This window comes from Lytechinus pictus, chromosome 1, assembly GCF_037042905.1.
Source record: "Lytechinus pictus isolate F3 Inbred chromosome 1, Lp3.0, whole genome shotgun sequence".
Taxonomy (NCBI): Eukaryota; Metazoa; Echinodermata; class Echinoidea; order Temnopleuroida; family Toxopneustidae; genus Lytechinus; species Lytechinus pictus.
The window spans coordinates 33,456,621-33,578,516 of NC_087245.1; the positions used below are offsets into that span (position 1 = coordinate 33,456,621).

The 121,896-nt window shown below is 36.7% G+C and overlaps 4 protein-coding genes and 3 long non-coding RNA genes across 8 annotated transcripts; 3 read left to right on the plus strand and 4 right to left on the minus strand.

Moving 5' to 3' along the window:
- Positions 1 to 2,997: 2,997 nt before the first annotated feature.
- On the minus strand, positions 2,998 to 5,572 carry LOC129283605 (uncharacterized). Its single transcript, XR_010294864.1, has 3 exons — positions 5,118 to 5,572; positions 4,202 to 4,361; positions 2,998 to 3,132 (listed from the first exon to the last, which is right to left on the minus strand). It is a non-coding gene; the product is annotated as an uncharacterized LOC129283605 (long non-coding RNA).
- Positions 5,573 to 8,931: 3,359 nt separating this feature from the next.
- LOC135154521 (uncharacterized) lies at positions 8,932 to 17,202 on the plus strand. The gene is made up of 3 exons (XR_010293868.1): positions 8,932 to 9,016; positions 9,411 to 9,536; positions 11,719 to 17,202. It is a non-coding gene; the product is annotated as an uncharacterized LOC135154521 (long non-coding RNA).
- On the minus strand, positions 13,756 to 27,349 carry LOC129261250 (zinc finger and BTB domain-containing protein 24-like). Its single transcript, XM_054899311.2, has 2 exons — positions 26,920 to 27,349; positions 13,756 to 25,616 (listed from the first exon to the last, which is right to left on the minus strand). Exon 2 carries the CDS (start codon positions 25,596 to 25,598, stop codon positions 23,508 to 23,510), a length of 2,091 nt encoding a protein of 696 aa, XP_054755286.2. The 5' UTR covers positions 25,599 to 25,616; positions 26,920 to 27,349; the 3' UTR covers positions 13,756 to 23,507.
- Positions 27,350 to 27,364: 15 nt separating this feature from the next.
- Positions 27,365 to 57,877, plus strand: LOC129261259 (cyclin-Y-like protein 1). 2 transcript variants are annotated; one of them, XM_054899320.2, is made up of 9 exons: positions 27,365 to 27,682; positions 29,820 to 30,025; positions 35,317 to 35,385; positions 36,049 to 36,187; positions 36,610 to 36,697; positions 40,181 to 40,300; positions 41,182 to 41,348; positions 43,094 to 43,256; positions 47,813 to 57,877. In XM_054899320.2, the coding sequence occupies exons 2-9, from the start codon at positions 29,851 to 29,853 to the stop codon at positions 47,933 to 47,935; spliced, it is 1,044 nt and encodes a 347-aa protein (XP_054755295.2). In that variant the 5' UTR covers positions 27,365 to 27,682; positions 29,820 to 29,850; the 3' UTR covers positions 47,936 to 57,877. The 2 variants fall into 2 exon arrangements, 1 of the variants encoding a protein (XP_054755295.2); XR_010293866.1 differs by lacking the exon at positions 47,813 to 57,877 and adding an exon at positions 46,184 to 46,350 and having other exon boundaries at positions 27,576 to 27,682; positions 43,094 to 46,137.
- Positions 57,878 to 62,654: 4,777 nt separating this feature from the next.
- LOC129266062 (uncharacterized) lies at positions 62,655 to 82,075 on the minus strand. Its single transcript, XM_064100812.1, has 7 exons — positions 81,837 to 82,075; positions 81,628 to 81,705; positions 80,928 to 81,164; positions 80,292 to 80,492; positions 79,664 to 79,693; positions 73,200 to 73,284; positions 62,655 to 63,854 (listed from the first exon to the last, which is right to left on the minus strand). Exons 3-7 carry the CDS (start codon positions 81,076 to 81,078, stop codon positions 62,708 to 62,710), a joined length of 1,614 nt encoding a protein of 537 aa, XP_063956882.1. The 5' UTR covers positions 81,079 to 81,164; positions 81,628 to 81,705; positions 81,837 to 82,075; the 3' UTR covers positions 62,655 to 62,707.
- Positions 82,076 to 96,000: 13,925 nt separating this feature from the next.
- Positions 96,001 to 101,091, plus strand: LOC135155411 (uncharacterized). Its single transcript, XM_064104336.1, has 2 exons — positions 96,001 to 96,095; positions 100,026 to 101,091. Exons 1-2 carry the CDS (start codon positions 96,001 to 96,003, stop codon positions 101,089 to 101,091), a joined length of 1,161 nt encoding a protein of 386 aa, XP_063960406.1.
- Positions 101,092 to 111,032: 9,941 nt separating this feature from the next.
- On the minus strand, positions 111,033 to 121,488 carry LOC135155685 (uncharacterized). Its single transcript, XR_010294866.1, has 3 exons — positions 121,382 to 121,488; positions 113,441 to 113,523; positions 111,033 to 111,837 (listed from the first exon to the last, which is right to left on the minus strand). It is a non-coding gene; the product is annotated as an uncharacterized LOC135155685 (long non-coding RNA).
- Between the last annotated feature and the right edge of the window lie 408 nt (positions 121,489 to 121,896).

Here is a 121,896-nt window from a genome sequence, read left to right on the forward strand (position 1 = left end):
GTCAAGCTTTTCACCATGCTTGCAGTATTTTTTTCCTTAAAGGAAACACAATTTCCTTATCAGAAAAATAAAGACTTATCAATCCTGGATAAGTGTAAAGGGTATTCCACCCAATCATAATAATATATTTGAAATTGGGGAAATATCAGTGGGCTAAATATGGCATATCAGGTAAAATAAAAACTTGCGAGCAAGGAAAAATATTCAACATTTTAATATCAAATATCCAATTTTGTGATAGATTTGACATAATATTCAGAAAATAATGTGTTTCACCTTTCTTTCTTTTCTTGGTAATATTTTTTTTTTTGGGGGGGGGGGACTTTTTTCCATGGTCAGTGGTCCATGGTCCGCCCTCTATACTTTCAAACTGAAGGGACTAAATTTCCTAAAATAAAATAACTTTTAAACAAAGATTTATGCTATAAATATAACACCACAGGCAATTCTCTCAGTGACACATGTAGCTACCTTTACTCCTTTCATTTCTCATTTGCTTCAATCACATGTACATTATTGTGCATCTTAACGTGCCAAATACTTTTCTCTCAATTAAGTTATATTATAAATAATTTTGCATTATGCCTTACAACAAGTTTCTTGAAGTATATCCTCCTGCACAAGCAGACAATCACTCGACTTTCTTCATACACAACCTTAACCAACATACCATTACCACCACCCCTGTCTTACACATAACCTTAATCTCTCCTTAGCACAATTTTTATCTGAAAGTAAATAAAATAAGACTTTCTTATATAAATTTATTTTTTGCCTCCTGCAAGAACGATGAACCATGCAGCATATGGACAGAATTGATAAAAGAATTTCATTTTTGTTTTCTCCTGACACAATTACTTGAAAACGATATAAAAGGACAAGTCCACCCCCACAAAGTTGATTTGAATAAAAAGAGAAAAACACAACGAGCGTAACACTGAAAATTTCATCAAAATCTGATGTAAAGATATTAAGTTATGACATTTTTAAAGTTTTGCTTGACTACAAACTTATATGTACATCCCAGTCGGCATGCAAACTATTTCTTTAAATTCTACGAGATGAAATATTCAAATTTTCTCTTCATTGTCAAGTGAAACCAAGATTAGTCCCCCCCCCCCCCCGAACATGTGGACATCATTGTCTGTCTCATTTGCATGTCACTGATCTGTGCATATAACTGTGTTGTGAAAAATAAGCCAAACTTGAAAATTTCATAACGTTCCTATTTTACAACCGACGCGGATTTTGATGAAATTCTCAGCATTATGCTCGGTTGATTTTTTTTTCTATTAATTCAAATCGAATTTTTTTCTGGGGAGGACTTGACCTTTAAAATCAAAACTTATATGTACATGTGTAGTAGACAGAGCAGTTTATTTAGTGCATTACTTTTTAAGGTAGATTGAAATTCTTTACATAATGATACAAATGATATGTTTACGTTTTTAGAAACTCTGAATGAAAATAGATAAACAACGGATTAAATAAAGTTTAATGAAGATTTTGAACTCTACAGCTAAAGCATGGATATCACAAGTAATTTGTCAAATATCTTTCTGAAAGAAATTAAAAGATGATTCTATAAAATAGTAATATCAAACAAATGATAATAGCTTGCAATGTATTTATAGTGCTTACTACAGAAATGTATCTTAGGGCCTATGAAAATAGGTGAAAAAAAGGATATTCAGCAAAAATGATATCTTATAATTTAAATTTGATAAATTAAGAAGATGCAAATGCTAAGGAAAAATGAATATTTAATTAACAAAGAGGTTTTGAAATTGAAATCATGAGACTTAAAACATTGATTGTTGATTAAAACAAAATTGGTATAAAATAGACTTGAATCATAAGAAAGACCAAGTCCATCTCATGCCAAACTTAATTAAGCATGAAAAAAATGTTGCTTATACCTCTCATGTCCCTGCTTATACATTAGCCCATCATATGTGTCATTTATATCCTGGAATTCACGTCCCAAACCTTTTATCAAACAAGAAAAATGTTGTGAACTTGGGTTTTTAAAAAGCAAGATGGTCATTTGATCACTAATGATAAATCGGAATGCATGAATACATCCTATCAACCAAGCACTAGCGTACCTACGGGGGGGGGGGCACTCTGCCCCCCCCCCCCCCGACGAGCCACAACCCATGCAAAGGACGTATACCTGCCCCCCTGACGAGCTTGAACACCTTATTTTTTTGCTTGTCAATTTTTTTTCTGGTACGAAATCCTTTATTTGTGATTGAAGACCTTTTTTTTTTTTTACTTGTAAAATTTTTCGGCCGAACGGTTTTGCCCTCCCTGTGGAAAATCCTAGGTACGCCACTACAACCAAGCTACCATTTTTTATCACAAGTCTCCACTTTCATGCACAGATAATCCAATGGAATGCTTATACCCGTAGCACACCGTCCTTTTCTATTGACAACAGAATGCAGGCAGGAATTCATCAAAGAGGGGAGCAACGGATACCTGCAATAAGGATCAAAACAAAATGAATATTAGAAAATTTGCTCTTCGGTATTCTTTCTGCAAATATATCTTCATTGATCAAGCAATTAATACCTCCTTTACCTGAATAAGCAAAATGCATTTTTTTTTTCTATTTTTCATTTCTCCTGCAATAGGAAAGTTAGCAGATTATCTATATTTTTTTCTTCAGTGAAATCTTTAAAATTGTCTTATTTCACATATTAAGAGTATAAAATTACAAGAAAATTTGACCAACAACAAGATTGAAACTTGATAAAAGACAGTATGTAGTAGGGGCCAATATATTTTTTCTTCATTATCACATACCTCTAGTAGGTGTTGAATACAGAGAATATCACATTAAAAACTGAGTGAGTATACCAACCTATACATTTACAGAAGACCTGTTCTTCCTGCTAAGTACAGGGCTTGTTCCCCATGGCCTGGATTGGCCCCAATCGATAGCACCTATGACTCTTGGAAACCTGTAGCAATTATCAAATTGTCTCTGGGTGGTTTGAATTTCTCGTCATCGGAAACTTCATTGACTGTTACTCCTTGCTATTGCCTCAGAAAAATCTTTGATGATTCTGCACACGGATGACTGTGATATAGTTGCTTCGTCTGCTTGCATCTTCTAAAAGGTACCTTTAATTATCGAATGATAAGTGATGTTATGTAATTGGTTTATTGATATGAAAGCCAATTGATACTTTACCATTTACGTTTGCAAACATTGTGCTTCTGTTATGACCTGATGTTTAGGATGCACTGGAACTGCTTAAAGAGATTTTTCTTCGATTCATTAAAAAAAACTCTACTGCAATAACAATCCATGCAAAATGGAGAATATCTCTGTTAAGCTGAAATGACATACCAATATTTCTTTTTGGGTGGTTATAAATCACCCTTCATGATAATTTCCCACTTGAATATGACATATTTGTATTAAAAAATGTTGCTACATTGTAAAAAATTCGAGAAAAATAAAATCCCCACCTATTTCCAACCCAAAGGGTTACATGTTTCATTCCGACAAAAACCTTTCTGTTAAATACCCCCAACACTCCCCCTCCCCTGTAAGGGGTTACTAGTACTCCTGGCTGAAAGCAGAAACAAAAATCATACAATTTGGATGATTAATAATGAATATTAGGTTTTGCATTAATTATTTCTGTGAAACATGTGCATGTTTTCATGAATATGCAAGAAATAGCCTGATGATGTCACATCCACACATTTTCCCCACATGAATGTACAAGGGTTCCATGATATTTGCTCTGGCTACAATTACTCAATGGAAAATCTGCATGCTAAGCAAAACATAAAACTTAATTTTCATGACTAGATACTTCCAATCCGCGATCCTTACATTATTCTGAACTCGCAATAACTATCTTAAATATATAATCAGCAGTCAACCCCATTTTTACATTCCTGGAGGAAAAAAAATAATGATTATGATTTCAGATCACTAGAGAACAAGTGGGGATATGAATATTGCATATGAGATACACAGAACTGTTTCCCCCAAGTTATGTAAAACTTTAAAACTGAATCAATTCATAATTCTCCATCCAATATTGATGGTTTTTGCTAGTCGAATTGTTCTTTATCAAAATCTCATCATTTTTGGCCTGGAAAATCACTTTCATAGAACATAATTTGACCCCCCCCCAATTACCCTCTGCTTTCTAGTTCGCACATGAAAACTCACCAATGACATAAAACAAAGTCCTGTCAAAACCTGTAACATGACAGGCAATGTGTGGTTCTCTCTGTTGGTACCCCACTCTGAGAGGTTCATCCTCGTAGTATTCAAATGGATTCTTCCTGTCTCTTAATCTATGCTGTGGTCTTTCTATGTGTTGCTGAATCTGCATGGAAGTTAAAAGATTGTGTTTAAGAGTCACCATGAATGGGCAATTTACTCTTTGAATTTCATTTAATTCAAAAGTGTTTAAAATGAGGAACAGAATGTGAAAGATTATACAGAAATCCTTAAAAAAAAATAGGATAAAAATTCTAATTGACATGAGTAGCTTTTCTATTTACCTACTTGTAAAAGTGAAGAAAAAAAAACCTGCCAATTGTTGCTGATCATCATCATTGATCAAACCACGCACGTCATAGAGATGCTTCTATGAAAACTGATTTACTGAATCACTTTCAATTGGCTTTAATAATGAAGGCAAGGCACTAATTTTATGAAACTTTGTTTACACAAATAGAGGTTATTGCTTGCGAGTGACTTTCGAATAACATATTTTCATGAATCTTCATCAAAGTCTCATTAAACCTTTTTTCTACCCCCCCCCCCGGCATTCATCAGACTGACAATGCTTTCTTTCTCTCTTTTGTTAAATAAATATTCAACAAAATGTCAGGATTAATTGGAGATCAACAAGCCTAGTGACCAGTAGACAAATATATATGTTAATAACACACAAGCAAGGTCCCCCCCCCCTCTTCTTTTTTGTCAATTACTATGACAAGAATGAAAAAGTAACATACATGTCACATGATACATTTACAATTACATGATGAATTCAAATCCCAGAAATAATATTTTATTAAAAAAGGCCATTTTAATGACATTTAATTTTTTTTAAATATGAATTGATAAGGCATACCTCACTCTCTTGCAAGACGGCACAGCAGTTCAAAATTGTGAGCCATGTTTGCTTTGTCTTGATTGAGCACAATCTGCCGAGTATGTATGGTCTGTTGCTGATATGGAAGAAAAAAAATAATGAAAAAAATATTTATTCATCAATCATACTGCAATGTCAAGGTATATCAAAGAAAAAAATAATAAAGCAGCTACAAATGTAGATTGATAAAATCCGCTGTTTCAGAGGAGTCGTTCAACATTTTCTGATTTTTTTTTGGTGGGACGGGATGCTGCGGAGCCACATGAAATCTCAGGGGAGCATATCCCTGACAGAAATAAACCTATTTATCGGTCTACTACAAATGTAGAGGACTGAAGATCAAATGCACTTGTCTGTGGTCTCATGTGAATATAACATTGGGACTCCTTGTGAAAAAAAAATACTTGAAACAAAGAGGGTGGGGTAGAGTTTATAATAACCCTCAAAAGAGAGAATTTTCAAAGTTAGACCTCAGTTAGATCTACTCAAATAATCAATTAGGCCTAGGATTTCCATTATTTTTTAATGTTTTGACGACACCGTAAATCTATAAGTGATCGCAAATGCAATGCCGAAGGTCAGTAAAACTTAGTTTTAGTAAAAGTAAAATCAGCTCATTTATAGTTGTTGGAGTAAACAGCGGTGAGTGGAACCCAATCTTTATTAAATATTTTTTCAAAAAATAATTTAATCAGGGCTTGCCTTAGCCTTAAGTTAGAGTTGACCCTTATTAAAATATTTTTTTTACTCCAACGATGTTGTAGGACTAACTCTAACATGGCTACCAGGTAAGCTTCATAGCTTGACCATCTATCCAAGCCAAGACAAAGCCAGCCCAGAGTAGAATGTCTAAGTTAGACCGGCTCTGTATTGTAGTGTTTAAACAAAACTTATTTGTATTGCTGCTCTCCTGGACTTGCCTTGGCCTTGCTTCAGTCTCAGATAAAATTAGATGCACAGTAGCTGTGTTGGCAGGGCCAGGAGGAGTGGCAGGGGTATCGTAGACAACAAAAATTCCATGAAAATCACTGCCTGACATAACTAGCAAATAGTATCGACCTTTCAATCACGCCTACCTGGCATGTGTAGTGTACGCTAATTGCGTCTCGCACTGCAATGCTCATAGATATGAACGCACACAAAAGTACATGGCTGGGACTGAGCAGCTTAGAGACGCGACGATAACAATGATTCAGATACCATTTCAAGTTTTCGAGTATACCTTTTGGAAAGTTAAAGCTATCAATAATAGTTACAGATGGAACTGAAGGCTCCGTCATGATTTAAGCTCCAAAAATTATGTAATTTACTCTTACGATCTCGGTCGAAGTCGTGAAATATGAAGCTTTAGATAAGCCGATCACACCGAATCTCGTCTCTGCCCAAAAAACTTTTTTTCTTGCAGCAAACTTTTCCGCAATCGAAATGCTGCTCTCTGATTGGTTAAAACAGTGGACTAACTTATAACCCACCGATTTAGTCCACTACCCCATATATAGAGCTGACTAAGTCGTGACGTCAAATGACGCGTTTTATACCCCGGTATAACTTTAGTCGACCTTTGTGAATCGCAAAAGTTAGCCCCTAGGTGCTAACTTTAGTCCATGGATTAAAATGACGTCAAATGACGTGTTTTATACCCCGGGTATAACTTTAGTCCACCTTTGTGAATTCGGGCCTATATGGTTCAGTCAAGTTGGTCCTTATTGTGAAATCTGTAAAAATTGAAATATTGTATAATTAAAACAATAAAAAACAAAAGAAATAGTGAGTGAGGGACATCATCGATTCTCTCATTTGCATGTGACTAAATTGTGCATATAACTATTTTGAGAAAAATAAGCGAAACTTTAAAATGTCGTAACTTTCTTATTTTACATCCGATTTTGATGAAATTTTCAGCATTATGCTTGTCCAATTTTTCTCTGTTGATTCAAATCAACATTTTTATGAGGTGGACTTGACCTATAAGTATTTATATTATACAGTATTGGATGGCTCAGAATGGAATACCAGAAATATTCCAAGAGTTTGGGCAAATATTCCAAGAATCGCAGATGAGTGGAATATTGGCCCTAACAAGTGGAATATTTCTGGTATCTCATGAAAGAAAGCCATCCGATATAATTATTATCATCTATCCCATCCATTTTTCACAAAATCGTAATTTATTGAAAAAAATCATCTCTATATGTCTCTATTTCATAAAACTTACACAAATATGGTTATTAGATCAATGTAATTTCAGGTAACTTGTTTTTTTCTTCAATCATTTTATTAAAACTAGGGTGAGATATTCACATGTTTAAATGTTTTTTTTTCATCTGCAAGAGCAGTGCACATTTTAGCTTGCATGCAGCTTGAGCGCCGTGATGAGCGAGTGCGACAGGCATTTTATTATGAAATACACTTTTTTGGGGAAAAATACACTTTTTTAAATCACAGAATGCACTTTTTCATTCCCAGAGGTTGGCAGGTCTGCTAGCAATCAAAAAGAGGGATAAATTTGTTTAAACAAGTCATATGATCACTTATCGCATAATGGCATCATCACTTCATAAGATCAAATAAGGTCGTTGACATGCGACTTGCATGTAGTTCATTATGATGCCATTTAGTGTCACTGTGCTCTTATGCTGCACACCGCATTGCTTTCATTGTTGTACGCGTTGTATAGTTTTCGCGCATGCGCACTATACTGTTGAAAATGCTCTCATTCAATAGCAAATTTTGTACAGGAGCCTATGGGATACTCTTTGGATTTCGATCATTCTAGGGATACGCTCTGATACTGCACAGGCGATTGATGCAGACCAAAATACGCGTTTTTAATGTATGGCTAAAATGCTCCATATTGATGATAATATTTGTTATATCCTACATAAATCACATCATGTATGCTGATTGGTTTAAATAGCATCATGTGACCAAACATATTCTCACTATTTTGCAATGATGTTGCAAATGAAACGCCCTCTGAAGAAATATTACTATTCCGTGATGTCAATGATGGAATAGTGCACTATTCCATCATTGACGTCACAGATCATTGGTAGAGATTGCACAATCTCTCGGGCGCAGGCACAAATCTACGTTCTGCTGAGGACGTAGCTTCAGGAAAAGTAGGTCAGTCAGAGCAGCGTGTTATCTATATTTTGGTTCAGATTAAATAAAGATGAACTACATGTACAAGAACTAGATTATCAAGATTTGTTGGTCTAACTTATTAAATGTAGGATATAAAACAAATATACCAGGATTTTATTTTGAAAGAGGGAATTATTAAAGTATATAGGGAAATACAAAATTACTATTTTTTGGGGGCTTTGCCCCTCGGGGAAAAATAGCAATGCCAGTCCAACCCCAGACGAATAATTCCCGCTATACTTACTCAAAGCCTGGTATATTTGTATATTATTTTTACTCAGTTATGCTTTGGGTTAGTTTGTCATAGCCATCACAGGTCGAAGTTTGCGGTTCACTCACAAGTTATATATTAGTGAGAAATTGGCCTCTAATAGACTTATGGGCCCTTTGTTTAGTATATCAAAGAGTATATCAAAGCCACTAGGCTCAGCACAGTGGATTGAACACGGCTTCAAGCGGATGGATCGTATAATGAATGCATGAAGACATATTTTGTTTGTTTTATGTAACACAAGGAAAACACCTTTAAACAAGAGGACAATATTGCTTAATGAATTTATCAGGATATTCTAATGTTGAGTTGTATGGATCAAAAAAAAGTTTTCCTTTGTCATATTTTAAAATTTTTTCATATTTTATTTTTCATCCAAGCTCCGTGCCACCTGTAACCTTGAACAAAGTTTCTTCAATGACTGGTTCACTGGACATCTTAATTTCCAGATTGAGCATCAGTAAGTTTCATCTCATTAACCCTTAGTCCCTATCTAGGCCGGGGTATTTTGGGAAATCATATGGCCCGGATGGGGGGGGGGGGACATACAAATATAAACAGATTAAGATTAAATATTTGTAAAATCGTGCATTTTACTAAGTGATTCTTAAATCTTTTGATATTATTGATGTATATTGGTGCTTTTTTGAGAGGTAATAGATAAATATTGAATTTGAAAAAAAAAATCAACATTTTTAGCTCTTTCTCATGAAAACTGATAGGGAGATTCTTTTCGAAGTTTTAAGTGAAAGCCTCCATTGTCAGTACTGCTGTCGACATATGCCTTATTTTTTCATTTTTTTTTAGCTTTGCACAATTGTTATTCATGTTGTCAAATGTATGTTCTGTTGCAGTTTGTTCCCAACGATGCCAAGACACAACTATCATAAAATTGCACCGCTGGTGAAGACTCTGTGTAAAAAGCATGGTATTGAGTACAAGTCCAAGACATTGCTACAGGGCTTTGCTGATATAGTCCGGTAATGATCTGAGATTTATATTTTACTTTCACCCACGTATTCTTAGAGATTACAAATTAGTTTTTTTTAATCAACTGAATTAAATTTTACAGTTGATTCAAGAGTAGTCGAAGGGGAAGCCAGCCTTGATCATAAAATGTTGTGTTGGAAAGGAGAAAGATAAATTAAACAGAATGGTGACAGTTTGAAAGAAATCGGAGAAGTAACAAGAAAGTTATGGCTGCTTTAAACTTGAGATCACTAAGTCTATGTGGATTTCAAAATGGCGACTGGGTAAGTAAATTACGACAGGGGGCAAGGACAACTTTCCGGTTTGCCATGTACCTAATTATCAGGAGTTAATATTTTTCTCCTAAGTATTTATTCCCCTGGGGCAATTATCTAAATATAACCCAGGTAGTATATTGTTTTATAATTTGAAGTAAAACTTTTTGGAAAAATTCCATTTTAGAAATGTTATGTATTGGAGTGCATGGAAGAGTGGTCCTAGCCCTACATCACTATGACATCACATATGCGGCCAATTTGAAGTCACCATGGGTATAGTGATTACCAATGTCTGCAACTTTTAAACATTCATAACTTTCTTATTATTTGACCGATATTGTTTAACTTTTACCTATCAACTTGTCTGATTTTCTTTTTCCTCTGAATATAAGTTTTAGTTGGGTTGGATTCCACTTTAATGAATTTAATGAATTTGACTTCTATTGAAATCATCTCATGAAATGCAACTTGAAATGGTATGGCATTTATTGGGTCATGCTTCACAGTCACAAATACTGAATTGCACATGGATATAATATTAAGAAGTATGAGGATTTTGTCTGTAAGCAGAGAAAGAATAAAATCTAAGAAAGCACATCCTGTTCTTTCTCCTATTGTAAATGGATGTTTCAATGCAGCTGGCTTCCTGTTACTTTTCACATTGCCTCCATAGCTTGAATCAAATAGGCATAACTTATGAAGTACTCTAGCTCTCTGTAGGCGGTGCTGCACCATCCCGAGTTTGCTCAATCTCGAGATTTTAGCCCGATCGGTCCTCTTCGCGATTAATCTCGAGATTGAAAAACCCCGTCTCCGCCATCGCAAGAAGAGCGATTCCTGCTCGAGCGAGGCATCGATGCATTATGGTCTGACGCCGTGAATAAATAATCCCGAGTGCGTCTGCACCTACGAATTAGCGCGCTATTTTGCAAATAATCCCAAGTTGACTTGGGATTGCAATCTTGAGATTAATCCTACGAACTAGCGCGATAAATGCGTCTCCATTGCAAATAATCTCGAGATTGTTCAGATCGGGATAATTTGTTGGATCAGAAATAGCGCGCTAATTTGAAAACTCGGGATGATGCAGACGGCCCTTGTAGGCATAATTTGTAAACAGAGAAAGAATTAGTCTAAAAGAAAAGAAAGAGCAGGATAAGTACCCAGCCTGCTAATCCCTTCACTTTAGATTTATTGACTGCTATAATTTATAAGAGAAGAAAGAACAGGATGTGCTTTTGTGTACACAGGTTTAGTGCAGCTTGCCAATCCCTTTGCTGTAATTGTAATTGACTCTCACATTGCCTCAATGCATGAATCAAATAAAAACAGTGGTTCTAGAAAAATAGTGAACCCCACCAGAAAATGCTCACCTTCATGCTGAGTGCTGAATGGAGACAACAACACTACAATGTTCGGCGAGCCCAGAGAAATAAATTTCATTGAATCTAATATTTTATCACCTGACTTCACAATTACATATCTTAAACATGGCAGCACTTGAACGCTTGAAATATGTTAATTTTCTGGTGGGGTTCACAAATTTTTAGCACCATCGTATGTCTGAAGGCTCATCTGCCATTTTGAAAGCAAAACCTCGCGGATTAGTAGGTTTATTTATTTCATGATTATGAGAACTGTCTGCAAGAAAGCATTAATACTTATGGTGTGAAAACAAATATGAATTTCTATCACATCAAAGTATACATTGCTGACACATGAGCTGCGAAATATGAAGTATAAAATGCATTTTACTTACATTTACATTTATATTGGCTTATATATTCATATGTAATGAATTCTACACAATTATGCCATTAACCTGTGATGTATTTGATACATCCTGTATTAGATTGAAGTAATTTGTGGATGGTCCGTGTATATCATTAGCTTTCATTTCCGTTCTGTCTTTCAGGTCCCTCAAATCTTCTGGTGAGATTTGGTATGATGCCTACTACCATCTTCAAGATCAATATCCCGATGATTAACCCTCCACCTCTCATCCCCTGCTTACCCTGGATGGCTTACTCTGCTACATCTGTGTAGGATGGCATCAAAGGTGTTAAGTTGCATGATAAAGTTACCTAAACCTTGTAGGTAGTTGCTCTAATTGAGAAAAAAATATGTGATTTAAAAAAAAATGTACTAACTACTACGTATTGCTTTTATTTATGTTTAAATCCCTCTGCACACTATGAGGCCTCTTTCCTCATTATCAATTGATTTAGGAAGATTTTCATTTCTTCATCAAATGTTCCATAAGGAAAGAGGTGTGTTTCCTCTTTTATATAGTTGTGTCATTATGAATCCCTATATCTGATTATTGCAAACTTAATTGCAAGTCAATGAATATGAGCTTGGTCTCAGAAATATATTTTTATTAAATGTAGTTTCAGAGATATTCTGATATGAATCAAGCCATGATATTGTCGAATAGAGAGTAGTGCTTTTGCAAGGAATACCAAATCCAAGTTCTTAGGAACAGCACAGTGATTTTATATCATAATTTGATATGTGATATGCATAAACTGCATTATTATTACTATTATAATTATGATTTAAAGCTGATTATTTTCTGTTTATATATCCTGAAAGCATCCTTGAGTTGGATTTTCTTCTGACTTATGGCCTCAATCAAATGGAATATTAGTCTTATAGTAAATCATGTGATGAAATGATGGGATTAAAAAAAAAAAAGGACGTGGCCTTGGACCTGTAACACAAAACTTAGCAACTGATCATAGAATGAAACTGTACAATTAATTTGCATTGACCACTGTGTACTATCAATCATGGATATCAATCGTAGAATCAATTGATGATTTTGTGTTAGAGGACCCAGGTGATGTACAGGTCATGTGTAGTAGACAAAAACATCTCTTGTGCTATGTAATCAAGATTATGTTGATTCATATTAAATTTTAGTCCATTCTTGCTTTAATATCGGGCTACTATGTATCCAGGCTCCTCTGTTATCTGGCCGCATCACCCAGTTCCATTGTCACTTTGCGTCGAATTCACTACATTTTCACCTGCTTATCTAATTTCTATCGTGAAATATTGGACTGATGATCCCCTCGAAACCCTGGCAGGGTCGTTTGTAGAAATGATGTTCCAAACTATTACTCTCACACACCCTGTATTAATATCAAAGATGCAATCAATTTTACTGTTTACAATTAATCATAACTGTGAAGTCTATGACAGACCATATTTAGAAATTTACAATCGGTTGTAAGTATTATGTGTATCTCTTGATATGTTACACACCCTTCCTATATTAATACAAATTGGTTCTGGTCCCATCAAAACCTGGGACCCGTAACACAAAGCTTAGCAATCGTCATAGAAGAAAATGTCTACGATTCATTGCACTGTCCACACTGTACAATCAATAGTGATAATCAAAAACACAATCAATCGTAAACCGTTGTGTTATCGGACCCAGATAGCAAGATTGGATTTCATTTTCTCATTTTCTATTGTCTATTCAAGATCTATTGAATCTAAAACTTCACAAGAAGTAAACTGCATGTGTAATTGGTGATTATTGTGAAAAATTGTTTTGTATATTTGATCATGTTGGTAAATCTTTTTAAAAGCAACTTGATTTGTGTGTTGTATGCATTCTATTTTTCTTTGAATAGCGAAGTGATGTCAAGTAACCCAAATAGCTTCAATTTCTTTGGATTTATTCTTCGAATGAAGTGCCATAATTCACAAAGGCTTTGAGTGCTGTGAAAAGTTTGTCTTGTAATTTTGTTTACTAATAGTTTGTCAAATGTCAAATTGAGAAAGATATGCAATCCTTATATATTAAAATCAACTGATGTACTTGTGGTACTTGCATGAACTATGTTTACTGTATATAATAGTATTTTACAAATAAATCACTTGACTGTTGCTGTATTTGCTATCTTCCAACTCCAGCTAGGTAGAATGCATGTTATGGAATGTCAACCATACAGTCATGTTAAATCCTTCGACGTAAGTGGAATAGAAGCATAAAAAAGATACCTGGAGTTGCATTTGATCTTACAAACGTCCAAGTCTGTACATATTCAAATTGGGTGAAATGCAATCTGTTATTTTTTCCCTTTGCAAAAGTGACTTTATTGAAAAACGAAAAAAATCTCTCAATGCGATATATGTATTGTTATTTCTGGTGCAGAGCAATACAGCTAAAATCAAAGAGAAAAAAGAAAGATGTGCCACAAAGATATACATTGAGGATTCCCTCTGCCATTTTATCTTGTCCAAGGCAGTGCCATAGCTCAGTTGTATAGATGGTCTCACAATTTGGTGAACTAGTGCCCTTTGGGATCAAAGGCATTTATCATCCGAACCAGGTCCCTTGGAGAGGACCTGTCCTTTAGTTGCTTACTAACAAGCTTTCATGCTTTCCTAAAAGTTGGTGAAAATATATTAACCAATTTATCCATCATAAATATAATCTGAAGAAGTGATTTGTCTCGACCCCTTGGCCAGAGATAATTCCAACCAATGTCTCAAAATCTGGCAAAAATGCCACGAATCCCGACTTCTGACATCACAAGGGGATAATAGTACCTGATGAGTCATAAATAGTACAAAGACTATTTATGGCTGCTTGGGTGAAGCTTGAACCGCATGCTTTAGAGTTTGTTTTTGATGTCGCTACATGTGATGATCAACTAAGACCTTTATCAGATCGTTGTGATAATTGTGGTAATTTAATATTGCACGAAGACTGGGATTTCTTATCCTTCATTCGATCGGTATGATAGTATTTTCTATCTGCTGCATCTTATATTGACAATGGGTATCAACCGAATATACGGCCTTAGAGGTTTGGTGAAACTATTGCTCCCATAGTGATGCAAATGCGACAAATCGGGGGCTGCGCTCCTCAGGAAAATAGCCACATTCAGGTCACTTCCGAGACCAACCACCTCCTCTTAGGGTCTGTACATAATTTGTTCACCACTACTCTATTCCAGTACACACAGCACTCCAATATTACATGCTTCAAATGCAATCTTTCACACGATTATTATATATACACTGCCTGCAATATGCAACCTGTATCCTATGGTGTTTGAGATTGATGCTTTGGCAATTTTTCATTTCCATTTATCTGCAGATGTAGCTCATTATGGTGGTCGATTGCAATAGCCTTGTTATGTTTAGGTCATGTTGAATTCAGACTATTAAAAGTTGTAAGAACTCTGATGCTTGATAGATTACTAGATGTATATGCAGGTTTTTGGAATTAGATGATGTGTAGATATTCCAGTTTTAGTTTTTACACTTTGAGAAAAAGTTGCATTTTTTTTAATTGAAAAATAAGAAAAAGAAAAAATGGGATGATATGGGTATCATGCATATATAAGTATATTTTGTGTTGTGTGGGATATGATTTTATTTTACTTTCATTACTTTTCAAGTATTTGTAATTTAACATACTTATTTTTAAAACCACTTTGTTTTTGGTTGCATTTGCAATGTCGTGAGCAATGAATGGAATATGCACATCTTACAACCAGGCTTTTTTATCAAGCTCGTCCACCAATTCATTTTTTGTGCATGGATGTAAGCTGTTGTATATATATTGTGTTGATTTTTTAATTTTTTTTTATATATTTGACATAAAAAGAGCAAGCAAAAATTGCATTCAGGTGTGATAAAATTAAATGAAATGAGAAACAATTGTATTTTTTTCAATTTTTTTTATAGTAAATTTGAAGCTTGTGTATTGTGTTCACAAATTGGAGCTTGCCATTCATTTCCTTGCACCAGTAACTAACACACTTATCCTCTCAGTTTTATTTTAAAGTAGCTGATATTCTGTGGTGTGTGTCACAACATAGAGTATTACCAATCATGTAATTTACCCTAAATTACTACAAAATGTACCCTTGTCTGTAGAGAAATACAATTGTATAACAAAATATGAAGCAGATAAGGGGGATTATGATAGCATAGAAATTAGTGAAATGGGGATGATTATTGTATTTAAATGATAATTGTTGAATGAAAATGTATTTGTGTCTAAAAAATATTATCAGGAACTCCATTTAATGGAAATATATTTATATCAGTATTTTATTTAATTGACAACACAGATCATGCTAATATTCATATAAGATAGAAATCATGCTCTAAATAAACTAAGTATTATATCCATTCGATATTTGATTTGTAAACTTGGATAAAAAGGAGAAATGTTTACTTCTTTGAATATGCCATGAAAATGTGTCAAAGCAGTATTATCTAAATCTAAATCGGCCTTGAGCAGTTATCTTTTAAATGTAGGGATTGGACATCCTAAATCTGAAGACAAAGCATATATCCTGAAAGTTTCAGCCCATTCCATGGCTTGGAATAGATTTAGTATTAAAGAACAAAAACGTGCAGCTATTTTGATATCATGAAGATAAGAAATACTAGCAGGACACAGTTGTCACAAAGGTTTGATTTCCAACCTTATGATTTTGAAAAAAAGACACAAAAATCAGCCGCACAAATTTCTTGTGTATTCATATGAAGTGCAGAAAGAAAACACTGTTATTTGCTGATGCTCTAAGAGAGTGATGATAATTTCATGTTATTTTATTTGTTTTTTAATGACCTTGAGCCATGCTCAGACTCAAACTCTATAGCATTGAGTTAGTCTCTAATTTACAGACTTTAAATGTTAATCATGTATTTTGTCTTTAATTTTATTTTGTATTTGCTTGGCTTTTTTAGAAATGAAAACATTGACCCTCCTAACTTTTTTATGTTTGTGGGCATTAAATTATGGTGAAGAATCATGAGGATTTAAATTCTAGAAAGATATTAGAACCACTGGTTTCTTTAAAAATGAAAAAAAAGGAAAGATGAATCTGCTGATCAGTCTATCAATTTTCAGCTAGTAAAGTGAAATGAAAATTGGTGAGAAAGGTAGGAATCTATGACATAAAATTGATTGTGTTGTAGAGGTTACTGCTTGCAAGAGTCTTAAGCAGAGTGCAGTCTAATTAGTACATAGAATTTACAGGTAAACATGGTTATAATGTATTATGTAATGTTTTTTGACCAAAATGATGCTGTACTTAACCAGTTTTATTTCCAATACTCTGTTTACTATTAAAACTGTAAATGAGCTTTGAGTCATAATGAAAGTCATTTATTGAATGAAAGTCATTTACTGAAAGGACATTGAAAATAGGTATGAATAGTAATTTGTATCATCAGCTATTCTCAAATATTTTTTGTTGTGATTGATATCTTGGAGTGGGGATGATATGTGTATATAATTTTTGATGGTTTTGGGCAATGAGAATGGATGATCTAGGGAGTAGGATCTTTTGAACTGTAATATATCGGTAAGTGGAAGAAAACTGATCAATTTGAATAATAAATCAAAGCAGATGAATATGTTCCTTCTTTGTTGTGTTAATTTCTCTAAAGTTGTTCACATGTGACATCACACATCCTTGTCGCATTGCCAATGGGAGGATCTCCATAGCATTAGTGATTGCAATATTCAAATGCTCATAACTTTCTCATTATTTGTCTGATTTTTCTCAAACTTTCTCTGTTCTTATTCTTTGATTTCTCTGTTTCGACACAAGCCTACTTGTTCCAAAGGTTTCATTCCCCTTTAATTAATAAAACAAACCCTTTGAGCATCCTATTTGGCAATTTATAATTGAGTGGTTGTCATTTACGGATATATAGTGTTTTTTTTAGATCGAGTTTTACGGAGCACACCAGTACTCTCACAAATTTTCAGAGGACATCTTTAAGCAAGAAATAAGTTACACTCTACACTGTACCATGTACTTTTTATGACACTTCCGCCAGAACTTCATCGGTCTCATAGCCTTGGATCTTGGCAATATCAAACAAGCATAAACCTGTTTGTACTTTCTGGAAACAATCTTGAGTCTATTCATTCAAAAGATATTTCTTTTATTCATATCTGAAAACCAGTGGATTTGAATCATGCCGTTTTTTTATCACTTGTATATTTACATTCAGGTAAGAATCCTTGTGTTCATTACCATTGTAGGTATGTAATGTTGGAAAGAGGAAAAAGACTTTTTCCCACCCTCTCGTTCTCTCTCTCTCTATAGATCGATCCTATAAGTTGTATTTCCCCTAAACGGTGCACAAGAAAATATACAAACAAAAAAGACATGTATAATTTTCATGGAAGTCTGCAGCACATGTATAATTTAAGTGAATGGTTTACCGCAGTCTTTATAAATAGACTCGACACATTAAACTCACTATGAAATACAATACTTTAAACTAGGCTAGCTACCTCATACACCCCTACTCTCGGCACCCTGGCAGGGGTGACAGGGTGATTGAATGCCATCTATTTTTTCTTATTAACAGGAAAATAAATCCCTTGAAACATGTTGAATTGTGTGATACATACAAGGAAACATCGATGAAAGTTTAAGACAGTTTAATAAATATAAAAGTTTTGAGCATTTTAATGTTGAGGCTATTAATGCCATGGAGGTCTTCTTCTTGGAATTGTGAACCAAAGTAATGTCACACATGAAAATCTTCCCCACTATTACAAAAAAAGTCTTGATTCATTTTAAAATGTTTCACAAAACATAGGCCCATCCTGGATGAAGAGGTAAGATTATAATGTTTGCTGGTATATTTTCAGTGTCCAAAGGAAGAGGTGATCATATGTGAAATCACACATCTTGGTCGCCTTGCCAACAGGAGGATAACCACAGCAATAGCATTCTTGATATGTAAATGCTCATGCAGAACCCTCTAATCATTTGTCAAATTTTCACTGATATCTTTGTTTTCACAAATGGTCACTTGTTCGAAGGCTTCCATTCTCCTCTGTTACTGCACATATATATGAATGAATTTCACCGGAGCTCAGGGCGTTTTACATAGACAAGCAGGTAGACTGACATACATGTATGTGTAAGATGCACACTAGTTGTGTTTATTATAGTGAGAGGGATATAGACACAAAAGTAGGTGGCTGGCATTAACAAGTATTTGGCAGCTTCCAATCCCTTTTATACTTCGCAGAAATACATGTACCTACAAACATTCATAATAAAGCCATGTACCACAGAGTATTCCATTTATATCATGATCATTGTAAATTCAAGTAACATTATCAAAGTAGAAAATAACACATACTGTTGTTATCACAGGAATTTAAATTGGATAAGGACGACTGCACATTTGTAATTCAAGAGAATGGTATATTTTCTCAAGATTTCAATATTCAATAAGTTTTGGAACTGCTATCTTTTTGTAGGCATCATATATGTGTAAAAAAATACATCTAGGATACAATAGGTACACACTAAACTCATACATGAGACTGCGTAGTGAAATGTTAACAGTTTTGAAGATGCACAAAAAACTACTTTCAGTATTTTTAGATATTATCAGATAATCACATTATTTGATATGCATTATGCCAAAGAAAGAAATCAAATACTGGATTTTCTATAATTTATCTAACAAATCCAAATAATGTTTTTTGCAACACCAAATAGCTTTAATATGGGATTTTTTTTTGCAACAGACCTGTACTAGTATATTTCAGAATAGAACTTGACATTGACAAAATAGACCTGCAGTCAAAAATACAAATCTGAATGCCATGGCTAACAACAAGTGGCAAGATATACGATGTGTAACCTGATTGATAAAATAGGTAAACTATGTGTATTTTTATCATTAAATATGAGATACGGCAGTATGTGGGGCCTGTTTGCATGATTACACTCTTCTCCGTCAGTAGACTCCGCGTAAGGCAACACTTGTATAAAGTCAATCGATAAAGGGATGGTCCAGGCTGGGGATATTTCTATCTCAATAAATAGAGTAAAATTTCACAAAGCAAAATGCTGAATATTTGATAAAAATCAGATTACAAATAACAAAGTTATTGAATTTAAAGATTTGCCTTATTCCGTTGAAACAGTTTTAGGCATGTCTTTATGAATATTCATTAGGTGGGCTGATATGTAATATCCCCACTTGTTCTTTTGTATTTTATTATATGAAATAAGGTTTATTCAAAAATTTTCTACCAAGAACTACAAAAATTGGATTGACAACTGATTAAGTGCATTAGTTATTTATTGCTGCAACTTATTTTATCATAATGGAGACACATCATATACACATGTATGAAAAAATGAAACATTTACGATTTCATGTAATTACGTAAGAAAAAGGAAAGTGGGGATGTGAAATAATCAGCCTACCTAATGAATATTCATGATGATGTGCATATAACTGTTTTCACAAAACATTGATAAACTTTGAAATTCAATACTGAACTTGGTTATTTGTTAACCGATTTTGATGAAATTTTCAGCATTTTGCTCTGTGAATTTTACTCTATTTAGATATAAATATTTTCAGCCCGGACCATCCATTTTAAACTTGAAGTATTATTTCAGACCAGAATTTGCAAAACATATTATATAATACATACATCTTATTTGAAGAAGTCAAATAGATTTAAAAGGTCCCAGGAGGTTTGACTATCAATGCAGACAGAGTCACCTGCAATTCAAAGACCTTCAACATAGCATAAATATAAATAACTGTAAGTATGAATGGTCATACAATTTCAGTTGATCGAGAATAGCCCAAGCCATACATCAGTGGTACAGGTGCATAGCAAAGTGCATACATTCGTTATTCGTTATTCAGAAGGTTTGTATTTTCGAACGTTCGTAATTCCGACGGTTCGTTAGTCCGAAAACGAAATGATTAACTAACGTAATTTCGTTTTCGGACTAACAAACTTCGGAACAACGAACCTTATTTCGTTTTCAGATTAACGAACCTTCGGAACAACGAACCTTATTTCGTTTTCGGATTAACGAACCTTCGGAACATCGAACTTTATTTCGTTTTCGGATTATCGAACCTTCGGAATAACTCAAAAATGTTCGGATTAACGAACCCTTTTACGTTTTCGGATTAACGAACATCGAGGTATAGGCAATTTGCATGTTTCGGAATTACGAACCTTCGGAATTACGAAGTGTAACCATAGCAAAGACCCTTTCATGCAACTGGGCTCAAAACATGGAATCACCAATACCCACGAGATTCGTACATGGAGACTTCTAAAATATCTAATATCAAAACAGTTTTGAATACTTGCAAAGCCTTGCATTACATCTTAATCAGACCATCACCCTAATGAAGCAAGTTTAATTTCATATCCTTTAATTATTGAATGAGGTACGTAATCATATTTGCGATGGGTAATTTTTCACGGCTGAACATGTCATACAGTGTATCTACATTTGATAAATAAATATTTTGATTTTTTTAATAAAAATGATTCCAGGAGAACCCTGTTCCATGAAGCCTGTTTTCAAAATTGTCTCAGTGTATGATTAATTTGCTCTTGACCAATCAAATTGGGGATTTTCAATCATTTCAGTAGCTTTTCACAGTAGCTTATAATTTGTCATAATTTGCTACCAGCTTGTGATACATATGTGTACTAACAAGAGCAACCATTCATATGGACAACCTGAATGAATGAAGTACTAGATGAGCGATTAATCAATCAACGATTGCTTATCAACTCATTCAATCAAAAAATTATTTTATTCCATTTTAACAAAATATCAATTTTTGTACAAAATCTCATACAAATTCAATTTGCCATCAATACCAGAGGCCTGTTTCAGAAAGGACTTGCAACTGTTGTAACTTTGCCATAATGGCAACTACTATGGTAACTGGGCTCAGTAGCCAATCGAAATCAAGGTTACCATGGTACTTGCCATAATGGCAAAGTTACAACAGTTGCAAGTCCTTTATGAAATGGGCCCCAGGCTTGATTATAGAAGAAGGCATGATTCCATACAAGCAATTTAGTTCATGATCCAAGTTATATGTGTAGGACTGCAAGCATAGGCATAGCTAAGATTACTATCTATAAAAAGGGACCAAAAGATGATCCAGGAAACTACCGACCAATCTCTGTTTTGCCAGTTCTGGGTAAAGTTTTAGAGAAAGTAACCAATAAAAGATTAATAGAATTTTTAGAATCCAATGATGCATTATTCAATCATCAGTATGGTTTTCGTAAAAGATAAAGTACAAAATTGTCGCTTATCAATTTGTCGAACACTATTCTTAAATCCTTAGACCAGGGTAGAACTACCCTTGGAATATTTATTGATTTTAAAAAAGCTTTTGACACAATTGATCATATTTTGATACAGAAGCTTATAATAATAATAATAATAAAGGTAAATTTACCCAGGGTAGCCACTTCAGTTCCGAAAACTGTTCTCCCAGCGGGCCCTGCTATTATTACCCGGCTAAGCTAGGCTACCTATTCGGTGCACACAGCTTTTTTGAGGAATAACTTCCTGCCGGTACCCATTTACCTCACCTGGGTCGAGTGCAGCACACTGTGGATGAATTCCTTGCTGAAGGAAATTAAGCCATGGCTGGGATTTGAACCCACGACCCTATGTTTCAAAGTCCGGTGACTAATCCACTGGGCCACTATGATGTCTGAGGGCTTCCTTTAAACTATATTGCTTGCAGATATCAGTTTGTTCAACATGGGGAAATATATTCAAAGAAAATGAAAATAAGATGTGGTGTCCCAAAGGATCAGTATTAGGGCATACATTGTTTTCATTATATATCAATGATCTTCCCTCCATTTCAAAATCTTTTAATTTTAGATTTTTTGCTGACGACTCTAATCTTTTTCACACCTTTCCAATTGGAGAGGATGAGATCGATACCAATGAGATGAATACTAATACAAATAAAGTGCAAAAGTGGTGTGTTGCAAATAAGCTTACTATCAACACTCTGAAAACAAAATTTATGTTAATTAGCAGTAGAAGGATTGTTAAGTTGCATGGTAATATTACACTAGATGGAGAGGAATTGGAAGAAGTTGATGAAACAACTTTTGCAGGTATAACAATGGATAAGCATCTGTCATAGAAAGGCAATATGGACGATTAACTCAGGTATACGTAAAAAAATAGGAATTTTGTTTCAGTTACATTTTTTACCCAAATTTACTTTGATATTATTATACAAAGCTTTTATAGAGCCACATCTCACGTATGGCATTGAGGTGTGGGGGAGTACGTACATGCCATTATAGTTCCGCATATTCTTTTAGAACAAATGATGCCAAACATTCACTATATAAATTATTTTGTATATATTTTCAATATATGATATAAATAATCTAATTTTTTTTTATAGATTTGATTATAAAGAAGATCTCCACAAAATCACACAAACAATAGATTATGATAATTTTTTTTGTTTTTTGTCTTTTAGACCATTGACATCTTTGAAAGGACATGACAAAATACATGTGCACATATGCATGTAATGAGCTTGGAGTCAGAGCAAAAAATTGCAATGTACAAGTCTATGAAGTGTTTTCATGCATCAGAAATATATAAATCATATTCTTGGATTTTATTTCAAATCATTCATTCATCTTATTTTTATCATCTTCTTCCTTTCTTTCATCAAGGTAAGGAGGCTACTGCAGTTTTGAAATATCTCTGTTTCAGCCTTTAACTTCTAATAATGCATAGGTGTTACATGAAAGATGGCAAGCAATAAAATTCATTATTAAGTACTAGCCATTTTTTATTTTCATCAAACAATGAACATGTAGCATATTTTGTTTAATTAAAAAAGTTCACCAGGCTATACATGGGTTGGTTTTGTGTGCTGCCCTCTCACAAAATGTAGCATAAAAGTAACTTTATCAGCACACTGTTCTCCGCACATACTACAACGGAACCTGGACCCTGGCTCATGACATCCCTTATGTATAACATACATCAAACTGTCTTCAAATGTGATACCACAGAATGAACAACGCCACGGCAATCCCTCCTGGTCTCTTTCCCCCATCAAGGAAGTATTGACAAGAGGATTAGGTGGTGGCTGACTGCTCTGGGAAGAGGAAATCTGCATGTTGGGAGATTCACTGCTTACTCTTCCAAGAGAAGGACCACAGTCCTGACCCCTTCTAGGATCATCAACCAGAGGTACAGAGAATCTTGCAGGAACAGTGGGCGGCTCAACTGGTCTTTCCAGTTGAATTGTTCCACTGGATGATGATGCCTCTGCTCCACTTTGGACCAAAGGTTGAACTTTCCTCAGTTGATCATCTCTCTCATTCTGTCTAGTGTGTGTAATCGTATGTGCAGCTGGTTGTTCAGGTCTTCCTTTGTGGGCCTTTTGTTCCTCTCTATTTAAAGAAAAGTCAGGTGGCTGGTCCTGAACACAATCACCATCCGCAGATGGTTCCTCAGATGTTGTTGTGTTACTGTGGACTTGTACAATGTTGACAACTTCACTCCATTCTTCATCGTCCTCAGCTTCTGTCTTAATGGTGATTCTGTTGACAGGACTCTGGCTTCTTTGTTCAGAAGTGCTTTGGCTGCTTGGTGTCTCTTTACTCGTTGGGCTATTTTCAAAGTGAAGATTCCCCATGGAATGTGTCGATTCTGCAGACTGTGCTGCCAGGGACTGTGGAAAATCTATCAAAGAACCCTCTGCACTTGCAGGATATCTATTAACGAAAGCAAAAGGTGCTGGGGGATTTCTCAGGAATGAATCCAGGCTCCTGCTCCGGATGTTAGCTTGTCTTTGAGCAGAGAGGGCCATCAAATGTGCTGCACTATTAGGGGACACTGGAGAAAGACTTCCCGGTGAGTCTACAGGTGGTGACAACATATCCAAACTAGAACTAGCTGAGCAACAAGAGTTCTTCAGATGTCTTTGATACTCTGCCTCATCAGCCAACAGTATCCCACACTTGCACCTCCGAGGGTTCCATTGATACAGTCGACTATGCCCTTTCATATGGCCTTGTAGTGCTCTATTTGTTTGGAACTGCCTGCCACAACGTCTACAACTAACAGGTTTTTCTCCTTCATTTGATGTCGAGGGCAATTGGTTTGGACTCGCTGATGGAAGGTCGATCCTGACAGGTATATTGGGAGGTCTGTGCTTTTTGTAGGTCTTCACCATTGAAGGATGCTCTATGCTAATGTGTTTTTGCATGCTACGGGAGCCACCAATGAAGATTCCACAATGTGGACAGCTTCTACGCTTCTCTGTGTGAATCTTCAGGTGCTCTGTCAAATGCTGAATATCTGAAAACTGAGCGTGACAAAGGGTGCATGTATGTGTCTGAATATCAGCCATTGAGTTTTTGTGGGAGCGCCGATGCCTTTGAAATGATGCCCTTGAGTTGAAGTTGGCTGGGCACTGCGGACAGGCATACGGCTTGGCTCCCATGTGTTTGTTGATATGAAGCATCAGCCTCTGTTGGCTAGAGAACACGCGGTCACACATACTGCACTTGAGAAAGAATCCAGGACTTCTGTTTTCCGATCCTGCAGCATTCAATGACGCTTCACCAGGGCTATCCAAGGACTCAGTTTGCATGAACTCATCATCCTCAATGTCATCGTCATCATCATCCACAAGAACAAACTGCATGTCCACAGTTTCTGTGGTCTCGGACGAGGTCTCTCGAGACAGATTGCTCCCATGTTTTGACAGATCTTGTGGAATTTCAGACTCATCTTGTTTCTTTTTTTCTGCTAGCATTGGATTCTGGGAGTCAAAGTTCACTAGCTGGGTTCCTCTTTCAAGTGGTGGTCTAGCAGAGGCTGAATCTTCACTGCTTTTTGACCTCTGTGACCGATGATGTCCTGGTACTACTAAAGCTGAGCTGGTTTGTGAGGCTGGGTCAGATTTATCTTGCTGAGTGCTTTCCATCTTACATTTGACAAGGACCTGAAATAAAAGGAAATTGAACCAAATAGTTACTACTTGCTTGATTGTGAAAATACCAAACAAACATTGCTTCAATATCATACTTCAAAATTTTAGGAGCTTACAAATGTCAATTATTCTCATGCATTTTGCACAAACATTATTTTGATTCAAACATGAAATAAAATTAAAACAGAGACATAAATTGAAGCCTCACATTATTAAACAGTTTTGGCCATCACTCTAAATACATCTACACTGAAGCCACTTGGACCACACACCTAAGTTTGTTTCTGTGTACGCTATGAGACAAGTCCTAAACTCAGGTATATTTTACATGCAAAACAAACTCAAGAGATAGCTATCAACATTCACAATTCAAGGATTGAAAATTTGGGATACAAATGTTAGAAATTTTGAGCTCCATAACAATACTCCAGTCCCCATGTTTAAGGATTTTTTCTATAAAAAACAACAACCCAGACAGAGCACTTGGAACATCATGTATTTTTGCATGGATTTTGATCCCACAGCTGCCACCAAAATTACATAAGAGATTTATTACTAAATTCTTTAATGAAATTTGATTAAATTTTCAGTGTTTTGTTTGTCTGATTTTTCTTAATCTGTTTAAATCATATTCTCAGCCCGGAGCATCCCTTTAAACAGATTTAGAAAAATCAAACAAAACACTGAAAATTTGATCAATTTGATCAAAATCTGACTAGAAATATCAATGTTATGGCATTTTAAAAATTTGCATTATTCCGGTGAAACAGTTCTAGGCATGTCTTCATGAATATTCAATGAGCAACTTGATGATGTCATATCCCCAATTGTTCTTTGTATTCTATTATATGACATTTGGTTTATTCAACTGAAAAAAATTGGATTGACAACTGATTTAGTGCATTAGATATTCATTATAAAGGAGACACATTATTCACACATGTATGAAAAAATGAAACAATTATGATTTCATGTAATAACATAAGAAAAAGAAAATGGGGATGTTACATCATCAGCCCACCTAATGAATATTCATGATGATCTGATGTGCATTCTGTTTTCATAAATTATTGCTAAACTTTGAAATTCAATAACTTCGTTATTTGTTATCTGATTTTGATGAAATTTTCAGCATCTCTTATTCTCTTCTGAACTTCTTCCTCTGTTAGTTTTGGAGATCAGCAGAGAGATCCTGCACGTAGTAGTCTAATGTTTGTCTTCACAATAGTAGGCCCGGTCTATGTAATAATGTATTGTAATAAGAGTGGTCAGTCAGAGTGTTTAACATTATTTTCATGTAAGGCTTTATACTCACCAAACGTGCCGAATGAGATAAACAAGGGACCAAAACAGAGTTGAATAGACTGTATGTCTATTACTATTAGTATGGTAGTTGGTGCATGGCGAAGCCTCAGGTCAGTCAGGACTCGGGAGCTATGCACTGCAGTGCAGTCTCATCTCACCCAGTCTCAGCTCAGCTTGTCTGAAAATGAACTGCACTAGCCACTATGCACAGATTCCATTTGATTCCATTCAAAATTTTTAAATTGATCTCAATATAGTGCAGACTGTGGGCACTTGTCATGCTTGTCGAATCAAATGTCAAAATGGGCAAGCTATAACAGATATGGGAAAAATAAAGTTGATGACAACTGCCATATTAATACATGGGATGCCTTCACAGTACACAAACTATAGTGGGGCATCCGTGATTGAAGTATATTGCAAATATGATCTATGAGAATATACTACTACACACGTAGTAGTCTATTCTGAATAAAGGGAGGTCAATGGTGGCAGCGCCTTCATCCTGAGCGAATTATGTTAAGTATATACTTTTGCTCATTAACGGAAATTTTCTTGAAAATTGGATTGTATAATTTTTAAAACAGTCAATTATCTTTCAGAGGATGTCAGCAGTATTCTTATCTGGAATTTTGGGTCGACTTGGGGACATCAATTTTTCTTTTACCCCCATAATGGAATGAAACCTTCCTTTCGCAGACGTCAGAGGTCAAAGATTGATGATGACTTCGGGGATCACCGTGTGAATGCCGACTGAACATCAAAGAATTTCGGTAATGTATTGTATTTCTATCTTCAGAACTTATTATTGTCGTATGGTTTTTGTTATTTCAAGCAGTATGTTACTGTTAATTGTAATTTCCATGTTTGTATAATATTGTAAAGCATGATTTATTGTATTGTAACGGAAGCGACACAGACGCGGCCGCGGTCAACTTTTTCTCTGTAGACTGAATCTACGTGCCGGTACGGTCTCCGGAGTCCGGTCCGGGCTGAGCAGGGGAGAGTGTTGGGTGGTGCGCATCATCCAGCAGCATGCATGAAGCCGACGAGTCAAGGGGCAGGCTGCAGCATAGAGAATGCACTGCCCGCGCAGGCTCTGCTCTGCATGGCAGGGGTTGCCGGGCTCAGACTCTGAGTCTGACACAAGATATCATTACTATTAGACAGCTGGCAGCCGTCTGCTTCAAGGCGTTTTTTAAGTTAACATTTTTTATTTTTTCTTATTTCTTCTCGTACACAGACGGCTCGCGACCGTGCAGCCGCCGTTATGGCGTTAGGGGGGTTAAAAAAATAAAAATTCAAAATCCCCCCGACGCCGACGGGGCTCATTGATTTTTGTCTTTATTTCATAACAAGAAATCTAGGAAAGTTCATTCTCCTGTCAAGTGCCGACACCAATCAAGATTTAACTTTTTGAGATGAAAAAAAAAACTCCCCATAAACAAAGACAATCTCAATTTATCAAGACATGAACATGATTTGTCTTGGTTTATGAGGATATCCTGGCTTGTGTTCTGGGACAATCCCAATTTTTGAACCAGTCCCTCTACTGGGGATATGATCCGCAGAGACTTCGTCTAGCTCCACAGTAATAATAATAATAATATGTTCATTTATATAGCGCTCTTACAATATATCATCGTTTCACAGCGCTTTACACAATGATGGAATAGAAAATTATAATAACTTATTATACTAGCAGATAGATGAGCACCTGGCGAAGCCGGTCGGCCAGACCCTCGCCATGACCATACGATTGGATTTTTCGCGAGACCGGGGTACCTCAAAACACCCCAAAATAAAAATATAATGGAAATCATGCACTTAGATCAATTCTTTTGATGTTTGCCCAGAGTCACTATCATCAATAAGTAGTATTCAGGAGCTTGACCCTGAAAAAAGGAAAATAATCTGGTATCTGTTCTCTCTGATTCAAAATTGCACACAAAATGGCAAGCATGTATGAATTCTAACTAAAGTTAGTGATCAAAAGATCTACCCGCGGCAGCTCACCTGTTTTTTTCGCATTCAGTCTATACCGGGGGGGGGGGGGGGGGGGGTACTCGACCAAAAAAGTGGTAGGTACATGTATGTGCCGCGGACGAGACAAAAAACGGGGGCCTTGGAGCGGGCTTATTGTAAAAAGGAGGGTCCTCAGAACAGGTTTCGAAACTACAAATGTTTGTGAAAACGGAGGTCCTTGGAACGGGTCGCCTGCGTGTGAGTGCGTTTGCATCCCTATGGAACAGGCATATACGTGCATGCAGCTAGCCCGGTGGCACGGGCGCAGGGTGCGCTCGCGCAGAGGCGATTGTCGGACAGCACTCTGCGGCCGCTTTTCCACTAAAATTGCAGCTCAGTGTAGCAGATCAATGCGGCCGGCACGGCGTAACGTAAAATATGCTATGCTTTGGAGCGGCTTTCTTTGTTCTTTTTCTCAATAAGACAATAATGCTACGCCTTGGTACGGAAATTTGAGTGTAAAAATGGGGGTCCCCTCCACGGCACATGTACCCATTACGCATTATATACTGAGTTGCCCCCTGGGAGTCCATATCAAAATTATGTTACCTGTGACACTTCTACCAATGTAGGTTTTGAGAAAAGTCTAGCGTATACAGTTTGCTTCTTGTCAACACAGTTCCATTCAGCCCTTGGTACTGGTAAGCTTAGTATTAAGGATGCCTTTCTGTTTTGACTATAATACTGCTCGCATATTGCCAACAGGCTACAAGCTCACTTAAATCCATTGAACCATTTGAAACTTGTCTTCCAATGTTTTATTACAGAGAATGTTTGATAACAAAGGCAAATTGTAGCCAAATAAGTTATGAGTAAGTTTTCAGACAAAGTTCAGATAAATTACAAAGTACAATGTAATCTTTGTTTTCCTTTTCTTTGGAACAGATTTTCTAGTTTGATTCACCTTCTGTGCGTAATGGGGAATAAACATTCATGTGGCTGCATTCAAAGCTGTCACAAGAATCCAACCAGGCGGGCCCACAGGGCTCCTTCTCAAGAAATAGAACGATACGAGCCGACACCTGAAGAAGTAAATGTGGACGAAAGATCAAATCTCCAGCATATTGGTGACAGAGAGACTGGCATAGAAGGTAAACAAGCAACTTGTTTAAATTATAAAAATATAATCCCATACATGTAACTGAACACCATTTATACTCTGAATAAACGGTCAAGGCCAATAAATTAATGCAGTTCGACTTAAACAACAAACTGATTTGATGAATAAAAAAATACCATCGTTGGAATGAGCAGTGGAATAAAGAGCCCAAACTTTTGAGGGGCACAGCATGCTGTATACATGTAAATGTAAAAACAAATTGCAGGTGAGTGGAGAAGGGGGGAAATATTTTGGCATTTTTAAAATGACATGTTTTTGTGAATGTACAAATAATATCAAAGCTCCCCCCCATAGAACTGCCTCCCAATTTGCTCCTCGAGGCCGGATTCAAACTCAAAATAGCAAGATGTTGCCTTGACTCTTGACTAGGGACAGGGATTTTCCTTTTCTAAAAATTGCCCTTTCCATTTCAGAAAATCTTAAATTCTGTTTCAGCATTTCTGAAAACGGAAATTCCGTTTCCGTATCTATAGACTTTGTGTGCAGGAAATTGTGACAATTCCGTTTACATATAAAATCAATGCGCAATGAGTAGCGATGTCAAAAATGCTCGTGCTGGTCAAAATTTGTATTTCCCACTGTACTAACAATGCTTTAAAATCATTTTTAATTGAAGAGATTCGAGCACAAAAATGATTTAAAGAAACAAACATGTAATTAACATGAATGCATCCTCACCTTTGACATTATTAGCATTATTTTATGGTTAAATGAGATTTTATCGCTGATTTGGGGACTTTTTGGACATCGTTTTGAGCATTCAACGACTTTGGCCTATCCGCCATTTTGGATTTGTTGAATACCGCGATCATGATACTTTGACCGAATGCAGAGGGCAGCAACGCACGGCCGTGTTTCTGCTTATACATGTATGCGGACGTGAGTGTTAACTGATTTTTATACGATCTAGTGATGGAGGGGCTGAGTACAGTCATGATGTGTGGATTGTCATGATTGTTTTAGCGAAGTGAAATCATGTTTCTTTCCAGTTGATATTCATATTTCGTTGAGGATTTGGGAGTAAATTTTTGTTGCTATTCTGTGCATTTTGAGAAAAAATATGTTTTCCGTGATTTTCAGTTTGAAAAGCCACTTTCCGTCTCAAGAGGCAGATTCTGTGAAATCCGTCCGTTTTCAGCTATCGCGGAAAATCACTCTCCCTACTTGACCTCAAACATCTAAAACATCCTTGGCCCTGTCCTTTATATCATTATCCTTAAAACAGTCTGGCTCTTGCCTTTTTGCACATCACTGTGTCGTTCACACACTTTCTATAAAAATGATATTTTTAAGGGCAAAGGCACTTTTCTACACATGTAGGCAGCAGGCCTTTTTATTTTGAATATTTTTTTTTTTGGGGGGGGGGGGTGGGAGGGAAGTGCAAGTCCACTCTTCTTTGGAGCATGTCTCTATCTTACAGCACAATTATGTGAAAAAATGAAACGGTACATAACTGTCCAATGCCATAGCCTTTAATAGTGGTCTCTGAATTATTTGAGCCAGGTAGGGCATGTATCTGTATCAGTGTTGAAATTACTTTTTATTTTTAAGGGAGACGGGACGGGCGCGGACGGGAGTGATCTTCATGGTGGGAGTCGCTCGGTACTTGGCAGTTTTGAAAATCTTTCTAAATTAAGTTTGTTTTCATCACCTTTCATATCCCAGCTCATTTTCCACTGGTTGTTCAATAAAATATACAGCATCTAGGCGAAATAGGCGTTCTTGTAAAAATCAAACAATATGAGCACAATGAACACACAGAAGATATGTAGTGAGTGAATTGAATGTTTTGAACAATGATACTACATGTAAATGCCACTTTATTTTAATGGAGCTATAGTTTTGTTTCAACAAATGGGATGGATTTTGTATAAAGATATGGGATGATGTGCAAATATATGTATCTCAAATCTTGTACATGTATACTTGAACACGTACTGTACAATTAAAGTTGGTAAAAAATTGTGTATACAGTACATGTACTTGTAGCAATATCACATTCTTTATAATAACATCTTGCTCTAGGATGCTTTTTTACTCATTGTATTATGGAATGAATAAGTTCTATACATTGAATATTTTCATTTCCTCATACATTTTATTGTGCAGTACAGTTCAGTTGAATGATTGATCTCATATTGGTTTCAGTTCAAATACAAAACACTAAACAAACACGGTCAGAACAAATCAAAAGATGTACTACAGTGCACATGTACTTGCCATCAATGTGTTGAACAAAGTATATTGAACTGTTAACAGATTGATCAGCTGTGTCCCCGGGGGGGGGGGGGGGGGGGGGCCACTTCCATTCACGAGTGGATACCATGCGCGACCATGAGATCTCAAAAAGCACCCTAAACACGTATTTTCCATATTCTGAAAATGCACCCCTTAACAAGTATTGGCGTGTAAAACCCTACCCTTAACAAGTATTGGCGTGTAAAACCCTACCCCTAACAAGTATTGGAAACAAAACGATAGTATTGGCAAGTATTCCCTGAATTGTACCCCTAAACAAGTACAGCGATATTTCAAACACGGGTCACGTCGGTCGTCGGTTTTACCTAAAAATTACCTACATCATTGGGTTTAGTACAGTCCAACCCGCGCAAATCGTGGGGCAAAAAGTACATCCTTTATAAAACATTTAGTCTTGATTGGCCCTCACAAATTTGACCCTAAACACGTAAATTTCCTAGCGAAATAGATACCCTTTTTTCATTATTTTTGTGTTTTTGACACCCTTATTACGTTACGTATGTAACGTGCCCTATCTTGAAAAAGACATCCTTTTTACATGTTTTTTTGGTCGCCCATGGTATCCACTCGTCAATGTAAGTGGCCCCCCCGGGGCTGTGTCACATTAGTAGACCTACACGTAGGCCCTACCTTTATATTTTATGCAGATTTAAAAGGTAATCATTTATTTGATTGATTGATTTACTTTATTATTATTATTGTTTATTTAGTTATTTACTTATTTATTTATTTATTCATTTATGTTATTTTATCAATTAATGATTATTATTATTATTATTTTTTTTTGGGGGGGCTCACTGCCATTTATGTTATTCGTGATTGATTGATGTTATAAATTCTATTGACAGTTTTACATGAACACTCACATTTATTAGCAACTCATAGAACTACATTTACTTTAATACAAAATTGTGCTGCATTGTGAATACATGTACGACACATTTTTTTCACAAATATTTCAAAGGATATTTGTGATATCGATGCACTTTAAGGGCCACCATAGAAACATGCTCAAGGCAATGAATTAGCCTCTTCGATCAGCATGACCTCAGCCTATCTAGATAATTAGCAAGGAAGCAAGATGCTTGTCTTGAGGAGGATATGTTTCATCATGTCATTGGTATTTTAGGAATGTTTGTAGAGGAATAGAGCTGTCACAGAGCACGCAAAAGTGTGCCCTTCACCTGCAGGTATTGAACTTATCCGACAGGTATACACTGTGTATTAAAACAAACTCAATGTACCGTAGGTCTACTTTGAAAGCAATGGCGCATATGATGAGCAATATATTTTTTGTTATTGTGAGTGTAAACAGAACATATACAATGTATACAAATGTATCCTTGTTTATAAAATTATGTCATATCTCAGTTGAACTTGAAAAGAAAAATTATAAGCCTACAATATGAGCAAGTGTATTTGAGAAAATATACTTTTTACCACCCCCCCCTCCCCCCCCCCCCCCCCCCGACGAGAAAAGATTTTGATGGCTAATGAATCAACACTCAATGAGACAATGTACACCCACATGTTCATGTTCATGTACAAAATTTGTGTATACTGTACATGAGTTCATATCTGTACATGTGTTAATGCACATTAATGTGTTCATGTATGAGTACATACATATCACAACATACAGTCACCCGCAGAATGAAACTCTTTTCTTTATTTTGTATGTATTTATTCCAGTGAACTGTCTATGAATTTTATTACATAACCTGTCATAGTCTTCCTGATACATTCATACATGTGTAACATGGGATTCATGGGGTTTTGTAACAATTTTTGGCATGATCCATGGGGGGACATTGCAATTTAAAGCTACACTTGATACTGGTTAGTTTCTGCTAATGAAAAAGGAAATCGAAGTGCACTGTAAGTATTAAAAAAACTGTTGACAACCAAATGGCCGTACAATATTTAAGGTATCTAAACCCTATAAAGTTAGGTAATTGTGTTCATTGCTTGCCAATCAGTGAATGGTTGGCAATTAAGTTCGGTAAATCTTGTTGGAATGCTCTCCAAGGAATGACTGGTGTGGGCAATCCAGGATAGACCAGGCTTAAGCACTTTAGAGACATCTTTCAAATGTTTTGAGAGCTGTATAAAAGTGGATGATGATGTTGATTGTTTTTATTATTATTATATTACTATTATTACTACTACTACTACTACTGTACATGTACTATTACTACTACTACTAATACTACTACTAATACTACTACTACTAACTACTACTACTGCTACTACTACTACTACTACTACTACTACTACTACTACTACTACTACTACTACATGTACTACTACTAACTACTACTACTACTACTGCTGCTACTACTACTACTACTACTACTACTACTACTACTACTACTACTACTACTACTACTACTCTACTACTACTATTATTATTATTATTAATATTATCATTATTTGCTGAAAATTGTTTAAGTTTCTATGACAACCGAGAAACCCATATATGTAATCAGGTTCTGCTTTTCCCCCCAATAACTTTTTATGTAAACTACATGTACATCAGAAGAAAGAAAATAATGGAACTACATGTATATTTATACCAAGAATAATTTTTCAATGCATCACTATTAATGGTCTGTCCTTCTTTCATGAGCAAAAAAACAAAAAAAAAAAAATGAATGAATGAAAAATAAACACCCAAGATCCCTGAATCTGCTTTCACATGCAAAGTCACCTAATTTCACTACCAATCTTCCATCAATATATTTTCTATTATCATTCATGTTAAAATGAAAATGTTAAAATTAATAATAATAATAATAATAATAATAGCCAATTTTTATAAAGCGCTTTTCCCAGAATCGCTCAAAGCCATTTAGCAATGAATGAAACCTTTGATTGTTACGACGTTGATGAATAGATGGTGATACCCTATCCTGAATGGGATATGATAAACATCGATGTAATCCATTTTAATTTATGTGATGAAATAATATATCATGTTTTCTGTTTTTCCTCCCTATCCAGAGGATATATTGGATCCATCAGTACACCCAAGGACTAGTACCATTTTCCTCACAAAGGCAGAATCATTAGGTATGAACTGGATTTCAATCTGTAATACAATTTTATTGAATAAACCCTTTTTTTTACTTTGGTTTTGTTTTCTCCAGAAATACTGTGTGAGTCCAAAAAAAATTTAACACCTCACAAATCCCCAATTTTAGGAAAAGTATTTCTTGAACACATTATTATTTTATATGGCCTGGGGTGTGTTAACGCTTGTGCCAAATTAAGGCATGGCTGCAAGGAATGGATCCAGAAAACTACACTACATGATCTGTTGTTATGATGTGATTGTTTAACAAATCACATTTTGCATTAAATGTACATGTAAAGTTCAAAGATGTACCCTATTTCATTTCAAGTTCGGCATAATGCTAGATAGGAATTTTTATTGTTGCATGCGTGTGGTTTGAGAAAGGCTTCAAGTTGCAGGCGATGATGACATTACAAAATGGAATTGCGTGTGCTTTTATACCTACATTGATGCTTGAAATAGACTGGAATTTCAATATTCATGCCACTTAAACTTTGATCATGAGCACTATATAGGTTGGGATGTTCATATCAAATACTATTTAATTATCTGTGAAAATCCGGTCGCAACAGATTATGAAGTGAGCTCAGGGCTTTAATAGGGAATACTTTCAATTTTAAGTTTGTTTCTGATTTGATGTGTTTCTTGACATATTGCAGATATTGTACAGGATAGGAGAAATCATCACAGTGACAACAGGCTGAGTAGTACATTGAGTAAGAAGTTCAGTTCATGTTCGACTATCTTTCTAGATGACAGCACAGTATCACAACCAAATCTTAAGTCAACGATACGATGGTGAGAACTGTAAACTAAAGCATTTCTGATGATTGACTACTCTGGGTTTAAATTTCAGTCCTGGCAAGCATAAGATGTGGATTCTGTGCAATCTCAGGAATACTCCACAAAGTAGGCCAGAAAAAGTGGTGTCAAAGTAATTCAAGTATCTCCAGTTTTTTTTTTCTACCTTAGACCTTCAAAGTTTGTCATTGGAAATTGTGATCTTATTTTTCATATAGTGCTCCTGGGCCATGGGAGAAATGGTGCATGATTTGTCAAAGATATTTTATTTCACAATCTCTATTCATGTCTTTTATATGTACATGTACATGTAGCTGTACAGACCACTCAAACATATTATGGTAAACTAGGTTTTTTGTTGTAAAAAACATCCTTATTTTATTTATGTATCTGGTATTGATTTTCTCATTGAATTTCAGTGTGGCATTGGCAATATACTACCATATAAAGAACAGAGATAGTAGCAGACAAATGGACATCTTTGATGAAAAGCAGTACCCACTCTCAGTAAGTATGCACTCAAATTGAGGTATTTGTTGTTTCTCCTCTTTCTTCTTATATTTTGTAAAGTCGTCATGGTGCTATAAATAAAGCTACCAGTGCTTATCTGTTGAAATTTAAAGGCAGATCAGGCAGATTTAGCCTACATGTAGTTATCCAAGATTGAAAAGGTACTCGTGTGAGTCTACCTTGATTGTTTTCAGTCTACATAACTTAGGTTTCCTGCCCAAATATCTTCAAAAATTAAAATACTTGGTAGGAGGCTAATTACATGCAAGATAGACTGATCAAGAACAAGCTAGACTTATCAAGATCGTGGTAGACTGGCAAATATCAAACTAGACTAATCAAGATTATTAAAGCTAGACTGATCAGGACCCAGCTATACTGATCAGGATCTAGCTGGACTGATCAAGATCAAGCTAGACTGATGAGGATATACCTAGACCTATCTGGGGAGTGTTTCATCAACATTTTTATCCGACAAGTTGTCAGATCTGACATCTTTCTCTGATGTTGATTGGCTGAGAGGTACGGTTACTATGGTAACTGTCGGATAAAATGGGACTTGTCGGATAAAACGTCTGACAATTCCTTTCATGAAACGCCCCCCAGGACCCAGCTATACTGATCAGGATCTAGTTAGACTGATCAGGACCCAGCTATACTGATCAGGATCTAGTTAGACTGATCAGGACCCAGCTACACTGATCAGGATCTAGCTGGACTGATCAAAATCAAGCTAGACTGATGAGGATATACCTAGACTGATCAGGACCCAGCTATACTGATCAGGATCTAGCTGGACTGATCAAGAACAAGCTGGACTGATCAGGACCCAGCTATACTGATCAGCATCTAGCTAGACTGATCAGGATCTAGCTAGACTGATCAGGACCCAGCTACACTGATCAGGATCTAGCTGGACTGATCAAGATCAAGCTAGACTGATGAAGATATAGCTAGACTGATCAGGACCCAGCTATACTGATCAGGATTTAGCTGGACTGATCAAGAACAAGCTAGACTGATTGACAAATTGGAGAAGGAGGATGAAGGAGTAGGAGGAGGGATAGGAAGAGGAGGAGGAGGAAGAAGAAGAGGAGGCAGAGGGGAGGTTAACAAGAAAGAGAGGACAGGAGGGGGCGCAGGAAAGAAGTGGAAAAAAAGAGAGGAAGAGTTAGAAACAAAAGGGCAGTGTTGTGTCCAAGGCCGGCTTGTCAGAGGCCAAGGCCGGATCACCTGAGTTCAAGGCCAAGGCTGGATTGCCAGAGGTCAAAGACAAGGCCAAGGCTGACTCACCCAAGGCCAAGGCCGGAAGGGACGAGGCCAGACCAAGGCCGAATATTCCAATACAAGGCCGGCTGAGGCTGGAGAGCCAGGAAAAGGCCAGCCATGGCCAAATATTGTGATATTATTCGGTGGCAACGGCCACAGATTTCATAGGGACCCTAAATACCTGATCTTTGCCCAGTGATGCTCTTTGTTTTGGTTATGTATTGTTTTTCCACACCTCCATTAAAAAACATACACAGATGCTCATGTACACACTGGTATACATTATATACATGTACATATACAGTACACTCTTATAGTCCATACACACACACACCCACTCATACATAACCACTTACCCAATTAACCATATTATTAACCCTTTGAGGACGACTAGATTTTTTAAAATTTTGCCTCAGGTTTTTGGATTGTTATAAAATCAAATTGTCTCAGAGTCTACAGACAATTTTATTTCAAGACAGTCCAAAAGCCTGAGGCAAAGTCAAAGTTAGTTTGATGAAAAGTGGAATTCATTTTAAAATATTGTTGAATAATGTTGAACGTAAATTTCATAATGAGAATACTAAGAGATTGACATAATGGCGCACGCGCATTGTAAAGTCGAGTCTCCATCACGTCATTGTCAGTGCAGCATGCATGCATTGGCTTTGACATTAAGAACAAAATAGAAAGGCTAAAGAAAGTAAGAGAGAAGAGCGTACTCATACAGGTGAATGGGCATGCTCGACAGTCGACTCTCTCCCCTTCTCTAGTTAAATAATATTTTAGACAAACTTACAACATATGGCATTTGCACACCCTAAAATTCTCCCGGCCTTGACCCGAGGATTGCGTCCGAGGCCGAGAATTAACCTCCGTCCTCGAGGACAAGTCCGAGGACGATTTTGCGGCCTTGAGGCCGGCCTCGAGACCCACAACACTGTAAAAGGGGGATGGGGAAGATCGAAGAGCTGTAACTGCAAGAAAAAAGGTTCTATGGATATCAAATATCTTCTGCATTAGATTTGGTTGGATTTCATTAAAACGTATGTTTATTGAATACCTCCAGTACACAACTAGTTAATCAACCAGTGACACAACATTTGCTCCCGCAACAATTACTCCGGGCTTTAATTCTGTCAAAGATCTGGGGTTAGTGTTGCGATATGGTTCTACAGGGTATGTTAGGTTTAGGCTAGGGTATAGCCTTAAACCTAGGGTTGAAGTTTGTCATTTGATTAGTGTGTGGAATTTAGAGCAGAGGAATTGTCGCAGGAGGAAATGTCATGGAAGCAATCAAACCTCCAATACATAGTTGTACTTGTCAGCTATTCATTCTCTTTCAAATCACTGTGAGCTGCATGTACAGAAATGTTTTGATTTTCATTTCCTTGTAATAAGATATTCTATTTTTAAGCGGACTTTCCATTAGCCCACGATTTATTGATTAATGGATTTTAATTTCTTTTGCTGCTACTGCAAATGGCTTTTCGTATGCATTAATAAATCTTTGTTATGAAGAAAGTAATTGAAACCATCACTGACATTTTCCTTTTTCTCAATTCATTATCAATAAGGTAGCATTTTTAAGTTATTCAAATGCTCTGTTAAAAGATCATTTAAATGAAGACTTGTCTGCTTTTCCTTTCGTACCTTTGCCTTCATGTCATCTGATATCCTGTCCAATTGACATTATTATGCATATATTTGGGGAAATGTGTTTTTCTTTTTAAGTATTGAAAAATTCTGTGGTAATTTGCATTAAAAAATGAAATACTGTAATATGCAACTTATGATTCCACAGTGGATATGTTCACACAAATTAATCCTAAAATGTGCATGGACTATTCACTCATATATCCATGATTTGTTGATCCACTTTTTATTATCTTTTTTATTTAGTCTTTGGAATTTCAGAGATTTTGATTGCTCTTGCTTTTTTATTTCATTTAAATACATGTACATGTATTGATATTATCTTTAATTACTTTTTAGTGACATTCCAATATTAAAAAAGTAAATAGATAACTAGCTATTTCATAGATATTGTGTTCTTACTTTCCAGTTCAGCCTACAAACATCTCACCTTGTTTACTATTTTCTTGACAGCATGACAATTTGAAAATGGTCTGATGTATAAGAAAAATACTCCTTGTACTGTATATTGCATTTTCGTTGCTGATATATATATATATATATATTTTTTTTTTGCAGAAAATTCCAGTACCAGATGATTATGACAAACACAATCCTGAACACAGACATATCTACAAGTTTATTCGCATGTTATTCAATGCAGCTCAGCTCACAGCAGAATGTGCAATAGTTACATTAGTAAGTATGAATGAAGAGCGACTTCTAATCAACTGATCTTCAAAATAAGTGAAAGGGGGCAGTGGTCTTAAGGGTAAATTGCCAATTCGTCTACTGCCAACTCATCCACTCACCACATGGTCTACTTCCATTTTAATAGTCTAATGCCATTTGGTCCATTAACCATTTGGTCCAGTCATCACTTCGTCTAATTACCATTTCGTCCCATAACCAGTTGGTCTGATATCCATTTCATTCCGTTGTCAATCGTCAAATCATGTGCTGGAGCTTGTAGTGGAAGTAGTGAGATGATCATTTAGCATGATATCATTGAACTGATTTGGAAGGGTCAAAATGTTTTGCCACCGCGACAAGAATCGGCCGTAAACTTAGTGTATATCGGGTGGTCGGTTTCAAAAGAAGGGTGCAAATGAGCGAATGTAAAATCATCGCATTCCTTGTTTGCCGATATATACGCAAATAGAATCGGAGTCGTCGATCGAAACATGGGAATCTGATCTAATTTTCTGCACAAATGAGACAAAAACTAGGTAAAACTGATAAATATTTTGGCAAATACGATGCTTCGAACATTAGGTGGTCGATACGGGGTAGTTCCAACCATACTGTAGGCTTCACCAAGGGATCAAGCAAACAAAAAAAGATTTTTCATTTTCAGGGGCTACTTTTCACAACCTACTGCCTAAATCTGCAACATTGAATAAGCTTACTACTTTAACATTGAGAGAATGAAAAAAGGGGGCATAATTGCCATTGTGATTTTTTTCCTGCCTGGGATAATCTTGCAAAGCTGTTGATTATGATTACTTTCCTGTTTGATATTACATCATTATCATTTTTAATAATGGAGCCTTTGATGTTATTCTTATTTTTATCTGCAGGTGTATTTAGAGAGATTATTAACATATGCTGAAATTAACATTACGCCTAGCAACTGGAAACGAATGGTCCTTGGTGCTATCCTATTAGCTTCCAAAGTATGGGACGACCAAGCAGTCTGGAATGTAGACTACTGTCAGATTCTAAGAGAACTAACAGTAGAAGATATGTGAGTATCAATTATTATATTCCGCATACTAAGAATCTTGTTATTGGATTGGTCAGAAGTCGGTCATGTGATAAAGGGAAGTTTCCCCCATCAATCATCACTCGCAGTGATGGAACTTTTGTGTTTCGCTGATCTTTTTCAGGCCATAGGGTCATAACGTGTTATGAATTAGTTTAAGTATGCGTGAAATGAAGCTATGGAATCCATTGCCACTCGATTTTTTATTGTCCATCATTCTCCATCACCTGCAGTGATGATTGCGCAAGATCTAGATGCATGCCTGCAGTGTACATACGCGCTAGCTGTAAAACTTTGCGCAAAGTAAAAGTGCATTGCCCCTCGATTGTTTTTTGTGACGGTAAAATGCCTTTGTCAGGTCACAATAAATCTTGCTTGAGCAAGATCACAGATGCATGGGCACAGTTTACATATGCGCTAGCATTAAAACAAGCATAATCGTCTGAATGTATTTTTTCTTTCAAAGGAAACCTTGATTTTTTTTCAAACAAATTTCTTCTTTATAGAGATATCGGTTTCATCGTGGTTCTCGATGCAGGATATAAAGCATATAATCTCCTCTTGATTTCAGGTGACGAGGCACACTATCAATTCCTCGGCAAGCTGGATGTAACCGCTATCTTTTCTCGGCTTCGCTTCGGAAAGATAGCTATATCCAGTTTGCCTCGAAAGTGATAGTTTGCCCATCACCTTCACCAACAGTGATTATTTGCTTTTTATTCATTTAGGTTCATGATTCAAGATTCAAGATTCAAGATTTATTAAAACATATGATCGCAGCTTGTTAAGCTGAATTGACAAATGTTTTACAAAAGAGCATAGAAATATACATAAAATCAACAAAAAGTAATGTTACAAAAGAGTCATGAAATTACAAAAACAATTGCGGTATAATCATGATAATAATGAAGTGATCTTAGTTTTGGAAAGCTTTGAAAAAAGTACATATGTTGGAAAAAAATTCACTAAATATAAAATTATTGTGATGTAATATGGGTTTAAAGAAGAATTGAAAGAAAATTTGTTATAACGGCTTTAAGTAGATTCAGTATTGACAATTGAAAATGAGAAAAGAGCATCAAAAATTACTGTCTAATGGGAGAGTAACTTAAGGAAAGTAAGAGAAATAAAATCGGGAGAAATCAAGAACAAATTACCACACAATTATGCTAGATTAATGAGACTGTAAACTAATAAGAAACATTTTCAATATGCATGTACAGGAAATAATGGATACAATGATTGCCATGGTAATTAAAAGTGTAAAAAATAATTTAAGAACAAAATATATACACCTGTACCACCAGTCAGCCACTTCTAACTCACCACTACACCACAAACAGAAAACAACAGACTCGGTCCACCCGGGGTCCACTGCTCTCATGTACTATAATGTGCAAACGACTTTCACTAGAGCATGTGTAGATCACTTTTTTCATTGAAAATACTGAAGTACAATTTTTTCTTTGAAAGAATCAAATTTTTGAAAGAAAAGGAAAAATTAAACATATTCATGGATCCAATAATATCAAGGGAGACCCATCACGAAGGGTAAGAACATTAGGCAAGAGTTACTTGCCTGCTTTTGTCCTTACGGTAATGTGAATTGATATACAGTAAAATCTGTACTTCTCCCATGCAAAATCATCTATTCAGTGAATTAAACCCAAACATGAATGGATAGTATCTGAATTAACCTATTAAAGCGGTTTTTAATTTTCTTTCAGGAATGAATTAGAGCGTCAGTTCCTAGAACTTCTCCAATTCAACATCAATGTGTCAGCCAGTGTATATGCTAAGTACTACTTTGACCTCCGAGAACTTGCAGACACCCACGAACTTGCCTTCCCACTTGAACCACTCAGTACAGAACGAGCCCAGAAACTAGAGGTAAGAAACACGTTATTATGAATAGTACAAAAAAGTTGTTAAAGCTCATCAGATGAATGTTCAGTATGACACCATGTGCATGTAACTGTCCATTCCTTCCGTACCTCGTGTCCGTTCTAATAAAGTGGCATGCCTGAGTCTGACGTTGCCCATCAAAATGTGTTCCCCTCCTTTCTTAGCATCAGCCTGTGATGTCAGTGGGCTGTATGACAGTAGCATCACTAAGCCAAGAGAGGAATGTCGAGCGCTGCCATCCACATGCCTTCTTTCCTTCTATAGCACCAGTAAGGGCCACTGTCTCTCAAGCATTCTTACGGAGAATGTGGCCCAAGAAGCGTATCTTTCGAGTTTTTTTAAATTTTATTTTAAACAAGTGCGCACCAAGTTACCAATAATGCATATAGCATTTCCATTTATTTGAAAGCAGGATGAAAGAGCAATGTACAATAAATGCTTTGCTCACAGGCATAGGTGCCACGGCCGGGGATCGAACCCCGGACTTTCTATGTATAGCCAGGCGCCTTAGACCATTCGGACACGGCACCTCCTCCGGTATCTTTCGAGTTGCTATATTACGTAGTAAAGAACAGGATGATATGGCCTCTTCAAGGACATCTACATTGCTGACATGATCAGTCCAGGAAAATTTGGTCATTCTGCGCAAAAATCACATTTCAACAGCTTCCAAGCATTGTTGCATGGTGTTGTTAAGAGTCCAATATTCACATCCATACCTCATGTACTAGGAACAAAACATAAAACATTCTTAAATTAGGTAACCAGGGGCCTTAGGTATCGTGCCCCCTATTTTGCTTGCCTTTTAACAGACTGACCCACAGAATCCCGCCTAGTTTTACATTTTGGTTCAAAATTGATGTGCTGATTGATACTTATTTTCAGCACTTTACTATTTTTGAAATAAAGTACTAGCGAATGGTTCGGTTGATGTTGTAAGCATAGGGCACTTGTGCGAGACCTACCCATGATTTCCATTTAGGTCAGAACTTCCCTATTATACCCCCCCCCCTCTGTTATGGTAAATAAACATTTTTTATAGTCGTCATGTGGTGTTGCTGTGATACCTGTGTGCATCTCTCTGATGTGTATACATATGAATACAAACATGCATGCATGCATGGCATTTGATATGCATGCAGCAGCTGTGTTGTTTAATAGAACATTGCACATTGAAAGGCCTTTTGTGCATCTTTTAATTGTACTCTTAGACTTATTACAGGGCTTGTTATTGGACTTGTCTCCAACTTCATATTGATTTTAGTTGACCTATTTTTCGGATCAAATGATTCATACACAAAATGCTTAATACAAGTACGGTATAAAGGATTGAATTATTCTTAGATGAAGAAAACTTGGAATGCTCGTGTTTTTAATTCAAGAAAATATATATTGGTGGACAGTAGAGGGAGTCAACATCATTGTAAAATGGTATTGATTATGATATCCATTGCAGCATATTGCATACCAGCATATTGCGCTTCTGTTACTTATGTTTTGTATTTCAGTTTTTTATTAAGTCACCCAGACTTTTATTACATTACAAAATCTAAATGGAGTACAATTTGGCAAGATATCTATTTATAAAGAGTGTCTTCAGAATTTGTCTTCATTGCTTATTTTAAGGATTCAACCTCACAATTTGATTCAATATTCTAGTCATTTCATTTGTGTTGCATGAACTTCGTGACCCGAATGTTGTTCATTTATACATGGAAGCAGAAATACATGTATGTTTGGTTTGAAAATAAGGCTTTAGGGGCTTCATGTACATATGGTTATTTTTGCTTGTATTGTACCCCAGATGTAAAAAAAAAAATATTTACTTGATACAATATGATAGAAATATACCAATATACAGTAAGCCCTCTCATAGTCATGTTTTTATATTTATTTGAAAATAACCCTATGTAGAAACATATAAGAATTAAATCATAAAATTTTCATCCCATTCCATGGTTGATAATGTTTCTTTTTTTTAAATAAACAATACAAAATATGCAGATATGTCATTTTGATTTTGTAAAATAAGTATTTATCTAATAAGATACATATCCTCCTCATAATAAGGCACACATGATCGTAGTCTAGTAATGAAATGAAAAGGTGACATGCACTATGGGGAGATTTACCAACGCTATAGATAGACTTAACGGCTACATAGAATGACAAAGTTTTAAATTGGTTTATATGAAATTCATTGTTTGTTAAAAGGAAAAGGCAATTTTTATGAAATGTAACAATCACTTCCAAAATAGCAATGATGTTGATGTCTATGAACCACAACATTACAGTGGTTGTAAAAAAAAATGGATCCAAGTGTATATAGTGTTCAAAACAAAATTTTGCGAAAACACATATAAATAGGACATTGATTATCTCTGGAAATTAAAACATTTATTGTACTGTAATTCAGATTGGTTTTGGTTTCTAATACTTTTGCAGTTGATTATATCATCCATTTACAAACTCCTGTTTCGGTTTCCAATACATGTAGGACTGTGTTTATTCCGTCATGTGATCATAATCATTAATATGAGTTGAATAGATCTATTCTTAATATAAGGTTTCGTATCTATTGATCAAGATGTTGTACTACAGAAATGATGAATTACTCAGCACTCTGGTTGAAACTAAAAAAAAAATAAATGTAATGGTTTATTATGGCTATGGCATTGCTTGACCTTTTTTTTTTAAAAATAAAGTGTCTCCTCTCATGTCTCAGAGCAATGAGAGCATGTTATGTTGCTATGTGCATGTGCAGTGGTACAGACATACCTTGATATATGAATGAATGAATTTATTTATTATCCAATGCAATGATAATTACAAGTTTACAGCCAATCAGTTATGAATACATAGAAAAGCAAGGATAATACAATGAAGGAACCAGAAAATAGCATGAATGCTAGTCAAGTCTGGTCCCTTCTAGTTTAGATAGAAAGAAACATGTTTCTTAACTTGTTACTTAAGAATGAACACTCGTAAGTCTACTAAATATACTCTGTAATATATAAACAATGACTACATAACAATTTAACAAAAACTAACAGTATACATGTGCTGTAGTATGTTGATTGAAAAAAAAGAAATCAGTATAGTGTATATTTGCCTTGTTATCTTGTGATGCATGGCTTGTTTGTTGCAGTTTACTTATCTGCATGTTATGTACCATACATTGAAAAAAAGAAATTCTTCCAGCTGAATGTTTAAAGGAGTTTTAAAACCAAAGGCAAGAAAAAATGTATGAGAATTTTGTTACTCTTAAAGGGGAATGAAACCCTTGGAAGAAGTGGGCTTGTGTGGAAAGAGAAAAAAATCAAAGAATAAGATCAAAGAAATTGGAGAAAATTTGACAAATAATGAGAAAGTTATGGGCATTTGAATATTGCGATCACTTATGCTATGGAGATCCTCCTATTGGCAATGCGAACAACTTTCCCTTTGATGGACTATAAAATACCCCCGAAATGTCTCTTTTTGCTCTTTTGGTCTTTTACAAACTCTTTGAAAATGTGTATTACAAGCTCTCCTATAGAAATGATTTATGATCTACTGATAGATGTGATAAAAGAGGCATTTTAAGTGAAATATATACAAAGCAATGGGAAAGTTGTTCACATGTGATATCACACATCTTTGTCGCATTGCCAATAGGAGGATCTACATTACAATAATGATCTAAACTTCAAATGCTGATAACTTTCTTATTATTCATTCAATTTTTCTAAAACTTTCGTTGATCTGTTTCTTTCACACAAGCTACATGCATCTTGCTCCAAAGGTTTCATTTTCCTTTAAAGCTTTGTGAAACGTCCCCTGGAAACACTCAACCATTACAATTCACTATTGAACGGTCTATTGTGAAATTCATTGAGTGCTTCCAGGGGATGTTTCACAAAGTTTTAAGTGTGACTTACAGTCGTACTAGTAGATTCCCAGTTGCATAGTATATGTACAGTACCAGTCACAGTTCTCTGACTCACGTGTATCTGTTATTGTTTGCACAGACCGGTCAAACCGGGTATCGCGTTGTATATTAACACTTCAATGCATTGTTCAGATCATGCTAAAAGGGCATGCACTACTGCGTATTAATTAATAAGATTGCGTGTTAAATATCATGTGCTCGTAGACATACCGGTAAGCATTCAAGTATAACTGTAAGTCACACTAATTCACACTTTAATCTTTGTGAAACATCCCTAGGTCTGTCAAGGAATATTGGCAGCATTCAAGGCATTTGTTTATATAGTGATACATGTATGTACTTGTATGCGAATAATCATATTTTTTTCCACCAAAGTTGAATGCTATTCAGAATAGACTAACAACGAAACAATGTCCATGTTGGTCATAGGTGGGACGCTTCCAAACTAGAAGAAAAGAATGTACAGTTTATTGGGCAATGAATCAGATGTGTCACTTTGTCAGTGCAAATACATGTATTGTCATGTTATAAAGTTCCTGAAGGCCCAAAAAAGAAATTACATGTAACCTTGAAAACAGCACACAAACCAGCTTGGTCTGTTCTCCAACAGGTATTCTCTAAACCAACAGAGGACAAACCCAGAGACGTTCCATCCCACACCAGTGTAAAGAGATCACGGAGTGCCGACAGTATCCAAGTAGTGCCTCGATTCTCAAACGCCATAATCTCGTGATGAAGGCTCGTGTCTTGCGGAGTCTGTCATCGTGTGTTGGGGGTGCCATCTCATGATCAGTTCGGTCATCGTGCGATGAGTGACATCATTATGCTGCGTTCAGCAGAAGCGGTGGAGCCTGTATCCAGTGGAAAGCGCCCTCTGTCGAGTACAGCCATCAGGTACCCTGGGTCACATAGGGTAGAACACTGCTTACATTACAGTCCCAGCTCATCGTGATAGGTGATGTCATGTGATGAATGTCCTGTTATTTATGAACCAACCAAAGCCAAATCTGTTATGAATGCTTTACGGTAGCTCAGATTGGTAGGAAACTCAGAGAATATACGTGTAGTTTTGAAAAAAAAAACAAGGGACCAAAGATTTCCCTCCTGCTTTATACTCTTCAAATCAGGGCCTTGCTTTTATGAAAATATGGCTTGGAATCTGAACTTCATGCTAACTTAAGGATGTTCCACAGTTAAAGTGAAATCCATGTCATTTTCGCCAAACTTTGCACATAGATACTTTAGAACCTTAATATTCGAAATATGCAAAAATTAACATAGGTCCATGTGCTTGATTTTTTGCTATAGAGCTTCAAAGTTCACCCAAATTGATGTTGTTAAGAATCGCGCATTCAAAAGAATTTGGCATTTTTAGACCTCGCAAGATTACTACAATGAGTTTAAACCTCTATTACTCAGTCAAAATACATGAAAAAGTCATCAAATTTCGCAAGAGAGTTAATACTTGTATCGTTAGAATGGAGAATCTATTTATAGTGCTATTTGTTTGCAGTTTTAAGTCTAACAGCACTGTCAGTTCTTAAAATGGCGTAAAAGTTAACAAAAACCCAATCTAAACAAATGTGAAATTTCAATAACATACTACAAAAGTACAATAAATGCTGCACTTTATTCAAAATCCATGTCATTTTCACCAAAATTTGCAAAGTTGTAGAGGAAGGTATACCTAAGAGGTACAAACATTAAAAAATGGGGGTTCATGTGCTTGTTTTTAAACTATCAGCATTTTTATTAGAGCAAATGTGCTTTTTAAAACACAAAAAATGTGCCGAACGCTTTTTATCTATGTGAAGAAAAAATCAAAACCACTCTACCATTTATTCAAACTCGGGGACTTATTCGTGATTCTTGGCAGCACTGCAGAGTAAAGTATTTTGAAATTGTAGAGATGTTTTTTAAAATGGTCTATGGAATAATTCAATTTTTTAGCTTCATAAGATAATGCATCGGATCTGCAGATGATGAGAAAAATCAGCTCATATCCAGAGCTAATTAATCACCCGTTCATCCATTGTGACGTCAGCGCGCAGAGTGTAAACTATGCGCAGATCATAATGCGCACAAACATAACTGTGGAACGTCCTTAAACTCTGATCTAAACATGTAGTCTAGCTATTGGTCATTAAGGAGCCAAATATTCAAATCATCAACAATGTTGGCACACTATTCTACTGAAAGCTGCCTTTTCCCCACCATTAAAATATAGGTAAAGAAACACAGAGTAAACATTTTTAGCTTCCCATAAATCTCATCCGAGACTTAAGTTACATACTGTACATGTAGACCATGGCTTAGTTAAAGTAAAACCAGAGTTCAGAATACAGACCCTAAAGTTCAGAATCATAAGCATACCATAGAAATTCTATTTAACAGCATATAATTTCTATGAAATGTCAGGAAAGTGAGAAATAGATTGTTTTATGAGAAACGGACCCCTGATGAAAAGTTAGCTAAGGTATGGGTCATTGATAAGGTCAGGATTTTTCCATGCACCTAGCAGATTTAAAAGGGAATGAAACCCTGAAAACTAATTATATTTCATGAAACAGAAAAATCAAAGAAAAAATAGTGATCTCAACATTCAAATACTGATAACTTTCTTATTTTTATTTAATTTTTTTTCGTAAAGTATCATTTGTGATAGTCTTTGATCATGTCCAACTTCTTAGAGGGGTTTCACCTTTTGTAGTTGTTGAAATTCAAAATAATTGAGAACTGGTTTTAAGCACGCAAAATACATTCAACTTGTGTGCAACTTACAAACAGTTTCATCCCCTTGGCCTGTACTGGCCATATTAAAAAGTGGCGTGGATTCTGTCAAGGTCTATATCATGCTGCATTCTTATATTCTGCTATTAGTTTCATAGTTGAAGCTTTATTATAGATGTATTATTAATACCTCTGTATGTGATATCAATTGGTAACTTTGGATATGAAGTGATCACAAAATAATTGTAATTTTGTAAAGGATAAAGAGCAATTAAGTTTGTTTAAAATTATAAGATAACTGTGATTAATCAACTTCTTTATCAGCAACCCAAGACCAAAACAATATGAGATTGTCCTTTCACATATGTACCTGAAGGCTAATCCTATCCCTACACTTAATATTACAAGGCAATAAGAAATTAATACAATCATTGCTCTGAATATATTCCATATTTGGCTTGAAATTCTCTACCTCTTTTGACATCCCACCCCTTATAATTCCTATTTTTAGATCCACCCTCCCACTCAATTTGATGTCATTTATATCATGTTTATTACTTTTAAAGCTGAATCCTGTATATTCTTATTACAATCTATTTATGTATTTACAATATGTCTGAGAGGATTTGATGACCTCTTTAAAATGAAATACTCCCTAAGTTTCTAAAATTGAAAGAGAAAGTCCTTCTTTTTAATGTGTCTTCACCACTAACACTCTGTATTCACTTGAATATTTTCTGTGTCTTTTTTGTTGTTAACTGACCGTTGCATAAAGAGTTACAATCAAACACAAACTCCAAAAATCAAATGCAGCTTAAATTTCATCTAATGTAATGCGCACTTGAGGGACTTGCGCTTGAGTGTTTAAAGGCAACTCTTTATAGTGTAATGGGCTCCAGATTGAGTTGTTGGAGATATATGTGTACATGTACGAGTAATGATCTGTTGCACTTATATTATTGATGAAACAGTCTCTTTTGAAGACTGTCTAGCTGTCTCTGAAAAATTCCTGTCATCTGTTGGAGGCAATCGAGATTTATAAAGAATTAATTTGATAAGTTCTTGTCTTGAGATATCAACATATTTAAAGAGTGTGCAAGAGTTTTTTCTTCTGTCTTGAGAGTCTTTGTCTCTGGCATTGAGATTGACCTTTCAGTCCTAGCCTGTCATGGTTTCACACTAAGTCAATCAGCTGATGCATAAAACGTGAACTACTTTTCAGTTTCACATTACCCTTGCAGTCTATTTTATTGATTAATGTGTCACAGCAACCAAATCTTGAACTAGGGTTTTATCTTCAAGTTGTGATTGATTTGAGTCTCAAAAGAAGCAATCAAAAATGTTCATTGCCCAGAAAGATGAGAGGGTGTCAGTTCTCTAATATCACACATGTACTTGTATGTTACCACTGACTACAATGGGTGATCTCAAGTCCGATGTTGGCCTTGGTGTTGGTGTTGGAATTCGGATTGCTTCCCCTAGCTCCAAAACCTATTCAGAGTTTGTAAAACTGATCCAGATCACATTATTTACATCTCAACAACTAGTGAGTGACTTTTCGGGACCATCTTCATTTTATGTTTGTTGTTATAGATTATGTTTTGTGTAAAGATTGATCATCACCAACACCAAGAGGTCAACTCTGAACTTGAAATCACTCAATGTCTAATTACACTGTAAATACTTTGCAATAAGGGAGAATCAACTATCCCATTTAATAAGGTAATTAGAATGTGAATCATCACCAGTCGTGGATTAAATTTGAAAATTGTCCCTTTTTATGCTCTGATCTTTGTGTGCTTGTAGCATTTTTCTACATGTTCCGGTTCTCCGACATACAGGTGCATATCAAGTGGCTTGCTTTAAAAGACCGGGCTTGCTTTATAAGACCATTGCATGATAGCTGTGGGCCATGGAATCATGCAACTTGCTCTTTTGTGAAAAACCCCCATTACCGATATTTATCACCCCCGTTATGTGATAGAAAGTCAATTACTGCTTCAAAATCTATGAATGGTCAAGTCTATCATTTCAAGTAAATACCCTCTTCATTCACCAAATCTTGACCCATGCTTTAAATTGGCTCATTTTCCTGAAAGTACAGTGCAATTATGCAATCTCCCAGTCTTTTAAAGTTGGCCCTTATGATATTAACATCTATTTTTGGAATTACTATTATGCCATTTGTCAATGAAATAGAGACTGTACCGTGTGTTGTATTGCATCATTTAAGCATTAAGCACTGGGACCATAAAGCCATTAGACTTGATTAATTTCAATGATAATGAATATTCTGTAGTACAAGACTCTGGCATCATCACCATCATAATCATATATCTTAAAGTTGTGAAGGACACTGGCGGATCCAAGGGGGGGGGGGGGGGGGGCAAAGCCAGCCTTTGCCCCCTTTTGAGAGGCACAATTAGATTTTTTAGTGTAAAAATTATGTTACAATAGAAGTGCCCCCCTTTTGGAAGTGGTTCTTTTTTTCTTGCTTGTGAGACTTTTTTGTGGACGAAATGTCCATACTTTTTGGTTAAAACACTTTTTTTTGCTTGTCAAATTTTTCCTCGGGGGAAAGTGTGTCCCCCCCTTTTGGAAAATCCTGGATCTGCCCCTGGTGAAGGATATGCTTTACATTCAATGTCCCATATTCTGAAGTCCAGTCTAAAATAGACCACAAACTAATAGATGCTAAAATTATGGGAAGCCAAAAAATAATTATATATATCTTATTTTTCCTTTTTTGTCTCCCCTTGCTTTCATAATGAAGGATATTTTGGTTATCATTCCCAGACAATCTTGAATGTTTTCAGCGTCAAATGATTTGATAAATTGAACATGTACTAATTACATGTAATATTTGTGCCAGAAAGTGGCTATCCATAGTTCAAACCAGAGTATGATTTTAACCAGAGTTTAGAATACTGTCCAAGGAGTTCAATATTTTTCTACAATTTTGCAGCAAAAGCATCAACAAAACCATATTTCTACACTGAACACGATTAATAATGAATGGCTTGTATACTATAGATGTAATTATTTTGAATAGATACATTGGATTATTATGTGACTAAATGGCACTTGGTAGAGAGTTCCAAGGGGTTGGGTCACTGTTAATATTTTTGTGCACCTCAATATAATGTGAGTTCCAAGTATATCTTAGAGGATGAAAAAAGTAGAGGAAAGAAAGGTAATAGTTGTGTTCATTTGTTGGGAGAATATTCTTTTCCAGTTGTATTCACGCTTCCCATCAGCATTACTCTGAAATTTGGTTTGGTTTTGTTGAAGCAGTACTCATGTTTTTCTGTTGCAAAGTTTATAACAGCACACATGTACATACCATGTACCTTTAATGTACATACCGTGTATCTTTAATATACATGTATTTATTTTCATTGTTAAACAAATCAACGATTGCTTGTAATTTTAATAATTTTTAGTTTCATGGAAGATTACCAATTGACTGTAATTGTAATGAAATCACTAATACTAGTAGTTGATTTTATTTACAGGTCATGTTATTTTTTTAAATTTTTTTTTATCCCAATAGTAGAAACAGGGAGAGCATCATGTTTAAATAATATGTGTGTGAAATTGAGATTAAGAGGAGAAAGTTCTTGCCACAAGTTATCAATAATTGTTATGTTCAATTTTAGTTCTGTAAAAAGTCCATGTATTCACTTATTTGGAAATTATGTAGTAAATGGATAGTATCTTTTCTTCTGTAAGATCAATGGGAATTCTTCAGTATGCATGTACTGTACATGAAGCATCATTTTGTTATTATTTTGATTACAGGGTTTTATTTTTTTGTTGCTTTATGTTATTTATAAAGGTATTTATTTCTGAATATATTACAATATCAAATATACCATATAATGTGTGGTAGGCCAAATATATATGTTTTCCCCCTCATTCTCCCCCTTTACAGTGTATGTGTAATTTTTGTCTCACCTGCACTGCAGAGTGAGAGTCTATACATGTAGGTGCCGCTTTTCCGACAGTGGCGATAGCGTCAACATCAAATCGTAAACAAAGGTTAAGTTTTTTAAATGACAGCATAACTTTATAGAAAGTATATGGACCTAGTTCATGAAACTTAAACATAAGGTTAATCAAGTATTACTGAACATCCTGCCCGAGGTTCAGGTCACATGACCAAGGTCAAACATCATTTAGGGTCAATGAACTTAGAACATGTTGGGGGAGTCAATATCGAAATCTTAACCCAAGGTTAAATTTTTGAAATGTCATCATAACTTTGAAAGTTTTGGACCTAGTTCATGAAACTTGGCCATGAGGGTAATCAAATATTACTGGACATACTGTGCGAGTTTCAAGTCACATGACCAAGGTCAAAGGTCCTTAGGGTCAATGAACTTTGGCCAAGTTGGGGGTATTTGTTGAATTACCATCATAACTTTGAAAGTTTATGGATCTGATTCATAAACTTTGGGTATAAGAGTAATCAAGTATCAGTGAACGTCCTGTGCGAGTTTTAGGTCACATGACCAAGGTCAAAGGTCATTAAGGTCAATTAACTTTGGCCATGTTTATAGGTAATTATTAAATTTCTGTTATAACTTTCAAATTTTATGGAGTTTATGAATTGTGGACATAGGGGTAATCAAGTATCACTGACAAGTCTTAGGTCACATGATCAAGGTCAAATATCATTTAGGTTCAATGAATGGTATTTTTTGTGAATAATTATTTTATAGTAGTTTTCAAAGTCAGCACTGCTGCTATATTGAATCGCATAATGCAGGTGAGACTGCCAGAGGCGCTCCACTTGTTTTTTCTTAGATGCACATTTGAAATTATACTGTATTGATCTAATTAAAGGGGAATCCAACCAAAATAAAAATTTGTTTTTATAAGGAAAAGAAAAATCAGACAAGTTGATAGGTAAAAGTTTGAACAATATTGGACAAACAACAAGAAAGTTATGAATTCTTAAAAGTCGCAAATATTGGTAATCACTATACCCATGGATACTTCAAATTGGCCGCATATGGGATGTCATAGTGATGTAAGGCAAGGACTACTCTTCCATGTACTCCAATACATTTTGTGGCTAAAATGTCATTTTTCCAAAAAGTTTTATTTCAAATTATATTTTTCTTTCATGAGGATATAAAACAATATACTACCTGGGTTATATTTAGATTACTGCCCCAGGGGAATGGGTACTTAGGAGAAAACCACAAATCCTTGATAATAAAGTACATGGCCTATGGGAAAGTTGTCCTTGCCCCTTGTCATAATTAACTTACCCAGTTGCCAATTTGAAATCTACATAGTATTAGTGATCTCAATTTTAAAGTAGCTATAACTTTCTTATTGCTTGTCCGATTTCTTTCAGACTTTCACCATTCTGTTTAATTTATTTTTCTCCTTCCCAACACAACATTTTATGGCCAAGGCTGGATTCCCCTTTAAGATTTTTCCTATTAAAAAGATAATGACCTTTTAATATTTGGAATCAAACCTTTCAAGGACATAAATTATGGGGGCTTGTAAATGGAGACCACATGCATTTATCTCACATGCAGAGCAGAAAGAAGACAAAAGTGGTCCGCTTTTTTTATTGCTGCGAAGGTGCAGTCAACATCACAATACACCTAGAAGGTTAAGTTTGTGAAAATGTCAAAACTCTGATTACATTATGAAATTTCTTTTGTGAAACCAGGACACAAAGGTAATCTATTATCACTGATTGTTTAGCATGAATTTGTGGTCACAATATCAAGGTAGAAGGTCATTTGAGGTAATAAACTTTGAGCATATATACTTTTTGACCAAATGTTGTGATTAATAGTTCAGATGTTTAAGTTTTTAAATTACAACTCCCTTTTCCATGAAAATAAAATAAAATAATGTGGTTATCACATGAATAAAAAGCAGTTGGTTTGGTAGAATATCATGGACAAAGGTCATTTGAGGTAAGCCCCCCCCCCAAAAAAAAAAAAAACCTAAAGCTAAACCCTCTTTTCCAATTCTTTGCCTATGGTAAATTTGAGGACTTACAATGAAAACAAAATTGCTTGCTGGATTCCTTTGTGAATAACTACTGTTCTGACAATTGGTAAGGTGCCTAACAAAAGATGCTATCCAAGCATCAGGCATGCAAAACAAATCACGTAAAATGGAAATAATAATGAAAAAGTGCAGAAATTTTGAGCAAATGACAAGGAAGAATCATTGGAAAGGTTTACAGATTTGATGGTATTCTCAAAGAGGCCTGTGTAATGTAGGATGTATGATTCCCATCAGCTGGGGGTTTATACAGTTTTCTGGGTTTTTTTGTAAGCTTTGCAAAATGTGGTCTACAAATTGGGCAAATTTTCATATTATGAAAGCATACAAGCTGACCAGTAGTTCTAGAGAGAGTTCATCTGATGTTACAGCACATTCTATATGTGTATAATTATTGTATATGAATGTTTTTTTCCAAATTTTTTCATCAGTTATGCTGCAGTCACATTTCCCCTACGCCGGTCGTATGGCGAGTCGAAAACAGCTGTTTTATTCATGTTTATTCAAACAACCTATGCGTAGCTGGTACAAAAAATGTAAAAACTGGTGTCTTCGACCCACCGTATTGGCCGTCGTAAGACAAACGTGACTGCGCCATTACTCAGAACAGATGTGGGACATCAATGAAGTCAGATAGAATGCACGCAGAACAAAATGAAAGGGAAGGCATGAGTTTCTATGCTACTTACATTTAATAATAGGTGTGGTTGGGCAAATAAATTAATGAAAGAAATCTATTTTCTCAATTACATTCATTTAACTCTCCTTAAAACTGAGAGATATAATAATATGCATGCAGTTTATAGCTAACATTGAAGTAAACTTGGTTTCACGGTTTGACCCTGGGCCATCTCCCTGGTTTTACCAAGTTTATGCAATCCTGACTATGGCCTACTTCTACTTCTACTCCTACTCTACTGTAAACTCACCTGTCAAATATCATGCTTTTATCAACATCCATCACCACTATCACCATCATTTTCTTCATCACCACATATTCTTAAAAAATTATCTCCATCTATTACAGTTGCAGAGTTAATCAAGATATTCTTATTGGAAAATGAAGTAATTAGTCAAAATGAAAATGCCTAATAGTTTTATCCTGTGAGCAAAAATTCTGATAGCTTTGTAGAAAATTGCCAAACATTAATTTTCTCAGTGACTGAGTAAAAGACCTTGTGTCAAACATATGGTGTAGAGAAACCTCCATGTCCATTACCTCTGGGCCCCATCTTACAGAGAGTTACGAGAGTTACAATCAATTGTAACTCGGAAATCCATCAGTGCCATAATTTTTTTCTACGAAAAACTTGCACAATGTCCTCTGTATGCAAAGAGAAGTGCAGTGAATTTTCAAGAAAACAGTGAATGCATGAATATACATCATAGCTAGAAAATATTTTGAATAAACATGCATAATAGAAGTTGACGTTGCTGGCCGTCCATAGTTGCGATTGATCGGATCAATCGTAACTCTTTGTAATACTGGGCCCAGATTTGTCACGTGTTTCCCTTTGTAGAGGAAAGAGTTTGGGAATAACAAGAGGTGTATTTTTCAGCATATTGAGTGGTATTTATTAAGTATAAATGGTTAAGATCTCTCCAGGATGCTGCTTATCATCCATACTTGTACACACTTGCGTCCATCAGATATTTTTGTGTGAAATTCATGAATTCACGGAGGTCATTTTAGCTATTGCAAATCATGGAAGCATGTCTTTATTCTGCAAATTATTCACAAAGTGATCATATTATTTGTACAGATAATTATGTATGGTAATTTATGCCTTTTTTGTCAGTGTAATATATACATTTGTAAGTGTAAACACTTAAAACATATTTCTTTATCATTATTTTGGAGATGTTTCAAAGTGGGGAATAAAGAGAAATAGACACAAATGAAGCTTTTGTTGTTTCTGTTGTATGTTTTAAAGAAGTAGTATTATTAATCAATGTTTACAGATAATAATGTTTATGTGGTATCCCATCCAAGGCTATGATATAGTTTGTCAGTTTTTTGTTTCATTTATTTATTTAAACAGGGAGCATATACCTCAGCTAACATACCATTTTTCCGCAGGGCCATGCAGATAAAAGCATGAAATTCAGAACAACCCATATCCAACATACAACAACATTGATGCTGCAATGGCAAATAATATACATACAAACTAAATTTATCATGACAAAAGTATGAATAACTAAAAACAGTTTTAAACAATCAAGGCAATTCGCATGTGCATATGTATAACATAAAAGAACATGACAATGTATAAATAAACAAAAATACATAATACATGTTGTGTGACAAATAGAAATATAATGGACAAACAACAAAGCAATAAATAGGCCTACCTAAGATATTTTTTTTAAAGATCAAAATGACACACATATATCCTGAAACAAGGAGCTTTGAAGCTCCTTGCATAAAAGAAGATAGATACTATGATCACAAAAAAAGTATATAAAAAAAACATAAAAGACAAACTAAAAAAAAAAAGGAAAGTTATAGGCATAAATACTTATAATGACATTTTTTTTTTTGGGGGGGGTAGTCATTGATGGCTCGTGTCTCCTTAAATTTGTACTTATTGATATTAAGATCTATTTGAAATTCCTGTATTAACTGAACTCTTGTTTTAAAACCTGTGGAATGGAGATTCAGTATTTTGCTCAAAAGTAGCTAAAACTCCTTGTAATTGTTCACAATTTTCGCGATAGAAAATTGTAGAATGAGTTTCTTATAATCAAATTCAATTGTTTTATTCAATTCAAATTCAATTTATTCCTTAATAATTATCAAATTGTACATTCGTATATAGAAATATTACAAGAAAAGGAGGACAACAAAAAGTTTACACTTGAAAATGAGAAGCCTTAAAAAAATACAGTAATTATTATATGTACACATCAGATGAAGAGGGGAAAAAGCGAAATATGCACATTCACACACACACACACACACCCACCCACCCACCGAGAAATATCGTTATCATCACACACAAAAGCACACCCGAACGATCCATCTTGGTTCATTCATTAACAAAAATAATACATGTATAAATGAGATGAGTTTGAGTTCAAGTTAGGAATAGGTATTAATAATCTTTTTGAGTTTGCATTTAAACGAAGAAACAGCTGAACATGAAAAAAGGCATACATTGAGATGATTTTTTACAATATTTTCGAAAACAAGGTAGTGAAGTTATTGGTCTATAATTCGAAAAGAGATGTTTATCACCTTTTTTGTGTACAGGGATTATTTTACCTATCTTCATTTTGTTAGGGACTTTACCGGAACAAAGAGATAAATTTATGATATGAACTAGTCGATCAGCTTTAAGTTGGATAACCTTTTTGACTAAATTAGTACAAACATCAAAACCTGTACTATTAGTACTTTTGAGCTTAGTTACAATATTTATTCTTTCATTAGCATTTGTTGGATTTAAAAATAACGATTTATTACAAGGATTCATTAAGTATGAGGTAAATTTAGAAATGACTGATTTGTTCAACTTTGAACGAGCTAATAAATCAATGTTAGAAAAATATGTATTAAACTCTTCAACAATGTCTACATCTTTATCTATTTTGTTCTCATCTTTTGTAAAAAATGAGGGAAAATCAGACTTTTTATTCTTGCCAATTAAGTTGTTTAAAATTTTCCATACCTTAGAAAGATTATTTTTATGTACTTGTAACAATTCGCAATAATATTGTTTACGGGAAAGCTTTAGTGTATTATTTAAGATATTACGATATCTTTTGAATTTAGTATGCAATTGAACATTACGTTTAATACAAAATATCTTATAGAGTCTTATTCATACATCTTAGTATTCAAGGAGATACCCAAGGTTTCCTTGGAACAGATTTCTTTTACGACATTTCTTTTGACACTTTTTATCTACAGCTTCATTGAATTTATGCAAGAATCGTTCATAAGCATAGTCAACATTGTCAAATAACAATCAATACATCAGTCCAACTAATCTCAGAGCTCTTTTTTCAAAGCATTGATAGTTGTAGAGTTTATGCATTTCATAGAATAATTTGACTGATGTGACCTAAGAGCATTCTCAGTGCGTTTATTTTTAGTCAAGGAAAAAATGGATTGATGGTCAGTGATGTCATTATATAGGATACCAGCTTTAACATTTTTATCACACATATTAAAAAAATATCTATGAGAGTCATCGATGAGTTGTTGATTCGAGTGGGTCTATTGATTAGGGGGCGAAAAGAGTTATAAACAATATTTACAAAGTCATTTATATAATTTACAGTTAAAGAATTCATTAAATTAATGTTAAAGTCTCCCATTATATAAGTTTCTTTACTTTCATTTGTTATTGTACGTAAACATTTGTTCAGAGCTATATTGAAATCATATATGTTTGTATGTGGGTCTGACAGCAACTATGATATTTTTACGTTTAGGTCTACTTATTTCAATAAAGAGAGATTCACAAAGGTTGAGAGATAAATGAAGATCTTGTCTCTCAATAACATTGAAGGTATTATCAAATATCTTTCGTTCAAATAGATTGATCAAGTACATGTAACATGGTCAATCTTGATTAACTATTTTATACATCATGTTAAGAGTTTGTTTATATCTTCTAGAGTATAAGGTATTGAAGGTATTTAGTGCTTTGGTAGAATATTTGGAATTTCGTAGAATTTGGAGCTTTTCATGTATTTTCTTCTCCTTACTCCAAACCACGTCAAAATGATCTGATTTACTTCGTAACATTGTTTTGTAAAATACTATTGTAATATGTTGAGATATATCATGTATATAATATCTTATTGTCTTGAAATGTTAAGTTTCCTAATGAAATCTTTTCTAAAAAATGTACAGGTTCATTCCTATTGAGATTAATATCTATTTGTACGCCAAGATACTTGCAAAATACACCTCATTTCATTTCATTTCTGTATACAAAATGTTTTATCTTTAACGATTGTTCTATATTCAATTTAAATAACCTCACATTCTTTAGTATTGAGAAACATTTATTTTAGTTCAACTATTTTGAGAGTGTATCATATCGGAATTGATTACATTTTCAATACTTTGTATTATCTTACAGGAGTAATTTGTACAACTCGTCTGGATACAATGATATCCAGCATTTTGTTATACAATCCAATATATAATTTATGAAAATGGCGAAAAGCAAGGGACCTAGATTGGCCCCTTGTGGATTCCACAGATTACATTTCATTTGTCTTATCTTACACCATTTACTACCATGCATTGCCTTCTTTCAGAAAAATAGTTGAGGAACTGTGCACATGTCCTTTTGTCAAGTCTGAACAGTCATGTCAGTTTGAACATATTTAGGTGTATAGCATGGTCCACCGTGTCGAACGCTCTAAGATTAATTGCTATCATTTCTACAATGTCGCCTTCATGTATACTTTCTAACTAATCGTTTGAATCATTCAGAAAGGCAGTTGCAGTTGAATGCTGGGGCCTGAAACCAGAATTCTTCACATCAATGATTATGTTAAACGATAGATATATAATTGGTTAAAGATAAGAACTATAAATCAGTTTCTCCATTTTTAGGATTTAGATTGGTCGATTGATAGTTTCCATTTCTGATAGTTGTCTTTTTGTCAACAGGTATGACTAAAGAACTTTCTAACCGAGTTGGATTTATTGCAGTTTCTAAACTTATTGATTAAAAATGTAATTTTTGATATTTTCATAATCGCGACTGATCACAAACCTGTGTGTTAAAGCCTTTCATGCAAGCTACCAAACATTTCACAACCCAAAAATTGCATTCCCCTTTAAACTGTAATTATCACCCTGTTCAGACTGTCCCCGTCACCCGGGACATCCACCGGGGGATCCCCCGAAAAATCGACAGTCTGGACGGTCTGGAGGATTGTCCCCCGTCTCTATCCCCCGGGTTTTTCGAAGGAAGAGCGACCTTGGCTCGTAATCCGAGATCGCGCACCTGTTTTAATCATAACTGCGCATGCGCGAAATGTGGTGTCAAGAGAACTGCTTCCGCTCAGGTTGATCATGATCGACTATAATTGCATTTCCCGCGTTATCATGTGCGGGCGCGCCTTACGTAACCATGCCGATGCCCACTCGTCCCTCGTTGCCAATCTCCCGGACACCGGGGGATGTATGGACGGGGGACAGTCTGAATGGCCTGTATGAAATACAATGTAGGCCTATAAAATAATGATTGATATGCTGCCATAAAGTACTTGTAACCAAATCAGTTTGAGTGATAGTAACTACGTGATAAGATCTTCATCCTTAAAAATCAAATTACCACCAGTGAAAACCAACCATGAGAAAAGCACAAGACACGGCGTTCTATGTGATATTAAGTTGGTAAATGAAGAGGCTTTAATAGGAGGACATTATAATTTGTTTACAAATTTTCGGCATTACTCCTATTTGTTTAAGATCGGTATGCTCGATCTGTAATGAAAATCATAAGTCAGAAAAATTGGAACCAGTGGGATTCGAACCTGCCATCTACTGCTTTCCGGGCAGCGACTTAACCACCAGGCTATTCTATTAGATGGCAGGTTCGAATCCCACTGGTTCCAACTTTTTCTGACTTATGATTTTTATTACAGATCAAGCATACCGATCTTAAACAAATAGGAGTAATGCCGAAAATTTGTAAACAAAAAAAGATATTAAGTTGGTTTCCTCAGTAAGTCTGGTTGGTATTGGTTGTCCTGAGTACTAAGAATGTGAATATTTCTTTTGGCAAGATGTCATGGGAACATAAAGGACATTGTCAATCATCCTATCTGTGTCTGTCAAGTCAGTATTGCCATAGACCCTACTACGAATGGTATTGCCCTGTGAATTTGTATTGATTGGTGCATTGTGTGCAAGGTGGCCATCTCCCAAATATGGACCTTGGTTATCTTGCCCAAGGCTCCTTGGTAGTTCATATTTTTCGAGAGTATGGTAGAAAGGGGTCATATCTTGGCCCATCCCTTCTTTTTCTTGTTCATGTTTCTTGGGGATGTGGTGTAATCCTTTTGAATCTACTGAGAAAGCTCTGGGAAAATTATTGTTTTCTGGGTCGATATTACTGTCTCTCTGGTTCACAAGAAAATGTTTTGGGCCTCGTGAGGATTTTCTAGGAGGCAGAGTTGGCCCTTCGTTGCAGTTAGCAGATGATGGTCTATGTGGCAAAGGGCGAAATTCCATAGATATTCCTCCAGAAAGCACTGCCTTTGACTGTTCCTGTTCATCAGATGTACCTTGATAATCATGATCAACCATATCCACAGCGGACGGTACTTGATAGGCTCCTTCATAACTCGTTGCACTACCACTACCTATTTCCAGTGAGCTAGATATATAGTGGTATGAATTGACATTTTCCAGCATTATGTTTGTCTGTACATCATCAGTTGTACCTTCGTATGCGTGATTATAAATCTCCACAGAAGTCGGTTCTTGGTAAGCGGCTTCCAACCTGACAGTATCATCTGACCTATAATCAGAGCTAGATGCGTAGTAATGCGGAATTGGGGCACTGGGCGAGGACACATATTGATTATTGCTTCTTGGATAATTCTGATGAGGCAGACGAAATATGTGACTTGACATATTATGTCGTGGAAAAGGTGGACCATGTGTATGTAAGGGTTGTTCAGGTGTATTCTCAGGTACTGCCAATGGTATCACAACTCTAGGTGTTGTTGAGTGGTTTGTGCTGGGATTGGGTGGTCTGTTGCTACTTCGCACTGCGTTGCTCCTGTTTGAATCATCTGTGTTTCTTGCTGAGACTGAAGGGGCTGCTGTTCCTGGATGGGTTGTGAGAGTTGAGTGTGTGATGTCTGTGTGTCCCTTGCTCTGCTGGAATCTCCATATCCTGTATTAAAATAATTGTTGAATAATAATTTTTCAAATGTTTTACCATCCTTGCAGTCTTGCCTCTTCTAATATTTTTCTTGGAAACTGAGCATACTAATAAGGAACTCGCTGAATCTTTACAAATTATGACGTAAACATCTTTAACACATGTATGTGAACGAGTTCGGCAGGCGTTCTGTTAGCAAAACATGGTATTATTCCATGGTAATGAAACAAAACAAACTGTAGAAAAGAATCAGGCTCACCAATATAAAAGGCTATATCACTAGTTTCATGCGACATGCTGTGTACTGAGCCTTGGTTTGTGTTAATACATGCACACACTATTGTAAGAAGCTCTTACCCAGACAACCTTAAGGTCAGGTCTTGTGAGGATAATTTTCAAGAGGAGATGAAACACCCATGACTATTTTGTTACCATGATGCACTGACCACATTTCTTTTACTTGTAGTAAAAAGCTAATTTCATGAGGAATAGTGCGTTAGTTTGCTGTCAGCATACCTTGCAGCCCAAATGAAGGGGGGGGGGGGTGGGTGGGAAGGCAATTTACCCATCTACTATTTGGAATCTTTGCCCCCTTAAATTTAAAAAAATGAAGGAAAAAATGTATTGTGATTTGTAAATAGTGCGACCTTCCCCCATTTTTGCCCTCCACTTCCCCCTAATTTGAACACGGCGATAATTGGACGCCACATGTGGTATCATAGAGAACTGAGGAAGGGGGGGGGGGGAACAGGTGGAGGAATAACAGGTGGAGGAATGGAGACAGATAATATATATTGGAAGAAGGAAAATAAATTCTGAAACTTTCTGGCAGCTTCAATGAATCCAATGCTAAGCCGTTATACTACGCTTTTGACGCTATTGACACCAGCAATAACACGTTATGAAATTTAATAGGCAGAATATGAAAGAGACGATAGAATAGAAAACAAGGAAATAAATGTTTAAAATGTATGTATCAAGGAGCCGAGGAGTCAGAATATATTAAGGAGAGTTACGTTGTAAAGCGTTTTTGTTGTTGATTTGTCTGATAATTCTCAATTCTAAATGCAGTTCATGCATTTAGAGCAAATATGATTATCAGCTTTTTTATGGAAGATTGAGCAAGATAAAAGGGTATTTATGTCATCTTTAAATACTGCTTTCATGATGAATGCAAGAAAATAAAGGGCATAAAATTAGTAATAATAGTTTGTTGAATGTTACCATTGCATTTATTAGAAGAGATCGGTAATATTTTGTGATCAGATAATTCATCCAATATTATTATTTGAGGGGATTAAAAATCTGTAGTATCAAAAATTATTTTGACTCCCCTAAAAAAAACGTATTAAGCCCTTAAAAAGGAGGTCCTGCTTTTTATTTTGGGGAAAAGCATTATAATCATTTCTCTTTAGGCTACCTTGTGGTTGCTGTTCACACATATGTGCATTATTCTGTTTGATTTGGAAAACGATGAAACGTTTTGACTTGGCCATGTGACATATCGTGACTATGATGATATAAAAGAACACATTCCTACTCCGATGTCATTCATGAGAATTAAGTATGTAGATTGTGTGAATTCAAATGATTGATGTCGATTGCAATAAATTGATAATCAGACGGTTAGCGTTAATTTTTTCCAAAAAAAGAATAAAATATGCTACTTACACTCCCAGTCACAATTCCTCGGCCCGCTATCACCCGTCAAAACCCAGAGAACAATGGATTCAGTGGACCGAATCCATTGTTCTCCGGCTCCAGGCCAGCCAACAAAGAACCAAAGAACCGTGACTGGTAGTGGATTCACTCGAAGTAGTAGTCCAGGATAGAAGAGGCCTAACCTTGTTTTTTTATATATACAATATTTTTTTATGGTTTCTTGTCAATTCGAGGGTGCTGATTACGAATCTGGATGATGCCACTCGTGTAGCCTTGAGCATTTTCCGCAAATTGGCAAAATCCAATATGGCCGCCAAAATATGCAAATTACCCATGAAAATCATAAAATTGTCCACACATTGGCTATGAAATGCATGAAATTGTGTGGAAGGAGTGAAATACTCTCTGAAAAAAATATTTTTTGTCAAAATATTTATTATCCCGATCTTCAAAATGGCCGCCAAAAGCCCTTGTATACTCTATTATGTACAATATGAATAGGGAAAACTAATTTTCACATAAATGAGCACTAAAGTGCAAAAATCGTATGAACGAAGTAATATATGCAAATCATCATTACTAATGAGATATATCATTTATTATGTCATATATGGGAACATTTCTGTATTTTGATATCTAAAATAGCCGCCACTGGCCCAAACACTATTGCGTACAATGGCAATGGGGGCAAAAAAATTCACAAGAGTGATCACTAAAATGCATATTATTAAGATTAAACGAGTGGAATACTGACTAAAAACATAACTGTTAACGAAATATATTATTAATATGCCATGTATGTGATGAATGATTTATTTTGATATTCAAAATGGCTGCCAAAGGCCCTAAACGTATTATGCACAATGAGAAAGAGGAGCAAAGAAATCACAAGAGAGAGCACTAAAATGCATATTATATGTGATAAATTAATGGGATACTGTCTAAAACATATTTTCTAACGAAATATATCATCCAGGTTTCAAGTTTGTGTTAAATACTGTATTTTGACTTTCAAAATGGCCGCCATAGACATTAACAGTATCATGTACAATGCAAAGTGGGAAACCAATATTCACAGAAGTGAGCACCATAAATGCATGTAATAGTGATCTATGAGTAAAATATTGTCTGAAAGCATAATTTCTATTAAGATATATCATTTATTCTGTCAGTTAGGTGATAAATACTGTTATTGGAAAGTCAAAATGGCCGCTACAGGCCCTTATGGTATTATGCACCATGTGAATGGAAACAAATTATTTCAACAGAATTTGGCTTTGCTTGTCCAAATGGTGATGTATGAGTGAAATATTGTCTGAAAACATAATTTATAACAAAAGATATCATATCCTATGTAATTTAGGTGATAAATACTGTATTTCAACATTCAAAATGGCTGCCATATGCCCTTTTTGTGAACATTATTTGTCTCCACTCAAATTGTATATTTATGGTGGTGGCCATTTTCAATTTAAAAAATGCAGCATTTATCAACTTAATTACACATGATATGATATATCTCAGTAGAAACCATGGTTTTAGACAATATTTCACCCTTTCACAATTCACAATTCACAATTATATGCAATATTTAAAGTCAAGCAAAGCCAAATTCTGTCAAAATTATATGTCCCATGTTACAATGTACAAAATACTTTTAGGACAGATGGCAGCCATTTTTTTTTTCAAAGTACAGCATTTATTACCTCCACGACCAATATGTGATATATTCACTTAGAAATCATGTTTAAGACAATATTTTTACTAGTATATCACAGTTATATGCAATTTATGATTCTCACTCTTGTGAAAATTAGTTTCTCTATTCGCATTGTACATGATAAATATAGGGCTTATGGCGGCCATTTTGAATGTCAAAATACAGCATTTATCACATAAATGGTATATAAATGGCAAAGATGTTTTTAGTATTCAACTCGTTTATCTTAAAAATATGCATTTTAGTGCTCAGTCTTGTCATTTTTGGGTCCAGGCCATTGCCATTGTGCATAATACTCTTTGGGCCAGTGGTAGCTTTTAGATATAAAAATACAGTGTACACAATACTTTTAGGACCTATGGCAGCCATTTTGGATTTCAAAGTACAGCATTTATTACCTCCACGACCAATATGTGATGTATTCACGTAGAAATCACGTTTAAGACAATAGTTTTACTCGTATATATCACAGTTATATGCATTTTATGATTCTAACTCTTGTGAAAATTAGTTTCTTCATTCGCATTGTACATGGCCTATGGCGGCCATTTTGAATGTCAAAATACAGCATTTATCACATAAATGGTATATTAATGGCAATGATGTTTTTAGTCAGTATTCCACTCGTTTATCTTAATGATATGCATTTTAGTGCTCACTCTTGTCATTTTTTGGGCCCAGGCCATTGCCATTGTACATAATACTCTTTGGGCCAGTCGGGCGGCTTTTAGATATCAAAATACAGCAAGGTCCCAATATATGACATAATAAATGATATATCTCGTTAATAATGATGATTTGCATGTATTACTTCGTTCGTACATCGCGATTTTTTGCGGTTTAGTGCTAATTTTTGTGAAAATAATTTTTTCCTATTCATATTGTACATAATAGAGTATACAAGGGCCTATGGCGGCCATTTTGAATATCAGGAAAATAAATATTTTGTCAAAAATTATTTTTTCATAGAGTATTTCACTCCTGCCACACGATTTCATGCATTTCATAGCCAATGTGCGGACAATTTTATGATTTTCATGGGTAATTTGCATATTTTGGCGGCCATATTGGATTTTGCCAATTTGCGGAAAATGCTCAAGGTTACACGAGTGGCATCATCCAGATTCGTAATCAGCACCCTCGAATTGACAAGAAACCATCAAAAAATATTGTATATATAAAAAAACAAGGTTTGGTCAAGTTTCTATGGAGCCTATCCTGGACTATAGTGTTTCGAAGTCACGGCACAACTAACACACTCTGGACAAAATGATGATTTGTAATGTAATGATTGTCAGTGCGCAATCAAGATCTTTGAATTGCCAGGCAAATCTAAAATGAATACCCAAAACGAATTGAATAACAAAGGAATTGAGATAGAGAGAGATGTAAAGAGAGAGAGAGAGAGAGAGCCTGAGGTGAGGGGGGGGGGGGGGGTGGAGAGAGAAATGCCATTGCGTTTTTTCTGTCCTGGGGCCCGTAACACAAAACATAGCAATGATTGTAGAACATTTTTCTACGATTGATTCCATTGACTACAATGTACAATCAATCGTGAAAATCAAGCGTACGATCAATCACTAACCTTTGTGTTATGGGACCCAGGTTGCCTAGAACCTTTGTGACGTAATAAAAAAAAAATCGGCAGTATATTTAGTTATCCTATTGATTTGTTCTTTGTTGAATATTGGAGGGGCCTTGGGACAATTTTGAAAAAGTGTGGGTGGGGGGGGGGGGGGGGTGGTGGATGGCTATGTAGAAAAAATACAATCAGATTGCGAATTGTAATTTACAGGGCCCCTGTATTAGGCATTCGCGTTTCAAGATCCGCATCCAGATACCCATATGCATGTTTCACACAGCAAAGCATACAGAATACACTACACTCAAACTATTTTCATGATTTTTCTCTAATCAAGCACATATAAGTAAAAGGCTATCATGCACAAAGCAGGCTGACAAAATGCACTGCAGCATAGGCTACATTCAATATTTCCAAATTCCCATACCTTACCAATTTGCACTCTTCCGGTCTCACCTTTAAAACATGAAAAGGACAGTTGTATGGGTGTATGTGATAAACATGGAATGTTAAGAAGTATTTCACAATAAAGTTTGCCATGCTCTTTTAAAATGACTGCTTTCAACTATACATGAAGATACAAAAAGCATAATCGTGTTGGCGTGATATACGATATATTGAACAATAATTGCAGTACTTCAAACATGGAACAAATATTTATTGTTTATTTATTCTAGATATTTATACAGGATAAAATAGACCCCCCAAAATAATCAGCAAGGCTATTTGTTTAAAAGTAGATGAAAAGGTGCTGATAGTATACTGAGGGAAACATTGTTGGCATTTCACCGAGTAAAAAAAATTGAATGAAAGATTTTTGACCATCCTCGGATGTGGCATGCATAATCATCGTTATGAACGCTTTGATGATAATAACTATGTCCCATCACCAAAGTGAATAGTAATACAAAAGTGTGACTGCATGAAGTCAATGGATTGTTATAATAAACTTGAAAAGTTAAAGTTAATGCCGAATGGTCTATATCTAGTTTATGTGTGGTAATTAGGGTCACATTCAATGACATTTCAAAATAGTGAACCAAGGACCAATATAATTAATTTCTATTATTTTCCAATCGTTTTCTTAAGTCAGCAATAATTTTGTTATTTGGTTTCTTGATTGTTTTCAAATCTCATCGTATTTTGGACCCCCTAACTACTGTGACCATGATGACCACCCATGTGTTCAGCGAGGATTGTTTAAAAGGAAACCAAAATTCAAGGAGAGAATCAATCTTATTGGAAAGACTAAAATAGGATAATGATAGGAGCAATCTAATATAAGTTTCATTAAAATTGGGTATAAAATAAGAGAGTTTGAAAAGTCTTGGAACACTTTCTATAGGGATCGTCAAACTGGCAGTCATAGATTCCATTTTTCTCCATGTGACAACTGATTCAACTTTTACCAGTTATTTAGCTATTTCTTCCACCACAATCATCAATATCATATTCTGTACTGTTGTCGGTTACACTTCGTAATTCCGAAGGTTCGTAATTCCGAAGGTTCTTTATTCCGAAGGTTCGTAATTCCGAAATACGTAAATTGCCTATACCTCGATGTTCGTTAATCCGAAAATGTGAAAGGGTTCGTTAATCCGAACATTTGTGGCGTTATTCCGAAGGTTCGTTATACCGACGGTTCGATAATCCGAAAACGAAATAAAGTTCGATGTTCCGAAGCTTCGTTAAACCGAAAACGAAATAAGGTTCGTTGTTCCGAAGGTTCGTTAATCCAAAAACGAAATAAGGTTCGTTGTTCCGAAGGTTCGTTAGTATGAAAACGAAATTATGTTAGTTAATCATTTCGTTTTCGGACTAACGAACCTTCGGAATTACGAACCTCATTTCGTTTTCGGACTAATGAACCGTCGGAATTACAAACGTTCGGAAATACAAACCTTCTGAATAACGAACCTTCAGAATATCCGAAGCTTCGGAATTACGAATGTATGCGACTGTTGTCAACCATGTTTACAAAGTTGAGGGTCCCCATATAAAGTATCACCGAAGTTTTAAAAATTATTTTATAACCAAGTAGTACTAAAACCTAAAGAAAAGAGCTAAAACTACTTTTATATTGACCCTCTCATTCTACTCTTTCTTTTACATTGATTCTTTCCATTTATGCAGTCGCTTACTTTGGCTCTCAGCACATATTGTGCGATAAATAATCCAGGAACTAGCGGTAGGTTTGGAATAAATACAAAGAGAAAGAAAATTTGAATACTTTCAAGTTCTGTTAAAAAAGAATATTTCATTAGGATGTTTATAAAATGATCATAAAAACATTTGAAATAAATTACATGATACTATTGACTATTATTCAGTCCATTCCCCTTGATTTTTTTCGTATATAAGTAGGAGTCCTTTAAATACGGATGAAATGATGACTTCTATCATCATTGTCTCCTATGTGTAGTAATTCATTGGAGAAATGATATGTATGATCATGTATTTTTATTTTCGATATCCATGGTGATTTATTTAAGGCACAACGTATGAATGTATTCTTTCAACGTCAGCCAAAGTGTCAACTGTCATTCCGTCAATAAGCATGAATCGAACGAGCTTTATCCTGTAGCTTTGATCAAAATCAGATGTATAAATATCTAAAATTTGAAAAAGGGTAAACTTGAGCTAAGTTTGCCAAATGATTAATACAAAATAATAACCTAATAGTTGTACATTTTATTTAGGGAACCGAACATGTTGATATATATATATATATATATATATATATGAGGGCAATTCCATGAAATTCCATGAAATAACCTTTTGTACGCCCGACCTCCATTTTTCTCAAGTCTTGCTACTTCTTATACTGACCAAGTCACGGTCATTTGAAGGCATTACAGACAGTCAAAAGAACCATAAATCAGAGACAGAAAATTTCATGAAGGGCCCACACAATAGGGGATCGGACGTACATATTTTATGGAATTGCCTATGGGCATTCAATAAAATCTGAAATTTTCCCTATATATAATGTTTAAACACACATTTTACTGGTCCATGCATGTGTGTAATCGCAATTACTGTAACTGTCTGTGGATCAACAAAGAGCTTATTCTACCAAACCTTAAACAAGTGGAACGCCTGTGACAGTCTCGCCTGTATTACGCGATTTGATATACCAGCAGTGCTGACTTTAAAAACAGCTATTCAATATTTATTCACAAAAGAAAACACTCAAATGATAATAGAATACTTTGTCCATTTACCCAACATGACCTTTGACCAAGATCATGTGACCTCAGACATGTGCAAACAATCATTAAATCATCAATGTCTATGTTTCATGAACTACATGCATAGATCCATAAACTTTCTAAGTTGTGATGACAATTCCACAAATACCCCCAACATTATCAAAGTTCGTTGACCCTAAATGACCTTTGATTTTGATCATGTGACCTGAAACACACAAAAGATATTCAGGGATACATGGTTACTCTAATGTCCCAAGTTTCTCCGAACTAGATCTATAAACTCTAAAAGTTATGACAATTCCAAAAATACCCCCAATATTATCAAAGTTTATTGACCCTAAATGACCTTTGACCTTGGTCATGTGACCGGAAACACGCACAGGATGTTCAGGGATACATATTTGCTCTTATGTTTAAGTTTCATCAACTAGATCCATGAAATTTCAAAGTTATGATGACAATTCCACAAATACCCTCAACATGGTCAAAGTTCGTTGACCCTAAGTGACCTTTGACCTCGGTAATGTGACCTGAAACTCAGGCAGGATTATTAGTGATACACTATCACCCTTATGTCCAATTTTCATGAACTAGGTCCATATACTTTTTAAGTTATGATATTTCAAAAACTTAACCTTGGTTAAGATTTCGATATTGATTCCCCCAACATGGTCTAAGTTCACTGACCCTAAATGACTTTTGACCTTGGTCATGTGACCTGAAACTCAGGCAGGATGATCAGTAATACTTGATTACCCTTATGTCCAAGTTTCATGAACTAGGTCCATATACTTTTTGAGATGACATTTCAAAAACTTAACCTTGGTTAAGATTTCAATGATGACGACGCCGCCGACGCCATCGCCGTCCGAAAAGCGGCGCCTATAGTCTCGCTCTGCTATGCAGGCGAGACAAAAAGGGATAATTCATAAATATTTTTTTGGTTGAAAAATCAAGAAAAACTTAAAAGTACAATATTTGTTATATCAAATTTTCAGCGTTATGCATAAAAAGGCCATATTAACCAAATCAACTAAGTCATATGTGGTGTGTGTGTGTGAGAGAGAAAGGGGGAGTGTGACCTTAACCTTTAAAGGGTAAGATCTTCATTCGTCTTTGAAAGATCACCGAGACTTGTATCACGGCATGAGAGTAAGTTATGAGTTCGTAATAATACATACCAACAGCACAACAACACTAATGATACCAAGACCACTGGAATGACTGTGGCATAGATTTGTTGACCTCGTCCACCATCTGAAACACCTGCAAAGGTAATAATGAATATAATATATAAAGCCTCATCGGAAGCGAAAAGAAAATATTATACACCTAAGGAAGTTTAATAAGGTACAAATTACGGGAAGGGTCCACGAGGCCGAGGATTTTCTCACCACGCCGATTTTTCTCATATTGCATTTTCTTTTGTCTATGTCAATTGAAGTCTTTGGGATTCGCCTATTCAATGTAAGCTAAAATGTACCCTATACCATTCGAATAAGTTATGGTTAAAAACAGCCTAATATTATGTTGGTTTAAGTTACGGGTATGAAAATAGGCCTAACATTTGCTCCAATTCTCCTACCAAAAAGAACTTTTTATAGATATACACTCTCAATATCTTGGATTAAAGAAGTCTAAATCCATCAGATTTATTTTTGGTATGAATATCAATTTATCAAAACACTTATCATTGAGATAACTTATTCAGAGATTGACCGGTCATTATCAACAGCCTATCTGCATGGAATAACTTTAAATCCGTGAATTGATTTAAGTCTAAAATAAATTGTGGGCATAACAAATACATACCTTCTGTTTCCCATATCCCGGATAACAACCAGGAAGAGATCTTTGTTGAACCAAAAATGTGTATGGACTTTGCAAAATGAAAAGGCTGTCAAGCGTACATTTCAAATTGCATATCGTTCTTTTATTGAGGGAAAATATGTGGAAACAGTAAAATTGCTCTTTCATACCAGCTTTCACTCCATCAAAAGCTTTTTGCTGACAACCGCAACCAACAACAATAATATTATAAATATTTCTTATATTAAACATGTTAAAGCAGAATAAATTAGTAGCTTGTGACTGGTAATTCTAATTCTTGTGAATCATGTTAACGTGCGATAAAATAATTTCCTTCTGTTGCCATTTAAGCATCATTTGTGTTTTGTATTATACTGTATAAGAACATCAGTGAAAAAATAATTTCCTTTATGTACAATTAAGTTTAATGCTATTCTTTGTGCAATTTATGTTAATGGTTCGATGTGATGCGAACCAAATTCAGGCCAAACATACCCCCGCTCTGTAGGCATCTCTCTTTCATACACCCACACACATTACCCACCCTCTTTTAAATGCATTGCACTTTATACGAGTTTAAATAATTAAAAAATTAATTATTGGGAGCCGTTTAATTTGTAGGTATTAAAATAAATTTGATAATAAAATCGGATTATCCATCTGGGAGTCTATTAGTGAAAGGTGGCTTTCATAACATTACAAATCATAGAATCTCATTGAAAACACATCCGGCTACCTGAAATTGAGCGGTAATCACTGATCTGTACAGTGTAACCATGGGCGGCCTCGCAGCGGATAAGAGCGACCAACCCCCTTTCATTTTGTTAATGGGAAAAAAGAATAAGAGAAGATACAGGAAGAAGAGAGAGAGAGAAAAATGAGATACTTGGGTTGTGTAACTTAAAGGGATGCTCAATAAATAGAGTAAAATTCACAGAGCAAAATGCTAAAAAAATTGATCAAAATCTGACAAAAAATAACGAAGTTATTGAATTTCAAAGATATGCCTAGAACTGTTTCACCAGAATAATGCAAGACTTAATGAATATTCATTAGGTGGGCTGATGATGTCATATCCTCATTTGTCCTTTTGTATTTTATTATATGAAATTAGGTTTATTCAAGATTTCCCTACCAAGAACTAAAACAATTCGTTTGACAAATTATTCAGTGCATTAGTTATTTATTGATGTACCCTATTTCTTAATAATGTAGACACGTCATTTACACATTTATGAAAAAATGAATCATTTATGATTTCATGTAATAACATAAGAAAAATTAAAGTGGGGATGTGACATCAACCCACTTCATGAAGACATGCCTAGAACTGTTTCACCGGAATAATGCAAATTTTTAGAATTCATTAATTTTGTTATTTGTTATCCGATTTTGATGAAATTTTCAGCATTTTGCTGTGTGAATTTTACTCCACTTATTTGGAAATAGATATTTTCATCCCGGAGCATCCCTTAATAATAAAATTGAAACAAATTCAGATACATTATACTTTTCGCTCTAACTACAGACCTTTTTTACTTCCTCTCTCGCTAATGGCGCTCGTATATTTGAATACGGACTGTTGTGTATTGTTAAAGATAAACAGCATCAAGTGAAACTAGATCTGCATTTTTTATCAGAACGATGTGCATGCATTGGCGCCTGTGATTAAATAGAGGGCAAGAAACACTCGGAAACAGAGAGAGAAAGCTCTAGATGATGATTTATATATACATGTACTTATTTCAATGGCAATTCGTGGGTGAAGTAAGGTTTCCGCGTGAAACCGATTACTGCCATCATAGACGTTGTTTTCAAATATGTTGCCGTAGAGTGTGCATTGTATAGTTTGCCACGTGATCAAATCGGATTACCTCCAAATTTTCTGTTATATTGGTATCAATGGACAGTAAATTTTAATGCGGTGGCATTGCTACCACCTTTATTTGTGCACAAGTAATAGATCGGCAGTAAAACGGATATAAAGTAATACATTAAAAATGAAGGGTTTTCGCGATAATTTTAAGCTGACGTCAGCTCTTTGTCTTGACGAACGGTTGAGGTATACATTATCCTCATATCTGCCAAGTTTGAAAGGTTTCCCTTCAATAATAAAGAAATACGAGCTAGTTGAAGATTTCTAATATTGTGCATTTTTTCGAATGTTGAGATTTTCAGGCGCATTTTTGAGATATTTCGTCAATTGTAAGGCACATATTTTTGTTAAAGTCTTGAAAGGGCATATTTTGAAGATGACGCAATATGGACATTTTTAAAACTAGTGGGCGCTATTTATAACAATAGTGGTCACTTATGTGTAAAATACATTTTGATTATGTGGCATGATACCATGAACAAGCCCTGAAAATATGAGACCGAAATGAATAACTACAAGGAAGTTAGGGCTATTTTACAATTTTCTGACTTTGCATTTAGATATGAACCCTTTCAAGTAAGTCTATTTGAATTTGAATTTAGAGCATGAAGATGGCATTTTGAAGGACAGGTCATGGTCGCAGATGAAAGACTAACTCTTAAACAATCTACAGCAATTTGTTAGGAGCCTTTAGCATGCAGGATAATGGAGATATGGAAGAACGAAGAATGGTATGCAAATGGACTTTGAAAATTACAAAATGGCGCCTGGATGGTCATGCATTAATGATTTTGGAAGACTGAATGTCAGGTGCACAACTAGGGGTGCTAGAGACCATGTCTGCCAAATTAGGAGGAATTTGGATGAGGAACGGGGCCAGAGCCGTAGCCATAAACTCCATGTATTTGATTAATGGGATTTTGGCAGAAAAAGAAGATTGAGGAATAGGAATAATGAACAAAAATAAGGCTTTGTTGCCATTTGGCGTCAATGCAATGATAAGTCTGACTATACGGCATTGTTTCGCAACGCAAACAGATTAGGGAAGCGAGATGACATAAAAATCGAATAAGCCTACTTATCGTATTATGAAATTATAATAATACTAATATCGTTAGAATTTTTTGTTGTTGCGCGTTGCGCTCAATTATTAAATCGAAGACGTGGTATTTTTAGACAGAAAAACAATATCCAACACGTTAGTTGTGAATAGGGAATAGAAAAATTCGAGAATTCTTTTACTTGATTTCACCCAATTCATGTTCACATGCGACACTTATCCTATAAGAGAGAGAGCGTAACACGATTACCATTTTGGTATTGATAAAAATGTGCTCCATGGTGTCTAAAGCATGTTCAATGACAGCAATGTGACACACCACTACTGTTATACGATGTACTCAAAACCAAATCTGATATTCTCCACAAATATTCAGGAGGTTATCATATGCCGATGACATCCAGATTTTTATGACGTTCATAAATGGATGATACCAAATCAAATCCCGATTTTGGTTTCCGCTTCACAATGCTACACCAGCTGACCTATCCGGTCAGCTACATGTTGAGCATGTTTCCTCACGAAAGAGAATGATTTAATAATGTATATGAAATGTTCATTTTGTGTGTCAAGTTGTTTAAATTTTAACCGTTTTCATGCAATTTAACTAAGATTTTATATTTCTATACTTTGTTGAATTGTAAATAAAACTAATAATGCACTACAGAATGATACAAAAGAATATCGAAATATAGAAAAAAATAAAATTAAATGAATCACGGGGGCCCCCAGTTGAAGAGTGGAAAGGGGCCATAAATAACCTCAAGTAGATGATTTGTGATATCAAAATATAATTGAATATATAAATAGAAAATATTTTCTCATTCAGCAGTGATAGCAAAAGCAAAACGCTAACAAAATAAACTTAAATCAAAGTACGACGAAGCATTCACACTTGGCTGTTTAATTAGTGAGATTTTTTGTTGTTGTGGAGGCTAATATGGGTTTATTCTCACCGGTCGTTAAAGGCAACTGAGGTATATATTCAGTGGCAAGATCAGAAATCATATTCGTAGAAGTACCTTCAGGTTATTTTAAATTGAATAGAATAAAGCAAGAAAAAATGTTGGACATATATTTTCAATAAAAGAAACCCCATTGCTTATATTCCATGCATTCAGAACATTTGGTTGTTATTTCACAAGATATCTTGTGCAATAACAACCAAATACAATAATGCACAGTTGGTCGTCAACAAACCCGAGTGTTCAGCTATCCTGTAAAATGTCTTCATTTGATAACGAATTATTGAAAAATCGAGCATCATTTCAAAGAATCAGAACTTTGTTAATCCTTGATATATATATTTTTAAATTTTGTTAAAAGCTGATGTGGAACTTTAAAGGAGAATGAAACCCTTGAAACCAGCTGAATCCATATCAAAGAGAAAAATCAAAGAAACATATTGTTGAAAGTTTGAGGAAGATTGAATGAATAATAAGAAAGTTATGAGCATTTGAATATTGAGATCACTAATGCCATGTAGATCCTCCCATTGGCAATGCGACCAAGATCTGTGATGTCACACACGTACAACCCCCTCATTACTTTAGTACTTATTTCACTTATATTCTCACTTTTATAGAGTCTATCACAAGGTGATGTGTTCTCTTTATGAGAGGACAAGTACAGAGGTTTCACAACATTATATCATTGATGAATCGTTTGTCATATGATTAGAATGAGCAAAAAGAGATGTTTTGGGGTATATTTTCAGTGTCCAAAAGGGGAGAGTTGTTCATCTGTGAGATCATAGATCTTGGTCGCATTGCCAATGGGAGGATCTCCATAGCATTAGTGATCTCGACATTCAAATGCTCATAACTCTTTTATTGCTAGTCCTATTTTACTCAAACTTTTGTTGATCTTATTCTTTGATTTTTCTGCTTTAACAAAAGCTAACTTGCTCCAAGAGTTTCATTCTCCTTTAAAGACGTGATGTTTCTTAAATTGTGTTGATACCGTCCGCCAAATTTCTTCATATTGTTTTACTCACTCATGGTGAATTTTTAATCATGTAAGTAATACTAGATGAGAGGGAGAGACTAGAGAAGTAAGCTTAACAATGATTGGTCACAAGTCTATTTAAATTTGGGATATGACAAATCATCGATTGATTATAGGTTTCAAATTTCTCAAATTTCTTAACGTATTTTACAACATTTACACGAAAGATTGTTACAAATATTAAAAAATTTCTCCCCTGAATTTTTGCAATTTTGATACCATTTTTTTAAATACTGTTTTCCCTCCAGGACATCAAAAGCGACTCTTATACGCATTTTTTATACGACCGTGGTGTCTACCTTGCAATAGCACCGCCCCTGAGCTTTTCCTAAACGAACGTGACAAATTTGAAGTGAATATGAAACCGAAAAGACCTGTCGATTGTATCAACATTTTCAATTATTCTTTGTACTTATTGCTTCAAATTATTCTAACACATATTTAAGAAACCAACTCTCGACGTCTTACGTTTGCATCAGACAAAGATCATTGATCATTTCATAACTTTATTCTAATTTAGGAATTATCATAGAATCGGAATCCACTATTAGCTTATTATCAACTAATTACATAGCAATATAGAGTTGTAGTAATACGTCTAAAAATAAATCCACTGAGGTTTTCATGTGACTTCGCATATTTTCATAATTAGATTAAATATTTTCCGTCAAAACAATGACCATCGCTTAGTGGGGAAATGTTTGGGTAAAAACTAATAATTAAGTCGATCCGGCAACTAGTTATTAGTCCAAACTTCCAAGTCAATTCCTTTTATTAGCGAGGAAATTCCTTCACTATTATTAACAAGCCAACTTATTTTTTTTTTTCATCAAACTGGAGAGTGAAGCTTAAAATGGATAAAAAGCATGAGATAATTTCATAAGAGTACATACTTGTATCTCCATCAGGCAATGCAGTGGAACCTGTAGTTTTAAAGAAATATTACGAAATTTTCATGTTTTGGGGTAAATGTGAAATTCTAGAATAATGACCTTTTTATTATTGTTACATTCAAGTTTGCTTTAAATGATTGGAAGTGCCATGGTTGGTATTATGATCCTTTGAGGTGAAATCACATAACGCTGGCAGGAAGTTACTGAAGCATTTCGTAGTTCAGGACTGAGGAAACAATTTCGTCATAAGGATTGCATGAAATAATGAAGAAATTGAAGAAACGAAATCCAATTGAATGAAGAGGGAGAATAACAAACTCTCCTTTTCCAAATGAAATAGTGTTACATTCATATCAAGTCGTCTTGTTTTCCCAATCTCTTTTTAATTCAATTTTCTGAATAGGTCCCCCCCAAAAAAAAAATCAAAGTCAGCACTGATACTATATCAAATTGCGTAATAAGGCGAGACTGGCAGAGGCGTTCCATTTTTTCATTTTGGATATATCGACAAGGCAATTTAAAATAAAACCAAACTGTAAAAAATTTAAGTAATGAAATTAAAAAACTGCCCTTGGAGGAAAACGCCTCGAAAATAAGGCCCTATCATTTGTTTGTTGTCGATAATTACCTTTTAATTCACAATTTGGAATCGAATCATTCCATATTGGATAGTATGGCGTTCCTCCTGGCACACACTGGATGGTTCCATTGCCTTTCAGGGTATATCCATCCATACAGGTAAGATGAACGATCGAACCAAACCATGTGATGATAGGATCCCATGATCCACCAATCGTGTCGTTGAGCTCTTCACAGAAACCTACAGAAGCTATGAAGAAAGTTCAACATGTCTTTGAATTTCTTATGACCAAAATGCGGTTCTCATATCTTACTCGAAGAAAAATTTAAAATGGTTGACTATCTACTTTACAGATGATTGGAAAGGCAGATATAAGCTTGGTAGCAAATTGTCAGAAAAAACAACAACAAAAAACCCGTATACAAACCGTAATTCTTGTGATATCCTAAATTACGAAGCTGTCTAAAATTATAAAAGCTTAATTACTATCATAAATTGAGCAGGATAAATCAGAAGGAGCAGTTTGTATGATTTGGCAATAAAGTAGATTCGAATGAAAATTACAAAATGTATCTATGTATCCAATGTTTTGGATTCATAGATACATTTTGTAATTTCTAGTCGAATATTCTCTGATATGAATATTCATCGTGATGATGTAAAATGCATACCTTTTTTACCTACCATCATAAATTTCCACGTTTGATTCAAAAGGCGAATTATCGACACACTTTGAGACATCATCAAGTTGGACCTCCGCAGATGGGGAACAAACACAATCCGTTTTATTCATGAGAGCGATAATTTTGATCCCATGTGTTTTACACAAGTGCATACAATGTGCAGTTGATGAAAACGTATATGTGGACCTGTTCCGTAATTGGTTCGTTTGAAGCTTGTAACATCCTCTATATCCGGGCTCTATACAGAACACATGAGAATGCAAGAAACAATTAAACACAAAAGGTTACCCTACTCCCCTCTTTCATCTTTTGACCCACACTCACACCCCCTCAAAACCCATTCGAACTTTTCTGTTATTTCACTATCCACTGACATATATACTTTACTTTGTATGTGCCGTTTCCTTATCCCCACCCCCCGCCCACTCTTTCTTGTAATAGCTATTATTCAAGAAGTTCAGGCTGTTTCCTTCCATTGAAAGTAAAAAAATACGTATACACTGAGTAATATTATTCCTATTATGGATTTGGTAAAACTGTTTATTTTGTGAATTAATAGGAGCAGTCGTAAATGGTAGGCCTATACATACATATCCGTCTCAGTCCATCTTGCTTCAGTTGTATCTCAGGGAAGATCTGAAATAAAATACAATCATCTTGTACAAAAGGAATCCGATATAAAGAGAGAAATCTTCACTTACCGTGACATTTTATGTTCACAACCTGGTCAGATTCGCAGCTTGAATACTTGAATGTGCAATCAACCAAACGATACGTATCTGTGTTTATAGGTCACCAGGAAAGATTAAAAAAAGATGTTTAGAATATATTGCACTGAAATCCAACATTGTTGGGGATAAAGTCTTGCTGTTAAAACACTAAAACAGATGAAGAAGGGGCACATACTTACACTCTCTGCAACTTGGAGCTCTTGTACAGTTTTGTGTAAGATTGTCCGAAAGACATGTCCCATTCAGAAAGATGATATCTTTGACACCAGGATAGCCAAGCTCTCCACAAATTACTTCTGCTACCCTTTCCGGTAGGATTTCCTCGCAGACTCTCGTCCATCTACCTAATGATGTCGATAGTTCGAGAAATCCCTCTGACGGTGTGAGACCACCATTTAAACGAACTGATGCATTGTCTTCCGCTTAAAAAAATAAGTCCATAACAAAGGTGTAGGATCAAATAAAAAATATTAGAAATAAAAGGGGAAAGAAGACGAACATAACATATGCAATTTACTTATTTTTACAGTTCATTATACAATATCATTAGTATACGTAAATTTTGAATTTCTCTCGTGCATTCATATTTCATAAACGCACGGAGAAATTTGAAATCTATGGGTACTCATATTATGGTATATTGAACTCCATAGCATGCACTCTATGTATAATATTATGTTATATTTTGGTGTAATTCTAAAAATATCAGCATGCGCTTGGCGCTCGTATTACATTTCTATGGTGAGATATGGATGCTCATGAATTCCTAAAAAATAGTTCTTAAACTGCCCATTTCTTCTGGTCTGAATATAAAAAAAATTCAGCTTACCCGTCGCGCTCACATCATTTGGTATACATAATGCTAAGTTCACACCAACGGCGAATGCCGCGCTTTAAATCGGCGATCAATTCGGCGTCATTTTTGTTTACTTTTCAAAAATTTCACGATCTCCTCAGATATGTTATGCTCTGATAAGCTCTGACACGCTCTAATACGAAGTTCGTTCCCGCTTTGGGCGACAAATTATTTGCCGAATCGCTACGGCTTCTCACGCTTTGATGCCGATTGATCATGATTTATTACACTTTAAATCACGCTTTCATATGCTTTATTACTCTTTCATAAGCTTTGATGCGCTTATCACGCTTTAAATGACGCTCTGATACGATTATCAAGCTCTCTTGTGCATTGATAGGCTCTGTTAAGCTCTGTTACGCAATGACAAAATTCGAGATTCTAATTTCATCCCGCCTCTGATCCAGAGTATATATAAAGATGCAGCAGATACACGAAATCATTGCATCTTAGGCAGAAGAACAAGATATGGAAGTTCAATATGTACCAGAGTATGAACCATCTTATGATGTAGACATGACCTTTGTCTCCCTGCTATATTACTACATCCTAGCCCTCGAGGCAGAGGAGAGAGAGGAAGAACAGCAAAGACAAGAGGAGATTGAACAACCAGCAGGAGGGAGAAGACCATTCATCAGGTGCTGCTGGACCAGGCCATGGCTCACTGAAGAAAGAAGACAGCAGTATGGCCAGTACGCTATCCTCTTGGACACACAACTGAGGTTGCGAGAGTGGCACCAGTCATCCAGAAGCAAGAGACTAACTACAGGTACCCTTTGTCAGCTGACCACAAACTGGCAGTCACCTTAAGACATCTGGCCACTGGGGACAACTACAGATCACTGGCATATGGTTTCAGATGTGGTATCTCAACCATATCAGAGTTGATTCCAGGAGTGTGCAGGGCCATTCAACATACCTACCACCCCTGAAGCATGGAGCACCCTTGCCCAGCAGTTTAAACAGAGAATATCCCCCATGCAATGGGTGCCTTGGATGGAAAGCACATAGCCATTAAGAAGCCAGGAACACAGGCAGTCTCTACTACAACTACAAGGGGTTCTTCTCTATACCTCTGCTGGCATTGGTAGATGCAGAGTACAAGTTCATCTGGATTGAGCTGGGAGGTAAAGGACACATGTCTGACTCCCAGATATTCACAGACTATTCCCTACTTCATGCTGGGTGACGATGCTTTTGCCCTGAAGATCTACATGATGAAGCCATACAGTAGAAGAGGGATGACAGATGAACAGAGGATCTGCAACTCCAGGATCTCAAGGGGGAGAAGAGTGGTGAAGAATGCCTTTGGCATCATGGCCAACAGGTTCCGGTGCCTGTTGGGAACACTGGAACAGAAGGTAGATAACGTCAGATATTTGGTAGAGACTGCTGTGGTGCTCCACAACCTGCTGAGGAAGAGGGTGGCGCTGGCAGCCAATGCGGTGGACCGCGAAGATGAAGAGCACAACTTCGCACCAGGGGCCTGGAGAGATGGACCTCACTGGGAAGATGTTCCGAAACCACCTGCAAGGGGGAACCTCGCCACTGTGGATGCCAGACATCAGAGAGATCATCTCAGAGAATACTTCGTCTCTCCAGTGGGTGCTGTTGACTGGCAACAAAGAATGGCGGGGGGGGGGGGGTACTTCCTGATTGAGTTAAGAAAGGAGTGGCTCAGGTATCGTCAGAAGCAGATGATGAAGATAAAGACTTTTGTGTCTGGAAATAAGAACATTCTCCCATATGCACACTTTGTTTATTTGTAATATAATTTTGAAATAATTCTTGTATTATGTGTACTTGTGAAGATATTATTATTGATGTTATTGTTGCTGTTATGTATTTCATCTGCTTGTAAAAAATATGAATAAAGACTTTATTGATTTTTTACCCATGAAAAATCAGATAATACTTCTATTGTAAATCAGGAGTGAACATTTAAAGGAATCAAGTTGCAGAATTTGAAATTTAGATATGTGCGATAAAATATCTTAAAAATACGCAATTTTTGTTAAACTGATTATTACAAATTATTAGAAATTGATTTTCTTACTAATGAAAAAATTAGTAAGAAAATCAATTTTATATGTGAGATAAATAACCCTTATTGTAACAGAAAAAATTAAACAAAGGAAATAAAATATAAACATTATAAAATTCAAAAAATGAAATATAATAAAAAAAATAAATAGAAAAAACTTTGTGGAAAACTCAGAGTTTTCAACAGAGTTTTTCTATTTTTAAAAAATATAATTCTATTGCCTTTTCTATTTTATTATGTTTTATACAGGGTGTCCCGTAAAAAAATGCCCGGTACACTTCCGGTCGTTTTTTTTGTTTCATTATTTTTTGTTTCATTGAAGAGACCAACTCTTCATTTAGTAACTGATCCAAAATACCCAACAAATTCAGTTGTTTTTGTGTTATAATACTTCTTGCAAAGGTCTGTAAGCGGTAAAAATCAGGCTGAACGAACCCTTAACTGTAGGGCCTATGGGCAAATTATCAAAAGTACATGATTTTACTGCTTGCATCCCTTTGCAAAAAGTGTATGAAAATAAAAACTACCAAATCATATTTCGTAAAGTTTTGGTCAGTAACTTATAAAATGCTGCCCTTTCCAATGATATCGAAATTGTTGCGCATTCCGGACCAGAAGTGTGACGGGCATTTTTTTTGTAGGACACTTTGTATTTTTATTTCTTTTTGTTTTATTTTTTTCCTCTTTTTTGGTTGGGGGATTTGTGTGTATTTTGTATTGTTTACATTATTTTAGTTTAATATGTTCTATTTTTTTTATTACATTTTATTATAAAATGCTTTTTTTTATTAACATATTCTCTTTTACTATTACATGGAACATGTTATCACTATGTACAAAAAGCATAAAACTTAACAAAACAAAATATTTATCAGCTTTTACATTTTTTTTCTTAAAATAATGCATCCAACTTTAGGCCCAAAACCATTAAAAATGTACAATTCGGGTTTCGTGATTTTTTCAAAACCATTCTGACTACGAAAAAATGCAAGAGAATACACTGAATTTCAACTTAAAAAAAGGGGGGGGGGGCAAGAAATGTTGCAAACTTTGAATTTTTCTGAAATTTGAAGCTGAACATGCACATGTAACTCTGTAACTTACGTTACTGCGCTTATTTTTCTTTGACCATAATCATTCTGTTAAGGGATGGATAATGAGACTATCCTTCGTTTGTTGGATAGTTTCGAAGATATGACTATTCTTATTTCAATGTTTCTACTATTTTTTCATTCATTTGATGAGTTACTGTAACCATGAATTAAGATATTGATAGATATGATGGAGGTTGTTAACTATGTAAAGTTAGACTGTTCCTATTATTATTTTGATTCGTACACATAAAACTTACAGATAACTGCCAAATGCTTTTAGATGGATTTGTGTTTTCTCAAATGGATTTCTCAAAGAATCTCTGTCACCACATGACAAAAGAAATAGTTACTGTTTAAACCTTGGTAACGTTTGTTACGCATATGAGTCACGTATGTTACATATATTAAACTCGAAAAAGAAGATAAATTGGTGAAAGAGCGTACAAAGTGGGGTCACCGCTTTGAACCAAGCTCTCTTAAACTCTGTTAAGCTTTCCTACGACTTTGTTAAGCTTTGTGACGCTTTGATAAGCTTTAATACGCTCTCCCCGCTTTACGCAATCCGTGACAGATCGCTTCATATTTTTAAACGTTTAAAAATTGTTGGTGCTCTTGCCGAATGTCCCGAATTGCTCAAAGCTTTCTCATGCTCTCTTACAGTCTTTACGCTTTAATTAAGCTTTGTTACGCTTAGCCGCCGCTTTGCACGCCGCTTTAAAGCGCCGTTGGTGTGAACTTAGCATAAGGTCTTGATGAATTCCGACATAAAAGCCATAGAATGCCCCTCTTCAGGTCTGAATATAAAACATTTTCAGCTCGCGCTTCGCGCTCGCAATATTTGATTAGAGAGATACGGGTTACACTTCGTAATTCCGAAGATTCGTTATTCCCAAGGTTCGTAATTCCAAAACGCGTAAATTGCCTATACCTCGATGTTCGTTAATCCGAAAATGAAAAAGGGTTCGTTATTCCGAAGGTTCGACAATCCAAAAGCCTTGAACCTTGAAGAGTAATCCTTTCCAGCAGCTTCAAAGCTATCCCGGGATGAAAACATTCTGTGTATCAGCGCGAGGTGCCATGCTGAGGTAATTTGAAATTTCACCTCTATACATTAAAAGTGAGTGTGCACCGTGCAAGTAAAAAGAGCCTCTTGGTTTACAGCATAAGACTTAGAGACCCAACAGGAGGCTGCATCGCGCGGATGAATGGCAGTGCGACCTCTCTAAATACAGCTCGGTTTGTTCCTATTACAACAGGTCCTGGTAGGTGATTCCAAATTTTGACGTACGTGGGAAGAAAGAGAACTTGTATGCATCAGTGGTTGCTTTCGGGATAGCATATTTAAGGCTGTGATCATGTCGTCCAATATATATGGCAGGACCAATGGTAGGAGGAAAAGGTACAGCAACTAGACGATGATGAATTTTATGGAAGAGGGTACACTGAGCAATAAGAGAGACTATCCCATCCGAGTGCAGATACAAGGGCTGAGGAAGATGTTGAGGTCCTTTAGACACCCTGTACAAAGCGAGCAGCTGATCTTTGCACTTTTTCAATTGAGCTAACAAACTGTATGCGGGTTCCATGCCTCTGATGCATATTCCTATTGTGGACGGACCAATGCAGTGTAGGCTCTGGCTTTCACCTCTTTGGTACATGGTGACAGTCCTAAAGTACGACTTGCTTTGTGTCTGATGTTCTGGCAGTCCTTATTCCAACGTAAATCAGCAGTGATCGTCACACCTAGGTACTTGTATTCACTTGCTCTTGGTATAAGATCATTGCAGAGAGAGTAATCACATAAGCCAGGCACACATTTTCAAGTTATTGGTAGAACTGCACACTTCTTCAAATTAAAAATCATCAACCAGGTTGAAGACCAATTGGATAGTTGCTGGAGATCCTGTTGAAGAATGTGATGGTCCATACTTTTGGAAATATCTCTATAAATAACACAGTCATCAGCAAATAGCCTCATACTTTACCTTTTCTGATCTTGGATGTCATTTATTAATAACAGAAAGAGAGTCGGGCCGATCACAGAGCCTTGCGGCACTCCAGAAGTGACACTTTTCCATTGTGACTTGGTTCCGTCAACTACCACAGCTTGTCGTCTGTTGTTAAGGAATGACATGATCCAGTTGAGCGTATCACCTGTGATGCCATAATACAGGAGCTTTGAGTGTAACCGTTGGTGAGGTACTCTGTCAAAAGCCTTCTGGAAATCCAAAAAGATAGCATCAACTTGTTCTTACTTCTTGATGACAGAGGTCCAGTCATCAATTGCTGACGTTAGTTGGGTGACCATTCAGAGTCCTTATCGGAATCCATGCTGTGCATCTGTCAGGATATTATTAGATGCAAGGTGCTTTGAGACATGACTAAGGACAACATGCTCCATGATGTTACAGCATATACATGTGAGTGAAATAGGGCGATACTGTGAAGGTTCACTCTTGTCACCTGACTTGTGTACTTGGGCAACAAGTGCTTGTCTCCAGTGTGATGGGGTAACACCAGAGTTGCAGCTCTGCTGGTACAAGAAAGAGAGGGCAGGAGATATTTCTTGGGATACAAGTTTCAGGAGTCTTGGTGGGATTTCATCTGGATCACATGTTTTGGAGGGATTCAGCTGTCTCAACTGCTTTTCCACATCAGTCCTATGGAAATGTAGGTGCCCTATTGGTGGGTATTGAGAATTATCTTTAGATGGCAATGTTTGACTACTTTCTAGAGTGAACGTTGACTGAAGATGGTCATTAAGGGCCTCTGCCTTTTATTTGGTTGTAGCACACATCTTGGTAGTTGTGCGTAGATATGGTATTCAAAGGAATTCAGAGCGGCAGCTTTTGATGTATGACCAAAAGTTTTTGGGGTTTTCAACAAGACTGGTTCCAATGATGTTGTTCACGTAGTCAGAATGAGCCCTGTTAATAAGCTTAGCCACATGATTCCTGAATCTTCTGTAGATTTCCCAAGCAGCAGTACTAGGCTGTCGTCGTGCTCTTTTAAAAAGCCTGTCTCTTTTCAAATATCAGTGGTAATCCATGGTAGATTTTGCTTTCCTTGATCTTTGACAAACATTTATTTGTTTGGTATTATTTATACAGGGTAACCCCATCAGTAGTCAAATACTGTTGTACTTGGGGGCCCTGTATAACTTAAAACAAAACAAAATACAAGCATATATACAATACAAATGGAAAATACAAATCCTGAACATAAACAGATGGAAATTTCAGTCATAAATCTAATAACATAAAATTGTGTATGAAATTTAGAACAATAATTTACAGAGCTACAAGCTGAAAGCAATAGGGGAAAGAAAGATAGAAAGTAAGGATGAGTTGAGGTAAAAAGAACACGGCAGAGAGCTAGAGCGGGAGAAGAAGTTACATCACCATTTACACTATAATGCAATATTATAATAATATCTGTCAGTTCTTAGCTGCATGGATCCAGATTTAACATACCAGATCGACCGCGGCCAGGGACCAACCGAACTCTAGACCTACCTTCAAATCAAAACCCAAAAGAATTCAAGAAAAAAAGTAAAAACCAAAACAAACACCTAATGAATCCCAAACCCGGGAGGTCACCGACCACAGCTATCCAGAAGCAGTCCTGGGTCAATGAAGTTTGTAGTGAAACAAGGTAAGAAAAAGGACAAAGATTGTCGTGTACAATAGTCCCAAAATACAATTCTTGCTTATATATTAAACTGGGTGTATCTATATGCGTCCAATATGACGATGCAAAATAATATTTTGACGTGGAGTTTTTAACTTCATTAGGAAGTTCATTCCACAGGCACGCACCGTGATGGGAAAAAGCTCCTTTACCAGCTTTAATTGGTGCGTGCCTGTGGAACCATGATTCCACGGTTCAATGCATTTCTAGTATGATGGGAATGGACGGAACTAAATCTCGGGAACAAATCTGAGAGGTAACCTGGGGCTTCGCCCTGCATAGAATTAAATATAGTTTTGCACATTTGAAATCGCCATCGTTCTTCAAGTGGACCCAATTTAATCTTGCAAACACTACTGCAGTAGGTGTATTAAAGTCTACCTGCAAGACCAGTCGAGCCATTCGTTTGTGCTGTTTTATCAAAGTGTCCTTTAAGTTTTGGTTACAGTTGGTCCATGCGTTGCAACCAGTGGCGTAGACAGGTTCGTACACCTGGGGGGGGGGGGGGATGACTGGGCTGCCAACGCTAGTGAGGGCGCGAAGCGCCCGAGCGAGGGAGCGAAGCGACCGAGCGGGGGGAGGGGGTTGTCCCCCCTCCCACGGTAGGGAGCTTTTGCAATTTTGAACTTGAAATCGTGCAATCTGATGCATACTTAATGAGGTATAATAACACACACAAGCGCGCACGCACACACACACATACTCACACACACACACACGGGTGCGCGCACCACACACATACTACACCTTGAATGGAGGGGGGTAATTGGGGCTAACCCAGTCGTCAAAACCGGCATCAGCTTCATCATCATCTTTCGCCTCAGATGCTCCATCACCCTCAATGGCACTTTCTTCTGGTTGAACTTCAGGAAGAACATCTCCGACATCATCCGATTTTGATGTAGACGGCTGTTCGTCATCATGTTCTTCTTTCTCATTGTGCTTGAAAAAAGAAGTGATCTTTGATGTTTTCAACTTCTTATTATGAGCCATCCTAGAATCCTAAAATCAATTCACGCTGTGAATTATGTAAGTGACACACTCACATATATTTCCCCCTTAAAAAGTTAAGGAAGACAAGGCCTCCTGCTGAGCGGACTCACCACGTGTTTTTGTTTTCTAGCTGACTGCCTTAGCGCGTCCCTTCTCTCCCCGCACGTAATGCGCACATAACACGGCGTACGCTCGTAATCCGCATCCCTGATTTTCAATAGCTTCTTTCACACGTTAAAAGCCAATCTTGTGGTTATCTTGTGGTTTGCAATCTTAGAGGTATCTTGTGGTTATCTTGTGGTTTGCCCCATTTGAACACGCAAAACTCCAAAACTCGTTGTTATATTTTGGTTTCCACACCACGAGATTGCGCGCACTGCAAAATATGCGCGATTAATCTTGTGGTTATCTTGTGGTTTCCAAACCACAAGATTACCACAAAATACTTGTAAGATTTTCTTTGTTTTACCGTCTGAATTGGCTTTCACCGTGTGAATGCGGCTAATAACAATAAACACAATTACAATAATGATGAGGATTATTATTATCATCATCATAATTATTATTATTATTAATATTATAATTGTTATCATTATTACTATTATTATCATCATTATGACTTATTAAGTAGCCAAATATCATTCCCCCAAACCTGGGGGGGATGATTGTACATGCCACCCCCCCCACCTTGTGAGGTGGGGGGGGGGGATGCATCCCCCTCATCCCCCCCGTTGTCTACGCCCCTGGTTGCAACTGCATTCGAGATGCGGTAAAACTAATGAATTTGCCAATAGTTTAGCGCTCGAAACTGTCTCGTATTTCCGTTATCTAGCAAAAAGTGCAAGTCTAGACGCAACTGTTTTACTGGTTTCATTTACATGAGTTCGCCACGTGAGTTCATCAAAATGTACTCCGAGATATTTGAAATTCGACACTCGTTCAATTTTGTTAAATTGAGTACCAAATTAATTGTGCATTAACCAACGATTCACATTGTGTAGATCTTCATTCATGATTAAATATCCTGAGTATGTGTACCACTATATATGAGAGGTGCACCATCTGCGTACAACACGATTTCACACCTATTTACAACTTTGGTAATATCGTTTACTATGATTGAGAATAAGAGGGGCCCAAGATAGACGCTTGGGGAACCCCACTACGAAATTTTACAGTTTCAGATGATACCCCTTTTACACATGCTCGTTGAGTTATGCCTTTCAGGTATGAACTGAACCACTCAAATTCCTTTCCTTTCATACCATATACAGAGAGTTTTTCCAGTAATAGATCGTGGTCGACGGAATCAAAAGCTTTCCTGAGATCCAGGAAAACTACACCAGTCAGTCGACCACGATCAATCTCTTTGTACAGGCGATCCGTAACTAGGTAAGTACAGTATGGGTAGAATGATGCTTTCCGAAAGCCAGACTGCTCCTTTACTAATATGTTATTTTCAGTACAGAAATCGTGGAGCTGTGTATGAATTACCCTTGCGAAAACTTTCATGACTATAGGTAAGACTGATATGGGCCTAAAATTGTTAGGGTCGTGACTGTCTCCACCTTTTTGTAAGGCAGTAACTTTGGCTTCTTTCCATTCATTGGGTATGCAACCGGATTCAACTGAGCTGTTATATAATCTTGTCAAATGAACGTAAATGACTGGTGCAGCCGATTTCAGGAGTTTGACATTCAACCCATCGCTTCCGGTCGCCTCTTTCGTATCAAGCTTTTTTAGAATGCTTAGCACAACATCAGGTTCTATCATGTCAAATCGTAAGACCTTGTTAACCTGGGAAACACTGGTCAAACAACTCATGGTATTATTATTTTCATTAGCATGATCAAATAAAGCATTTGCACCAAAAGAACTAAATATTTTATTCAACTCATTTGCTATTTGCTTAGGTTCACACAATTCGTTCCCGTTAATATTCAGAATATTTGTAGTTTATCTAGGTCTACCTCCTGTTAGCCCCTTTAAGATCTGCCAAAGTTGAGCGGAGTTATTCTTATTTTCCAAAATACTCCTCTGATAGAAGTCTTTTTTCAACGTTTTCTTAAAGTTATTTACATGATTCCTACAAGTACGATAATGCATCCAATCTATGGATAACCCAGAATGCTGTGCAAGACGTTTTAACTTATCTCGTTGGTAAGATAGAGTTATATATTCATCATTAACCCATGGTGTTTTCACACCCCTAACATTCATAGTAACAACTGGGGCATTAGAATTACAAATTTGCATGAAATCATGTTATCAGCGATTCCAGTCATTATTTAGATCGTGGTCACTAAGACTCTGTCAAGACAGTACTCATGCAAACGTTATTAGGCGTATTGGTCAGAATAATATAAATGAGACTCGTACTGTTTTCGGTTATTCTAGTTGCAGATTCGATTACTTGTTTTAAATCATTATTGTTACATAGATGGTCAATAAAACGAGAACTAAAACTACAAAACACATCATCATTGAAGTCTCCCAATACAGTGCGTCCCAGAAAAACGAAACCGAGATTAAGCGATGATTTATCATAACTTAAAGGAGAATGAAACCCTTGAAACCAACTGAATCCATATCAAAGAGAAAAATCAAAGAAACATATTGTTGAAAGTTTGAGGAAGATTGAATGAATAATAAGAAAGTTATGAGCATTTAAATATTGAGATCACTAGTGCCATGTAGATCCTCCCATCGGCAATGCGACCAAGATCTGTGATATCACACACGTACAACTCCCTCATTACTCTAGTACTTATTTCACTTATATTCTCACTTTTATAGAGTCTATCACAAGGTGAGGTGTTCTCTTTATGAGATGACAAGTACAGAGGTTTCACAACATTATACCATTGATGAATCGTTTGTCATATGATTAGAATAAGCAAAAAGAGATGTTTTGGGGTATATTTTCAGTGTGCAAATGGGAGAGTTGTACGTGTGTGACATCACAGATCTTGGTCGCATTGCCAATATGAGGATCTCCATAGCATTAGTGATCTCGACATTCAAATGCTCATAACTCTTTTATTGCTAGTCCTATTTTACTCAAAGTTTTGTTGATCTTATTCTTTGATTTTTCTGCTTTCACAAAAGCTAACTTGCTCCAAGAGTTTCATTCTCCTTTAACCATAAATACAATAGACAAATGACCTACCAAAGTAAAGCTTAGAATCTCCTCTTTCATATGATAAGATTATTCCTCATTCACGCATGAGTGAGCAAAAACAATTTGAAGTAAGGATACCAAAAACTCATTTGGCGGGGGGTATCTGAATTTCAAAAAGAAAATCACATGCCTAATAAGTTCAATATCTGCTCTTTTATTTGATACCTTAATCACAAAAAATGGTCAAGAAGTAAAAAAGTTATGTTCCCTCGAAACAATGCTTGTATTTCCATAATTTCATCAAATAAACGTGTTTTCACCGGTTCCCCACAGAAGCTATCGCACGGTTAACAAAAGACGTAATGTATGGCTGATCGTCAACAAAACGGAGTGTCGAATGAGTTTGGACGCTAGCCTGTAAAACCTCTTCATTTTATTGAAATTCAAGCCTTATTTCAAATAATCAGAACTTTGTTATTTCTTGACCATTTTCTTTAATTGAGGTATCATATTAAAGAGCAGATATTGAACTTTTCAAAAATGTGGTTTTCTTTTTGAAACCCAGATACAGCCCGCCAAATGACTTTTTGGTATACCCTCTTCAAATTGTTTTTGCTCACTCATGCGTGAATGAAAAATAATCTAAGTAATTTCAGATGAAAGAGGAGATTCTAAGCTTTACAATGGTAGGTCATTTGTCTATTGTATTTGTGATTAAGTTATGATAAATCATCGATAAATCTCGGTTTCGTTTATTGTGGGACGCACTGTATATAGACTTCTTTTCCTTGAGAAGTTGCCCTAACTATAGATTCTTCGATGTTTCTTTGATACGAAATATCAGAGTTTGGAGGTCGGTAATATGTGCCAATTAATATATCGGGGGACTGTTTAACTTGAGTTCAATCCATATTGATTCGAGTCCGTCATGTTCAAGATCAAATCTACGCGTGTAATATAAAGAGTCTAAAACATTAACTACAACACCGCCACCATGACGGTTACGATCGCGCCTCTCCAGAACACATCAGAAAATATCTATTCAGGAAGAGTTATCGATCATCCTCCAGTTTGTTTCCTCATCTCTCTTTTCAGGATCAGAAGATAAGAAGCTTGTTGAAAAGTCAACAGTAGCTTGTTTGAGCTGTTGCATGCCAGCTTTGTCGAAGAGATGAATCCTTCTTGGAGTTTTCGGTTGATACTTTGGGGTGGACGAAATGTTGAATGTCAAGATGTAATGATCAGAGATTCTAGGATGCAATTCAACATTCTCCACCAAAGGAGGTCAAACAATATTGTCAGATGAAAGACGTGTAACATCTTTGACCATCTGGAATAAGTAGTTGCTGAGAAATACATCTAATAACTTTTGGTGCATGCCGTGGTAGCAAGATTAGTCGTAGACTGAGTTTCCCAGTTGATGTCTGGATGATTGAAGTCTCCAGCTAAGACGGCATTCGGTTGCCAACGGCGACTTCTCATCGATTTCGACAAGGACTCTTCGAGGCCTGAGACACTCAGCTGCCTGTTGTTTGGTGGGCAGTAGTAACAGCCACAGAAGAAGGAACTTGAACCTGACATGTTAAAGTTTACATGCAAGACTCTCTAACTCCGCAAACGTAAGTCACTTTTCAACCAAACTCGGATGGTAGATGTACTTAGGGGACCTGCATGTTATGCTACAGTCGGAGGTCACATGGTAAGGTCAAAGGTCATTTTCAGGTCAACGTTAAAGTTTACATGCAAGACTCTCTTATGACACCTAACTCCACAATCGAAAGTCACTTTTCAACCAAACTTGGATGGTAGATGGACTTGGGGGACCTGCATGTTATGCTGCAGTCGGAGGTCACATGGTTAGGTCAAAGGTCATTTTCCGGTCAACGTTAAAGTTTACATGTAAGACTCTCTTATGACACCTAACTCCGCAACCGTAAGTCGCTTTTCAACCAAACTTAGATGGTCGATGGACTTGGGAGACCTGCATGTTATGCTGCAGTTGGAGGTCACATTGTAAGGTCAAAGGTCATTTTCAGGTCAACGTTAAAGTTTACATGCAAGACTCTCTTATGACACCTAACTCCACAATCGAAAGTCACTTTTCAACCAAACTTGGATGGTAGATGGACTTGGGGGACCTGCATGTTATGCTGCAGTCGGAGGTCACATGGTTAGGTCAAAGGTCATTTTCCGGTCAACGTTAAAGTTTACATGCAAGACTCTCTTATGACACCTAACTCCACAACCATAAGTCGCTTTTCAACCAAACTTGGATGGTAAATGAACTTGGGGGACCTGCATGTTATGCTGCAGTTGGAGGTCTCATGGTAAGGTCAAAGGTCATTTTCAGGTCAACGTTAAAGTTTACGTGCAAGGCTCTTATGACAAGTGTTATTCCATCCCAGTCATTTCACAATGAAGTTTCGATACAGTTCTGTTGCGTGCCCTCGCAAATCACGATATTTCTGGTTATTTTCATAAGTGGGCGAGACACAAAATCGCTTTTGCCTTGTTCATTCTACAATTTCATCCAATTTGTGTTAGCATGCACAAATACCAGCCATCCTACCTCCGCACCGGCCGGCAGGCGCGGTCAGCCATGGCGCTTACATACTCAAGCGATGGCACTGCCGCTGGATTGTGAGGCGCATTAATGTGGTGCAGCGAAATTTAGATGAAGAATGTTCAACCTCACGTATATTTGTTATCATATTGATATGCAAAAGTCATAAAATTGCTATCACCACCACGTAATATTTTAGGAAAAATACAGGAATAAATACTAAATATTTTTAAGCATGATATTTGCTGTAAAAATCTTTCAAGTAAAAATGTTGAAAATGAGGAAATGAAAAAAAAAATCAACTCTACAATCTACTAAAAAAGTGCGCTGAGTGAGGGGCGGAGCTTAATAGTGGTCACAAAATAAGCTTGACTAAATCGGGTTAAATTAGCTGATTGGTTTATTTAATGGCAGAACTCAATCCTATTTACTGAAGAATTAAAAACACATTAAAAAACACAAGACAATAATCTAGTAATATTTTTAATTTAAAATGTGGTTCATTTTTGTCAATTGTTTTCATATTTTTGAATTTCTGTTATTGAAATTTAGTCTTTTCATAAACTGTTAGTTTACCTCAACGAACGTAGAGGGCAACAACACACATCAGCGTTGCTATTAGGAAGGTCCACTCGATGCGCGCATACAAGGCCCGTCAAAACATACATGGCTCGATACTGGACCATAATTTAATTTGGTCTGTTAATTAGGTCTATCTTTAGACTAGGGCTTACCTGGGCTTGAGCTTGGCTGGTGGCCGTATTCGATCTCTGCCTGATGGGTTGCAAAAAAGTTGGGTCGGATTTGTGGATATCACATAATTATTTTATATTTTCAGACTCCGATCTACACTGTAATGGAAAATAAGGATTCTAACCTTGAAAATTTATCGTTGCAACTGGCAGTTAGTGCCACATCAAGTATTGTCATAATCTGTTAGTTTACCTCTATTTTGATATTAATCTCTGAGAGTGTATTGCGTCGGTTCATGGTTTCGTTGGCATGACTACCAAATTGTTCGCGCACTTCAATTGTATGCGCGTATCGAGTGGACCTTCCTAGATAGCAATACTGCAAAGTGTTGCTGCCCTCTACGTTCATTGATAGAGATAAACTAAAAGATTATGACAACAATAGATTCAAATAATAGTAAAATAAAAATTAACAATGGAATGATAATGTATCTTATTTTATATTCTTTGTTAATCTTCAATAAAGAGGGTGAATTCTTGTCATTTAATAAACCACTCTGCTAATTTCACCCCGATTTTGCCAAGCTCATTTTGTGACCACATTTAAGCTCCGCCCCTCATTCAGAGAACCATTATAAAGTAGATAGTAGAGTTGATTTTTTTTCATATCCTCATTTTCAACATTTTTGTTAGAAAAGTTTTTACATCAAATATCATGCTTAAAAATATGAACAATTTATATCTGTATTTTTCCTAAAATATTACTTGGTGGTGATTATGATTTTATGACTTTGCATATCAATTATGATAACAAAGATATGTGAGGTTGATACATTCTTCATCTAAATTTTGCTGCACCACAGGAATGCGCCTACTCAATCCAGCGCCATGGTGGTTTGACCATGCCCAGCCGGCGTCCCGGTAGGTTTGGCCGGTTTACCGGTTGGTGGTATCTGTAATTCTGCATGCATGCTTACATAAATTAGTGTAAAATTATAGAATGAAAATAGTATCTGTGACATATAACCTTTGCCCCTTGATAGTTCATAAGTCGAGACCCGTCAGAATATACATGGCTCGATACTAAACTATTTCGGTCTTATGTTCGGTCTAACGATGGACTAACGTTTTAGATCTAGGTCTATGGCTTAATTGGGTTTGCTCGTGTAGTGGCCGTATTCGATCTCTGACTGGTGGATTGCAAAAAGCTGGGTCGGATTTGTGGATATTACATATCTATTTAGTATTACATATCGTATTCATATTTTTAGACTCCAATCTACACTAAAAGTGAAAATTCAGATTCTTACCTTGAATATTTATCGTTGCTCAACTGCCTTAGTGAGCACTTTTAGAAATGTACGTCCACATAGTGGACTGGTACGAAATGACGTCATTTTTTGGCCTGCCATATGCCTCAGGTCTTCACACACGTCCACTATCAAAATCGAGAACCTCGCCACATCCATTTTGCGGTTCTCCTAAATCATAGACGACGTGCACGTGAGTGACGTCATTTTAACCGTTCAAGCCCAGCATGAAGATCAACCTTTCCCTTTTAAAAGACAGTTTTCAGTGACTTTTCACAAAATTAATGTAAGTTGTACGATGCATTATGTTTATCATATTTGAAATTGCTTTCTGATCTCGAAAATATACATCGATATATATCCCAACTCGCGTAAAAAGGAATCAAAGCAAGTGAAAGGGCACATGTGCACAAGTTGCACCTTCGCATCACCCGACCGGGTCGCCGGGCGATGGTGCGCCAGACCTTCCGGGTCGGGCAGCGTGTCATGACCCGCTGGTTATCGCGCTGTTTCGAGTGGACGTACGTACACGTACAAGTCGAGTGAAATCTAAAGTATTCGCATCTGTAGTGAACGAGGGCAGACGACGACGTTGACTCGAACGATCAGAGGACTGCTACGTCGTTCACGTTCACTGCTCCTAAAAGCCCTTAGTGCCACAACAGTGACAGACCAAGTCCATATCCTTCGAGTCCATATCTAGCTAGGTCGAGTCTGTCGAGTATGCGGCCAGCACTGTTGTTTGCGCAGTACGCGCATGTACCCATATAAAAATAATAATAATAACAATACATGAGATTTGTATAGCGCACTTTCCATCTCGATTAGATGCTCAAGGCGCTTTAGAGCAGAACAACAAAAACTATTTACATAATACATGTCTGAACAAGAAGTCAATGTCTATCAAAAACCGTCTTATACAGGTATGTTTTCAGGTTGCCCTTGAAGGTGGTCACTGAAGTCTGGGTTTTCAAACTCTGTGGGAGAGAATTCCATAGGCTATGCCTTGCATGAGCAAAGCCCGTTCCCCGCATGATTTTGTGAGAGATTAGATGATGAGGATCGTAAATTTCTTGAGGGTTGGTAATTATGCATCATTATGTGATCGGGGAAGTTTCGGCGCTGTCAGGACAGAAGATCAAGGTCTTGGCTTTGGTGTTGGCTGGTAGTTTTGGTAGGGGCAGTGAAATTAAGCAGAAGAACGGTAAATACATGTCATCAGACTATGTATTTTAATTGATGTGCAAACTACGAAGAATCATGACTACATTTTGTCTTGTTTTTTTTTGCAAAATGCATTAAAATTCTAAAAATAATATTTTACATTCTTTGTTGGTGTTTTTATTATCCATGAAAAATAATAAAATTTAACAAACGAAAAAAAAATCAACTCTGCAATCTACCCTAATGGTTCACTGAGTGAGGGACGGAGCTTAGAGTGGTCACACAATCTGAGCGGAGTGGACCTTCCTCAAAGCAATACTGCAAAGTGTTGCCTGTCCTCTACGTTCGTTGGTAATACGCGTCAACGAACGTAGAGGGCAGCAACACTTTGCAGTATTGCTTTTAAGGCCCGGTCACATATAGGCGACGCACGTGAGGCGCATGGCCCACGTGTTGAATTTTGGCAGTTTTTGTCAATGCGTTGTTACTCGCTAGATCTGCGCAATTGTTCGTTAAGCGTTCGACGAGCGCGTTTTACCAACGTTATGTATTCGACGCTCTCCGCTTGTGCGTCGTGATATTTTGAGCATGCTCAAAAATATGCGCAGAGCTCGACGCATGACTCTATTCGCCATGAAGTCGCCATCCATTCGCAAAGCACGCTAGACTCAATTGAAATATAAAATTGCAGTTCTCCAACATCAGCATAACCTAATGGCACTGACTATTCACCAACTACAAGTCTCCAGAGAGAGAAAGGAAAAAAGTCAACGAAGATACTGGGTCCGACCCTGGATCGGAAGGAGAAGACAGTTTGGCTTGTATGATCAACTTCTTGTAGAGCTCCGCAACGAAGACCAGGCAGCCTTCAAAAATTTCATGCGAATGCCACCAGAGATGTTCGACGAACTGCTAACAAGAGTGGGCCCGAGTATCACCAAACAGAATACAACCTACAGAGATGCCCTCAATCCTGGCCTGAAGCTTGCTCTCACCCTTCAACATCTTGCGTCTGGGACCAAGTATCGCTCAATGTCCTCAGTATCGCTCACAATACCATATCCCTGCTCATCCCAGATGTGTGCCAGGCCATCATCGAAGAGGACAAGGGTGAGATGATGAAGTGCCCCACAACTCCCAATGAGTGGCGTGCCATATCTGACCAGTTCATGGAGAAGTGGAACTTCCCCCATACATGTGGTGCACTCGATGGAAAGCATGTCAGCTGCAAATGTCCAAACTACAAAGGATTCTACTCCGTTGTCCTCATGGCGCTCGTAGATGCTGATTATCGCTTCATCTGGGTAGACATTGGTGGTATGGGATCGGCATCGGACGCTCAGATCTACAATGCTTCTGAGCTGAGAGAATGTGTTGAAGATGGCAGTTTAGGCCTCCCGGATCCAGATCCTCTTCCCAACGACAACCAGGATGTACCATACTTTTTCGTCGGCGACGATGCATTCGCTCTACGCCCTAACATGATGAAGCCGTACAGTCTTAGAGGTATGACGCAGTCGGAGAGCATCTTCAATTATCGGCTTTCCCGAGCCAGAAGGGTTGTCGAAAATGCCTTCGGCATTCTGTCCAACAGGTATCAAAATCTCCTGACCACAATGCAGCAGCAGCCAGCTACCGTCAAGCTCATTGTCACGGCATGCATCATCCTCCACAACTTGATGAGGACAAGGTACCCAGGTATGCAGAACCAGCAGCTTGACCGTGCCGAGGACCTTGGTCATGACTACGTCCCAGGAGCATGGAGATCATGCCTTAACATGCAAGACACCATCTCTGTCGCTGGCAGCAATACCTCCAGCAGGGAAGGAAAAAGGCAGAGGAATCTTATCAAGCACTGGGTCAACTCCGAAGCCGGTGCCGTTCCATGGCAGGAGAAAATGATATAGACATTTATGTGAACAGTTCGGGCAGCTTTGATTATACAGAGATGTGATTGGATGATGGTTGATTAATGCTTTGTACTATTTCATTTCATTCTTTATAAACTGTTTATTTGACAAGCATGCACTTGCAAACATACATAATTATACAAACGCACACACACACGCTCGCTAACAGCGCAAATACATTTGATTACAAATCCACACACACTTTTCTCCTACATGTGTCTATTCTTAGTTTTTTTCATATTTCCCCTCTCTTTACCTTTTGGCTCTTCTTTGTAAAGAAACCTGCCGGAAACTTTTTTTTTCTTCAAAACTTAACTTTTGTTTTCCCTGCCTGATAAATTGACACTGATTTGAATATAAAATATTTTCAAACTATTTTTCTCTGGTAGTGTAAGTAACAAAATATATTTTCTTAATAACATAGTATTATTTCTACAAATGGATACATTGCTTTATAGGTTTTTTTTTTTGTACTGGATATCACCTGAGTCTTTTTTACCAAATGTGTTCTAATGTACTTCTGCTCCCATTTTCCTGATATCCCTTTCAATTCCTATTCTTTATCTTTTTTCATTATTCATGTCCTCTCTTTAATTATGTAATTATATTTTGTAATTATCATAAATTAGAGCTATTTCAAGAACTAAATGTATTCGCGTTTTTATATTTCCATTTCATTGATTATTATGTCGACTTGTATATTGTGTAGATCCAACTTGCATGTTGAAGAAGTATAAGTTTAATAAACACATTTTCATGTAGTTTGACAGGAAACAGGACTGTATTGTATTTATTCATTGCACCAATTGTTTTTATTAAAGGCCTTGCAAAGTTAAATTAGTTATACCCCCATCCACTTTTAGTGGGAGGAAGGAAGGGGGAGGGGTACAAAACAGAAATGGAATAAACTAAAATCATTATAAGTGTTTTCTTTCTTAGCATTTCTATAACATTAAACTCTTTGTCTTAATCTTTTGCATTAAATTTTCATTTTATTAACTTGGCAAGTCCCCTTCATGCTTGACCCATTAAACTCAAGATTTAGTTTACCATAGTTACTATATCAGTTTTCATTGTTTATTGGTATGATTTGAAGCTATTCCGGTAGTAGCAAATCAATAGTTAAAACAATATAAACGAACAAAAATGAACAAAAAATTGGTACAAGCACTGAAACTTTAATTGAGGTACTTGTTTAAGAGGGATAGTTTCCATAATCTACTGCACATTAAACAAGACGTGCTATAATTAGAAGGACAAAATCGATTGATTACGGTGAAATAAACATTTTATTGTGTTCAATAACCAACGCTTTCTCTTTTGACATTTTTGTAATATTAAAATCGAATACAAAGCACATTGTTTAACAGTTGAAATGAGAGGTTGATAACAATCATTTACCAAGACATTCATTACCACTTGTTATCAATCCACACTGTCAACGTGAGAAATGGGCAAACACAAAGGATATTATTTCAATTAAACATATGAAATAACAAATTTTCTATTTGAAATACTTGTAACAATTTTATTTTTTAACTTAAAAAAACGGATGAATACAAAACACATTAATTGTACGTTGAAACGATTCAATATCTAACCTTTTCTCTATCAACAATCGCTTTTTAACAATGAAATAAAATACTACAAAACGTTTTGTGTAAAAGCAATTATTTATCACCACTTTTTTAAAACTTGTTTTCAATCTTTTATACAACTACACTGTCTATATGAGAAATATGCAAACACGAAATGCTTTGTTTCACATAAATATAACCTAATTATCCAACTTCCTAATTGTACAACTTATAACACTTTTTTCCATTTACAAAACTCATGAACATTAAACACGGATGAAGAAAGAAACATTATTTTCACATTCAAAATATTAAATAACCAACATGACTATTGTCAACTTCTTAACAATTAATAGATGCTTAAAACTCGCCACCGCGTCCTCATTATTTAAAAGCTCAACAATGAAATATGTCTTAAAATCCAAAACTGTCCTTGTGCATCTTTCTATAGCGTTCCTCCCAATCTTGATCAAGACTGATTCTCACCGGCACCAGACATAGTAGGAGTATTTAAATCCCTGGGTGTCATCTGGCCCGAGGTCGAAGATGCCATCTGACCTGAGGTTGAAGATGTCTCCAATAATGAAGATAAGCCTGATATGTTAGCCATATCTCCGAGGTCCCGCTCACAGGTTGTGGGGGAGCACTTGGTGGGCACTGCGGATGATATCGGACACGCTCTGCTGCTGCTTGGGGTGGTGGTATTGATGCTGCTGCTGATATCGATGTTGATGATTGGGGTGCTGGTGTTGCTGATGCTGCTGCTGCGGGTATTGATGTGGCTGCAGTTGGGTGTAAGGCAGATGGTGGGAGAGCTGCGTTGGACCTTGAGGAGGCGGCGGGATCTGTACCTCTCCACGTAACCGCAGTCCTGGGATTGCCATATCGATGCAGTTGGTGGTTTGGTGCTCTTCCACAGGTCTGGGGCCGGCTGCCACTGCTCCGCCGGCTTGGGAGAGGACGAGAAGGGGGGGGGGTGCAGAGCTGGGTTGGAAGGAGCTGGAACGTGATGGTGTGACTCGTGGAGGCTCTTCCTCGTCGCTATCTTCCATAGCCTCTTCTAGGATCCTGCTGATTGCCGTGCGCGCCTTTTTGAATTTTCGTTCCGACAAGTTCAACAGTGTCCCCTTCACGTAGTTCCCAAAGACTTCTGCAGGTGTCTGTGGTCGCATTGCCTGCTGCAACTGGATCATCTGCTGGCTAGACTCCTGCAGCCGCTCCTGTAATGTGGCCAGGACTGTGTCTTCCAACTTCGTGCTCTTTCTCTTTCTACCAGCATTATGGGAAGATTTTGGAGCCTGTTCCTCCTCTTCGGTCACCTCCATGACGACCAGGGCGCACTCAGTTTCAGCAGCCGAGAGATCTCCACTGTTTGCATTAATTGTATCCTTCACCTGTAAGCACAAAACAAAAATATACCATGATTTACAAACAATATTTTTTAAACATTCCTAAGGCTAAATTGACTACAAAGTTTGGTATAAAAACATTCGACCTATAGATACAATTACATTTTTTGAACGATGGTAACATCACAAGTTAAATAACATTAAACAATATAAAAAGTTCAAAAATATGTACTTACACTGCTAAGTGGCTCTGGTCTGTGGTACACGATCTTTTGAAGAAATTGGAACTTCTTCAATGTCCAGAGCTCCCTCTCTGTAAATACCCGTTGCCCGGACCCAGACTTAGGTATCTTTTCTAGTCGCGTGAAGTTGTCCCTCATGCCCCTGAACCAACCTTGCAGATGAGATACCTCCTTGGACGTGGTTTCCGCCTGCTTCTGCCACGCAGCGTTCTTCAGATCTGTCCTCCTGTAGTTCATAACTTTCTTGTTCCATAGCATCTCGTGTTCCTCCAGGAAGGCGACCATCAATTCCTCCTCCTCATCGGACAGCTTGTTGGCCCTTTTTTCTCTCTTTTTGCCTTTTTTTTTGGAGGATCTCTGCGACTGACGACACATGCGATGCCAGTGACACATGGCTGTCTACGGACCCAGTATGCGAATGAGTGGGGGAGCGTTGAGGGGACGAGGAAGGAAAGGATTGAGCATCCACCACGTCACCATGCTCAAGGGCAACATCAGGGTCCAGACTGGGCTGGCGATGGTCCAGGTTGGGAGTAAGCTCATGATCCAGGCTGGTCTCCCGATGATCCGGGTTGGCAATAAGCTCATGGTCTTGGCTTGGCTGCTGAGTGTCCGGATTGGGGTTGGGAAGCTCCTTGTTGCCTCTGCGGCCTCCACGACCTCTTCCTTTACGACGACCACCAGTCATTGTCTTTGTTACCAAGATGCAAAGATGAAAATTTGGGTTGTAGGTCTAAACTTATCGCTACACGAGGTTCTTTTTAGTTTTGCAGCCACAGTCACGTGACTGGAAGTTTTCGGTCGCGGGCTGCGCGTTGAACGCGCAGTGCATGCGCTAGCCATTCGTTCAACACGCTCGCAATACGTGATGCATTCGTTGGGAGGTTTTGTATATGCGCTCTGTGTACGGTCAGTATGCGCCAAGTATACGTGCAGCGCGTAAGCAATATGTTATGTATTCGATGCAAGTTCGCTAGCCTTTCACAAATTCTGACAAGAGTTGAGCGCACAACGACGCACTGGTCATATTTTCCAATTTTCAATGCGCGGGTCGGGCGTCAGGCTATATGTGACCGGGCCTTTAGGAAGGTCCACTCCGCTCAGATTTTGTGACCATTTTCTCCCAGAGCACTTTTTTGGACGATTGTAGAGTTGATTTTTTTTCGTTTGTTCAATTTTACTATTTATTATTGATAATAAAACCTCCAAGAAAATATGTCAAATAATATTATTTTAGCATATTTGTATTCTTTAAAAATTGTAAAACAAAAGGTAATCATGATTCTTGTAGTTTACATGGCAATGAAAATACATAGACTAATGACATTTGTGTTACCGTTCTTCTGCTTAATTTCGCTGCCCCTACCAAATCTACACAAACTAACGCCAGAGCCAAGACCGTGATGCTCTGGTCTGGCCGCGCCGAAACTTCCCCGGTCATCTGTACCTCGGTGCGCTTACTGCACTGCGTGAATGATAATGCTGACTGCACTGCACTGGCATGATAATCTCGACGCGACTCGACTTAGCTAGATATGGACTTGAAAGATATAGACTTGGTCTGTCATTGATGTGGCACTATGGCGGATGAGCAACGATAAATATTCAAGGTTAGAATTTTAATTTTCACTTAGAGTGTAGATTGTAGTCTGAAAATCTAAAATAATTATGCTATATCCACAAATCCAACCCACATTTTGCAATCCATCAGGCAAGATCGAATACGACCACTAAACAGCAAAGCCAAGTCCCAGACCCAGTCTAACGTTAGACATAATATTAGACAGCAATTATCTGGTTCATTATCGAGCTATGTATATTCCGACGGGTCTTGACTTGAGACGAACTATCAAGGGGCGAAGGTCTATGTCACATCTACTTTTTTCATTTCATAATTTTACAAAAATTTGTGTTAGCATATGCATGCAGCCCACCGTACCCTACCTCAGCACCGACCGGCCCGGGGCGCCGGCGCGGTCATGCCAGCCATGGCGCTTGTATAAGAGGCGGTGCTGGATTGTGTAGGCGCATTATGGTGCAGCGAAATTTAGATGAAGACGTATCAACCTCACGTATACATGTTATCATATTGATATGCAAAGTCATAAAACTGTTGTCACCACCATGTAATATTTTATGAAAAATAAAGGAACAAGTATTTCATATTTTTAAGCATGATATTTAATGTAAAAACATTTCAAGCAAAAATAATGATAAAGAGGAAATGAAAATAAATCAACTCTACAATCTACTAAAAAAGTGCTCTGAGAGGTTTTCGGTGGTCACAAAATGACTTGGCTAAATCCGGGTGAAATTAGCAGACTAGTTTATTTATGACAGAATGTCCTGTGTTACTGAAGATGTACAAAAAAATTGTGACAATAATTTAGTGATATATTATTTTAAGAATTTGGTACATTATTATTTAATTTTTTATATATTTTTTGTTTTCATTGTTTTAATCTACTATTGTCATAATCTATTAGTTTACCTCAACGAACGTAGAGGGCAGCAACACACGACAGTGTTGCTTTTAGGAAGGTCCACTCCGCTCAGATTTTGTGACCACTTAAGCCCCGCCCCTCACTCAGCGCACTTTTTTGGTAGATTGTAGAGTTGATTTTTTTTCGTTTGTTCAATTATACTATTTTTTATGGATACTGAAAACTCCACGAAATAATGTTAATATTCTTTAATAACTGTTCATTTATTTTTTGAAAAAAGTAAGACAAAACGTAATCATGATTCTTGTAGTTTGCACATCAATAAACATACATAGTCGGATGACATTGAATTACCTCTTTTCTGCTTAATTTCGCTGCCCCTACAAAGCTACACCAACCAACACGAGAGCCAATACCTTGATCTTCTGGCATAGCCGCGCCGAAACTTCCGGGACACATCGGTGCGCGTACTGCGCAAATGCAATGCTGGCCGCACTAGCAGGACTGGCAGGATATCTAGACGCTACTCGACTTAGCCAGATATGGACTTGAACGATATGGACTTAATCTGTCATTGATGTGGCACTAACTGCCAGTTGCAACGATAAATGATCAAGGTTAGGATCCGAATTTTCCCCTACAGTGCCCGGCCCCCCCCCCCCACTCAGTGTTATTTAGGGTACGCCTATGCTCGTTCCCTCCCTTTGAAAGCACCCCCCTATCGGAGGTCTGCCAAAATTTCTGAACCCCCCTTTCGAGGGCTTCTCGCGGGCTTTTTCTGCCTTAGAGACCCCCTAAATCCGAAATACTGCTCAATGTACCCCCTATCTCAGGTGAGCTCTAATTCCAACAAAAGGTCCGTACTTAAATTTTCAAAATGAAATAATCCTGAATTCAGGATTATTCAGGCTCATTCGAATAAGCTTTCAAAACTAGCAGGAATCTCAGGAATTCGATCCCGGGATTTGATCAATTTTTCTGTGTTATTCAAAATATTTTATAACCCCCTTTTAAAATTTCTCAGGAGTCCGAAGAGAGAGATAAAAAACACCCCCTTTTTAAAGAAATCTCCGGGTGAAAATACAAATACACCCCCCTTTTTTACAATTCGCGGACCGGACTTGTCCCGCGAAAAAGTATCCCTTTACCGGACATTTTGGGAACACGCATGCGGTCCTTCCGACCCCGGAGTGAGGGGGCCGGGCTACAGTGTAGATCGGAGTCTGAAAGTATAAAAGAATTAATCGATATCCACGAATCCGACCCAACTTTTTTGCAAGACATCAGGCAGAGCTCGAATACGGCCACCAGTCAAGCTCAAGCCCAGGTAAGTCCTAGTCTAAAGTTAGACCTAATTAACAGACCAAAATTATCTGGTCCAGTATCGAGCCATATATGTTTTGACGGGCCTTGACTTGTGAACTATCAAGAGACGAAGGTATATGTCACAGCTACTTTTTTAATTCCATAATTTCATCCTAATTTGTGCAATTAGCATGCACAAATACCAGCCAACCGTATCCTACCTCCGCATCGACCGGCCGGCCGGGGCGCTGGCGCGGTCAGCCATGGCGCTTGCACTGTTGCTGGATATTGTGTAGGCGCATTAATGTGGTGCAGCGAAACATAGATGAAGAATGTTCAACCTCACGTATATTTGTTATCATGTTGATATGCCAAAGTCATGAAATTGTTTTCACCACCACGTAATATTTTAGGAAAAATACAGAAATAAATATTGAATATTTTTATGCGTGATATTTGCTGTAAAAGTCTATCAAGTAAAAATGTTGAAAATGAGGAAAAAAAAAAATCAACTCTACAATTTACTAAAAAAGTGCGCTGAGTGAGGGGCGGAGCTTAATAGCGGTCACAAAATGAGCTTGACTAAATCGGGGTGAAATTAGCAGATTGGTTTATTTGATGGCATAATCAATCCTGTTTACTGAAGAATTAAAAAAAGAAAAGACAATAATCTGGTAATATTTTTAATTTTGAAATGTGGTACATTTTTTGTCAATTGTTTTTATATTTTTCTATTTCTATTATTGGGATTTAGTCTTGTCCAACGAACGTAGAGGGCAGCAACACACAAGCGTGTTGCTCTAAGGAAGGTCAACTCCGCTCGAATTTTGTGACCACTCTAAAAAATAAGGTGGGGTTTTGGGAAATTTGTCGAGTTGATTTTTTTTCATTTGTTAATTTCAAATATTTTTTAATGAACAATTATTAGATCGGTTATTCTGGGTATAAATATTAAAGATATTACTTTTATTTTTAAAGAAAATATTTAGCTTAAATAATCATGATTTTGAAATTTTCCTCATTTTGGAATATTAAGTCTATGACGAGGATACCTCATATCTCTTATTTTCTTCTGCTGAATTTCGCTGCACCACTAATAAATGCATAGACAACCACCGTAATAAGCGAGGTCATTTTTCTGGCCTGGGTGCGCCGAGTCTGGGCCGGTCGCGCAGCTAGCTAGTGACGTTGATGATGCGCTGGGGCTTCAGGCGACTCGTCATAGACCTTCTAGCAACATAGACAATGACGTCCAATTTGCCTAGTCTGATTTGAAGTGCAATTGCTTCAGGGCTGATGTTTATCAACGATGATTGTTCAAGGTTAGATTTCAAATTTTTAATTTCATTCGACTTTTAAATCTATAAATCTGAAATAAAGGCGCTGTTTCCCCGAAATCCGGGTCTAAGTTTCAACTTCGAGTCCGAGACTATGGACGGCGAAAAAACCCCATGCATCGGATGCATTGCATTGGCTGCGCGCTGCGCTGCAGCTGCACTGTGATGATGGGTTCAGCGAAGAGCTCAGAGAAAATAAGGTGGTCATATTCAATCCCGAAATGCTTTGCGAGTGGTCACAAAATCGTCTCGACGCAAATCACCTAATACAGCCGTCTGGTGAAATCGCTGATAACAACAATCACCGATTTGGTAATGATTTAGTTTCTAAAACTTATATTTGTAAAGTTTTAAATATCAACGTATGTTTTTAAATGTATGTATATTCTCCAACATAATTTTTTAATGTTATCTTTGATATCGTTGTAGTCATATTCTTTCATATTGTTTTCGTGATCGCTACTAATTTGTTGTTGTATTGGAACCGCGTATGATTTCGTTGGCATAAATGATAAAATATGCGCGTACCTCAGCTGCATGCGCGTATCGAGTTGACCTTCCTTAGAGCAACACGCTTGTCAGAGTTATCAATAGATTGATAACTCTGACGCTTGTGTTTTGCTGCCCTCTACGTTCGTTGGTCTTGTCATAATCTGTTATTTTACCTCTATTTTGTTATTAATCTCTGAATGTATCGCGTCGGTTCATGGTTTCGTTGGCATGCCTACCAAATTGTGCGCGCACTTCATTTGTATGCGCGTATCGAGTGGACCTTCCTAAAAGCAACACTGTCGTGTGTTGCTGCCCTCTACGTTCGTTGGTTTACCTATATTTTGCTGTCACTCCGTGAGTGTATTGTATCGGATCATGGTTTCGTTGGCATGACTACCAAATTGCTCGCGCACTTCATTTGTATGTGCGTATCGAGTGGACCTTCCTATTTTTAGCAACACGCTTGTGTGTTGCTGCCCTCTACGTTCGTTGTACGCGTGTAGCCTGCTGGCGAGCTGCGCAAATGCAGCTGCCCTAGATAGATATCATGCGCGCTCGTGGGATTTTGATTTTTGCTTTCAGGTGTTGTAAAATACAAATACCGAATATTTATTGTAATGAAAAAAATATATCGCAGAATCGTTTTCTTCAGGGTATGGATCGATACATCACCCTATATATGAGGTTCTGTATACAAGCTACCGTGCAGAAATTGCTGGTATATGCCACGATCGCGGCCATATACCGGATTACGTAATTCCAAAAAAAGGGCAATTGACCAATCAGAAGCCTTCTCTCATACAACCCATCTTATATAATATTATACAAATAATGAATATTTATGAGTGCAATGGACAGAATACTTCATGAGGTGAAAGATGAAATGATCCATCTTTCACCGAATGAAGTATTCTGTTCATTGCACAAATGAAAAAAAAAAAATCATTATTTGGTTTATATGACACCTGAAAATTGAGTTTGGTCTGTTTATTGTTACGTCATTACACCATGCGCTTTGCTGGTGCCTGCAGCCGCAGCATGAGCTGCGGAGCTGCAATGACAATGACAATGACAATGATTTTATTTACCCATGTCACCCTAATTCGGGTATTGGGGACACTCATAGAACATAACATATTCAAACCATTTCAATTATATTTACAAAGTATTTACAAATATATACAATCACATATTTACAGAGTAATGGAATAAATACTACATGAAATTACTTTAGAGACGTAGTAACGGTCAGTGAAAGGAATGATGTGTCTCTAAATCGATTGGTGAGAGAAGGGGGAGAGACAAAAAGGAAAAAGAAGAAAAGAGAGAAGGAAAAACAAAAGGGGAAGAGAAAAAAGAAAAGAACAAAAAGATAAATGCAGTCTCGGTGCGCGCGTGCAATGGGCAAAATCGTATGGATCCAAAATTGCACGGTTGATGACGTCATTGCAAAATGGGCTGTCATATAACATACAATAATTTCTTCTTCCCCCACTACATTTCTTTCTCCCTCTTTTTCCCCTTTTCCCTTGTTTTTTTTTGCCAGCCGATTGGAGGCGGGGCATTTGCCCCCCGTGTCTCCCCCTATATTTACGCCACTGATAACGGAATCAGCCAGGTTCGCCATGGATATCCTATGATTTTTGGTTGAAATTTATAATTACCTAGTGGTTCGTAACAGGAGACTGAAATATTGAATCCTTCCCTTCTTCCCCGTTTAGATGTACCGAATTCAATATGAAGGGTATGTCCTAACGTCAAATAAGGAGGGAATTGAATATCCTGGCCTGTGTAACGTTTAACAGTTAGAACATCTACAGCGTCTATTACATCCACGTAATCCTTTGGTGACTCCACACTAAAGTAATGAAACGTGACAATGATCCTTTTATCCAAAGTCGCGTTGATGTACCATTCCTGGGAAATATCATTTGGGTAAAGAGAAGGATATTCTAGAGATGTAATCGTGGCGGTACTTGAGCAATCCAATGTCAGGTCTGTGAAAGGGAATTTGAATAAAAAATTTAGACATACCGAACGAAAAGGGTTTAATGACACAGGACATCATAACAGATTAAAAACGTTATGTTGGTATTATTTCAACATTACAAGCTCTGTAACATTTGACCTCTAGTTATAATAACCCCTTCTTTGGCAAGTGTGAATTTATTCTCAGGGGTTCGCCTTTCTTATGACATTGATCGCGAAATAAACAGGTTAGTAAAGGCTCCAAGACGCACGGAGCCCGTTCGAAAAAAGAACAGTATAAAGTCATCAGTATAAAAACGGATATAAATACTGTATCATAGATCAAGCCCCCTCCCCGTAAGAAGGTACTCAAAGTAAAAGTGAATCTTTTCATGACTATATAAAGCCATCAAGGAGTGAAGCGTTACCCGGAAATATCATTTTTTTCCCCGCAAAGATAGCCCCCAGTCCATATATTCACGACCTTGCCCCTACAGTGCGTATCAAAAAACAGTTTACACTTAGAAAAAATCCTGTAAAATTATATATTTGTAATATCCTGAAGATTTTCCCACATTTTAACATTGGTACAGATCCATTTAAGCAAATGACGATATAACTGTCGAAAAATATTTACGCTTGAGTGAGCACCACTTACTTTTGAAAAGTTAGTGAAAAATGATTTGCGCAGAACTTTGAAATAGTTATGCGAATAAAAGTAGACCTTAATCATGAAGAACACGTGGAATTTAGCTAGTAAAATTGATTTGAAGATATCTTTTACCTTTTTAACTTGTTTCCTTGCCCAAAACACTTCGAAGAGTGCATTGCACCCCATCCCCCATCCCACTCCCCCACACACCGAGGCCATCGTGACGATATCTGCTTTACACTGAGCTGTGATTTACATGACATGGCTTAGGCTTGATTTTCCTTTTGTTAATCATTGTCAAGCTTGGGAAAAGTGTGGAGAAACAAGTATTAAAGGAAAAATGAAATGTAAACCCACTTTAAATGATAAAAACTTAGTGAAAAAATGCTGGAGATGTCTGATATAAACTTTTGTTCAGATTCAGTTATGTTTTAAGATCCAGCTGGCTAAAAGGGGGGGGGGGTAAAGGTTGTGTTTACTAAGTGTTGAAATTTCAATATGGGTGGCAAAATTGTTACACAATGCTTGAATGTATCCGTTTTATTTCAATTGACTAAAAGCGCAAGGGAAATCTATGAGAAATGTTTCGCAGGGTAAGTTTGATTTCGCCCTTTCTCCTTGACACAGCGTGAAAACGAGCATTTCTGCGCAAACAGATTTCTGCGAGCTTTACAAAAATGGACAGTGCTCACTCAGGTGTAACATTCCGTCATAACTTTTACTTTCATTGGATAGATGAGACCCAAACCCAAGATTATATGTGAAAAAATTACCCACATGTTGTAAATTTTTTTAATTCCCAGGGCTTTTTCAAAGTGTAAACTTTTTTTTGATACGCACTGTATAGATAATGAAAATTTTGCGCAATGTCAAAAATCTTTGCGATAACTGCATATATCATTGTCCTTTCGGAAGCTCGCAGTTTGATTAATTTTGATAGCCCATGTCAAAACTACTCGAATAAGATACATAACACTTACTAATGACAGTTGCCATGGTTTCAGAAGTCGAAATCACAATCAAAGTGATCCAGGTGTAAAATACATATAGGAAATATTTCAATCTTGATAAGAGAGATAGGGGACAAGAGAGAGAGATTATCGTTATACTCATCACTTGACATAGACACAGACACATCAAGTCAACAAAATACTGTCCACTCTGTTGGGTAATGTATGTAAACAAAAGTATATATAATATTCTGGGCAGCTATTCTAAAATTGAGCAAATTATTACCCAATTATTAGTTTTTATTATCATATTTGGGTAGATTTTAACCAATAGTTGTGTGGACAGTATGTTGCCCATGGTTGTTTAAAAGTTGGGATTTTTTGCCCAACTATTTTAAGAGTGAATCCTATTCACTTTAATATAAGATTTTTGTTTTTGCTCGGCCTGATCGTTAGCAATGCATTTTTTTTTTAAGAAATAAACTGATATTCAAATCACGTGGATGTAAAAAATCATTTTCAAACGTTTTCATATGATTTTCTATTAATTTTTTATATGAATTTTCAATGATATGAGTGAAATAGTAAAGGTCGGTTCAACATCGTCTCACTTACATGTATATCCTTATTATCTTTTATAATATTTGCAACCTGAATGGTAATGGTTATGGTTTATTGAAGAATTCGTTCGCAGCCAAAGGCTTAATTGCGGAACCTTTTCCAATATAAGTACAATAATATAAACATTACAATAAATTTCATAATTACATGATTACTAAAACAAAAGAATCTTGCCTAAATAGGTGAGTACGCGGGATGGTATCGCGCATTTACACAAGTATAGACACTTATACAAAAAAGAGAATATTCATTGAAAACACACACGCCATATTTGAGTAAAACTAAGAAGCGGGGGGTATCGGAGCACTTGAATAGTGTGATTTAGCAGAAGTGAGGAAGTATGGTGGCCCTGAAGGGACATCGCAAATAGACCAAATCGCGAATATTCACGACGAAATTGGCGACGAAATTCACGACGTCGCCAATTCCGTCGTGAATTTCGTCGTCAATTTGAATATTCACGACGAAATTGGCGACTAAATTCACGACATCGTGAATTTCGTCGCCAATTTCGTCGCGAATTATTCACGACGTCGTGAATTTCGTCGTGAATTTGTTTTGCTTGCCTGGGCGGTATGCGGGTTGAAACCAATTCGTCTGCTGCTAATTCCTCCACTCACAACAGGGTCTACATTTATTTAGTCTAATGCAATTCTGTCCATTAACTTTTCGCCTAACAACTATATGGTCCAATAACCATTTGGTCCAGTCATCACTTCGTCTAATCACCAGTTCGTCTATGACCATTTCGTCTCATAACTAGTTTGTCTAATATCAATTTTATTTTCCTTAATTTCGCCCAATTAACACTTAGATCAATTAGACCAAATGGCATGTGGAATAAATGGCAATTGGACCAACTTGGTTATTAGACTAAATGGCAGTTAGACCATGTGGATAGTGAACGAACTGATGGTAGACCAAAATGATAGCAGACGAGTTGGCATTAGACCAATTGAAAATAAACCATTGAAACGACAGAACGATGTCCATGCACTGCTATCCATATGCATAGACTGAAACAGGGGGAGGGGGCCGAAGGGCCCGCCCCCCCCTACTTGCGGAGCAAAAAAAAAAAAAAGGGAAGAAAGAAATAAAAAAAAAAGGAGGGAAAAGAGATCTGAAAAAAAAAGAAGAGGAGGAAGACGAGTGAAAAAAACAAGATGAATGAAAGACATGGAAATAAAAAGAATCTTTCATGTCACTATATAAAAATTTTCGCTCGCGCTTCGCGCTCGCATTGCCTGTTGGGTGTTCCAGGGGCGGATCCAGCCTTCGCCAATAGGGGGGGGGGGCCGGAATCATTTTGGTTTCTGTGAAGGGGTAGTCTTCTTAGCTTTATTCTTATAAATCAACATAGATATATAATATCATAATCCTTATTTATATAATGTGAGCGCGAAGCGCGAGCTGATTTTTTTTGGAAATCTTATGTATTTTTCTTAAAATTTGAACATTCTGGGCAATGTTTGTTTTCCTAAAAAAAGATGTGTATGCAAATAAATAATTACTACGAACGCGAAGCGCGAGCAGAAATAAACTGGTGGAAAAGGTACCTGTTAAAGACTGCATGCAGTTAGTCATGAAGACGTTATATATTTAAAAAATCAAATGATGCGAGCGCGATGCGCGAGCTGAATTTTTGGACATTTTTACCTAAAGAATGGAAATTCTAAGGACTTTTTGTAACTTAAACAGAATAGGTATATAATAAACAATCGATGCGAGCATGAAGTGCGAGCGGAAATAGTCGAGATTTAGACCGAAATACGGGACACTCTATTCATGTTTTGTAAATTTTATAAAGAATGAGTAATTCCTACATCAATGATGCGAGTACAAAGCGCGAGCAGAAAATTGTTTATATTGTGATCTGAAACTGGATAATGATTTAAATGGAGAACAAGTTGAATATCTGAATAAACATGCGCGCGCGTGTTTCATATTTAGACCTAGAATCTAGGCATTCTAAATACATCTTTTATAATTAAAATCAAAGCGAGCGCGAAGCGCGAGCTTAAACTATTTGATATTCCGATCTGAAAAAAGAGTAAATTTCAGCTCTATATTTTAAGCACTTTATAAGAAAATTGTTTTTGTGTATGTGTATTCTGACTCTAATACACACTTGAACTCAATACTCGGTCTCGATCTCTACTCAATAACTAGGCATGTCTGCTTGGCTTGGAGTCACATTCTGAGGAAGGCAAAGTGATATGGAAAGTATAAACAGATGGAGTTGAACAAGGGGTTGTTCATGGTGGGGGTAATACAGCATGGTCAATATTTACACAACTGGTCTGGGGGTGGAAACATGATGATAGTGAGCTTGTGAACGGAGATGGAAACAGTAGTTGAGATCATGAGGCATGAATTAATAGCATGATAGAATGGCAGAATGAGAGGATGGTTTGATGAAGAATGAATTGTGTGTATGAACACAATATCCCTCCCTTGTTTGGAAATAAACTTGTACTAACAAAAGATCTTCACAAAGTTCGATCACTGGATCTCATTAACAAATACAAATATATTCCTTGAGGTATTGTAATATTTGAAGGCAATAACAACAATTGTAAAATTTTCTAATTTACTTGAACCAGTCACATGTGAACTTAGCTATTAATGGAATTATTTTTTTAAGTCAAAAGAAATTGTTCTCAGTTCTTCCTCTTTTTCTCTGCTTTACTACATTATTTACAAAGTTTCACAGTTCTGTTCCGTAGGTCATAATCAATCCAGTTCCGTAACCAAGTTATCAGTCCATATTTCTCAACGTTACAATATATTTAGAGCTGAACATTGCTCTTCTGAACGTTTCTCCTCTTATTCCTTCTTCGTTGGACAACGGTCCATGTCTCGTGGTTGTCCACCTTATCAACGTGTTGCTCCTGTGTCTGAGCACCTCCCGCTAAGCGTATCAGTCCCAGCTCTGTTGATGTCTTCCGACTGAGTGCGCATCCACTGTTGCCTCTCACTACCACAAATCGAGTCTTGGTCGACGATGACGCTGTCGACACTCTCCCAAAGAATTGTCCCAGGAGTGGAAGTGGGCTGCGACTTCCATATGCGTATACTCTCACGCGACTGGGGGTCAACCGGAGTGGTGAGCACCGGCCTCTCATCCAGCGAAAAGTACGCTCATCAATGATGTCGACTGACGATCCCGAATCAACAAGGGCATCAATATTTGCATTGTTCACCATAATTGATCTTTTAGGAAGGGCATTCCCCTTCTCCCTCACGCTGAACATTACACTGTCATCATCTGAGTTGAAGGTCTCATTAAAATTGTCACTCGTCTTCGCTGCCAAGTTTGCACTGTCCCCAATCCCAGCAAATTCGTCGTTGTTGACATGGTTGATAGGACCTTGTCTCGAACTCAAACCACCAGACCTCAGTTTCGAACGGCAAACTCGTGCAAAATGACCTACCCGTTTGCAAACAAGACACTCACGATTTTTGGCGGGGCATCCTCGATCTCCTGGTCGATGTCCCAATATACCACAGTTCCCGCATATATTGTCATGATTGTTCACACTCTCTGATGATTTCGGTTGCCCCACTTGCCTGTCACTGCGATGAGACTGTCTCACATTTCCTCTTTTAACTACACACACAGACTCCGAAGTTCCTCCTGAGGCCTCCATCACTCCAGCCTGCCGGTCTGCAGATTCAGTCGCCCTCGCTATTGAAAGCAAGTCATCCAGTTTCAGGTCATCTATCCTGAGTAGCTTCCTTCTAAGTGAGCTTGACGTACACTTATCCACGATTTGGTAACGAATATGTTCATCGGTGTGCTCACCAAATGCACATGATACTGCCACCCGGGGGGGGGGGGGGCCACTTCCATTGACAAGTGGATACCATGCGCGACCATGTGGTCTCGAAAAGCACCCTAAACACGTATTTTCCATATTCTGAAAATGCAAGTATTGAAAACAAAACGATGCTCTTGGCAAGTATTCCCTGAAATGAACCCCTAAACAAGTACAGCGATATTTTATTATGTCACGGGTCCATCGGTCGTCGGTTTTACCTTTACACACCGTTTGGTTTAGTACGGCCCCACCTTCCACACCTCTTGCAAATCGGACTCTAAACACGTAGTGTTGGGGCAAAAAGGACATCCTTTATAAAACATTTTAATTTTGTTTTATCATCCCCGCAAATTTGACCCTAAACACGTAGCTGTCCTAGCGAAATAGATACCCTTTTTTCATTATTTTTGTGTTTTTGACACCCTTATCACGTTACGTACGTAACGTGCCCTATCTTGAAAAAGACATCCTTTTTACGTGTTTTTTTGGTCGCGCATGGTATCCACTCGTCAATGTAAGTGGCCCCCCCCCCCCCCCGGGTGCTGCCAATACACGCAGTCGAGTGCAATATTCATCGACTGTCTCATCATCACTTTGAACTGCTTGTCGAAATGCATGTCTCTCGAATACCACATTCTTCCGGGGCTCAAAATATTTGGTCAGAGCCTTCAGCGTTGTCTCATACTTAGGCTCATCCTCTTCTACCAGTGTCTCATCATCACTTTTGGACTGCTTGTCGAAATGCATGTCTCTCGAATACGGCTCGACGCGTGGACCTTTCACAGCCAGCACCCTTTGATGTTCGTTCGGCTAGGGCAGGGATTGCCTGGCCAAAATGGAGGCGGGTATTTGAGTACTACCTTGCAGCATCAGGAGTCTCAGCAGATGGTCAGAAGCGGGCCGTTCTACTGCATTGTGCAGGACCAGAAGTTCAAGAGTTATATGAGACTGAGAATGAGTTTAAGTGTGTATTAGAGTTAGAATACACAAAATTGGCGACGAGGATAAAAAACCCTGAAAAGGCAGAGAATATGGCTCGACGCGTGGACCTTTCACAGCCAGCACCCTTTGATGTTCGTTCGGCTAGGGCAGGGATTGCCTGGCCAAAATGGAGGCGGGATTTGAGTACTACCTTGCAGCATCAGGAGTCTCAGCAGATGGTCAGAAGCGGGCCCTTCTACTGCATTGTGCAGGACCAGAAGTTCAAGAGTGAGAATGAGTTCAAGTGTGTATTAGAGTTAGAATACACATACACAAAAATTGTAAGGTGGATATGGATTGCACAGAGCTGATTTTTTTTATTATAATTACTTTGAGTTTTGACATAGGACCGGTAAATCCTTAATTAGGACATGTAGGACATGTCATCATATGAAATTGATGACTGTCTTCATATTCCTCTTGCTAAGCGCGAGATGAAACAAAAGGGACAATTCAATTATTAAATTAATATCTTATTCATTAATGCCTAATGAGGGCGCGAAGTCTGATGATATTATGGCCTGAAAACTGGAAATTTCAAGCACTTTTGTAATTATAAATAGGATGCATCAGTTCATATATTTTTAACAATTAATGCGAGCGCAAATTGCGAGCCTAAATCTTTGTATACATTGTCATGAAAAGGGGATTGTATAATCAATATTGAGACATACAATCAAAATGCGAGCGTGCAGCGCTAGCTGATACGTTTTGACAATCATACCTGAAAAGGGATATTTTGAAAACTTTATGGAATACACGAAAATATGATAGGTACCTGATAAATCGAAATTTGCGAGCGCGCAGCGCAAGCGGAAAATGTTAGTATTCAGACCATAAAACTGTCATATTTACAGAGCACTTTAAAAAAATCAATTTGTAAATCACGCAAAATAATGAAAGTTTGATTTTCGAGATGAAATATGTTTTGTATATTGACTTCCAAACTTGATATTTAAACTCCATATTAAACAAGATATGAAAATCACCTAACAGGCAATGTGAGCGCGAAGCGTGAGCGAAATTTTTATATAGTGACATGAAAGATTCTTTTAATTTCCATGTCTTCCCCTCATCTTACTTGATTCACTCGTCGTCTCTTCTTTTTTCTACTCTCTTTCCCTCCTTTTTTTTCTTTCTTTCATTTTTTCCTTTTTTTTGCTCCGCCAATAGGGGGGATGCCCCTCGGCCCCCCTCCCCCCCCCCTGGATCCGCCTATGCATATGGAAAGCAGTGCATGGACATCGTTCTGTCGTTTCAATGGTTTATTTTAAATTGGTCTAATGCCAACTCGTCTGCTATCATTTGGTCTACCATCAGTTCGTTCACTATCCACATGGTCTAACTGCCATTTCGTCTAATAACCAAGTTGGTCCAATTGCCATTTATTCCACATGCCATTTGGTCTAATTGAACTAAGTGTTAATTGGGCGAAATTAAGGAAAATAAAATTGATATTAGACCAACTAGTTATGAGACGAAATGGTCATAGACGAACTGGTGATTAGACGAAGTGATGACTGGACCAAATGGTTATTGGACCATATAGTTGTTAGGCGAAAAGTTAATGGACAGAATTGCATTAGACTAAATGAATGTAGACCATGTTGTGAGTGGAGGAATTAGCAGCAGACGAATTGGTTTCAACCCGCATACCGTCCAGGCAAGCAAAGCAAATTCACGACGAAATTGGCGACGAAATTCACGACGTCGTGAATTTCGTCGTGAATAATTCGCGACGAAATTCACGATGTCGTGAATTTCGTCGTGAATATTCAAATTGACGACGAAATTGGCGACGTCGTGAATTTCGTCGTGAATATTCGCGATTTGGTCTATTTGCGATGTCCCTTCAGGGCCACCATAAGGAAGGGAAAGGAGAGATGGAACAAAAATGCAAGCTATGAAAGAGAAGACAGAGGAGGAAGAGCGGGAGAGAGGGTAAAAAGGTGAGGGGAGAGGAGAAGCGTATTCATTGGATGTTGGAAAGAAAGAAGGTAAACGGGGGAGATAGAAACAAGAAGTTGTAAGGCTGCAATGTTTTAGGTTAGATCGGAAAGCAAATTTTGAAGAAATTTGAAAATAAAACATTATTCTGATTCGAGTGCATAATATCAAATAATATATGATGGAGGTTTGGTTGTTGTACATTTGAAAAAAGTATTCCTGGTTTGTAGAGAGTAACAACAAAATAATTTAATGAAATAAATTTCCTTTTAGTTATCTCATATAATTTACCTGCAATGATTATCTCCATATCTTTGTAATTTTTTTCTGGCAAAAAGGGGTGATAATATAGAAATGCATGCAAAAGTCGATCAATTGTCAATATGAATTCCCTAGTTTCTGTTGTGCCAGACACAAACAGATGAACACTTTTTTTTTATAAAGCATTGAGTAAAAATTGTTCAAAATGTAAATTTAGCACTTAGTGCTTAAATTTACATGTATACTTCCAAGTATAGAGTCATAGTTAATATGCAAAATTCACTTGATACTATATTATCAACACCAACAGCAATTGCCATTGTAAAGATAGGTATTTTACCTGTTCCTTGGCACTCGGATAAACATTGTGAGAAGGTCATTTGTAGAAGGCTGCTCCCAGATTATTAATCGTTTTAGTTCCTCTTCCATACGGATTGTCTTTTTAGTTTCTAGATACAGAAAAGAGAGGAAATACAGTCAATTATTATTACTAATTAGATCGAAAAAATGTACTTGGGTAAAACCAAAATCGGTCATATGACGAGCGATATATGTTTAAACAATTTAAAGGGAAACAAATTAAGATAAACTATGCAACATCGAAAGGTTTTTCTTATGATTCACTTAACTATTTTTAATTATGATTGCTTGAAAGGCATGAAATATTTACATTCGTTGCAAGTACAGAGAGAGAGAGAAAATCGAATGAAGAATACAATGTTAGTAATACCTCGGTCACATTTGCTCTACGGCGGCCGTACGGCGAGTCGAAAACAGCCGTTTTATTCATGTTTATTCAAACCACCAATATGTAGCTGGTACACAAAATGTATAAAACGGCTGTTTTTTCACTTG

What these genes read in the sequence shown, in the direction of transcription:
- LOC135155411 (XM_064104336.1), top strand. Translation starts at nt 96,001, where the DNA reads ATGCACAAATACCAGCCATCCTACCTCCGCACCGGCCGGCAGGCGCGG. An exon ending in GATGGCACTGCCGCTGGATT is followed by an intron (nt 96,096 to 100,025) that starts GTGAGGCGCATT and finishes AACTTCTTGTAG; the next exon opens with AGCTCCGCAACGAAGACCAG.
- LOC129261250 (XM_054899311.2), bottom strand. Translation starts at nt 25,598, where the DNA reads ATGGAAAGCACTCAGCAAGATAAATCTGACCCAGCCTCACAAACCAGC.
- LOC129261259 (XM_054899320.2), top strand. Translation starts at nt 29,851, where the DNA reads ATGGGGAATAAACATTCATGTGGCTGCATTCAAAGCTGTCACAAGAAT. An exon ending in CAGAGAGACTGGCATAGAAG is followed by an intron (nt 30,026 to 35,316) that starts GTAAACAAGCAA and finishes CTCCCTATCCAG; the next exon opens with AGGATATATTGGATCCATCA. An exon ending in CACAAAGGCAGAATCATTAG is followed by an intron (nt 35,386 to 36,048) that starts GTATGAACTGGA and finishes GACATATTGCAG; the next exon opens with ATATTGTACAGGATAGGAGA.
- LOC129266062 (XM_064100812.1), bottom strand. Translation starts at nt 81,078, where the DNA reads ATGCACTTGTGTAAAACACATGGGATCAAAATTATCGCTCTCATGAAT. An exon ending in AAACGTGGAAATTTATGATG is followed by an intron (nt 80,493 to 80,927) that starts GTAGGTAAAAAA and finishes CTTTCTTCATAG; the next exon opens with CTTCTGTAGGTTTCTGTGAA. An exon ending in TCCAAATTGTGAATTAAAAG is followed by an intron (nt 79,694 to 80,291) that starts GTAATTATCGAC and finishes TTAAAACTACAG; the next exon opens with GTTCCACTGCATTGCCTGAT.